This window comes from Halictus rubicundus, chromosome 8 (assembly GCF_050948215.1).
Source record: "Halictus rubicundus isolate RS-2024b chromosome 8, iyHalRubi1_principal, whole genome shotgun sequence".
NCBI classification, from domain to species: Eukaryota; Metazoa; Arthropoda; class Insecta; order Hymenoptera; family Halictidae; genus Halictus; species Halictus rubicundus.
The window spans coordinates 4,252,453-4,370,103 of record NC_135156.1 but is presented as its reverse complement, the minus strand read 5'-3'; the positions used below and the strand labels follow the sequence as shown (position 1 = coordinate 4,370,103).

General features: G+C 37.7%; 5 protein-coding genes across 15 annotated transcripts; 2 read left to right on the top strand and 3 right to left on the bottom strand.

Annotated features, from left to right (window-relative positions):
- Window positions 1-22,212: 22,212 nt before the first annotated feature.
- LOC143356338 (activity-regulated cytoskeleton associated protein 2) lies at window positions 22,213-23,010 on the bottom strand. Its single transcript, XM_076791942.1, has one exon. The coding sequence runs from the start codon at window positions 22,969-22,971 to the stop codon at window positions 22,213-22,215; it is 759 nt and encodes a 252-aa protein (XP_076648057.1). The 5' UTR covers window positions 22,972-23,010.
- Window positions 23,011-45,426: 22,416 nt separating this feature from the next.
- LOC143356367 (parapinopsin-like) lies at window positions 45,427-54,703 on the bottom strand. The gene is made up of 4 exons (XM_076791991.1): window positions 54,693-54,703; window positions 54,300-54,410; window positions 47,523-47,782; window positions 45,427-45,572 (listed from the first exon to the last, which is right to left on the bottom strand). The coding sequence occupies exons 1-4, from the start codon at window positions 54,701-54,703 to the stop codon at window positions 45,427-45,429; spliced, it is 528 nt and encodes a 175-aa protein (XP_076648106.1).
- A 14,534-nt stretch (window positions 54,704-69,237) lies between these two features.
- Window positions 69,238-82,376, top strand: Ak1 (Adenylate kinase 1). 2 transcript variants are annotated; one of them, XM_076791521.1, is made up of 5 exons: window positions 69,238-69,423; window positions 76,837-77,103; window positions 80,757-80,882; window positions 81,698-81,883; window positions 81,956-82,376. In XM_076791521.1, the coding sequence occupies exons 2-5, from the start codon at window positions 76,918-76,920 to the stop codon at window positions 82,025-82,027; spliced, it is 570 nt and encodes a 189-aa protein (XP_076647636.1). In that variant the 5' UTR covers window positions 69,238-69,423; window positions 76,837-76,917; the 3' UTR covers window positions 82,028-82,376. The 2 variants fall into 2 exon arrangements, with proteins under 2 accessions (XP_076647636.1, XP_076647637.1); XM_076791522.1 differs by lacking the exon at window positions 69,238-69,423 and adding an exon at window positions 69,838-70,063.
- Window positions 82,377-88,063: 5,687 nt separating this feature from the next.
- Window positions 88,064-91,618, top strand: LOC143356195 (C-type lectin domain family 6 member A). Its single transcript, XM_076791684.1, has 4 exons — window positions 88,064-88,322; window positions 89,028-89,177; window positions 90,306-90,536; window positions 91,230-91,618. Exons 1-4 carry the CDS (start codon window positions 88,076-88,078, stop codon window positions 91,415-91,417), a joined length of 816 nt encoding a protein of 271 aa, XP_076647799.1. The 5' UTR covers window positions 88,064-88,075; the 3' UTR covers window positions 91,418-91,618.
- Window positions 91,619-97,805: 6,187 nt separating this feature from the next.
- LOC143356814 (uncharacterized) lies at window positions 97,806-112,872 on the bottom strand. 10 transcript variants are annotated; one of them, XM_076792798.1, is made up of 10 exons: window positions 112,696-112,872; window positions 104,199-104,411; window positions 103,860-104,078; window positions 102,820-103,224; window positions 102,537-102,735; window positions 102,147-102,454; window positions 101,648-101,749; window positions 101,464-101,567; window positions 101,171-101,369; window positions 97,806-100,354 (listed from the first exon to the last, which is right to left on the bottom strand). In XM_076792798.1, exons 3-10 carry the CDS (start codon window positions 104,016-104,018, stop codon window positions 100,250-100,252), a joined length of 1,581 nt encoding a protein of 526 aa, XP_076648913.1. In that variant the 5' UTR covers window positions 104,019-104,078; window positions 104,199-104,411; window positions 112,696-112,872; the 3' UTR covers window positions 97,806-100,249. The 10 variants fall into 10 exon arrangements, with proteins under 10 accessions (XP_076648913.1, XP_076648919.1, XP_076648912.1 ...); XM_076792804.1 differs by lacking the exon at window positions 112,696-112,872 and having other exon boundaries at window positions 97,806-100,128; window positions 100,228-100,354; window positions 104,199-104,557; XM_076792797.1 differs by lacking the exon at window positions 112,696-112,872 and having other exon boundaries at window positions 104,199-104,556.
- Between the last annotated feature and the right edge of the window lie 4,779 nt (window positions 112,873-117,651).

Below are 117,651 nucleotides of genomic sequence, written 5' to 3'. Positions count from 1 at the left end.
TTCTACAAAGTTTCAGCTTTTATTTAAAAAAAATTTCATCGCTCTACCTCATTTCTATCGAAAGTTCTTTGATTTTGAATCCGATTTTGTCCAAATTGCCCACTGTGCGCCGCCGCATTGTGGATTCGGGGCTTCGAAAACCTTGCAGAAATTCGAAGTATGAACATACGAGAATTCATGATGACCCGTGTGTAAATTGTAGAATATGATCTGGTTGAATTAGTAAAAAGTAATGATTGTTGAAAGCGTAAATTCGGTATCATTGCAGTTCAAAATTGGTCATTGCTATCGAGTTTAGTTATACCGTGAAAAATACATGTTCTAATATGTTAATATTTTTATAAGTACGCGACATTATTTACCAACCAAATGAAAATATGGCTTGATCGTCTAGTGGTAAGTAAAGGATTACATGTCGTGGTATTTGGAAAATATTCTAATATTTAATTACAGAGAACTGTTTTTGTTACTTTGGAAAAATAGTCAAATTTGCATATTTTACCAATATTATATCGATCCTGTAACTGTTATTTTTTGGTTCCAGTTTCATTTATAATTCGGTTCTGTGACAGAACGTAGAGTATACAATGTTTGCAAGCAACTAAATCATCGTCAGTGCGACCCTAAAATACCACGATGAAAGGTTAGCGTGTACTGACAAAACACAAAACTGTTCGACGAGATCGGTCAACTATCGATATCTGTACCACCTCACCTCACCTATTTCAATGATTTTTTAATATGTGTAGATGTCAACATCATGAACACAATTGTAAAAACTCACTTGTATATTTATAGTTTTGTTCCTATATAGGGGAAGGCTCGGGATCGGCTTTCGCCGTATTTCAGATCAGGGTACCTATGCGACTTGACTTTGTTATGGAATCGCCCGAGAGTGAACACGGAGAATGAGAGAGACGGGAGGTAGTTGCAGACCATAAAGTTGTCAGCCGTGTAGCAATACAGTATTCCCTCCGAAAGTGATAAAACCTCCGGGCTCTGGAGTACAGTTTTCTTTTGCTATAAGTCGATGGCTCGGTACGACTTTCGACCTATTATGAATAACGGTATCTATGTAGCTTCGGTTTGTTCTTGAGCGGACCGCGAGTGAGTAAGGAGAATGTGCCAGAGGTTTGAATGTGGCGGCAAACTACAAAGTGGTTGGCCGAGCAGTCATATCTTTCGTTGCAAAAACGATAGAATATGGCATACCCTCTCGTTCTGGCCGGTGTCAAGCAGACAACTTCAAAAGAAAGAGAGGGGATAAACATTTTCTTCTTGCGAAAAAGCATCGTCGTCTTATTTCGAAAGAAAACTGTATCAATGATCGTATAGGACGTAGGTATTTACTACGTTATTTGAAGTTTGCCGACGATAGAGAAGGATAGCGCGGTGACTACAAAGAGGAATTGATTAAAATGAGTGTAATCACGGCATAATTTTGATGTTGTATACTTATTTAATGAGTGACCATAGCTCGCTAGAATACAAGTAAATATCATTAAAACTCTATCGAGCTTGGTCTCTTTTCAACCATATAAATCTCATAAATCTGAAAAGAAATTGCAATGTCTTGTTCATTGATCACTCTTGGAATTGTCGAAGGGGATTCGGATGCTAACAGTGATCACTGTCGGGATAGTGGTAGCGAATTTTGACCGCTGTCGGCGGTGTAGGTCATTCACTAGACCTTTAAAACATTATGTTTACATTGACCACTTCTGCAACAGTGGAAGCCTCATCACATTGATTGAATTGATGGTTTAATGGAACCTGATGCGTTACTAATTGATCATCCTGTAATGCACAGTTTTACTGTTGTCACAAAACAACTGTAAGGAAAATGAAAACGAAGATGAAGATTACAGAGAAGTTAAGATGAAGATTAGAGAGAAGTTAACGAATTGCGGAGACCAGTACAGCAAGATATCAAGAAGAAAGATGTTGGTGCGAGTGGAAAATGTATACTCAAAAACAGCGTGTTCAGCTTGAACACGAACGGGCATTAGCGTGCTCTCTACAATTTCATTTGGAGGCCTTGGAAATATTTTACTTGATAAACAAAACTTACAAAAACATAATACAGTTTTGTTGAAGAAATGGAGATGGATCAGAACGGCTTCTGCCGTTTCTTGGATCACACTACCTATACGGCTTGACTTTGCGAGAGGCTCGAATGTAGCAACTATAACTATAAAGTGGTCGGCCGAACAGTGGTACAAGTGTAACATGCCCTCTCATATATTTCATTGCTGTGCTTATGTTACTAGGGAAGTTGAAATCAAACATCTTCTCACGTGATACCAAATTAAACATACTGGTAGCGTCATCTGTAAGAGCACCCATCAGACTTTCATCTATCATGGCCCCAGCATCACTTAGGCGAATATCAAGAATCTTTTCCGCTACTGAAGGTTCAAAACCCATTTTTGCCAGAAGAACGTATCCCAAATCTCTTTCATTGGCAGTGTCTACAGCGTATTTGTCCATTTCTCTCTTCTATATATCCGATGTTGCGCTGGAACGCCCCAATATATTTTATATGCTTCGTACAACCTGTTTTCAATGTATCCAATATTTCACGCATTTTCGCGTGGATGAAAATCTCATATTTCAACATGCCCTCTCATTCTGCTGCATATGTACATTTTGTATTTGGCTTGACTTTGTTCTCCTGTGAGTCGAGAGAGGAGCAAGATGGAGAGTCAGCAAGAGGGGAGAGGTAGCGCAAGATCATAAAGTTGTCCTTCTCGTCCTGGCAGTAAACGGTATCGGAAGAATATCGACCGCAAAGATGTTTTGATATATTCTGTCTCGAGAAACGGCACCAATGTTCGTTTCGTGAATAGGAAATTTGTCTTCTCTGCTTCTTTTCAAGAATCCATCATACATGTATTTCATCAGTACTGAAGAACACGAAGACGACCACTACGACAGCTGAGCAATGAAAACCCTGAGATAAAGATCAAAGAGGAGCTACTATAAGTTAGTACGCAAGTAAAAAATTCCAAATTATGCCGTGTTTAGACACATTTTAATAAGAAAAATCTTCCAAATATGTTATTAAAATTTCAAAAAAAAAAAAAAAAAAAGAAAAAAAGAAAGTTATGTATCCATGTCGACTGCTACGACTCTGTGCGTCTCCTTCTTTCCACACGCTGTCCTTCTTTGCGTTTTAAACATTCGTTGCTTCTTAAATAAGTAAGTATAATCGAAATTCCCCCATAGTAGTGGGGATAAATTTTTATCACTCGTGGAAGGAATACTGTATCTTTCGTTGGAAAACGATAAAATATGACATACCCTCATGTTGCGACACTAAGCGGCGGGAGGGGATAGCGATTTCCTTATTTCGGAACAAACACCGTCGCCTTATAACGGAACAAAACTGTCTTATTTTAATAATTGTTTATTATTATTTATTACACAATTATTTACATAAATACGATTGTCGATCGTCGATAATTCATTTGCTTGTATACATTCTATATTCTGATATATGGCCGAACAAAATAACAGAATCGAAATATAACCAAAACTAGAAACGAAATACAGAATCGAGAAATAACTGTTACAGAACCATAGCTTCGATGCCTAAGGGGACACCTAGAACCGTCTTCCGATTTGTCAGCGCTCCTCCAATGATACCAACCAGGTGGTGGAGCGCCGTTTCCACTGATTTGCCACTCTGATAGGCATGCTGCTTGCGTCCAGGAACCCCTGCAAGTGTGGAGTGTTCGCGTTGGACTGTTTTGTTTGCTCGTACACAACTGTCGAATCTTCGTATTCGACAGTCGGCTGTTTGACAAAAGACGATTGCCCCCGGAACCGATTTTCGAGTGTTTCTCTGCGGCCTACTGGGGACAGTCGCCGTCGCCAATGTAATGTATGTCGGCGGGCTGGCGGCGCGTTCCTTGCACGGGCCGCCACACGTCGAAATTGAGCGCGTGAAGAAGTCAGAACTATAGAGAGTGTTGGCATCGTTTGCACGGGAAAATCGAGATTGAGAAGAGAACGTTTACGCGCGCGAGTTACACGAGGGTTGATGCTAATTCCACGCGAAAATCGAGCACCCCGCCGTATACATCTTCCCCTCGATGCCCACACGCGTGATTGGCGCGAGGCGTCGAAACGTCTCGCGAAGCATCGAAATTGAGGAAATTGAGGATCGTTTAAACAAGTTTGTACCCTTATTTCGAAAACAACAAAATTATTGGTAACGGTAGCATAATCCAGAATTCTCGTCCGTAGCTCTGTGATTAACTCACTACGCATGTAGGAGCTGACTTTAAAACCATCAAGTGGAAAACGTATCTCATCAAATGGACAAACGGGATATAGGAATTCCCATTGTGTCACTGGAGCCAGCCGGCAGTCGATGCGTCGTAGCACCGAATTGGCCACCCCTATCATTTCTTGCATTTTGGCGTGATATGCTGGCATTCAACAAAATTATTGATTTATTCAAAGTGTGGTTCTGAATCAGAGATTACAAATTCGATTTTACAAATATGGTTTATAATGCGCATTTCCGAGAGTGCTAATAAGTAGTTTGATTACGACAATAATAATAGTGATGGTGATAATAATATTACCGAGGTCCAGGCTTCGGATCTGGTTACAACGAGGTAGAAGTGTTGAAACCGATACACAACGGTTTACAACGGCGCGACTTAACGGAAAACATGGAACGAGAACAAAACTACTGTGAAACTTCGAATTAAAGAACTGAAACTACTGATTGAACACTGCTGGACTACGCTGGATTACGACTGAATGATTGACTGACTGATGTTGAGGAGTTGGTCCCCTTTTTTCTAAGATGGCCAGTCCTTTGTTTTTCAAAAATGCTGGCTCAGGAGTCTCTACCTTGCATCTTTTTATCTTCTTGATGTCTCCTGACTAGTCAGCTGTATGCCGACAGGATCCTTTTACTACGAAGTCGGCGTCTTTTCTTATAATTTGGCATAATTGGACACCCTTCCTGTTTGTTCTCAGGGTGTAAACTGATCTTCATCTGCGTGTCTTGCAGGAAGATAAATTGGAGTCGTTTTCCGCGCTACCTTACTGCGTAGAATTTTTAAAATATATCTTAATCCTATTTTTATTTCTCCTCGCGTGACACCATCGGATTTCCATAATAATTCATAATAATTCTTTATCTGAGGGTTTGTTCGTTGGCGGTCGAACCACCGGACGTGACAACATCCTTGTTGTCTGCTGCTCTTTCAGTCCCCTGGACCGAGAAGCCTGACCACTCGGTATTCTCTTTTCCCGTACACCATGACCACATGGTTCTCACCTCCGTAAGAGTGCCCACCCCGCCTAGTCCTGACGCAACATTCACATTCCAGCTCCAACTGACCGTCGGGGTGATGAAGTTCTCAGCGAACCATGTGGTGCACGCACCCTCGACACCTATGTTATGTATTTGCAAAGTGGACTTATTGATGCGGGGGTGGGGGAGCAAAAGGCTGAAGGGAAGTCGACTTCTAAACGTCCTTCAACCATTCGTTGGCGGTCGAACCACCGGACATGACAACTATAAGATATAAAAACTAGCAAACAATCTCATCTAATGTGGCGGTGGATAATAATAAGTGGGGTAAGTGGGAGGATACACGGAATGATATACAGGAGCGGGAGGGACGTTCGTAGGGGGAGGATAGGTTGGGACTGGATGTGGGGGAAGACTATATATTGCGTTACATTAGCGGCGCCTACGCATTGCCTCCTGCCGTTTCTTCTTCAATGCTTTTGTCATCGCTCTCCTCGCCGCTTCGTTTATCCTCTGAAATTCATACAAAATTATATCATTAATATAATACATATACATTGTTCGATCTCAAGCAGACCGAACGTGAGATGTAAACACGGTCGGCTGCAATAGCTCGAGACAATCGACTCGTAAGCCATTGACAGGGCAATTTAGAAACACTGATGCCTGATCGTGTACCTGAAAGAGATCGTGTTCTCAAAAAGAACAACTTACACACTCTTTCCAAGAAGGGGAAAGAATGGGATAAGGAAAAAGGAAAAAGGAAGCAGGGATCATGTGAACGGCTTACTGAACATCATCCATTTTATGGAAGATCTCATCTATGCTGTCGTGAGGTCTCATCTCCCGAATCGTTGCTTTACAAGCTTCTCTCTGCCTCACAATATCATCAATGAATAGTTCATTGTTAATAATCTCAAAATCAGCACGGAGCTGGTGTCTGTGCAGTGCAGTCAGAATAGAAGAGTTATAGGATGCCACGTAATATCCCCATATCTGGTCAAGGGGTGTTACTCGACCCCTCTGGTGAATGACGTTGTCAGTTAGGACAGAAATGTACATCAATTGGGGGTGAATGTTCGTCATTGCAGGAGGCCCAGCAACGGATTTTGTGATCACAGAAGGAAACATTGGAGAAAACAAGGCTAAGGGAGCGTCATCCAATAGGGGAAAGTTGGTGATTGGCCTTCCGAACCCTCTATGGAAATAGGGTCAGTGTCATCTGTGAGAACACAGTACAGATTCTAGGAAGTGTGATCACATCTGGTCCCAGAGATTGGATCCTTCTGTGCCTACCATTTGCCTCCTCCACTCGAATATTATATTTCCCACATAACATTCTCATTACGGCTACAAATGATTGCTGGCTCTTCACCCTAACCCTTCTTTTTATCGTGAGGAAATGCTTTTCGCATACCCCGGCTCCCTGGGGAGGTATCCCCAGAGACTACCCACTAAAAACCCACGCCCACCTAAGCTAAAGGGGAGGTGCCTGGATCACGCGAGTACTCAACAGGACACCTCCCAGCTATAAGGAACTGAAGTGAACTTACTTAGTCTTCGTGCCCCGCTCGGGGCCGGTGTCCCGAAGGAACCAGCCCCTGCCGAGGCAAGATGACGCCGCCACCGGAAGGAACCGGACCGAACTCCCCCTCCCACCGAGAATTATCCCGCTGGGTGTCGTCCTAACACGGTGGGAGCTATGCTCCCCCCCGGGGGGTCGCGGTCAGTTCACACCCCCAGCCCCCGAATCCACCGCCCCCCCTTTATACAATAGTTTCGTCTTGTCCATGTTGTTATGGCGAGACCACGGTCACCAGATGGACTGGCGTTCTCATGGGCTGGATCTCTCAATCCAGGTTTATCCTGCCCTATCCTGGGAGTAAACGGTTCTACCATGTTAAAATTGGCATTAATCGTTGCGCCCCATCCTTGAATGGCATTGCCATTGTCAAGGGTATATCCACCGCCCCCCCTGGTGGGGCCACAGCGCGACGTGGGGAGTCCACCCGCGCCAACCCCTCTCCGCCCCCTCACCCGGGGGCAACAAATGGCGCGGTGGTGTACCCCGCGCCCTCCCACCCATCGCCCACCAATTTCAATTTGATGCAAAGATAAAATATGGCATCCGCTTCCAGCATTGAGTTACAAGACTCTAAGCTATGGGATCAATTTTCGAGTATCCGATTTCCCGAAATTCCGTGTATTTAATTCCATAGTATCTTGCTGCAAATTCAAAATTCCTTCCCAAGGCAGCTCTTAAACTCATTGACCATATTTCATTACATTTTAGTTCATTTTACATTTTACATTTGAAGGAGACGTCAATAATCCTGCAACTGAAGCACCGTGTTTTTGAGAATGACGCAATGCTCGAAAAGATACGATTTTCCGTGTAATTCACGTACCGCGTTATACACGACGGTATTTTACCTTTTACCTATCTGCGTGTTAAACAGCAATTGTTTGGCATTCTAAGCTCAAATGTCGGATTTCGCGGACGAGCGTTGGATAATTATTGGAACACTGAAAATATTGGTACGGCGAAACGTTTAATGTAATATTTGCATTGTACCATGTACATATAGACAGCCCTAAATCAAGTGGACCAGTAAGGACAAAATAAACCGATATGCGTGATCAATACAGCACGAAACGATTGTAAACAACTGTCACTGAACAAGTGACTGAAATATATTATCCAAAATGATTGCCAATGACCCCGGCGATTTCACTCTGTTGCTTCAAGCAAACCTTTACAACTCACCCTCCGCACCGTCGAACTGATCACTGCTAGCAAAAACAAAAACCGGAGATCCAAAATGATGAGTGAAATATATTAAAAAAGCTTTTCATTGATAATTCTGCTATGTGTGTCGAGAAGCGATACTAAAACTACTACTACTTCCTCAAGAAAGTGTACATATTCCCGTGTTCGTTCCAACGGGTATAAACACTCGACGAAATGTCAACGTATAGGTACATAGTTGACGTACAGACGTTACTGTTGCCATAAACGCCCTTTCTCGCGAGTCCAGTGCGTATTTTCTCTTCGCGCGTGACCTGACGGCTCCCATTAAGGCAAATGACTGAAAAAATGACCTCGGCAAAGAGCCTTTGCCTGTACTATCCATTTCTCGAGTATAAAGTATCTGTCTTCCGGAATGTTTATGAAATTAAAATTTCTACAGCTTCGAAGAAATCGTTCGAATATAAAATACCAGAGGTGAACAGTGTTATCGAAACTTTTAATTGTCAACGATTTTTTGTGTTTCTTATCGGAAAAATTCAATTTCCGTTCTTCCTCACCTTCTACAATCGCGAGCAACGCTCCGTTTCTGACACCTGCCTTGATTCACCGTCAAGCATGAATTTGCGAATGTAGCAAACAATATTAAAACTCAATTCTTCCGCAAATAACCATGGGATTTCGCGAGATTGGAAGTAAAATAAAAATCACGTTCGCAATAAATGACGCATTTATTTCATCGCGTATTGTATACAGTCTACTTGTTTGACGCGGTTCTAAATACGTTCGAAGCAATGTTCTACCGCCTCGTCCGGGATTATTGTCGTTACCGTTCGCGTTCAATTTGATGGAGTTCTAACGAGCTCCTAAGTAGGAGATTATGGCGGGGATACCCACATTCATGTCGTGATTTCGTAACGATACGAATGAGTTCTTCCGAAACTAGAACCGCGAATCATACTTCCGAAACGATAACCGCGAGTCATTCCGACGAAACGACATATCAACTTGTTATGTTGCCGCAACACACGAATGGGGTTTTCGTGAAAGGATTGGGTCCTTGTCCCGATCGGAGAAATAGACTCGGCGCAACAGTTTCGTGGAAGACCGATTTATTAATTAATTGTTCGAGTCGAAAAATCGAATCGTAAAAGTTCTGTACGACTTGTGATGTCGTAGCGTTCTTCTTCGTTCTCGTTGTGTTCGAATTTACGTCAACTCGGTTTTTTAAGGATTGGTCAGTTACAGTTTTGGGAGGGTAAAATTGTATTTCGTCATTGGTCGTGGGTGTGTCTATTTTGCGTCGTAGGGTGCGAAATTGTCGAGAGTTTAGTTTCGTCTTGTCTCGTCTTGTCCATGTCGTGATTTACAACCACTCAGCCGGTCGCAGCTTACTGTTGTGTCGCATGTGGTGTCCGGGTGTTTTATGATGACCGTAGAGGTCCCTACGGTGGCCAATTCTCGGACACTTCTAATAGGAGAACTTTTTAAAAATTGGACCAAACGACTTTAATTTTTAATTTTTACGACTTAGAATTTTTTGAAAAAATTGCAATTGGTCACAATCGTAGAGAAAAATCTGAGGGTTACTTTTTATTACTTTTTTTCTATCCGGGTCTGTCTTGGATATTTACCTTATCAGTATTCATAATACAAAACTTACATTTTAAATATATTACAAAATATATTACACCATTATAAAATATAATAAAATTATTATATTACTATTCATAAAAGGTCCCACTCAGTCTTTCTATTGGACTAGTCCGCATGAGTCTCATCTGTAACACGACATAAGTAAAAATGAATAAACTATTGAAACATATAATACATAAATTCGTATAATTGTGTATACATACCGGGCCTGAGATGCGCAGCCGGATGGTCTGGAATCAATTGACAGCATTCTGGAGTCTATCAGGGAATCTGCGAAAATAAATAAATTTTAACCGCTGAAATAATCAGCGGTTCCGCACACTGTTTCAGAATTTCCCGACGACATCGCGTCAGGAAGTTCCAGCGATTCCAATGATTCGCGAGCTAAGGAATGATCCATTTTGCAATTTTCAACCCCTGAAATAATCAGCGGTTCCGCACACTGGTTCACAGTGTACGGCCCGACGACATCGCGTCAGGAATCTCAAGCGATTCCAATGATTCGCGAGCTGATGATAATAGGCTTTCTTCGCTCTATATCGGAGGGCTCTCGAATGGCCATACTCCTATTGTGTCGGCTATCCACTATTTCCGGCAGCATGCAACGTATGTAAAATCGCGACAATTTTGACTGCGTTTCTTGCTGCCAAAAGTCGTCTCTATATATCTTTAGCGATATTAAGCCTTTGCGTGTCCAAACACAAAACAGACAATACTTTTTTTGCATTATATGCAGCTGCCCTTGCACTTGATAAAAATAATAATTATTTTTGTTCATTACAGTACCCGCATTATCCATAAATATTTTGCGTATTGCAGGTACTGTTTCTATCGCTTCTCCTGGCGATATATTTTCTGCCGTTTTCGGGCATTTTATTTCGATGATACCGTCGTCATATATATCTATATATATGTATATACCGTCGAGGGACGGGCATGCGGCTGCTCTATTTATTGACTGACGAACCGATAAAAAACGACTTCCTTGTCGAATGATCTAGATAGTCCGTCAGTACTGTGAAGTAAAAAATATATGGTGGTATTTAAAAATCATTGATGACCTTCGAAAAACCTTGAAAACGACTACTATTGGAACATTTCTTTATATTACCATATTTCTAACATTTTCTTCTATCTCTAAGCCTAACGGAGCTATTTAGGTGGCCTGTCTCTCGTGAACCACCGGGTATAAGAAAGTCTATCGCGAATAGAGGTGGAAAAACGTTTGTCAGTGCAATTATTTGAAAATCGATTTTTTTCTTTATTTATTTCGCGAATAGACTTCATTCGTTGAACGCGTGGTGAAGTGTTACACTGAAATCTCGTTGTATGTCAGTACCGCCGTTCTTTTTGCTTTGTATTCCACCCCATTGGGTTTGTGGTCATGAGTCATTATGAAGCTGAAAGCAGCTGGAGGAGGAAACATTCGAGTCGCTTGTCTTGTTGTCACTATCAGTGCTATGTCTGAAACCAGAGACATCAAAGTTCTGATTTCTGAAGGCTCCTTTTCCTTTAATAGCTGCATCACGATATCTATGTCTGGGAAATGTGCCGTTCTTTTTACTGACACTCATACGAAATCGGTGGTTCTCGCCGAGCGTCTCATTTGAAATACATAGGCCACGCTAGAAACTATTTGAAAGTCATAAGAAACCTATGACATACAAACGTGACTTTTGCATGGAGAAGTGGACAGTTAAGCACGTGAGTGCCATACATTGTCGGCTATATCAGTGTGAGACCAGAAGACCACTACTAATCCAATTACAAAACTTTTTTATTTTTCATTATTTTTTTATGAAACTTTTACCAACCGTTTTCGGGCATTTTATTTCGATGATACCGTCGTCATATATATATATATATATGTATATACCGTCGAGGGACGGGCATGCGGCTGCTCTATTTATTGACTGACGAACCGATAAAAAACGACTTCCTTGTCGAATGATCTAGATAGTCCGTCAGCCAATAATTAGGTCGATCGGCCGGATGCTCGGCCTTCAGTTGTCGCAATTGGTCGCGACGCAGCGCTCGCCAATGGTACGCGCGCGGCGGCTAGTGTTTTGGCGCGCGCGTCGTGAACACTATTATTCTGCCAATCCTGCAGAATCTCCATGTGTCTTTCCTTCTCTAGGTTGAACACATGTTCCTCCATGTCCGGTTTTTCTGCGCCGAGTCCGTAATCTTTGTCTCTCATCGTCTGTGAAAACGGCTTTCGCGCCTTCTTGGACGAGCACTTCCGCTTTTTGTTTCTTTTATTCATTTTCCTCTTTTTTTATATGTTACAGCACGTTCCGTCGTTGAAGCTATGTTCCGACGATCCTGCTCTCTCGCACTATTCCTGAAATTAGTATACCAGTTAACTTTCAAATATTCATTCAATCGAACAAAGAATCGAATCATGGGAACCTGGGAAAGGATTTTATCGAAGTATAGAGATGCCATTCGAAGGGATCTCCTCCATCATGTATGAATTTAGTATTAAATCGTGTTTAGTTCTAGAGACTATTGGAGAAAACATGCGCCCAAAATCTCCAGTTAAAAAAAGATCCCAACCTGTGTCTGGTTAGTCGTCTCAATTCATTTGAGGCTTCTAAAAAGGACACCAAATACTTAGCTACTGGATTAATGTCCCCGACGAGCTTTAACAATTTTGAATTCGGATAGTCTATAGAAGCGTCGAAATCCTGTACAGATTTGTCAGCTATGCGATAAGCGTTAGCCAGCTCGATCAAACAGCTGTTGAAACCAGATTCGATTTTTAGTCTCGTTAATAAATCATGACGCGATCCGATTTCATCATCGTCGAAACTCTTAAATAAAAAACCGATGGTCTTCGAACGAATTTTATACATTTTCCTCTTTTCTTCGTTTTTCCATGGCTTCCAAACATTTCGGCGGCTCTTTTCCCTTGGATCACATTATGCGGGACAATACTTCTTTTGTGTTATACTGTATAACAGCAGCGGCACATCTCGCGGTATACGATCCCCTCTGACTCCAATTCATCCTTTTGCCGCCAGTATATTTCGGAATAATGGAATTGAAGCTCTCCACTGAGTTGTAATTGCTATTATATAACAGACTTTCAGCGTGAGTTATCAGCGGACGGAAGATATCTTGAATCTTGTGATATATTCCGATTTCCATTAGATGCGGCACCATGTTTTCTTCGTCGTTATTTGCGATGCGGTCGCAAAATGTCAGAGTCTTCGGCACTCTTTGTGCTCTCCAAAGACGTGGCTAGGAATGTTCGTCAAATCCTTTTGCAAGTTATTTATCTTGCGATTGATCGAAAAATTTTCCTTTACTCTGTATCCCGCAGCTTTCGTAATGTCCGTACTTATTCTGCGAACGCTGGTTTCCACGGCTTTTCTATATTTGCCAGGCGGAGTCTTCTTCGCAATATCTTTCAGTTTATTGCAGAAGCTGCGTAGCAAATGGTTCGTGCATTCAATCTTTTTCACACGAACCATCTCCGCTTTGTACGGATCACAATCCAAAATTTTCTTGTATACGCTGCTGTCGCACTCAGCAATCAGTGTCGCATACACGAGGCCTCTTTTTTTTATGTTGGTCTCGAAGCTATCAGTAATTGCGTCGCTCTCCATATTTGTCGACGTTTGGTGTCGTCCCCAGTTTTTGAAGCACGAATGTTTTTTCGGCTTTTCGTTTTTTCTGGCAGCGTTGTGACAAATGACGCACATCTTATTATTATTTTTTTTATTATATATCTTTATTTTAAAGTGGTCGCATTAACAGCTAGGCCATTAGCGACCACATCGATTACAATTGAATATAAAAGAGAAGGTTACAGTTAATATTTACATTGTGGTGGGTTACAGCAAAAAACAAATTTATAACATCTTATATATATCTATCGATTTAAAAAACAAAAGGACGTTTCCAATATTGTTCTCGTTTAAATTTGTCATGAGGTCATTTTCGATGGAAAATCTGGATCGTTGAGAAGAGAATTTAGGACATTCGAGCAGGATATGTTGGATGTTGTTGGACACGGCGCAAGTTGTACATTCCGGTGGGTTTTGTTTAGTTATCAAGAATTCGTGGGTATATCTTGAGTGACCTGTTCGGATGCGGGTAGCTGCGACCTGATCTTTCCTAGAAAGTTGTGAATCGGTTAGGGTTTCGTAGACATTGGTCTTAATTTGATGTAGTTTGGTTTGGGTGCCGTTAGTCCAATTTGAATTCCAAAAGTTTATTATGGCTTTCTTAATATAGGATTTTGCATCAGGAAGGCTGGTTTTACAGTTATCGTCACAGGTTGGAAGATTACACGCTTCTTTTGCAGCTTTGTCTACGGCTTCATTACCAATGAGGCCAACATGTCCAGGGATCCATTCGAAGTTCTTTGTTGCTGCATATGATGCACATATTGCTATATCAATGTCACTATGAGCTAAATAGTGCCCACCACCCTGAGTACTATACTCTTCTTCAACCCTTCTTCTTTTATATTCTTCCATTCGAAGTTAATATATTTATTATCGTTTTGGATTTCTGATACAATTTTTTGGATACGTTGGATAGTAGGATGTTGCGTCGGATTGCCAATGGCGTCAAAAGCGGATTTGGAATCAGTAAATATGGAAAATTTGTTTTTATTAGAATTCTGAATGTATAATAGGGCATGTAGTGTGGCATGGATTTCACATGACCAGGAGGAAAAACTGTTAGGGAGTCTTTTGGTGAAAACGTAATTTTCGGAAATAAAGGCACAACCACAGGACGAAGCAGTTTTAGAGCCGTCGGTGTAGATGGGTGTGTAGTTGTTTTGGTGGATGTGATCTTGGAGTATAGCGTTTAGTATTATGCTGTTAGTGTCACTATATTGATCCTTGGATTCATTAAATAATAATGTAGAAGGGATGTTAAAAGAGGTTCATGGTGGTAGAAAGAATGGAACACGATTTTCAATATTTGGGAGGGTCATGTTGAGTTCTTGTAAGATTTCTTGTATTCTCAATGAGAGGGGTTTGGGATAGTATTTTTTTTAAATTTTTGGTTGGATTATTTGAAAGGAAGAGTTTGCTAACTGGGTTACTAGGGACGGATGAGACTGAGAGAGCGTAGAAAATGTCCAGTGATTTGCGTCTAATGCTTAGTGGGGGTTCATTTAGTTCACTTTCCAAACTGGATACAGGAGTGGTGCAGAAAGCACCCAGAATAATTCTTAGGCAGGAAGATTGGATAGGATTTAGTATGTTCAACGCACATCTTGCTCTTCACTCCAGCAAATAAAACTTTTTGCGTGTGGTATCCAATTATTGCACCTACACCGGAAATGGAGTCGTATTTTCTAGTACGGTAGGACCTCTTCATCCAACTACCGTCAGCCACGACGGGGATGAATGGAATTCCTGATGGTAAACCTCTTTCAATGGCTAAGCGTTTTTCTTCTTCAGCCTCTGCTATCATTTCTGCTTCTGCAGCATTGATGGAGGTCTTCACGATGTCGTCATGACATTTTCTGTACATCCATCGAGACAAGCATGGAATGTTCATTGCTGAGAACATTCCCTCCATTTGCATGTAACCACCTCCACTAGTCATTGTGCCGGTGACCGCACTGGAATTGATATTCAATGTATTGCTTTCTGCGGATTCACTATTGTTTTCCGCTTTGTATTTGCACATCTTGCATTCGATCAGTATTTTTGTCGTCAAGCCCGAGAGCCTCATGCCGGTTATATTTAAATTGGCCATGGAATATTTCAAGGTTTCTGAATGGTTTTCCAGTTTTTTCATCTCCTCGAAGACGCGCCGCATGTCCACAATACTTAATTCTGTGATAATCGATTCTTCGCGGGTTACCTCCCGCGTCGTTATCTCCGCGACGAAACAATTTGTGCCGGTGGTCATCGTTGATGCCACTTCCATCTTTTCGGCGATATCTTCGATCGATTGTTCCTGCATTTCTTGATTATCTACTTCTGGCTTGGCAACCCTATTTCTCGCTGCATGCTTACGTCTGAAAGTACAACATAACAACATGCATCAGTCATTTGTGTACTGGGGTCATTCCACGCGAAATCGGGCACATTTTGGAGTACTGCTGTGGGATTTTCTTCAAATTTGAATATGTTGTAGTCTTTAGCGACCTATGAACGAATGTCAAAGGATTTCTCGATATCTTAAAAATTGTTGATTTTAATAGACGTGTGAAAAAAACGATCACCCTTTTTTTATCACATTATAAAGTCAGAACTGACGAACCGATGAAAATTACTTTTTAGGAGCTTATAGTAAAATCATAAAAGTATCTACTAAAAATGTTTCCCCTTCGTAATGAACCGTTTAGAACAGGGCTGCTTCTTTTCCGCCGCGAGCCACACGATACTCCCACCATTCCTCCTCTACAATCTCCTCGGAATGACAGCAAAATCGATTGAAAACAAAATTCTAAAGAAATGCCGAGAAATCTTGTTGTCTCATTCTGCCGCGCTTCGCCTCGCTGACTTTCTTCGTTGCTCCCAATCCCCTCCTCCAACGTCCATCGCGTAGAGAAGAATATGAGCGAAACGGAGCGCGGCAGAATGATACAGCTACGATTCTCCTTTTCCCTGTGTCTGCCCCGTTTGCGGATGGATGTTACTGGCTCTGGTGGTTCTGCTCGTGCTCCGTTGTAAGGCCTTGGCGCCGAGGTGTGGTACACCCCTACGCATACAGGCTGGTCATCACGGGTCTCGATCTCGTAGCTGTTGGAACCCACGCGGCGCTTCACCACATATGGTCCATCCCTCTTTGGTGCAAACTTTGATGTGTAGTTCCGCTCTCGCCTGTTGAGGGTGTGAGTGGTTACCCACACCAGGTCTCCTCTCTCGTATCCAGGGTTGGGTCGGCGTCGTTGGTTGGCATACTGGGGGTGTCCCACTTGGACTCCGACCGATTGGACACGTCCCGATTGGACGCGTTCCTTTTGGACGCCGTGCCGATTCGACTCGTGCCGTTTGGACGCCGTAGCGGTTGGATTCATGGCGTTTGGACGCCGTAAATTTTATAATCATTGCTTTTCGAAGTCTACATATGGTGATATTATATTGTGAAATATATGGTTAAATATGATTTGGAATCTGTTAAATTTGGATGTGAATTTTTATTCTTGTGGTTAAGGTTAGGGTTAGGGTTAGGGTTAGGGAACGTCACGAATCCAACCGCCACGGCGTCCAAACGGTACGAGTTCAATCGGCACGGCGTCCAAACGGCACGGAGTCCAAAAGGAACCCGTCCAATCGGGACAGTCCAATCGGGACGTGTCCAATCGGTCGGAGTCCAACTGAGCATCACCCGGCATACTCCTTCCTCTGCTCCTGGTGTCGTTCTTGGTTCTGCTGGGCCACCTGCATCGTGTCTGCCAGCGTCAGCAGCTTTGGTGTAATTTCCGGCAGGAAGTTTTCTGCTTGGATGATGGCCCTCAAGTCCCGATTGGCGTTATCGGGAGTCCTCAACTCTCTCCCGATCGTAAGGTAGGCTGCTGAGTACCCGGTCGTCACGCATCTGGCCGAGTTCATTGCGAATCGGATGGTTGGCAGCCTCTCCTCCCAAGTAGCGTGATCCCTACCGACTAGGGATTGCAATACCGGACCAAAAATGCAATACCGGTATTCGGTATTTTTTTAAACGTTGTACCGGTATACCGGTATTAATACCGGTACTAGGAATTTTCATGAAGGTACAAAAACTCAGTTGTTTAATAGGAAAAAAAAAATAACTAATTTATTGATTCGATATTTTTGAAATGTGATTGTAAAAAACATAATGCATCTATTGAACTGTCATTAAGCCTTGAACGTATTTTTCTGCACAAATTACCTGCAGTTGAAAATGCTCTTTCCGCATCCACGCTGGTTGGTGGTACTGTTAATAATGAGCGATATACTTGCTCTAAATATTTGCCTCGATGTCCTTCATCCTCTAACAACTCGGTCTCTCGTCTGATGGTTTTGGATAAATCTATTTTTTGTATTATTTTTGTATTATTGTTCGTAGCAATTTTTTTATCTATAGCTAATTGTAATTTCTTCTCGAGAGATAATTCTTTTTCGATATCAACATCAACATCATCTTCAACGAATTCTTCTGGATAGGTTTGTGTTTGGTTTTCATAAATGTTTTTGTGGAAATTGACGACGAACTTAATTAAATTTGACCTTGTTAGTTTCTTTTCTTCCTTTCCGTTTTCTTTTTTAAAGTCGTTATAATTATGTAAATACCTTAAAATATTTTCTAGGTCACTATGCCTTTCCTGTATACGAATTTTCAATGCACTGTATAATTCCTCAGACAGTGGCGTGTCCTGATCTTTAAGTGATTGCAACATAAAATTTATTGCTGCATTCGCTGTTAATAAGTTGGAATCCTTCCGACATAATGCTTCCACAGTCAGTTTTATTGGATGCAGAGCTGATACAGTTTTTGATATTAAATCGAATTCATTATCGGGAAAATTAATTTGTAAATTTAAGTCAATTAATGCTTTCTGAATTGGATTTTTTAATTTCAAAAATCGTTCCATCATCAATAACAAACTGTTCCAGCGTGTTTTAGAATCTAATATTAGCATAAGTTCTTTTTTTATTTCAGTAAGTACATATTTTTGTAAAACAGCACTTTTAGTAGGGGAACGTTTAAATATTTTAACAACTTTTCGAATTTTCTTAATTATGGGAAGCAATTCTTGGTAGGTTAATATTTCGTCCTCGTTACTATTATCTTCGTCATATTCAAATGAGGTACTTTCAACAATTGTAGTACTATTTTCTTCATTGTCACTCTCTTCGAAATCAGAATCAGAAGTTTCTAAATCCAGAGTATTTTGCTTCTTCTGCTCTTGATTTTGTTGATATAGCACACTGATTACTCCAAGTTGAATTCCATGAGCATAGCACAATTGCTGATTTGCATCAATCAACTTCCCAACTTTTTTCATCACCGTTGCTCCATCAGTAGTTATGCAGACAATATCTTCTTTTAGAGATAATCCATGTTCCTCCAATTTGCAGTTGACTACTTCTACACATTTTGTAGCTGGCATACTTCCTGAGACATGTGTGAGTCCTATATTCCAAATTTTCTTTTCTGAATGAATATTTATATTTAAATAACGTCTATTTCGTACACTTGTCCATTCATCAAATGTGAGACTAAATTTTGTACCATTTAATTTTAATTCTGTTAATTCTTTTTTCAGAGAATTGCGAACACTGTTACTATAGTTTATAACAGTTCTTCTTATAGTATTAATAGATCTTGGAATATTTTTGAAACCTCTTGCAATCAGTGACTTTCTCAATTCAATTGAAGTACAAAACACTCTGAACGGCAAACCATCTAATGCTGTCATTCTAGACAGAACTTCATCGAAACAGTCGGTTTTTCTATTGAAAAAATCTGTAATTTGCGATGTCTTTGGTTTCGTAATATCATTTTTAGGTGAGTTAGAATTTGTCTCGGATTCTTTTCTTTTCAATAAATTAATATTATGTAGTGTTTTTAAATGTGTATGTAGTCCGCTTGTACTTCCTCCAAAAACTTTAATTATCCTCGAACATGTTTTGCATCTCGCCAGCATACTTTTTTCATCATATAAATAGTAAAACCAAGCCGAAGTATTATCGGCAGATTTTCTATGTTCTTTGAAGTCATTCGTATTATTCATTACGGATAAATGAAACTAAAAACATATACATACGTTACACGTGTAAATATTTTGAACAATGAAGCATAATATATAATGTGTCCTTACCTATGAAAAAGAAACTCACCAATTTAAAAAATATCTAAATGTATAATATAAATATTTAAAACACTGCGCACAATTTCACTAGGACAAACGGAAGAGACAATTCGTTCGCAGTCGAGCGACAACTGAACTGTGTTCATCGAGATACGCGCCTTTACAGGCAGAAAAATGCCTCAAACGTTGTCGTTCATCGCCACAATGTTGCAAAGAATACAGCGGCATCGATACCACGCCGAAAAGAGCGCAGCGGCATCGGTACCACACCGAAAAGAGCGCAGTGGCTTCAGCAGTCACCGCGGCAATGTGCTTTGATCGGCAAGCACAGATACACACATCATGAGCGGCGAACGTATTTCAAATAAGAGCAAATGCCCCAAAAAAATATTTATTATTTATAGCTAATACCGAAAATACCGGTATTTTAGCTTAGCAAATACCGGTTTCACGAAATTGCAAAATAGCACGAAATACCGGTATTCGGTATACCGGTATACCGGCATTGCAATCCCTACTACCGACGTAGATTCCAAGTTGCGCCTTCAGATCACGGTTCTTCCGTTCTACTGGATTGGCCTCGGGATGATAGACTGGGGTGAAAGCCTGATGCAGCCCAAAACAGTGGGCTACCTGTTGCACGACCCCGCTGACGAATTGAGTGCCATTGTCGCTGATTATTCGTCGTGGCATCCCAAACCGAAGCATAACTTCGTTGATGAGGACCTCTGCACAGGCTTCCGCCGTGGCCTGCTGCAGTGGAAACAGTTCTACCCATCGTGACCAGTTCTACCCTACGATGAAAATCCATCGGTTCTCCTTCGTCGTGGTCGGCAGAGGTCCAAAGAGGTCCATGGCGAGTACTTCGAATCTTTGCTCCATCACGGGCGTCTGTAACAAATCGGCTGGTTTTAGGTTATTCGCTTTATACCTCTGGCACTCCACGCAAGCTTGGACGTAGTCTGCGATTTCTCGGCTCATTCCTGGCCAAAAGTATCGGCTGATTATTCGGTGTAGCGTACGCTGTGCTCCATAATGACCCGCAGTGGCATCGTCGTGGTACGCTTGAAGAATTTCCTTTCTCTCGTGCGAAGGTACAACCAGCTGTGCTTCTTCCATGTCCATATTTGTAGCGTGTCGATACAGTACTCCGTTGTTGAGCAAATATCCCCTCGTGGACCACTTGATCATTTCGTCGTCTCGCGTAGTCGATTCTAGTGCTTCGATTATAGTCTTCAGGGCCTCGTCTTTTAATTGTTCTTCTCGGGTTACTGTTGGACCTTGTGCTGGTATGTCGAGGGAAATCTCTGCAACCTCCGCTCTGTTTTCTTCGTTCCATGGCTCGCTTGGCAACCTAGATAGCACATCGGCAACGACATTGCATCGACCTGGAATATATTGTATATTAGGACAATATGGTTGAAGTAACAATGCCCATCGGGCGAGACGACCGTCCGTGGCGATAGTCACAGAAGTTCCTTCGAGGTAACCTCGGAATTTATCGACGGCCCAGATTACTGCTAATGCCTCTCTTTCTTACTGCCGGCGTCAGTAATCTGCTGGCATACTTAATGGGATGTTCCGTTTCCTTCTCCCCCTGTAACAGGACCGCTCCTATGGCGAAGGGCTGGTTCTCGTCGGCATATCGCAGGATTGGCGGGCTCGTAAGGGCTCCTTTCAGGTGTTCGAAGGCTTGTTGTTGGCTCGTCGTCCACTCCCAGGTTGCCTTTTTCTTTGTTAGTTGTGTCAAAGGTTGGGCAACTGTGGCGAAATTTGGTACAAATCGCCTATACCATGAACAAGTTTGTAAAAAGGATATAAGTTGCTTCAAGTTCGTCGGTGTGGTCATGCATTGAATCGCCTTGACCTTCTCCGAATCGGGATGTATGCCTTCCGCTGTTAGTACGTGTCCAAGGTATTTAATTTTTGGGCATCCCAGACGACATTTCTGTCGATTCATTCGGAGACCAAATTGAGGAAGCTTGTTGAAAACTGCTCTCAAGTCCTCGAGGTGTTCCTTGAAATCGGTGGAGAGTACCAGTATATCGTCCAGATAAACGAGAATATTGCGACCTCCCAATCCAGCTCTCATCTGGTCCATAAGACGTTGAAAAGTAGCCGGTGCGTTATGTAATCCAAACGGCATCCGTTTGAACAGGAAAATTCAAAAGGCGTTGTGAAAGCTGTCTTGTCTTGGTCTTCGTTTCGTACACCAATCTGCCAATAGCCTGATTGTAGGTCCAGTGCAGACATGAATCCCGTTCTCTTAGCCGAATGGAGCAGCTCGTCGGTCCGCGGTAAAGGATACGAATCCGTAACGGCAACGGATTTGAGCTTGCGATAATCCACGCAAACCCGAATACTGCCGTCCTTTTTGGGCACCAGAACTACGGGTGCGGCCCATGGTGATTCGCATTCCTCGATGATTTCTGCTTTGATCATTTTTTCTATTTCTGTGCGCAGCAATTCCCTCTTCGCAGGTGGTATGCGGTACGGTGGCACAGCGAATGGAGCGTGGTCTCCGGTGTCTATTCGATGGACAGCCTCCGCTGTCGGTGGTGCTTCTGTTTGAAATAAGTCGGACTTCCATTCGATTCGATCGACTTCCATTTTCCGTTCTTCGAAAACGTAGCCCTTTTTCGTCAGCAGGAAGTATAGGCTTTGGCTTGCCACGCTGCACTTCGCTCCCGTATCGAAAAAGGCCCTTTCTCCTATCCCCGGCGATGGTGACGTCGACCGCTGGTCGCTGTCGTGGTTGCATCGATGCATTTACCGTGCAAAATGCTGCGGACGTAGGTGGTGTGGTCGTCTTCGAGCAGTCCGAGCATTTGCTGCGTACAACTCCTGGTTTTCCGCATCCGTAGCAGTGCAACGGAGTTGCGACTTCACTGAGGCTGTGAGAGTCTCGGCTGTCGTCGGCTTCGATACTGATATGTTGTTTTTCCGGAAACGACATTCAATGGCGGCGTGTCCAGGGCGGCGGCAAATATTGCAGCGGCGGTGATACCTGGGATATGGTTCGACAAATGTCCCGCTCGTCCGACGGTGATGAGTTGTTAATGGCTGTCGCTGTTTTCCTTGATCCTCCTTCTCGAGGTCTTCTACTTCTCGGGCACACTTCATTAACTCGGTGAATGTTTTCACCGATTCCCGGGGAATCTTTTTCCGGAGCGGAGGATGAAGGAGACCGTATATCATGTCGATTTGGACCGTCTCCGGGTGCGGGTTTGGCAATTCCGCCAACTGGGCCCGGTTCCGACTAATAAAAAGATCTGTCGGGGTATTTGCATCCTGTGTAGTCCGGAACAACTCCGTGTACACCTGATACGCGGGACGTCGAGGTGCAAAGGTCGTCTTTATTGTCTCCAATGCTTCTTTCCATGACGAGACGGAACCTCGTACACCCCGCCACCAGACAGCTGCATGTTCCTCGAAGAGCAGTGGAAGTCCTTTTAATGCGTTTTCATCGCTAATATTTTCGATATCTTTAAATATCGATACAGCAGCGATGAACGCACTGACTCTCATATAGTCATGAGAGCCGTCTAAGCGTTCCCTGCATCTCGTAAAGCTTCTTTGACAACTGGGTATCTTATCGTGTAATGATTCCAGGAGTTGTGAGAACTGGCTCGGAGAAAACTGGACTGGAACTCAGGTCAGGATTGGAGGTGGAGTCGGAGTTCTGGTCGTGAACCTCGGCCTGCACGTTGGGCGCCAACATTTTGTAACGTAAAGGTTGCGGTGGTTGTTTGCGGAATGACAGGAGTCGGAATATGTGGAGACACAGGATATATTTTCCAAAATGTTAGTACGAAGGATGGGAGATAGGTTTGTTACACAAACTAGATTTCTTTCATGAGAGAGAGAGAGAGAGGAAGCTAGCAGCGAATATTTTATGAAAATATATTGTTACGGGTTCGGGGCATCTTCAAAGAATAAAACGAGTGAAATACCAAAGAGACCTTTATTAGATAGAGGAGGAGTACTTACCTTTGCGACTTCCCTCAGTGACGTTCGTCAACCGACTCCGTCATGTCTCCGTTGTATCGTCGTCACTAAGACGACGCTGCACCGAAGACCATTCCGCGTAATGTCTCGATATCGAAACATATCGATACTCGTAACACTTCCCCCCTCCTCCTCGACAACAGGTGAATACAATAATGGACAAACTCTCTCAATCAACAAGGCCAATGGTACCGCGGAAATAAACACAAAGGAACGAAAACCGTGGACCCGTCAGCACCACGACTAATTTGGCATTTGCCCAAAAAGGACGTCAGAAGGAAGCCCTTCTTGCCCCAGGGAAAACCACGGTTTAAAAACCTGGGGAAACTAGCGGCCCACCAAGCACAATAACATTAACAGTACATTAAAAGAACAGTTTAACAGTAGGTATCTTCTTATCCTGGGTATCAGGTGTCCTCCTTCCCCTTCCTTTGAAGTTGTCGATTCCAACAAAATTTCGGGGTCGAATGCCACGAGTACCACTGTAACGTAGGTTATATTGAAAAGACACGATATGGCAATTCCAGACTTAGCTCCGCATCATCACTCGAGACTATCTCCCCTTAACTATCAAAATTCGTCTTTGCCCTACTTCCGTCAAAGTGGCCATTGTGTGCATACGCGGAGTCGAACAACCCAAATCGAAGTTGAAACTATTCGAAATTATAAACGATGTCCATAACCGAACGTACACTCGCTTTCTCATTCGAGTCATGCACCGTACCACTCACGGTACACTTCGATCAAGGCGTCTGCTAATATCGGTCTCGACTTGCAAGAACCGTAGACAAAAACTGCCCTGATCTTCCTCCCGTCCGCCGTTCCGTCTCTGGAGCATCAATGACCCCAGATAGGATGCGGGGAGTAAGTGTACCAACATTCATTCGCCTAAATTTCCACCTAACTCCATGGTACCCCTAAACCTTGGCGTACGAATGTAGCGGGGAATCCTGACTACCTGTAATCTTTTCTAGTTAACTGTTCTTTCTCTCGACCACAATCATATCACAATCTTCCCAAAAGTCCAGAGCAAACAATACAATTTAAAAAAAAAAAAAAAGTGATTTAAGCAACACAGTCAACCCAGAATCTTACGTAAACAGAAATATCACCTCTCGTGGTACTTAGCCAAGCGGTCGACATGCACCACTTTGTACCCACTCTTAGGATTCTTGCGAATTCTATATACTACCTCACTCAATTTTTTAACAACAACGTAAGGACCTTCCCAACTGGGCTGTAATTTAAGACATTTTCCTTTAACCCTATGAGGCTAATAAAGCCAGACCGATTCCCCTTCTCGGAAAGATATTTCTACAATTCTGGAGTCATGATGACGTTTCATTTTTTGTGAAGAGATCTCTAACTGTGTGCGGACAAATTTATGAACAGAATCCATCTTATCTTTAAGATTAGTTGAGAACTCATCTAGACCGTAAGTCCCTTCTAAAGGACTTCCTCTAATCAAATCCAAGGGTAATAAAATTTCTCGACCATACAACACCATGGAAGGAGACAGTTTCAATGTCTCGTGTTCTGCTGATCTATATGCTAAAAGGAACAAAGGAACTAACTCATCCCAGTCTCTCTGATGATCGGAAACGAACATTGAAAGATATTGAAGAATTGTTCTATTCAACCTTTATACTAAGCCTTCCGACTGAGGATGTAGTGGGGTCGTCCTCGTCTTTTTGATACCTAGTAATGCTAAGATTTCTTTAAAAACATTCGACTCGAAAGTACGTCCCTGGTCAGAATGGACTTCTCGAGGGACACCATGACGACTCACAACATGTGTAATAAAGGCCTCAGCAACCGTCCTTGACTGAAAGTTGGTCAAACATACCACTTCTGGCCAACGTGTAAAGTAATCAGAAACAACTAACATAAAGCGGTTCCCGGCAGTAGATTTAGGAAGGGGGCCTAATATATCCATGGCCACTCGTTCGAAAGGAAAGCCCACATTATAAATCTGTAGTAACCCTTTACCAAGATCACGTGGACCTTTCCTCGATACACAAACATCGCAAAAGCGACACCATTTCTCAACATCCCTAATACAGTTATACCAGTAAAACCTTTTCCTGATTCTACTCAATCTCTTATTCACTCCAAAATGACCACCAGAGACTGAATCATGGGCCTCTCGAAGAATAATCCCGTTTACTTTCTGGAACGATTAACTGCCAAATGATCTTACGACCACCCGCAGATTCCCACCTTTTGAATAACAGGCCGTCCTTAATGTGAATACAATCCCAAATAAGAAAATAAAATTTAGCTTCTGGCGTAAAAGATGATAAGGTTTCCTTAGAAGGCCTCTGTCCACTACTCTTACTTCTTAAAATCAATTATAAATTGGGGTCGTTCTGCTGGGAACCGAACCAATCTTGTTCATCAAACAAATCACATTCTGTACGAAAAACAGGAATCTTTTCGTTCCGTAGACTCGCCTCTTTCTTTTCCAAACCAGAACAACGCTTGCAATCCTCTTCCGAACAAGGCCTCCTAGACAATGCATCAGCATTAGAATATACCCTTCCACTCCGATGTACAATCTCAAAATCATATTGCTGAAGACGCTCGATCCATCTCGCCATTTGACCCTCTGGATTCTTAAATGATAACAACCAAATCAACGTTGCGTGATCCGTTCGTACCCTAAATTTTCTCCCATACAAATAATGATGGAAGTGTTCCATGCTCTTAATCATTGCCAATAGTTCCCTTCTAGTAATGCAGTAATTCCTTTCCTCCTTGCTCAGAGATTTATTAAAATAAGCAATCACCCTTTCACCACCATCCTGGATCTGAGACAAAACTGCCCCTATACCTACATTAGAAGCGTCGGTATCTAAAATAAACGGCTCTTGTGGTAATGGAAATGCCAGAATTGGGGCCGAAACTAAACAACGTTTCAGTTTCACGAATGCTTCCTCGCAATCAGATGACCAAACAAAATCCTTATTCTCGGTCAGATCAAAGAGAGGCCTCGCAATTGTAGTAAAATTTTCCACGAACCGTGACAAACAAGTACACAAGCCTAAAAAGCTCTTAACACCAGACTTATTCTCTGGCCTAGGCCAACCTTCAATAGAAGCAAATATTTTACTTCTTCCCTAAAGAACGAACACTTTTTCGGATTAACCAGCAGATTCGCTTTCTGTAACCTGGTAAATACTAACCGCAAATTTTCTAATTCTTCTTCAAAAGTTCTGCCAAATATAATGATGTCATCCAAATAAACGAGGCATTTCTTCCAAGTCAACCCTACCAAAATACTATCCATCAGTCTCTCAAATGTAGCCGGAGCATTGCATAAACCAAACGGCATGACCTTAAATTGCCATAAACCCTCGCCGACTGAGAAAGCCGTTTTCTCACGGTCCCTCTCTTCAACCTCTATCTGCCAATAACCGCTTTGCAAATCTAAAGTTGTAAACCAAGACGACGCCGCGACAGCATCCAAGGTGTCGTCGATACGAGGTAATGGATAAGAATCCTTCTTTGTGATATTATTGAGTTGACGATAATCCACACAAAATCTCGTCGACCCATCTTTTTTTTTAACAAGCACTACTGGAGAAGTCCAAGCACTAGAAGACTTTTCAATAACTCCTTGGCTCTCCATTTCCGCAATCAATTGACGAACTTCATCCTTCCGGTTAACAGGAACCCTGCGAGGAGCCTGCTTAATCGGAGGATGTTCTCCAGTGTCAATTCTGTGTTTAACGACCTTACAGCTGCCTATCTGAGTTCTATCTTTGGCGAACACATGTTGGAAACAAATCAAAAATTCTCTAAACTTCTGCCTATTTTTCTCATTCAAATTCACTGAATTGTCCTCAAATATCGATTTTAAATATCCAGGCAAATCGGACTGTTCTCCTCTACCGGCCGATCCGTCAGGTTGCGAAAACTCAACATAATCGTCCCTTACTTCCACGACATCGACCTTGGCCACTTCAGCCTTCTCATTCATCCGTCTGTCCTCTCTGACAGCGCTACATTCGTTGCTCAACGTACTCAATGAAGGAACTACGGATTCATTAGCAATCGCAGAATCGACTACGGCTATACTTGTTTCTTTCGGTCTTCTAAAACTACAGCCCACAAAATCAACGTTCTCTCCTCCATCAAAAGAAAAACAATTCTGCTTCAAATCTAACGAACAATTATGTTTCGTCAAGAAATCCAGGCCTAAAATACAATCTTCCGAAATATCAACAACATAGAATACATGTTTAGTATTAAATTTTTTCCGATCCTGATTTGAGCTTCTTTGACGCCGAAAACTCGGACAGATTTCCCCGTAACTGACATCAAGTTCATGTCAGATCCTTTCGTGTCACTCTGTGACGTACCTCTCACAAGCGAAACCGCCGACCCGGTATCTATCAAAAACTTCCGTGCAACCTCGTTAAAAAAACCTTCTACGCAGATACCGTTAGAATTTACCAAGAACGGGGGATTTCCTTTATGTGCGATAATCGGGGTCTCCGCAATCCCCTTTAAGCAGACCCCCTTTCGTTTCCCGAAAAAGGAACTCTATCCTCTTTAAATTTTTTGCTCTGCAAATTTTGAAACCGTTGACTTCCAGAATTTGAAACTAAGTTAGCATCGGAACAATTATAAGATAGATGTCCTGGCTTTCCGCAGTTCCAACAAACGATCCCGTTATTTTTGCGATCCACAATGTAGTTCTGAGGACCATTATTGTGGCCTTTCCGAAATTCCTGGCGCCGAGACTGAAAGCCAGACTGTGTCTTAGTAAAAGGCTCAACACGACGATTACTCGAACTAACAGATTCAAATCTATTTCTATCATAAATGGAATGATACAGAGCTTCTGTTCTCAACGTTACATCCAGCACCGCCCCCAACGAAGTGGCATTAAGGGGACCGGCAGGTCGACTCTGTGTAACCACACACATACATGAAATCCATATACGTACATATATGAACTTGCAAGGGTCAAAATCTTGACAAATTGACGCTTCAATATTGCAATGAGCAGTTTAAAAGTGGTCACTTGGGTTTCCTAAAAGTCCCATCTAGGTCTGTCCAGAGCCCAAATTGCGAATTTCTACCTCATCGTCGAGTAATTTGTAATATTCGGCAGAAATCTCGCTTTCTGAAGCAAGGATGACGTCACAAGATGGCTGCTGCAGAGAGATTCTCTTAATTTCGAGAGATTTAGTGTTCGTATCGAAAAAACGCTCTGGACAGACGTAGCAAAGACATGTACGAACACGGTGGTATGCATTTTGAATTGATTACTTACTTATTTAAGGCGTAAAATGTCTAGAAAAAAACGCACCCTTTCGCGGTTCCGCTTACTAGCGCCCCGGTCTCCCCGCGGCAAACACTGTACCTAGCGATAGAATACGGTCGATAATGCAGATCGCTATTACAGGTTTACATATGTACAATATGTATGCTGCCGAATATTGCAAATTACTCGACGATGAGGTAGAAATTCGCAATTTGGGCTCTGGACAGACGTAGATTGGACTTTTAGGAAACACAAGTGCAATATTGAAGGGTCAATTTGTCAAGATTTTGACCCCTGCACGTTTCGCTAGGTAGAAAAGACCGCACTTGTTCAAGAAAAGATATTTATTTATTTTATTTTATTTATTTACAAGAAACAAACAAACAATCAAAACAAACTAAACCATCAAAATAAACAAACAAACTTATATTTTCTATATGTTTACAAACAACAAACAAACAAACAAAGTAAACTAAACAACTAAATAAACATCTGAACGAATGAAACTGCAATAAATTATTTACAATAATAGTTTATGTTAATTCCACGGAGGAATCCATGGCCTGCACGGCCTCCACGGCCTCCTTGGCCACCTCCACGGCCTCCTTGGCCGCCTCCACGGCCTCCTCGATTGTTTTTTGCGTAGCCTCCTCCGCGACCTCCGCGGCCTCCTAGAAATAAAATTATAAAAATAATTTATAATTATTTTGTGTATAAATAATTATATTTATTTATTATTATTTTAATTTATAATAATTATTATTTATTTTAGTTTATTTTACCACCTCGATATGAAGAAATCCGCTTTTTCTTTTTTTGCCCACGCTTCCTCTGGCGATACTCCGCCCTCTTTATTAATTTGGCCAACTTATTCTGAAACATAATATTGTTTTATAATTTTTCGATTTACCATTTATTTATTATTTTATTATTTATTCATTTATTCTATATTTACTTACGTAAGAATCGGTGTATGCATTTTGGAGGACACTTTCAATTGGCCCCGGGATGGTGGTGGGCGGAAGCGTGGGCGGAAGGGCGGCCGGAGGGGTGGGCGGAAGGGAGGGCGGTATAGGTTTGATAGGCCTCGGTATCCGCGAGGTCCGGGTTGAGGTGGATGGCTCCTGGTCCAACCTCATTCTTTCTAATTTTATTCTGTTGGGTTCCATTCTGGAAAAGAAAAAAGAATTACTAAAATATCAGGTTCAAATTGAATTATAGAAGGGGTAAAATGAATATATGTAAAAAAACGTTTTATAGCAACCAGAAGGAAAATAATATACAAATAAAATAATAATTGATTTCATTCGTTGGACGCGTGTTATAGCTTATGTATATACTATATGTATGCCTCCTGTGGCATATCTACATATAACCCTTATTCTGTCTCTATCTGGAACTCTCCCTTGGGTCATATACTGCTTTATGACTTTAACCACAATCCTGGTGTTAGGACGCTTGATTTCATTTCAGTTTGAGCCTCCATTTTCTTTAGCTTTATTGCCGCATATGATCTCTGCTCGCCGTTGATCAACTCGTGAATATTTTCGAACGAGAAATCAGCTGGTATGCCTCCTGTGGCATATCTACATATAACCCTTATTCTGTCTCTATCTGGAACTCTCCCTTGGGTCATATACTGCTTTATGACTTTAACCACAATCCTGGTGTTAGGACGCTTGATTTCATTTCAGTTTGAGCCTCCATTTTCTTTAGCTTTATTGCCGCATATGATCTCTGCTCGCCGTTGATCAACTCGTGAATATTTTCGAACGAGAAATCAGCTGAACTAACGAGTATCGAAGAACTAATATTATTCGACGAGAATTTATCCGACGAATAAAGATCATTTTTGTTATTCGAAGCGGATTTATTCGAACTTCGAATCATTTTTTCATGGAACCTGCGCCAACTAATTCGTGACATTCTGACACTAAACACGGTACAAATTGGAATGTATTTACAAGGAGATGCCATGGCCTTCGGGTCACCGATTCGGTTGAAACTTTGCACACTTATACGGGGTCATCCGTTTTTAAACGGCCAAACGTCAACCAGCTATAGAGGACCCCAAATGAAACAACTTTCACCCCTAACACTTTTTTTGATTCGGTCTTGATTTTTAGATAATTGCAAAAACCCGTCATTTTTTGCGTTCACAAGATTAAATATATTAGGACTGCAATTATGTATCTTGATGATTTTCCTTTGTTTGGTTTAAAATAAATAGGGGCATCTTTTTTATTCAGTCAACTTTTTTGTATGACCTTTGGATCTTGGTTTTTTTGACATGGGGCACGCCGTGGAGACTGAATGAAATAACTTCGAATAAAAAAAAGTGTTAGGGGTGAAAGTTGTTCCATTTGGGGTCCTCTATAGCTGGTTGACGTTTGGCCGTTTAAAAAAAGGATGACCCTGTAGATCTCGTTCTCCTGTTCACGAATATATACCATTATAGGTGCAGATATCCAATAGGTCGTGGTCTCTCCTCTTGTTAGTATTTTTATCCGTAGATTTATTCGAAGGCTTTTTATTCGAAATTTTTATTTAGATAAATATTTTGTCCAACTCTGGATAGCTCATCTGTAAGGGTAGTTATAGAGGGAAATCGAAAATCCATTCTGAAAGAAATCTGACACATTTCGGATACCAAACCACATACTTTGAATCGTTTTATTATACTCGTTGTCAGTAATTTAGAATTCATATAATGGTCATACACATTTATATAAATAATATCGTTAAAAATTGGATAATAAAGTATTATAAAATAAAGTATTATAATAACGAAAAAAATACAAAACAAATACATAACTACATAAATACATAAATAAATCATAACATATGATTTATGTTATAAAATTTCATTATTATGCCCTCTTCATTTTACTTTCAGTGAGTGTAAAAAGTATTCGTACACCTCTTGTAGACTTAAAAAACCATGTATTTCTCTATGTAATTGCACACATGTTTATAAAACGAAACATAATTGTAATTGTTATATATTTTAACTACATACTGTCATATAAATATACTAGAAAAAGTTTAACGTTAACGAGAAAAATTAAACAGTATGAGAAGTGTCTCTAAATTGGCGCGCAAAAAGTATTCGTACAGGTACTAGAATGCACTTGAAAGGCGTCCGATTGTTTATATTATGGTTTAACGGGACCCGACAAATAATCAGACAGAGTTTTTGATGCACAGTCTAGTGGCAACCTTCTGCAAAACCAGTCAATTTTTGTAACATTCGGTAAAACGGGCTGTAAAGGTAAGGAAACAAGTGAGACTGAAAGAAAAATCATTATACAACTGCATAATCAATGCAAATCATTGCGAGAAATAGCAAAAACAAAATAGGCCACATAGCACTATACAAGGAATTATAAATCGATATGGTGAACGAAAAACCAATAAAAGTAAAGCGAAATCTGGTCGACCTCGAAAACTTAGTTCACGCGATGAACGTTTTATAGTGCGTGAAATAAAAAAAAATCCTATAATTAGTGCCCCTAAGATCGCTGCTGAGCTTGCAAACAATGTTGGAGTAAGTGTATGTGCCAGCACTATTCGTAATAATTTACGAAATAATGAATATCACGGCCGAGTTGCTCGCAAGAAGTATTTCGTAAATGCCGCAAATAGAAAGAAGAGACTTGATTTCGCGAAAAATAATATATCGAGTTTTGGCGAAGAGTCATATTTACTGACGGAAGTAAATTTAATGTTTTTGGCTCCGATGGCAAGTGTACAGTCTGGAGGAAGAAAAATACAGAGCTACAAAAAGAAAATCTACGTCCCACAGTAAAACACGGCGGAGGTACGGTCATGGTTTGGGGTTGTATGAGTGCTGCTGGGGTGGGGTCATTACACTTCATCGAGGGAATCATGGACCACAAAGTATATCTAAACATATTAAAAAACCATATTGTAAGTAGTGCAGAAAAAATGGGTCTGAAAGGCAACTTTATCTTCACTCAAGACAATGACCCCAAACATACAGCACGCAACACAAGAGAGTGGTTGCTTTATAACACACCACAATATTTAAAAACACCTCCGCAATCACCGGATAATCCGATCGAAAATTTATGGGATTTGCTTGATAAAAAAATCCGAACCCGGCATATTCAAGTAAAGAACAATTAAAACTTGCTCTTCAAGAGGAATGGTGCAATATTGCACACGAAATCACATCCAATTTAGTGGATTCAATGCCAAGAAGACTGAACGCAATTATACAGTCGAAAGGCTATCCAACGAAATATTAATTTAATTTATTTAATTTATTTTGTGTGCTAATTTTGAGAGACTTCAGACCGTATATGTCATTCGTTGTTAGTTTATTCATGTCACATTTTGTAGTTGAAACATATAATAATCGTAATTGTGTTTTTGTTTTATAAAAGAATGTACAATTACATAAAGAAATATATGGTTTTCTAAAACTATAAGAGGTGTACGAATACTTTTTACACTCACTGTATATCGAAGGTAAATAAAAGAAGGTAAATAAAAATAAAAACAGTGGTTCCGACTTTTTCAGATTTTTACGGGGTTGGAACAATTACCCAATACAAGCTAGACATAGTAATACAAATATACACTTACCTTTCCTTCATTATTTGTTTTACACTGTATCTTCTACTGGAAAGACGAAGCCTGCTTGTTGGACCCTCCCTCGCATATCGAATCGACGCGGACGATACACAATCTTGGTCACTTTCTCTCACAATTTTTGTCATATTTGAATAATACGAAATAAATGACGCGTTTTGTACAATTACAGCACTGAACGCGTCTCTCTTCGTCAGTAAACAACATCTTTGAGTTTTTCTTTCGTGCCGCGGCCAGCGGTCGCGGGAAATTCGAAAGACGAAGGGGAGGTTCGAGCTTTCGTGACCAACCGACGTATTGATGACATTCAAAAAACCTTGAAAACGACTACTATTGGAACATTTCTTTATATTACCATATTCCTAACATTCTCTTCTATCTCTAAGCCTAACGGATCTATTTAGGAGTTTTTTGGTTTTCTTTATTAATAATAAAGAAGTTAAATTTTTCAGCGCTCACGGGGGCTTTGATCTGTGCCGGCGGCCGCCGAGGAGTGTGCCATACATTGTCGGCTATATCGGTGTGAGAACAGAAGACCACCACTAATCCAATTACAAAACTTCTTTATTTTTCGAAATTTTTTTATGAAACTTTTACCAACATATTCATGGCATTTTTCTGATATCAAATATGATACAATTCCGATGATATTTACTTGTGTAACAAGCGATAAAAGTTTCAAACACAGAGAAGGACAGCGTATGGGAAGGAAAGAACCGCGGAGAGACACGGCCGCCGGCACAGATCAAAGCCCGCGTGAGCGCAGGCTAATACTCCTTTATTATCGAGACTTCCACCAATATATTTGTGGCATTATAAATGATATCAAATGCGATATAATTGGGATCACATTTACACTAATTTTTAATGTAATTGTAATGGGAAGTAACTTTCATCGTCCGGTTTATTTTAACCGTACTCTCCCCCTGGGGATACGACGACGACTCGGTTTCGCCGGTTTTCTCATGTCCATTCGGCGGCCGGCCTTCATGGCCGTCCTCTCCGGAACGTACAGAGGAACCAGGCATCCCCACTCTCAGGCGGCCACGAAGCTATCCCTCTTGGTATCGCGATTCGTTTCGTAAATAATTCGTTGCTAACTTTATCAATAACACGTTACTAGCAGTCTAGAAGATTACAGACCCCGCGGTCCCCTCGAACCGCCGCACAGTGGGGTATTTACACCGGAAAGTCGGAAAAAATTACTATTGCATGGAAACCATTTTCAAATGAGGCACAATATAATTGTAATGCAGAATATATATATATATATAGAAATAACATTTTAATAAGAAAATATATAAATAACATTTTTCAATCAATTTTCTTCAGACAATGCGTTCGAAGTTTCTTCTTCAGATATTTCTTCGGTCTCGCTTTCATTTGTAGAAGTGATGGGCTCAAAAGGGAGAAATATATCCAAACTTTCTTTCAGGAACGCCATTGTTTTTTTTCTTCGAGGTTGTCTTAAACTTGATAAAAGGGGATCAGAAGTGAGTAACAGCCTATTGATGACATCCAGATTACATGCCTCCCTGGAACATTTTCTGGCATAACTTTGTCTATACTGGCGAAAATGTTTGTTTCTCGCCTCGGCTGCTTCTTCTGATAATTGCCCAATAGGCAAAATTGCATTTCCTACAACTTGTGGTCCATGAATTAATATCTTGTGTGTTGTGGGTGACATGGGATACCACCCATATAATCGAACGTACATTTCTGCTGTCCCTGTGGTATAAGTTGCAAATTTTTGTGTATCAATTTTATAGCCGCTTGATATTACTTCTAATATTACTTTAAATTTATAAATTAATTCTGCGTCAAGTCCTGTTATTTCCGATGATAACTTATGGTCCATAAAAAACCTTCGACTACAATTACCATCGTTTGTGTTGCCAAAACCTGGTTTTGGCATATCAACAATAATGCTCATTTTTTTTTTAAATTCTTCTTGAATCTTTTTTCTTCTTTGTTCGACTATATATTTTTCATTTGCAGATCTCACTTGCCACTTCATGATTGGTAGTTTGTAGGATACATGTAGTAAATGTTCAAATAACCGTATTCGAGCATGTAAAATTGATAAACCTAATTCTAGTGATTTCGGAGTCACTTCGTTTTTTATTGTTAAATTATTTAATTCTCTACCAGTAGCTCCGCAAATGTAGCATCTCATTGTTGAAGAAGTGTTCGTAACAGCATTACATATTTTACCATCAAGCATAGTAAATATCAAATTATGCTTGACAGATATGGATTTGTTATTTTCGTGAATTTTCGTTTCTTGTAAGTTCATTATCTTCGTTTGTATATAATTTACTTCTTGATTTATAATATCAATAGTTTCCTTCACGAATCGTATTCTTATTGGCCTGCAATATCTCAGGGATGATGGTACCGGATTTTTCCAGACGACACTTTTATCAGTGGAATTGATTAATTGTAATGGTACTAACGAACATTGAAATATACTCGCATCAGTATCAGAGCTATTTTCAAATTTTTGTTTATATAGCGACTGCTGTGAACCGTCACACCCCCACTTACTTATCAATTCAAATGTATTGCTATCATTTAAATTACTTACTACCTCTTTTAAATACAGTAATAAGCGGCCTGCCGTATGGTTTAATAAATTTTGTAAGTTTACCTCTGCACAAGTCGTGGTTATAATATAGGATTCTGGAGGAGGATAGCATTCCTTTTTAAAGTTTTGAATAATAGAATAGCAGGGGAATAATTTTTTGTCACTACTTCTAATCACATCATAGTCATCCCTAGATAGTCCTGCTTCCACAAAAATTGAGAGAGCTTTTAATTTTGGTAACTGTTTTCTTTCTTCATGTTCACTATTTAAAAGTTTCCTGCATTTGGCTGCAAACGTAGGAGATTTTACAATCTCTTTCAATATAACTGCAGCATCCAGCAAGCCGGACAATCGTAGTTTAACTTCCGTGGCGAACACCAATTTCTCTAAACTTACATTTTTTCGAAGTTCTTCCGTTTTCTTTCGTTTGGCACGTTCACATGATACCGAGAAAGATTTTGTTGGTCGTCCTACTTGAGATTTTGCAATAGGTATCTCCACTGTTCCTTCAAGCCAATTTCTATTCTTTATTTTGAAAACCTCCTCTATGTATTTGGCTAATAACCATCTGCGTTTGAATTCTGATTTTAAATATGAGATTTTATGCTTAAACTGTTGTTGTTCACTTTCTGAATAACTATTTTGGCTTAACAAAAATCTTTCGAGAAATTGTAGTTTTTCATTCATGTTTAAATTTCTCTGTTCTTGCATTAAATTAAATAATTGTGTCCGTGTGATCACCTTAATTTTAGATTTTCCCGCTGTAGTCTCCATTGAAGAATTCTCTTTTAATAGCTAATAAATACATAACAGAAAAATTCTAAATGTAGAAAATAATTAATATGACGAAGCGTGAAATATGTTCGTACTTACCAAATATTATAAAACAATTTATACAACGACTTTGTTTACAAAACGAAATATTAGATATGATAAATATATCTAACATACACTTAATATTACTATTACACAAACAACTATATAATAAACTCTTCAATAATACACTATACAACACGCTAAACTGTATAATTAAATATGAATATACTACACTGCTAAAACTATATGAAACAAAACTTATATATATGAGAAAAACGGAAAATAGTAATACGTAGTTATAAATGCTTTGAATCGTTTGTCGAATGTGTTGTCTCAGAAGACACTGCTGTAACTGACTGAAGACATAAAACAAAAACCTTCTTCCACTGTTTATTGCGTACTTCATTTTTTTCATTATAAACATTTAACAGAAACAGAAGAGAGTTGCATATTACACCTCAAGGGCACCCGGCCGCGTCCGCGGCTGCAACAATGACGCGAGGCGGAGAGAGAAAAGGCGGAGTTCACTTCTATCTAAATTGTCTATAAAATCGAAAATTGGACGAATCTGGAATAAATTTTTATTGGATTTTAATCACAAACCTTCACGGAATGAAATGACACAAGAAAGAGTACCGGGACTCACCCTGAACCATAACAAAATGATTAATGAAGTTTTGAAATTAGAAAAACTATTCTTGATCTATTGAATATCATCAAATATTAATAACTATTAAAAAATATACGGAGAAGGAATCACAACTGTACTAAAGTGTAGTACATACTTTTCTCAAAATATAAGAAAAGTGAAAAATCAGACAAAGTTATTTCAAATACTAGAAAATCTTTAGTAAGTAAATGATACTTCAACGAATAGAAAGGAAATAAGCTGTTACCATAAAATCTTCTAACTTCTAACGAAGTACACTCTTTTGTGAGTGCATAAATGAAAAAAACAGTTATGGTACGGTATTCTATACATATTCCATTATCTTATACAACAAAAATAATATGGTTTACACTAAGTTTTAAAAAATGACTTTTTTCCGGCTTTTTGGTGCAAATACCCCACTGTGCGCCGGCCGTGGTGCCTCGGGGCGCAATTCTTCTATTACATTCGGGGGGGGGGGGTGTCGTCGAAGGATCACGACGCTTTCTTGTTCCTCGTCGCGTTACACAATTCTTTTATCTGTGCTCATTCCAAGTGTGACTTCGAAAGTGAAAATAACGAAAATAATAAGTACAGTAAAGTCTATCGCGAATAGATGTGAAAAAAAAACGTTTGTAAGTGCAACTATTTGAAAGCAGTGCAATAAAATGGATTTTCTTCTTTATTTATTACGCGAATAGACTTGATTCACTGGACACGTGGTGAAGTGTTATAGCATAGTGATATATACAATTTAGAAGTGTGCGAGAATGTTTTGTTCGACATCGTATCAGATTCTCGAACAAAGATTGTGAGTGACTGCCGGTGTGCAATAATTCGACAGAGTCGGGTACTGAATCGTTTGGACGTGTCGGAAATCCATGGGGTCGAGACGAATTAGTGATGAATTTTGCTCCTCAGTGATTCATCTCGATCCTACGGATTTCCGACCCGTCCCAACGATTGGGTAACCGATTCTTTCGAATTATTGCACACCTGCAATGACTTACAATCTTTGTTCGAGAATCCGATACGATCCCGAAAAAACCGTTCTCGCACACTTCTAAATTCCGCACAAAGCTACAACACGCGTCCAACGAATGAAATCAATTATTATTTTATTTGTATATTATTTTCCTTCTGGTTGCTATAAAACGTTTTTTTACATATATTCATTTTACCCCTTCTATAATTCAATTTGAACCTGATATTTTAGTAATTCTTTTTTCTTTTCCAGCTTTATGGAACCCAACAGAATTAAATTAGAAAAAATGAGGTTCGACCAGGAGCCATCCACCTCAACCCGGGCCACGCGGATACCGAGGCCTATCAAACCTGTACCGCCCTCCCTTCCGCCGTCCCTTCCGCCCACCCGTCCGCCCGCCCTACCGCCCACCCCACCGCCCACGCTTCCGCCCACCTCCATCCCGGGGCCAATTGAAAATGTCCTGCAAAATGCCTACACTGATTCTTACGTAAGTAAATATAGAATAAATGAATAAATAATAAATAAATGGTAAATCGAAAAATTATAAAACAATATTATGTTTCAGAATAAGTTGGCCAAATTAATAAAGCGGGCGGAGTATCGCCAGAGGAAGCGTGGGCAAAAAAAGAAAAAGCGGATTTCGTCATATCGAGGTGGTAAAATAAACTAAAATAAATAATAATTATTATAAATTAAAATAATAATAATTAAATATAATTATTTATACACAAAATAATTATAAATTATTTTTATAATTTTATTTCTAGGAGGCCGCGGAGGTCGCGGAGGAGGCTACGCAAAAAACAACCGAGGAGGCGGCCAAGGAGGCCGTGGAGGCCGTGCAGGCCATGGATTCCTCCGTGGAATTAATATAAATTGTTTAGTTTATTTTGTTTGTTTGTTTGTTGTTTGTAAATATATAGAAAATATAAGTTTGTTTGTTTATTTTGATGGTTTAGTTTGTTTTGATTGTTTGTTTGTTTCTTTTGTCTGTTATAAATAAAATATTATAAATAACATCTGTAAATAAATAAAATAAAATAAATAAATACCTTTTCTTGAACAAGTGCGGTCTTTTCTACCTAGCAAAACGTGCAGGGGTCAAAATCTTGACAAATTGACCCTTCAATATTGCACTTGTGTTTCCTAAAAGTCCAATCTACGTCTGTCCAGAGCCCAAATTGCGAATTTCTACCTCATCGTCGAGTAATTTGCAATATTCGGCAGCATACATATTGTACATATGTAAACCTGTAATAGCGATCTGCATTATCGACCGTATTCTATCGCAAGGTACAGTGTTTGCCGCGGGGAAACCGGGGCGCTAGTACGCGGAACCGCGAAATGGTGCGTTTTTTTCTAGACATTTTACGCCTTAAATAAGTAAGTAATCAATTAAAAATGCATACCACCGTGTTCGTACATGTCTTTGCTACGTCTGTCCAGAGCGTTTTTTTTCGATACGAACACTAAGTCTCTCGAAATTAAGAGAATCTCTCTGCGGCAGCCATCTTGTGACGTCATCCTTGCTTCAGAAAGCGAGATTTCTGCCGAATATTACAAATTACTCGACGATGAGGTAGAAATTCGCAATTTGGGCTCTGGACAGACCTAGATGGGACTTTTAGGAAACCCAAGTGACCACTTTTAAACTGCTCATTGCAATATTGAAGCGTCAATTTGTCAAGATTTTGACCCTTGCAAGTTCATATACGTATATGGATTTCATGTATGTGTGTGGTTACACAGAGTCGAACTGCCGGTCCCCTTAAGTTTTTGTAATTAATATACATTACAAAGTAATGACCAACTGTCATTACTAATGACAGTTAACTTATTATTATTGTTTATGTCTAATCAGATTTCGGATAGTACAACTAGTTTCAAACAAAATTGCCTGTCTATTTTTGCAGCTCATTGAAATTTTTCCTGTCCGTGAACGTGTTAAAAGGATTTTCTTTGGCTAATGGAATTTTCGTTCTGGAAAAGGCCGGAACACGTAGAAATTGATCGATCACACAACCGAAAAAGCTGTCACGTTTAATCCGTTTTTTTTTTTGTGCATTTACGTCGGATAAAAAGATCAAAACTTATTTCGCAGCCACCCCCTGTTCTGCAACATTGAGCGAGTCACGCGGTGAAGGCTTTCAATTGGATTGCATAAAAGCGAATTGCTTATTTACGAAAACAATCATTTACATATTGTACAACGTTGTTCGCGAAATTTTCTTTGAATATAAAGAAAGTACAACGCTATGATCGAAGTCGAACTAGAACTTCTAAAACTTCTGGATACCGTGATCATAAATCGTATCTTGTTGAGAAGTTTTTTAGCTGGCAACGAGAGTTTTATAATTCCTCCACAACAAAATATAAAACAAATATTTTTCTCCGGGAAAAGGGAACACGTAATTATCCTTGTTATCGATTTTTATGGAAGCTTACTTCGGAGGAATTTATTAGCCAACTTCGTCGCGATTGATACAACAAGCTGGGATAGAATTTCACTCTTCCTGTTCACTCCGTCAATGTGCACAGTGTCTCCGAAATCATCGACAAGAAAAATCATTTAATTTATTATATAATATTAAAGCGAAAGGAAATAACGAAAACGAGATATTGCACGTTTCAACATCGCTCAACTCGAGAGTGAAAATTGGATCATTGAGGTCGCGGAACGACAACATTGTTTGAAGAAACTACAGTAGAATATCTCGTTAACAATCCGGTTTTAGTTGGATCAAAGTCAATATTTTTTTACTTAGAATTTGAAACTTATCCTAGCGGTGGAACGAGAAGTGTAACATTTCGTTGAAACGAATGGAACGGAATACACAATGCAGGGGAACGCGAGATCACAATGCAGTTAATTCGCATTCCTTACTCGATCAGCTGGAAGCCAGTGCCACGCTGCCGCGCCGGTAAGATATTAAATTGAATATAAAATTCTCAATTCCCATGTCTCAATGGAACCATCGAATTAAGGCGCAATATGTCCTAACAAAGCTCCGAATGGAATGCAAGACCTGCCGTGAGCTTTCACTGAAAGAGTCCCATCAGTTATGTAGGGAGTTATGTAGGGCTGGTCGAAATCAATATATAACGGTGTATGTGATGCGTTTATTAGGTTCAATGCTGATTCCACTACGCTTGTTTCGCAAGATCGGTTCCTTTGCAGAAAACGCGCTCTCTCTGCCTCTCTTCCACGCTGTCTGTCTATCGCTTTCTCTCTCTCTCTCTCTCTCTCTCTCTCTCTCTCTCTCTCTCTCTCTCTCTCTCTCTCTAACTCCGCACTCTCTAGACTCTCTCAACTCGCCGAAACTCAGACAATAACTCTCTCACTCCCGCGACCTACCGCATATTTATATCCGACTGATTACACATACATACATACATATTACACGGTCATTGCCTTCTTAGATTCTTTCTTTCTTTCACACACTCTCTCACACTCGCCCGCTGGGACATTCATCCGTTGCCGTGTTTATATTTTTCGGCAATCCACGGACGACCTGCTCGACAAAAACGCTGGTCGTTTTTCCATTTTCGCCGACCTTACCGTCGATTTCCGCTAACGGCCCCGTCCCCTACAGTTATTTAGGGAATCGTTTTGGGACACTGTACAGTGTTTACTCGATATATGTCCACAAAACGGGTCTACCCAGGGACATATATCGGTTAGAGGATACTATTCTTTGATACACTGCCGAACGTAGAAAGCGAAGCTTCTTGGCCCGTCACGGGGTGTACCCCGCGGCATTGAGGATAGTTCTGGGACTTTTAAAGGCTAGATATTTGGGACATATATCGAGTAAAGACTGCAAATCCCCCGGCCGTTTCCCTGGAGGGCCGCGTTGAGTGGCGCCTGCATCTCAACGGCCGTTCGCACGAATCTCCGGTAAAAGTTCATTACGCCCAGAGACTGTCGCAGTTCTTTCACTGTTACCGGGCGCGGGAAAGTTCGAATCGCTTCGACTTTCTCATGGAAGCGGTCGGGCATCGTGCGCGGACACTGCGTAACCGAGAAACGACACCTCCGGCGCACCGAACACACACTTCGCGCAATTGACGAGCACCCCGTACTCGTTTAGACGGGAAATAAGTTCGCGTAGGTGCCCTTCGTGCTCATCGACTGAGCTCGATGCGACCAGAATATCGTCTATGTAAACGTAGCACCAGTCGAGGCCGCGTCACACTTCGTCCATGAACCGCTGGAATGTCTGCGCCGCGTTTCGGAGTCCGAAAGACATCCAGGGGAACTCGAAAAGACCAAACGAGGTCGTGATCGCGGTTTTCGCAATGTCCTGCGGGGTCACCGGTATCTGGTTATATGCGCGCACCAAGCGCTGCGCGAAATCTTCGATGTGCGGCACCGGATATTTGTCCGCGATTGTTCTCGCATTTAACGCGCGGTAATCCCCGCACGGTCGCCACTCGCCGCTTTTCTTCGGTGCCAGCTGTAGGGCCGATGACCAACAGCTTTCGGATCGGCGCGCTGTTCCGTCCCTCACCATCGCCTCGAATTCCGCCATCGCGATTCGGAGTTTATCCGGCGCCAGCCGGCGGGGCTTGCACAATACCGGCGGGCCAGGCGTGGTCCGGATGTGGTGCTTCGTGGCGTGTTTGGCCGTGCGGTGTCCTCCCGACGGCCGCGTGAGGTCCGGGAATCCCGCGACGATCCTGTGGTAGGTGGACTCACCGGAAATCGCCTTCACGCTATCGGTACAACACGTCACCATGCGTCCAGCCGCCGTCAGCGTCGTGACACCGTCTATTAATTTTTTTGCGCGCATATCGACTAGGAGTCCGTAATGGCTCAAAAAATCGGCGCTGATTATCGGGGTGGTAACGTCCGCGATCACAAGCCGCCACGAAAAGTCCCGACGCAGGCCGAAGTTCAACGTGAACCTCACGGAGCCGTACGTACGTACGTCGTAACCGGCCGTGTCGGATGCAGTCGGAGGAGAGAGGGTGGTTTCGTTCGGACTTTATATAAGGGTAGGTAGACTTAGTGACATCGCCACTAGTTTTGATTGATGGGTGCGGTTCGCTGTTCGCGTCGATGTTAGAGAGGGCGAGAGTACGCGGGAGAGAAAAGTAAAGGAACGTGAAAGAGAAAGAGAGTAGGTCTCTCGGTTGTCACGAGTGTCGGTTGCACGTGGCGGTTTCCGTTACACGGTACCGGAAGTGTGAATCTTGTTTGTTGACAACGAGGAAAACAATGTCGTTGAATCGCAGCACCTTGGTCCCAGACGACATCAACGACGATTATGTCCATCCGGCTGTCAACGTCGGGGCTGCGATTGCCCTCGCTTTCATCGGCTTCTTCGGGCTCATAATGAACTTGACGGTCGCCGTCGTAATTGTCAAGGACGCGCAGAACCTATGGACACCGGTCAACGTCATCCTCGTCAACCTGGTCGTGAGTAATCTGACTTGAATATCTTAAAATTCAATCGAAATTAGACGATAGCACGTGCAATCTCAACAATCGTAGTCTCGGAAATCAGGATAACGATTAGACTGCGTGCTGGATTTTATGCGTTTACGAGAAAAATGAGTAGGTGCAATTTGAAACGGTAGAAACGCCGGAAGACTGTACACGTAGAGAAGATGAAAATTATTAATGGAAGATACAATGTTTACTCGATATATGTCCACAACACGGGTCTACCCAGGGATATATGTCGGCTGGAAGATACTATTCATTGATACACTGCCGAACGTAGAAAAAGACAGCGAAGCTTCTTGGCCCCTCACGGGGTATACGCCGCGGCAGTGGGAATAGTTCTGGGACTTTTATCGGCTAGATTTTTGGGACATGAATCGAGTAAAGACTGTATATCCCGTGGCAGTGAGGATAATTCGAGGACTTTTATCGACTAGGTATTTGGGACATATACCAAGTAAACACTGTATATCCCGCGATAGTGGGGATAGTTCTGGGACTTTTATCGGCTAGATTTATGGGACATGAATCGAGTAAACACTGTATGTCCCGCGATAGTGGGGATAGTTCTGGGACTTTTATGGGCTAGATTTTTGGGACATATGTCGAGTAAACACTGTAAATTCCCGCGATAGTGGGGATAGTTCTGAGACTTTTGGACTTTCTGGGATAAGCGTTGTGAACAGGACACGCTGATCTCGCGACTTCCATGTTTCGCGTGCGTACATTTTCGGATTGTCAATCGCGATCCAACGTGACAAATGACTCGAAACAATGCGCCATGAAACATTACTAGCATCCTCTTGAAATGTATTCGATCGTTCATGAATTTCTCGATTTACAATGACTCGTGATAATTGAGATTTGGTAGAGCTGTCAGCGTAAGAAGAGTCAACACTAAATGCTACTAGGCTAATGTAAGATTCGAACGGTTCTCTCGAAAAGCAGAAAGCATCGCGTCGGAAACGAACTGCTGGCCCCCCGAGGCTCAACGTTTGATACTATACTACCGGCAAACGGCTGGCATGAGTTATTTCAAGGGTCTAATCCGAATGTTTACACGAGAACAGTAACGAACAAACCTTAGGAACCAGATGGCAATCCCTGTCGAAGCTTTGCTCGTCGACTTCGACTGTCTCTGGCGCACTAGCTAACCTATCGACGCATCTCCGAAACATATTTCGCGCTCGAGATGAAAGGCAGAAACCAGATCGTGGATGAACAGTCTTTACTCGATATATGTCCCAAATACCTGGCAGATAAAAGTCGCAGAACTATCCCCACTGCCGCGAGGTATACCCCGTGAGGGGCCCCGAAGCTCGAGCGATATACAGAATTCATGTAGTAGTAGCGGTAGTTTTTCGCGAATATCTCGAAAACTATTCATTTGCGCCAAAAATGACCCGTATACTTTGTGTTCAGCATGTCAAAACGAATAGAATGGCGTAAGTCGTGTGTCGAAAGGAAGGGGGGCGTTTTCCCAAGTTCAGCCATGATTTGTATCCAGATGTTTACCAGTAAACTCTGGACGGTAGAGTCCCAATAGACAAGCGCGGTTATCCTCCTCGCGGCTTATTGCTTCGACGACTTCGAACTAGCTGGTACACTTTATCCAGGTACTTACGTCGAAATACTGAACGGCGAGAGCCAACGCCGCGTAGGGTGACCAAGCGAGCAGGAAGGCCATGATCATCAACGCGACCATCTTCGTGATCTTCGCTTCTCGTCTTCCTCGTGCACCTGAATCACAAGACCGACGTTTGTTGGAAGTAAAAAGGGCGCCTCGATCACCAACCGATAAAACTATCTCGGCGTTCTCTTTGTGTAGCGGAAAAGACGTCTCTCGAGCCACTGTGTTTTTACTACCCCCTCGGCGAAATCACGGATATTGCTATTCTATCAGGTGTAAGGGAATGTAATAGCCGTTTCGCCGGTCTTTTTCAAATAGCAAAGGTCCCGCCGAGAGAGATAGAGAGAGAGAGAGAGAGAGAGAGAGAGAGAGAGAGAGAGAGAGAGAGAGGGAGAGGGAGAGGGAGAGGGAGAGACAGCTGACTCTCCAGCTGATTAACCCTTAGCACTCGAATGGCGACTGTAAAGCGTCACTAAAAATTGCTGTATCATTATTCAAAATATCTTCTAGGTTGGTAAAAATGTTTCGTTTTGCAGCTAAAATAGCTTCGAGTGCAAAGCGTTAAAGGGTTTGAGAGGTATCACAATAACAAAAAATCAATACTACTTCCCATTTCAAATATATTAGGAGCTCGCCTTCACTCCCAAAAAATTACTCTAAAAAAACATAGAGATAGCCCCCTTAACCATTTAATTTACAAAAAAATAAAGTTTACATCTTCATTAGATTCTGAGCAAACAGCTTGTCACACTTTATCTGGTACACCCTGTATATGCCCGTATCAAAAGTATCATTTTTTTACCGAGTTTTGTCTGTGCAATTAACAAACTACTTTCTCGTATTTTATTTCTCACAGTGGAAGAGGCAAGTGTTTTACGTGGTCTCCTCTGAGGATCTAGGATGATAACGAAGATTCTGTGGTTATTTACACCTGGTTGGGAGCAATATGAGAAAAGCGAGATTCGGTTAACCCCTTGCCCTACAATATCGAGTCAGACTCGTGATGAAACCGAAATAAAATTCTATTTTGTTGTAGTTGATATATATCCTTTAGAGAAAACATAGGCATACAATAAATATAAACGATGAAGAATTTCTAATCATTATAATCACAAAATAAATATTGTTCGAGATTCGAACGGTAACGAGTCGTTTTAATTTCGGTTTGAAACATAGCTGTAACTAGCCCGTTCATTGTTCTAGTCTCGAGCATGTTGTCTTCGTCGACGCGATCGCTTCTGCTCCGTCCTTCGTTCGTCTCTATCCTACTGTTTCCCCAAATTCAAACTTTCCGTTTCTTCAAGATCCACCGATCGCGTCGACGGAGACAACGGTTTCTCGTTTGATCGATATTCGACCATACGCTTTCGGCTCGTACGCGTCTCGTTCACGCACTCCGTACTCCTGCTTCAATTACGTTTTCGCGGCAGCTCCGCACGTATTCAATCTCGAGCTTCGGTCTATCACGAACATTCTAAAGTCCAAGTACGACTTGCGCTGACTGTTCACAGTTTTCTACCATTTATTGTTCGACCCTTTCAATAATCTCCCTTCGTCCGCGTCGCGAATCGTCTCGTCTCGCGCACAAGATTTCCGATCTTCCGCGGTCAAGATCATCCGTCGCGCCGCGTGCAAGATTTCCGTTATCGTCGTTCCTCCGTGTTTGTCCGAGCGTCAGTGTACTGTGAGTTTTGTCTTTTTAAATAAATAACCGTTGGTTCCGTGCATTTTTCGTTTCTTGCGAAATCCGTTCGTTTCCTCCGGAGTATCCTCCTTCTTTCCGGTGCGCTCATTCCGCGTCCACCGCTGGACGGTCCCGGCACTCGGCAAATCGCCGAACAAATATCAGTGCAAGGGATTAACCAGATAGCTGTTGCGACGTCTTTGAAAAATGTGTAGCTAAGTTGCGTCGCAAAAATTAACTAGTTAGATGTTTTGACGAGTATATTCGTCAGAACACAAGATATTGCCACTTCTTCGTGACGAGTATACTCGTCGAAAAGAGCTGGTTGGTTAAGGGGGAAAACAAAGGAGCAGAAAGATGAGCATAAATAGATTACCTGCTCTCTTCCTGACTTTCCTCAGCGTCGCTATGATCGCCAGGTAACTGGTGCTGATGATTATCACGGGAATGACCAGACCGAACGTGAACAGGAAGCCGATGTAACTGTCGGTTTTCGTAATTGGATCGTGCACCTCCCAGGACACGCTGCAGAACACGTTTCCTGCTTTCGGTCCGTAGCTTCCCCAGCCGAAAAATGGCGGCAACGAAAGGCAAAGAGCGTAGATCCAGACGAAGAAGCCAAGTATCATGGCTGTCCTATTAAAGGCAGACCAACCGACGACGGGAACAATGAGAGATTCCTTCCTGAAGAGACATCATTATATTCTAACACTAATATCCATGATCCTCTTGCGGTAACAAGGTAAGCTCGAGTGTATGTACCAAAAATAAATGGCAATTCGTAGAATTAAAGGAGCAACCACGATAATCGCAATAACGAAAATTTATATCACCGAATGTGCTCAGAATGACGTCTACGATCGTCCAGCCCCTTTTATTCTTTTCTAATGTTTGCACCGGGGACCAAAAATAACATTTACTCTAAAATTTTGCACGATAAAAATCATTAATAAAAAATAAACCCCTTGCACTCGAAGCTATTTCAACTCCAAAACGAAACATTTCTTCCGACCTAGAAGAATTCCATTCTATATATTTTTTTTCCCCCATGTTATACATACGAAAATGGTGCAACTTACTCGTACAAAACCGAAGAGTTTAGTAATTTATTAAATACAAGCAAAAATAATGTAAAAAATATTTTGAATAATGACACAGCAATTTTTAGTGGTGCCTTACAGTCACCATTCGAGCGCTAAGGGTTAATTATTATTGAAATTTAAGATAATCTACACAAAATATAAAGAAAAAAATTCGAAGAATAAAATGATTAAAAAATATCGATTTTTATACCTTTTGGTTACAAATGACAGCTATTAGTGTCCAAAAAATTGGATCCTCCTCGATAACTGTTATCGATAAAGAAAAACTGTTATCGATGAAGAAAAATTGTTTCGATTGTTCAAAACAGTTATCTATGAGAGAAGTACATTTCGATCGTTCATAACAGTTATCAATGGGAGAAGATAATTTCGATCACTCATAACAGTTATCAATGAGAGAAATTTATTTCGGTCGCTCATAACAGTTACCGATGATCGAATCTCTTTTCACTTGTTAATAATAATTTTGTTTGAGAAAATTCATTTCAGTTGCTCCTTTAATTACTGAGTTGTTTACTATTTTTCGGATGGATCAAGCCTCCTGTGAAATTCATTGAGAAGGTTTCGTACAACAAGACGAATCAACAGACCATAAGAACAACAAAAAATCTGAAGAAAATTTTTCAAAATTTTTTCAACTGGGAAAATCAGAAATACAGACTTCCGCATTTATCAAAACTAGCGTACATAGTTTACGCTATGCTCGCACTCAGGTTAGCGTTGAACGAACCATCTCTGCTCTAAAATTAAGGTTAGATGATTTGCGGTGTAATTTGTCAAGAAAAAATTTTGAATAACTCATATTTGTCACATTGAATTTTGATTGTAGCAATTAATTTTGTGAATAAAACATTTATTGAATAACCGATTGCCTATTATTTGAATGTTGTACTATTTAATAATAACTATTTCAAATTTCCTTCATCAATGACTGTTATGAGCGATCAAAATGATATTCTCTCATTGATAAATGTTATGAGCGATCAAAATAAGTTTCCCTTATTGAAAACTGTTATGAGCAATCGAAAGAAATTTCTCTCATCGACAACCGTTATGAGCGACCGAAATAAATTTCTCTTATCGATCAATTTTATGAACGATCGAAATAAATTTCTCTCATTGATAACTGTTATAAGTGATCGAAATGAATTTTTCTCAACGACATTTACCAGCAAGAGAACAAATTTTCGGTTACTTATAATCCTTATTTCTACCCAATACGATTTTAGTTGATGAAATACTTGTTATTCTATGACTTTTTTCTTTTTGGTTATAACAGTTATGGTCCCTGGTTTGCACAAGCATCTCTAATATTGTTTTTACTACTCAGTAGCTTCGACCTGTTTGTATCTAGACAGATCGCCTACAGCGAGCAGCATACAAAAAAAATTAATAGCGAATAGTGTTTAGCATTTCCGAAAGAAGTCGCAATGCATCGACGCAGATATTTACGGGTATCCTTTCTCAGTATTATGTAGCGTTCAAAATTAAGTCGCTCCGTAAATGACAGTTTGCAATTAACATTGGCTTAACAACAGCAGCTTGTCTCCTGCGACCGACATCCAAGACAAGGAGTTGAAAACAAAGAGAGATGAATATTCACTCAACGCTCATGAACCATTCAGAGAGCTGCTCAACAATTTGCTTGTGTCCTCCCCGATTTCGTATTAATTTTCCGTCCGTTTAAAATGTTGCTGCCACGTTCCTGTCGGGATCTTTCCGAGAATCCTCCGAGAAAGATTAGATCGCATACACTGTGTTCGATTTCGAACGGAACGATCGATTGTCTCCTTAGAAAGCGTCTGTGGAGCTTAATTTTTTTTATCGCTTTTTGTTTATACTGTGATTACCTGAAAGCGGAACTGCCTCCTTATTGCGGCAGCCCCTTCGATTGTAATTAACCTGATTTTATTGAAATATCTTTGGACGACTTACTCCACTGTAATATTACACAAAAAACAGAGATATTATCGTTTTTGTGTTCTTTCTAAATTTTAGATTTTCAGTGGTACGAAACTTTCCAGTTAACTCGATAATTATAAATCGAACATACAAATGAAATGGTATTAGTTCGTAGCAGCGTCGAATTAAAATTCGAAACAGAATAAATCAATAATAATGATCACAAGGAACGGCATTTGAACTATTTTTCTTCTGATTCAGCACTGTATATCTTACTCGATATATGTCCCAACTATCTAGTCGATTAAAGTCCCAGAGCTATCCCCACTACCGCGGGGTATACCCCTGGAGGGACCAAGAAGCTTCGCTTTCCTGTACAGTGTTTACTGGATATGTGTCCACAACACGGGTCTACCCAGGGACATATATCGGTTAGAAGATACTATTCTTTGATACACTGCTGAACGTAGAGAAGAACAGCGAAACTTCTTGGCCCTTCACGGAGTATACCCCGTGGCAGTGGGAATAGTTCCGGGACTTTTATCGGCTAGATATTTGTTACACAAATCGAGTAAAGACTGCATTAGAAATGATTCCCTGTTCTATTGAAGACGCTATATATTTTCTGTTCATCTCTCTCGTAAGCACGGCTAAACATTTCTTCGTTGAACAATTAGCTGGTTCTCTCGAACAAAGCCTGTATCCGGTTCGTTCTTCACTCTTAATTGAGTTAAACAGCTTATTTGCTGGTTGTACGAGAACGCAATTATTTTAGAACAGCCGTTGTGTGCCGAAATGCAGCAGTAGTTTCGTTGGAGTTTAACCACTTCGTTCTCACGGACGTGTTATGATCATTAACCGTCTTATTATCATCTTGACACGAATTTAGAACGGAAAGAACTTTTCTGATGCGAAGAAAATGGAGATAAATGTTAATAAAACGCGTTCGTTTGGAAGGTGCGGTGCAACAATTTGAGACGCTAATATTTTGTCAGAAGATCAAATAAGGGTTATCGGGGGCCGAGTTCTTTAAGGTCAATGCATATCTCACAGGCCGACGAGCTTGCCGCTTTTCCCAGTTTATAAGCATTTTGTGGTCCGGGACAGCCACTTGAGAGGGTTCGAGAGGCTCGGAACAAAGGCACAGCGTGTCCTCTGCTACCAGAACCCCAGGGGTTCGCTGGCCAATGCTAGAGCCGTCTCGAGGAGAATATTCGCAGGCCAGCCTGACGTCTTGTGGCGTGGCAGTACGAAGACAGAATGAACATGCTGTATTTATCTAAAAAGCTATCAACCAGACCTTTTCAGAGTTCCTCGAGGTAATAGATGAGGAATACCTTGTTAAGGAATTTAAACGTTATAACAAACAAAATAACAATTTATTACTAAATTTATATCTGACAATCTGTGCGGTGAAACAATGCGTCATTATTTATTTAAGAAGCTGTTAACTAGAACATTTCGGAGTTCCTCGTGGTCACCGTTTTTTAAATTTCTCGGGTGTAGCATCTTTACATTCGTCGAAGAGGTCGGGGTCTACAAATTACTTTACAGTAAACAGATATTGTCCGACTGTGCCGACTTCCAGCTCAATAGTAATGATCTGTCATAAACCGCTCCATACAGAGCAGAGCCGGGGGACGGTACCTGAACAAACCGAGTCTACCGTAGGTATGCCTATCCCCATCTCTGCCGCGGCTGTTGGCCCAATGTTTTGAGGCCGAATGCCGTCACGCTATAAGGTAAAGGTATCAGTAGTTGACCAGTTAAGAGAAGTTTTTCACGCGAACAACAGTAACCGGTTGCTCTGTCATCAAATAGCGACAGTCGATGCCTGAAGACACTCTTTAAGTCTTCTAGATTATGTAACAATGCCACTTTTTAAAAAAAGTTTACTTATACAAATTTAAGAAACATATTTAAAAATTCTGTAATTGCTTCAGAAGTTGACCACTCTTAAACATGAAAAATCTAGTAATTGACCTTCTCTTCGTTAGTAGTTGACCACTTATACTAGAAAGAGGGTTAAAGCAATAATGTTGGGAATCATTTTAGTGTCATTTAGTTTCAACAATTACTAGCACAAATTACAATTAAAGAATAAAATAAGAAATAAAATAAATCAATTCCATAAAAAGTTCAATTCAGGAACAGAGTAGACGTTGCGAGTTCTGCTCGATTTCGTGAGCTCATTGATATGAGAAAGTACAGCCTTCCACTCGTAGTCCAGCACATCAGGCTTGTCTGGCCACTTCCATAATCGCCCGTACATTTTCATGGACGAAATAGTCGCTTTTGTTTTAGTTGCACGAAGAATTTTTCCAAAAAAAAAAAAAAAATTTCATCGTCTCTTCAGAATAATTTCTAAAGGAGCCCTTGATAGGAGGCATCTCTCGATAAGTAATGAAATAACTTCTGAAATAAATAATTAAATAAATGCATTTTAATTTTCCGTTGGTATTTATAATGTCACGCACATGGCTGTTTTAAAAGACACTGATCAATACTTGACCGTGAATGCAATCAATAGTTGACCATGTGGTCATCCTCTAAAACACAGCATGCTACAAAATTTATAATTATATTTTGTACTCTTAACAATTGTAGATGTAAAATGGATACATTATAAGTCGTAAACAAATTTAAATGAGTCGCGTTAGTAATTGATCACGCCTGTCAACTTCCAAAAATTGTTCAAAAACAATTTTCAATATTTGACCACCTAATAAACTATTGTTTTTCATGTTAGAATAACAAAAACAATGCATTTATCACTTATAAAACTCTGTGAGAATATAAACAGCAAATAATTCGGTCGCGAAAAGTTCACAACGTATAGATTTCTTTACCTGAACCGTACAGCTTTTCTTAACAGAAACGTTAAGGAAATAGAGATATATCAGCATATTACTAACCTTAATGAATTCAAACGTCCGTTATTACTATGCATACTTCACTTCGCATGCAATTCTTTTGAAATTTAAACAACAGATAGCATGGCATCCGAGATTCACTTTCATCAAAAGTGCACAGCTCATAAAAACCTTATTTTTTATGTTTTTCTACAAAATGGTCAACTACTGGTACCTGGTCAACTACTGGTGCCTTTACCTTACAGTATGTGTGACCGCTGTAGCCAATATTTCGAATTCAGCCGAAAATGCGTGTGAAACGAGGCCTGCCTCTTCCACTCTGAACCAATCGGCCGCGCATTCGCATGTAGATACGTCACCGTAGTCCTGCCAGGGAACCTTCTTCTAAGCTTCGCATCAATACAATGTCACCACTTCGAACCCATACGAAATGGCGTCTTGCCACCCCCTACAATCGTGTAGTAGTGGGCGGTAACAGTTTAATATCTTGGCCCACTCCTATAACCCACAGCTTACGTCGAATAATATGGAGTTAATCATACGGAAATTTCTTAGTAAAAATAGTATCTATTGTTATGTTTTTCGAAACTTCTATCGTATTTTAAATAAGCAGGTAATTTTTCTTGTAAATCAAAAACACACGTTGCTATTGAGTCATTGGGAAACAAGAATTGACAGATTACCAGAAAGATGGCAATAAGTCCTTACAAATAATGGAAATTATATCATTGAATAATATTAAACACGTATTTAAGAAGAATTTTATATGTATAATTTACGTATGATAAAATACATATAAGGATGTGCGATGCTGTTTCACTAAGTGCCAGGAACGTTTCCGATTTCCATGGTGTTGTAAAGGAGAGATACGGATAGTTTACCTAAGGAGCTGTGGAGCCCCTAGAAACATCTTCTTTTTTTTTTTGTGCCACGCACAGCAGGGAACTGTCAACGCGCTCTCGAAAGGCCATCTGGAAAAGGCCCGAGAGGCCAGAGAAGAAATTCGGTTGCAAAGCCTGACACGGTTGCCGGCTCCTAAACGCTAGAACCAAAACCAGGGTTGTAATGTTGAGCCGGCCCGACTGACCTGCGAGGTATGCATTGACCTTAACGGAGCGACAACGGCCTATGGTTTTTGGAGCGGAACCGGGAGGCCGCTCGACCTGTCCTACAATTCCAGTCGGTCGAGAGCACCGCGGTTTCTCGAAAAAAGAGCCAAATCCCTTTCGAAACGCGGCTCGGGGACCAGGTAAGAGCAAGTCGAACGTTATTTACCGTATGAATAAGGCTCGCATCGGTCTGGCCACCAGCAACCATCTTTCCACCGTCATCACGGTCAGGTTCCCGATGCTGGCGAATCCCAGGGTGGACACGAGCCAGGCGTACCTAAAACAACACGAATCACATATCAGTCAAATATTTAACGCGTCGACTGCCAACTTAGCAACTCCAAAGATTGGGTAAGATCAAAGATTTTTCATTTATTTTGGTTGAGACCGTAGCCACATTTCTACCGGTTAACACACTTATTCGTTTTATTTATTTTCTTTTTGTTTTCGATCAACAGAAGGAATTGTGGCAACGGTCAACGCGTGTTCTTCAAAACGTACTCAAAAAATATGTAACTCGTGTAATTTTGAATGTTTTTACTTAAGAAAAAAAAAATACTTTATGTACATCATGTACGAAGTAAATATGTGCGCGAAAAATTAACACACAATATTCAATAGTTTTTCTGAGAAAATGTCTAAAAACCGGAATACAGTGTTTACTCGATAAATGTCCACGATTAACGATTATAAATGACACGATTCTGGCGAGGGTCATATATCGGATAGGAGAAACTATTCTTCGATTCACGCCGATCGTAGAAAATGGCAGGTAAGCTCTAGAAGCCTCGGTTCATGGCGCCTCACGAGGTATACCCCGCGGCAGTGGGGATAGTTCTGGGACTTTTATGGGCTAGGCATTTGGGACAAGTATAGAGTAAAAACTATATTTACATTCCCAGAGGATCAGGCGTTTTCTTGATAAAAGGAAATGTTTATAGTTTCCCCGAAGGCCGGCTTGGTGAAAGTGCCATCGTCGCTATGTCACATACGGAGAAGATAATTGATTTACGAAACGTAATATAACATGAACGTCTATCTTTCCATTATGTTAAGAGTTAATTATCGAGTTCGTCCGCTGTCCAGATAATTGATTTATGAAGCGTAATATAATAACATGAACGTCTATCTTTCCATTAAGTTGAGAGTTAATTATCGAGTTCGTCCGCTGTCCAAGATTAAAGCTGCGCCGACGAACGCAGTTTCTTCGTCGACAAACATTGTTCGACGGGATCGCAGTGTTTGGGTTGCTCTCACGAAGCAAAAAAAAAAATTCGAAAGGAATTTTTCCCCGAAAGCTACACTTATCAGCATTCCGCGGAGATCAAGGAGGAAAGAGTTTTCCTTCATGTTTCGATCGAGACACGCAACCAACCGTATCGAGTTGTTCATCGATCATCAGACGAAAAACTGCGACTTCGTAATTGTAATTTTTACACTTCAGAATCTAAAGGCTCCTTCTCCTTCTTCATTATTATGTCTGTCAAGATTTCTATCGATTCTAAAGCTGAAAGATACCAGAGTTGGGCATTATTTTGACAAAAAATGATTTAAATAACGATTCGAATAAAAGATTCTTTATCTTTATTCGTTATTCGAAGGTTCGAATAAAAAGAGTATCTTTATTCGACGAGTATCGAATAAATAATTTTATTCGACGAGAATTTATCAGACGAATAAAGATATATTTTTTATTCGAAGCGGATTTATTCGAACTTCGAATAATTTTTTCATGTTTTATCCGTGCCTTTTATTCGAAAGCTTCGAATACACCCCGTAAACAATTTGCTTTGAATTTTGCACCAAAATTTATCTCCCAATTCCTATCCATATGCTTCCGCATTATTTGAGTGCAAATCTTGAGTGCATTTCCTTTTATTATAAAGACTTTCACTCACTGCAAAACGTGACGTAAATTGCTTAAGTAATAAAAATGTGTTTGTTTAAACAATCCTTTAAGTAATAAAAATGTACTGGTTTAAACATTTGTTTCAATAATACAAATGTACTGGTTTAAAAATTTGTTTCTGTTGAGGATATGATAGGAATGGTGTTTCTCTTATCATAACGCACAGCGTTAGTGAATAAGGAACTTTCTTTGATATAAAAAAACTTGGAACTGTGAACTTATTATATATACCAGGTATGTCCTGCCCAAACCGACTCTTTTGTCGAACTGACTCTTGGGCGGACGTGCAACTATCGTCTTCCCCACTCTCGTCTCGTGCCGATCGTCATTTTATCTTCCGATCGTCATTTCGACTTATGACGCACACTCCATTAGCCTTTTTTCAAGTTGTTACATTGTAACAGCCAAAGCGACGCCGCGCCGACGCCCCGACATTCCCGGATGTGAGTTTTACTTACAATGTGACTACTTTATTTCAACAGTTTCAATAATAAAAATGTATTTGTTTAAACAATTGTTTAAATGATAAAAATTTATTTGTTTAAACAATTGCTTAAATAATAAAAATTTATTTGTGTAAACAAGCGTTTAAAGTTTAAACGATAAAAAGTGTTCGATTATTAATGGTAGTCACTATACCGTGATACGTATTTACGTATTACGACTTGGCAACGTCGGATAAAAAGGTCGATTACCCGAGCTTCGAATGAAATTTCGAATAAAAGATACATCTGATTTTCATCTCTGCCAAATACTCGTCACGAATAAATCGCCAAATAAATCGTCTGGCCAAATCGAGCTTCGAATAACGAATAAAAGTTACGGATTTTCGCCGCGACATCCGAGTTCGAATACAATTTATTTTTATTTGTCGACTAAAATCGGACGGATACTCGGCGTCACCGAGTATCTACAAATAAATCACCGGTTGGCACAGCGGTTAGGGCGTCGGACTACGGAGCGGATACGCTGGTGTTCGAATCCCGTCGGTGGGAAAGTATTGGGTCCGAAATCTCGAAACCAGACGCTCGACGAATAAAGATACAGATAACTTCTCACGATTCATCCGACTTCGAATAAAAACAAAAGATGCAGGCTATCTGTATCTGAAAGCTATTTAAATAATTTTTTATTCAGATACTGCCCAACTCTGTTCCTCGGTATATGTCCCAAATACCTAGTCGATAAAAGTCCTCGAATTATCGTCACTGCCACGGGATATACAGTCTTTACTCGATTCATGTCCCAAAAATCTAGCCGATAAAAGTCCCAGAACTGTTCCCACTGCCGCGGGGTATACTCCGTGAGGGGCCGAGAAGCTTCGCTGTCTTTTTCTACGTTTGGAAGCGTATCAATGAGTAGTATCTTCCAGCCGACATATATCCCTGGGTAGACCCGTGTTGTGGACATATATCGAGTAAACATTGTATCTTCCATTAATAATTTTCATCTTCTCTACGTGTACAGTCTTCCGGCGTTTCTACCGTTTCAAATTGCACCTACTCATTTTTCTCGTAAACGCATAAAATCCAGCACGCAGTCTAATCGTTATCCTGATTTCCGAGACTACGATTGTTGAGATTGCACGTGCTATCGTCTAATTTCGATTGAATTTTAAGATATTCAAGTCAGATTACTCACGACCAGGTTGACGAGGATGACGTTGACCGGTGTCCATAGGTTCTGCGCGTCCTTGACAATTACGACGGCGACCGTCAAGTTCATTATGAGCCCGAAGAAGCCGATGAAAGCGAGGGCAATCGCAGCCCCGACGTTGACAGCCGGATGGACATAATCGTCGTTGATGTCGTCTGGGACCAAGGTGCTGCGATTCAACGACATTGTTTTCCTCGTTGTCAACAAACAAGATTCACACTTCCGGTACCGTGTAACGGAAACCGCCACGTGCAACCGACACTCGTGACAACCGAGAGACCTACTCTCTTTCTCTTTCACGTTCCTTTACTTTTCTCTCCCGCGTACTCTCGCCCTCTCTAACATCGACGCGAACAGCGAACCGCACCCATCAATCAAAACTAGTGACGATGTCACTAAGTCTACCTACCCTTATATAAAGCCTGAACGAAACTACCCTCTCTGCACCGACTGCACCCGACACGGCCGGTTACAACCAACCCCCCCGACGAGAAAAACAAGCATGCGCAGAATCACATTCTCTCTCTCTCTCTCTCTCTCTCTCTCTCTCTCTCTCTCTCTCTCTCTCTCTCTCTGGGTGTGTGTGTGTGTGTGTGTGTGTGTGTGTATGTGTAATCAGTCTGATATTAATGGGATATGGGTGTATATATAATGAAGGCACACTCTTTTATAGCACACGGAATAGAGATTATATTTCAATAGATTCTCTAATAGCACGTTGTCAGACACGTCTTTACGGTTTGAGAGAAACGTCGCGAATGAAACAAGAAAACGAAACAGAGGAGCAACAGTTCAATATGAACATCAGAGGATCGAGGGTCCCATGCCGGGGTAAACATACAATGTATATTAAATGCAGATACAATGTATATCAAAAGCCGATTCAAACGATCCTTCCTTCTAAAGAAATAACAGATTCATTTTGTTCTGTTTATGAAATAAATTCCAACAGATATAAATATGCGGTAGGTAGCGGGAACGAGAGAGTTATCGTCCGAGTTTCGGCAAGTTGAGAGAGAGAGAGAGAGAGAGAGAGAGAGAGAGAGAGAGAGAGAGAGAGAGAGCGATAGACAGACAGCGTGGAAGAGAGGCAGAGAGAGCGCGTTTTCTGCAAAGGAACCGATCTTGCGAAACAAGCGTAGTGGAATCAGCATTGAACCTAATAAACGCATCACATACACCGTTATATATTGATTTCGACCAGCCCTACATAACTCCCTACATAACTGATGGGACTCTTTCAGTGAAAGCTCACGGCAGGTCTTGCATTCCATTCGGAGCTTTGTTAGGACATATTGCGCCTTAATTCGATGGTTCCATTGAGACATGGGAATTGAGAATTTTATATTCAATTTAATATCTTACCGGCGCGGCAGCGTGGCACTGGCTTCCAGCTGATCGAGTAAGGAATGCGAATTAACTGCATTGTGATCTCGCGTTCCCCTGCATTGTGTATTCTGTTCCATTCGTTTCAACGAAATGTTACTCTTCTCGTTCCACCGCTAGGATAAGTTTCAAATTCTAAGTAAAAAAATATTGACTTTGATCCAACTAAAACCGGATTGTTAACGAGATATTCTACTGTAGTTTCTTCAAATAATGTTGTTGTTCCGCGACCTCAGTGATCCAATTTTCACTCTCGAGTTGAGCGATGTTGAATCGTGCAATATCTCGTTCTCGTTATTTGCTTTCGCTTTAATATTATATAATAAATTAAATGATTTTTCTTGTCGTTGATTTCGGAGACACTGTGCACATTGACGGAGTGAACAGGAAGAGCGAAATTCTATCCCAGCTTGTTGTATCAATCGACGAAGTTGGCTAATAAATTTCTCCGAAGTACGCTTCCATAAAAATCGATGTCAAGGATAATTACGTGTTCCCTTTTCCCGGAGAAAAATATTTGTTTTATATTTTGTTGTGGAGGAATTATAAAACTCTCGTTGCCAGCTAAAAAACTTCTCAACAAGATACGATTTATGATCACGGTATCCAGAAGTTTTAGAAGTTCTAGTTCGACTTCGATCATAGCGTTGTACTTTCTTTATATTCAAAGAACATTTCGCGAACAACGTTGTACAATATGTAAATGATTGTTGTCTTAAATAAGCAATTCGCTTTTATGAAATTCAATTGGAAGCCTTCACCGCGTGTCTCGCTCGTTGTTACAGAACAGGGCGAAATAAGTTTTGATCTTTTTATCCGACGTAAATGCACAAAAAAAAAAAAAAAAAAGAACGGATTAAACGTGACAGCTTTTTCCTTTGTGTGATCGATCAATTTCCACGTGTTCCGGCCTTTTCCAGAACGAAAATTCCATTAGCCAAAGAAAATCCTTTTAACACGTTCACGGACAGGAAAAATTTCAGTGAGCTGCAAAAATAGACAGGCAATTTTACAGGGTTTTCCCAAGTGTGTACCGTAGGTAGTCGAGGTTCAAAGACTAGTCATTAACGTGACGATTGCCAGAACCCTGGTTCGACTGTTATAAAGTCCTTTATGGTGACGTCTTCAAGATGTGCGTTTCGGGGGAAGAAACTTTCTTCGTACCCTTGAGGAATGGGGAATTTTTCCCCCATTAACGGTCTTTCGGACTCCACCAACTCGCTCACCAAAAGATGCCTTAACCAAGAGGCAGAAAGCTTGGAACCGTCTTACCGGGCACTTCGTTCTGAATTTTACATTACCGAGTGTTACGCTACGTACGGATCGTAAATCGCAGTTGTCATTTAAAATATCGGAAATTATTTCGCAAAAAATGGATTACAATCAAAAGTGCATAAAGTGCAAACGATTCGTTTGTAAATTGCATGGCCCAAAAAGATAATCAAGACAGAAGTTCAGGCTGTAGAGTACACAAGTATTTTGAAAAAAGTGGTGCAAGTGGGTGATGCCTTGTGTAAAAGTTGCTGTGTTTTGGTATTTTTCTCTAACGAAAGTGTGCATCAGAGAGCTTTGCGGTCTCGACTGGTAATTACAGAAACCCATTTAGCTTCCACGTCCATGGATCAATCATATTTGTTTCAACCACCTTCGGTTCAGGCATCTCCATCTTCTATATCCATGGATCAGTCAGATTCGTTTCCACCCCCTTCTGTTCAGGCACCTTTAGCCTCCACGTCCATAGACATGTCAGATTCGTTTCAACCCCTTCAGTTCAGGCATTTTAAACTTTCTCGTCTATCAACGAATCACATTCGTCATTAATCGAAAGTACCTCTAGGACGTCTTCAACGACAGATGACCCATCATTCACAACTTTTAACCGTCCCATTAAACCAGATCCCCAATATATCGAAATGCCGTTTTCCAGAGTGGTTTCTACGCACGCGTATTGTTTTGTGTGTGGCTCTAGAACATATTTCTACAGTCCTACCTAAAGCTAGAAAGCAAGTGTTTATTTTTAAAAGATTATATGTTCCCAAAGAAAATCGATGCTGCCCAGAACATTTAATAAAAAAACGTTTCATTCAAGATGTAATTCCAACTTTAAGAATTTATTCAAACAGTAGTTTAGTTGACGCGAACGAACTTCGAGATTATTTTGAATATCTTTCAGTTACTAACGACTCCACTATCCATGATAAAGTTGGCGATTTTACATTATCTGAGGAGAGACTCGAAGTATTCACGGGGTTTACATGGGAGAATTTCATCCAACTCCGTGAAATGATGACATCATTGAGAAGCTCTCAACAGTGTGATGTAACGCAAGCGATAGTTGTATTTTTATTTAAATTGCGAACGGGAAATTCTAACAATCTTATAGCGGCAACGCTTGTGTTGGATCAAGAACAAAAAATATCTCAATATTGTAGTTCTGTAATGCATAGTTTCGAAAAAGACATTCTTCCTTTTCATTTTGGAGTCGCAGCTTTTACCCGCGAACATCTCATAGAGAATAAAACCTCTAATATTGCAAAACGATTACACAAAATCGGCAACCACCTACCGTTGATTTTCGATGGGGCGTATATTGGTCACCAGAAAAGTACAAACAACGAGTACCAACAAAAATCATATTCAGGCCAAAAAAAGGTACCGTTGTGCAAACCTTTCACAATCTGCACAACGAATGGCTATATTGTAGACATGGTCGGTCCATTCTATGCGAATCAGAATAATGCCGAGATAATGAGAATTATTCTTCAAAATTCAAATGGATTGAAAACGTAAGTGGGCCGGCATGGTTTGAAATCCATATACGTATGCAAGGGTCAAAATCTAGACAAATTGCCGCTTCAATATTGCAATGAGCAGTTTAGAAGCGGTCAATTATGTTTCCTAAAAGTCCAATCTACGTCCGTATTGAGCCCAAATTGCGAATTTCTACCTCATCGTGGAGTAATTTATAATTTTCGGCAGAAAATTCGAATTTTGAAGCAAGTATGACGTCACAAGTTGGTTGCCGCTGAGAGATTCTTTTAATTTCGAGATATTTACTGTTCGTATCGAAAAAAGGCGCTGTATAGACGTAGCAAGGACATGTACAAACACGGTGGTATGCATTTTTAATTGATTACTTACTTATCGTAAAATGTCTAGAAAAAAAAGGCACAATTTTGCGTTTCCGCTTACTAGCGCCACGGTCTCTCCGCGGCAAACACTGTACGTTGCGATAGAATACGGTCGATAATGCAGATCGATAGTACAGGTTTACGTATGTACGATATGTATGCTGCCGAATATTGTAAATTACTCCACGATGAGGTAGAAATTCGCAATTAGGGCTCAAGACAGGCGTAGATTGAATCTTTAGGAAAGACAATTGACCATTTTTGTAAACTGCTCGTTGCAATATTGAAGGGGCAATTTGAAAAAGTTTCTGACCCTTGCACGTTTCGCAAGAGGCCACGACCTTCGGGTCACCGATTCTATTGAAACTTTGCACACTTATAGATCTCATTGTCCTGTTCACGAATGTATGTCATTATAGCGGCAGATACTGAATAGTTTTCGAGTTTCCGTATTTCCTATGTAACACCGTATTTTTTCTACGGTACAATAAGATTCGGTCTGGCGCGACTGCAGTGTGCCAAGTTTTTTGCCGGACGACCAGTGTTCGAATCCTGTCGACTAACGCATTTTTTAAAATTTTATTATGTTTTATCACTGTATATTTATATTATCAATTTCACTACAAAGTACCGATCTCATTTTGATAAAATATAGCAGGCCGCCGAAAATGATCGGAAAGTAGTAAAATATATCACCTCGCAAAATTCTAATTACGGATCAGACAGGATGTCAGTATCAATCAACGTTCGAAAGGACAATATCATATAATGTAGAAAAGACCGCACTTGTTCAAGAAAAGGTATGTATTTTTTTTTGTTTATTTATTTACAGAATATTTATTATATAATTTACGTTAAACAAAAACGAACAAACAAAAAGAAACAAAGAAACAACAGACAAACTAAAACATTAAATAAACAAACAAACAAACTTATATTTTATATATATTTATTTTTTATTTTTATTTATTTACAGAATATTTATTATATAATTTATGTTTAGGGGAATATTCAAAGTAAAATTAAATTTAAACAAAAACAAACAAACAAAACAAACTAAAACATCGAAATAAACAAACAAACAAACGAAAAGAAAATAAATCATCTATAATAATAATTATGATTAATATTGATGCCGCGGTCACCTCCGCGGGGTTTTGGAAATAACATTATAAAAATAGTTTATAATTACTTTATATGTAGGAATCTTGGGAAATGGGGAGATTAATCTCTTTGAAACACTTTACTGAATATTAATATATTTAGAAGAAATAACGCTGACACGATTAACACTCTTTCTCGCAAGGCAGTCGCAACTCTACTCTCTCCGCTCTTCCCGAACATCCACGCTTTATAGTCTTTCACCCCCTTGCATTCAGCTCGCTTGCACTCTGTTTCTTGCATCCATCGCTTTCATTCTTAGAAATACACAAACTCTCCTATCACTTAGACCTAAACACTTTTCGTTCACGCCTCTTCAGTCACTCGAGTTTTCCAAACATACCGGCGCCGGACCGTCGCAACATGATCCGGTCGCCCGCACGCACGCATGCACAATGAACCGTTCATCCCACATATATATAAATTATATAATAAGAATTATATTTATTATTATTTTAATTTATAGTTATTATTATTTATTTTGGTTTATTTTGGTTTATTTTATCGCCTCTGTGTGATGAAAGCAGCCTCTTCTTTTTTTTGGCCACGCATCCGCTGGCGGTACACCGCCCGCTTTATCAGCTTGGCCAATTTATTCTGAAACATTATATTGTTTTATAATTTTTTGAATTATGTACCATTTATTTATTATTTTATTATTTCTTCATTTATTCTATATTTACTTACATAAGAATCGTCACTTAGCCTAGCCGTGGAGGTGGGCGGTGGGCCACGTTCAATTGGCCTCGGGATGCGGGAGGGCGGTAAGTTGGGCGGCAACGGTTTTCTGGAAACGGTAATTCTGGAAAAGAAAAAAGAATTACTTCATGCGCAGTCTCGAAAATATCGGGTTCAAATTGAATTATAGAAGGGATAAAATAAATATATGTAAAAAAACGTTTTATAGCATCCAGAAGCAAACTGATATACAACTAAAATAATAATTGATTTCATTCGTTGGACGCGTATTATAGTGTTGTGTGGAATTTGGAAGTGTGCGAGAACGGTTTTTTCGGGATCGTATCGGATTCTCGAACAAAGATTGTAAGTCATTGCAGCCGTGTAGGAATGCTATAACGAAGGACAGAGCAGTCAAAGACTGGCGCGCGCGTTACAATGTATGTAGAAATTCTCAAATATGAATATCAATAACCGCAATTCGTCAAGTTTCTTCAAAATTTTTGCATGTAATTAATTGGAAAAAGTTGACCAAAAATCGAATGGCGCAACGGCCATTCAAAAATGTTCAAGGGCATTTTTTACTATCTCATCCGGCTAGGCTATTTAACGACGAAATATTTCAAATTGTAATATTCCCATATTTCAATATCATTTAAAATATTTCAAGTACTATTTAAAACTATTAATGAGTTTCAATAACAAACTAATTTAAATAGAAAATGAAATTTTGACAAAAAGTATAAGATTATTGTAAGCTCGCTATTACAGTAAATTATCGTTGACCAACCAACAGCCTACAATGTAAGCAGATGGAGAATCGAGCATTATTGGCAATTTATGCTTTTATGTTTTTAATCAGAACAATATTGTTAATACGAATGAGTTGAAGAGTTTATCCCGATCAAAATGAGTCCAAACACGACATCATTTGGACTGTCTTTAATGAGATTGTAATTTTTATCGTAACATTACGTATCAGTGAAACTTGTCCTATTACACTCGAATTTGACCTCATTTTCAACAGGAAAATCTCCTCCATTCGCTCGTCACAATTTTATGAGGATATATTGATAAATCTAAAAGTTTAAACTTTCATTCGTGCGCGATTCTCCATCCGCTTACATTGTATGTCGTCTGTCGTCGCTGGGTCTTTGAAGCTCGTCGCTCGGCAAAAGTTATTCGAAGGTTTATTCGAAGCCTTCGAATAAAAGATACAGATAAAAGATGAAAACATTATTCGATGTTCGAATAAATCCGCTTCGAATAAAAAAAAGTATCTTTTTTCTTCGGATAAATTCACGTCGATGAAAATTATTTGTTCGATACTCGTCGAATAAAGATACTTTTTTTATTCAAAGCTTCGAATAACGAATAAAAATTTTTTTATCTTTGATTCGTTATTCGAAATTTTTATTTAGATAAATATCTTGCCCAACTCTGCCATAAGAAACCTATAGCACACCAAAATCACTGGCATTCAAACGGAAAGAATATCCGTCTCCGATATAATGTTACACGGAGAGGCGGACAGCGAAACTCGAGAACCCTCATCGCCAAGGAGTGGGCCACACATTGTCGGCTGTATCGGTGTGAGACCAGAAGACCACACTAATCCAATTACAAAACTTCTTTATTTTTCGTTATTTTTTTATGAGACTTTCGCCAACATATTCGTGGCATTTTTCTGATTAAAATGAAACCAAATATGATATAATTCCGATGATATTTACTTGTGTAATGAACGATTGAAGTTTCGGACGCGAAGAAGGACAGCGTATGAAAATAAAGAGACGCGGAGAGTCCTTCTCGCCTCGAGTTCGACTGCTCGCTTTTCGCCGCTTTGCACAGTGCGGACAAATTGCCGAATTTCGGGCAAAAGTCTAGATGTGGTTACTAATGTATATGTGTTGACAATTACTCACAGAAAATGAAATTTAACAATACAATTATTGATTATACATCGAGCATTATTAGCAATTTATGCTTTTATGTTTTTAATCAGGACAATATTGTTAATACGAATGAGTTGTACAGCTTATCCCGATCAAAATGAGTCCAAACACGACATCATTTGGACTGTCTTTAATGAAATTGTAATTTTTATCGTAACATTACGTATCAGTGAAACTTGTTCGATTGCACTCGAATTTGACCTCATTTTCATCAGGAAAATCCCCTCCATTCGCTCGTCACAATTTAATGAGGATATATTGAAAAATCTAAAAGTTTAAACTTTCATACGTGCGCGATTCTCCATCCGCTTACAATGTATGTCGTCTGTCGTCGCTGGATCTTTGAAGCTCGGCGCTCGGCAAAAGTTATTCGAAGATTTATTCGAAGCCTTCGAATAAAAGATACAGATAAAAGATGAAAAAATTATTCGAAGTTCGAATAAATCCGCTTCGAATAAAAAAAATTATCTTTATTCGTCGGATAAATTCTCGTCGAATAAAATTATTTATCTGATACTCGTCGAATAAAGATACTTTTTTTATTCTGTCGTGATCCCGGAAGGAGAGTCTTTCGTGCTTGGTTGATTTCTTTATTTTATACAAGTTGTGTTACGATGTGTTCGGTTCGAAGTGCGAATGAATTGTGACCTGGTGATGCAAGGAAAAATGGGGAGAAGGATGACTTTAGGGTAGGAGAATTATGGGGGAGGAAAAATGAAAGTCGGAAACAAGTCAAGGGATGGTCGCTGGAGATGATGTCTGGTTTTCGTCTATTTCAAGGATGGCTAAAGTCTTGTTGCGATTTGGTTCTAAGAAGAGAAAGTAGAGAAGGAAAGGGTGGGGAAGAGTGAGAGGACGGAGAGGACGGTTGACTTTTCTATGGGCCCTTATGGTTAAATCGGCGTAGGCTAGGGTAGGTATGATCGTAGGAGTGTGAGAGTATCTGACAATTCGAACCTTCGAATAACGAATAAAGATAAAGTATTTTTTATTCGAATCGTTATTTAAATAATTTTTAATCTAAATAATGCCCAACTCTGGCCACAGGTGCCTTTTGGAAGGACAGCCCACCTGTTATCTAAACATTCTTTTCAAGTCCTTTTTTTACAGTCGCAGAGGAAGAAACGCGCTGTATTTTGGATTTCAAGTAATTGTAGACACTTGTATGATTCTGTTATATATACTACTTTGACAAAATTAGAAAATAAAAATTATGTGGCGTGTGTAATGTCGTACAAAGCAGTTTCAGATGAATGATAATGTGTTCAGGAACTGTTACAGAAATATGTAAGATCACCCTGTCGATGAAGTATCGAATGCGGTTTATGACACGAGCGACTGGAATCCACCTCTTTTGAGGAGTTTAGTACACACTGCATGTCTAGCCTTCCTTTAATTAGTTTTGGAGGCAGGTCTCTGAAAGTTGTGGATGCATTCGTTTGTATGGTCTGGCTTGCGACTCAGTAGGGATTGTTAGCGTACCATAAAACTCCAGATGTGACACAGAACACAGGTAGGTGTGCTGGGCGCTACGTCACCAACGCATTAAAGGACTGAAATGAAGGAAACACTTTTGTTTTTTCAATGATCATCGCAAAAAATTGTTCTTCCTTGAATATGGATGGTACCATGGTATTGAGTTGTAAAAGAGTGTTAAACAGAGCTGCAATGCAGCCCATAAAAAATTAGTAGAACGGTGAAATAAAGAGTAAACTAGAATGTTTTCGAGTAAAATTATTTAAAAATAGTTCTAATGTGTTTTTAAAGTCATTTAGTAAAAATCTTATGGTGCTGAGGTGGAAAACAGTAGCTAAATATATGAAAAAATTTAAGATGGTGTTGATGACAATAGCTCATTATTAGATTAATATTCAGGTTGGTCGCTTTTAAACTTCGATATGAGATCTGTATTTGTTCGAATTTTTCCGGGTTTTCCATTTTTTACAACTAGAGTTTGCAACTACAAAATTGGAAAAAAATAAAATACGTATCATTACAATTAATATTATTCTTAATTTATATTAATTAGAGATTTTGTACACAAGATTTACATGTTAGTTACATATTTCATATAAAACAATTAAGCTGTACGTTCTAATCCTGGTTAAAAAAATAATGTGCGTTCAGTTTTATGCTAAAAGACTGACCGGTTCTGTCCCAGGAAAGACTGACCGGTTCTGTGCCATGCTAAAAGACTGACCGGTTCTGTTCCAGGAAAGACTGACCGGTTCTGTTCCAGGAAAGACTGACCGGTTCTGTGCCATGCTAAGGCTGAGCAGATGTCAGCACTATATCGGGAACGCCGAAAACCCGGGCGTGAGCACTCTCATTCCTCTCTGCTGCTAATACATCTATGCAAACTATCGGTAACATTGGGCGCGACACCGATATGGTACGGGGGTTCATAAAGCCCCTCGAGGCCTAGACAGAAAAGCTCATAAGATGCAATATTTGTATTTGAGATGATGCAGGATCTAAGAGAAAGAAGTGAGGACACCGAAATCACAGGTGTGCACTTTCTGTTCCTCTCTGATTAGGGTTTTCTTTTTATCTTCATCCACTCAGTCCTCTGGTGCACGCAATATGTACTACTCCAGCCAATAATAAAATAGTGTCTACTATATCACAGCGTCACACTATATGTTCCGAATCGCGCGATGCAAAGGAGGAAATACTGTATACATATACAAAATTTTGTAAACAAACTGCTCATATCAGAGAGGAATCTCATATGTTATCATTCAGGGAAAACTTCATTCACTACTTTAGCATCTTGTATTTATAAATAATATTGTTTACAAGTAATCATTGTCTGATCTTACAATTTTCAATTTAGGTATTACTAAATACTTATAAAAGTTTCTTAATTTCAATATTATTGATCCAAGTATATTAATTTTAATTTTGTGTCATCGATGCATTAAATTATTGACGTTTTAAACAGTTTTATCCTTTCAACTGTATCTTGCGATGGACTAAGATAGATGGCACTAGTTGAAAGAAAAAGCAATAATTTTTCACTTGCTAAGATACGCGAGATACGAAGTCAAAGTGGATTATACATAGTGTTCGTTAATATCGCGATGGGATAATATTATAATTCTTGACCTAATTACGTGAACAGAAAATAGAATTCAACATTTACCGCATATTTATTTTTAAACGTAACTGTATTCTCTACATACTCAAACTGTACACATATATTTATACATACATCAAATGCCACGGAACCACCTATTTCTTCGAGAATAGCTGAACCACCGAATTCGTTCTAGTCGAGTTGCTGCGTTTGAAGGATGTACTTATTGTTCTAAAATACAATTCCAGAAAGTGTATATTGTGTGTTGTTCAGTACTATTATTTTTAAGTGTCACTCTACAAAACTGTGCTTTTACGTACACTTTTGAACACGAGGTAAAAATAAAGAATCACTTTTAACTTTAACGATCATTTTACACAATTCCTTGCTGCATTTTTCAATTCCGGTGTGAGATGGTTAGAATGATGACTTACTAGAACATCGATTTTGAGAATTTTTATCATTTATATTTACAAAAACATTAGGGATATTATTATGGAGCTTTTGCTACTAGTAGTGTTGTAGTACATGACACAAACGATAAGAATGATTGATACTGTATGTATACAATCCTACGCCCTACATTCGACTTAAGAACAAAGTGCTGACTGTACATCCTTGCACATGCGTAAAAATCACTCCCACCTGATGACGATGAACCAATAACAAATCGATATGTTCGAAATTTTCACGCGAAAGCTCGAAAGCTTTGACTATTCTTCTCAATAGTTAATAGTGAAATCTCAACCCTAATGCGTGTCAAACAGTAACTAAACGATCACGTGTGTTCGATTCGTGCGAACAGTGTTCTTGTGGATTTTAAATTATAAAAGGAGACATCGAAATTCTATACAATGCTTGTGTGTCTGTAGTCCCGCCAGTTTCTCAAACATTTCTGCAATTTTTTGCAGTAATACTGTAGCGCCGGTTTCTTTATGTCCGAATTATTTTTGACTTTTTAATATTATTTAACCCGTAAGTGTTTCTGCTTTCCTTTTAGAGCGAAAAAAAGTATATTGTGGCAATGCAAATTTTATTTCAACAAAACAACATTTATTTCTAAAATCATATTTGACGAAGCGAAATGTTTTTTAGTTTTGAATACGTAGAAAGTTATGTACGGCATGTGTTAAAGGTAATCTAATATTTTATTATCCTTTTCACATTTCTATATTGCAAAGTAGCATGCATATGCATACCATATGCAATAATTAAATAATAGTTAGCGAGTTATCACACGATTTAAAATGAAATAAAAGAATTTGTTCCACTTTTCATTGATGCCAGCTATAAAAATATTTAAACGAGCTTATTTCGGCAAGTGTAAGTACTTATGTCAAGAACGCGTCAAGAACATGCGTAGGAGACGCATTATAATGATATCATTGCAGTGACATTGTCTTGAAATAGGACGACAGAAAATCTTAGAGATAATAAAAGTACATAAATTTTGTTTTTTAATATGCATCAAAAATTGTTAAAATATTACAAACATAAATAAAATTTGTCACAATTTTTTGTATATCAATATACATTGAAAACTGTTCAAATATTACAAATACAAGTAAAATTTGTTACAAAATATTGTTTTTTAATATACACTGAAAACTGTTAAAAGTATTGCAAACATAAATAAAATTTGTTCGTAACAATGGAAACATCTCTACGGGGAAAATTTTATTCGCATAGACGACGATCAGTTATGAACTATTTATAGCGCTGTCAGTAGTGTAACGTAAATTTATGTAGTCACTGAGTTGCATATAATGCCCAACGCTCAATCTTATTGGGAAACGTTCAAGTATGAAAATTGCTTTAAAGTTCAAGGGAAGAGGAAAACATAAGATACAAAATATAGTGATCGATAAAGTAGAAATATCAAAGTGAAACATACATTGTTCATATATGTAGACAAATTTGTGACAACCAATTTTCTATTAATCTTTTTACGAATAATTGTTACTATTTGGTTGGTATAGAAAAGTGACCGAATTCTTTCGCCTTGTTATTTTATAAATAACTTTTCTAATAAATCTTCTTGCTTGTCATAAATCACTTCAAAGCTTATTTATTGCTTAATCAACGTGCCTTAAAATCATTTTTCTAATGATTATTAAAGTTTCAACCAAGTTATAGCAATTCAAAATTATTTAATTTGTACTTTAGTGTTAATCACTTGATGACCATCAGTGGGTCATATACTTATAGACTACAGCGAAACGGTTACATTTCTATTGTCAATTATTTAAACATGTAGAAATCAAATTTTTGTTTGCTGTTTTAAATTTTGATTATTGGTGTAGCCGTGGATGTCTTGTCTTGTATTTGAGATTTTAGGGATGTTCAAAATCAAAATTTTGTGCAAGATACAGATGCTAAATAGAAATTCCTTTCTTCTATTAATAATCTTAATATATTAAAAATATTATTAAATTGTTTTAATCTTTTTATTGTCTTAAATTGTGCCTGCCCATTTCTGTTATAAATGCATAATATCCAAAGCCCAATTATTATCGAGCTGTAACTTCCACTGGTAGCTACTTACCGATATGCCGTTACCAAGGGCAGTGTTTTATCAATTAAATTGTTATCAATTAGATGTGATCGCCTGCGACTTCTGTTGATTGCCAACATTTTTTATCCATTGACACAGTGGCCATCGGTTGTTCGCCGTGTCAACGAACATTATTATTCGTATTATCGGTGTTCTTTGCTTTTTTTAAATAAGTTATATGTACTTACTGCTAATTTGACAGATTTTGTGGAATTATATATATTCGTAAGTAATTAAGTGTAATTTAATTTGTGTATGAACATCACAACATTACGAATGCAAAAACGATACGATAATCTCGTTATAATCAACATTTAAAATGCTGCAAAGGATGATTTCACATAATTTAACGAATGGGGTATTTTAAATGTACAGCAATTGCACTTTTTTATTTGTATTACATTAGTAATATTACTATTAATTATAATATAGTATTGTAACAATATAATACATACAATACAAACAATGTAATAATACTGTTGAATTTTATTCAGAAGTAATAGAATTTAATATATTTATTTATAATTATATAGTGTTGATTTTTATACATATATGTATTGCTGAATTTGTCTTTAGGTGCACCATGTTTTAAATTGAAATCTCAAAACTTGACCTTTAGAAAACAAATTTTCGAAAAAATTAGATTTACTTCGTTTAATTTTGTAATTTTCGTTTTAGAAATTCATTCGTATGCGTGACGTAATTTAAAGGTGAAAACGTATTGAAGATTTGAAAAATAAAGTTATTTTTTAATATAAAATATATTTTTTATAATAATCTTTTGAAAGAATATAAAATTCTGAATATAAATATACTAATAATTATTGCTCTGAAGTTCAATGGCGATCAAAATATTTTTCTTGATTTATCAAAAAAATTTCCTTGTGAAATCAAATTAAAACTTCAACATCGAAAATATCTTTAATAACATACTGAAAGTTGGCAATGTTTATCGACGCAGATAATTCTAACGACTAACGTATTGAATAAACGTCGCAAAGTATGTAGTGACATCGTGTTACTGAAGTTTTTGTCGATTGTGAACTTTCAAGCTAACTTTACAAAAAGAAAATTTTTGTTAAGCAGAGCAAAATATCTGATTAACTATTGAATTCAGAACCAACAACTGTTAATATGCAGAGTCGACCAATAACTTCGACAACTTTAAATATTTCTGTTATTTGTTATAATATAAAAAATGATATATACAAAACTTGCATAGTGTAGAGGAGAAAATATTGTGATGCAAACATTTTTCATGTGGGTGAGGGCGTTTCGGAGATTTCAAGGTCATCTTGATTTCTTTAACTGGAATGACCTACCTTCTGTATCGGGAATCGATAGAGTATTAAATTCTGTGTATAAACGTATTGACCTTTATATGTCCTAAATCTAATAGTTAACGAGATATTATCGAAATAATTTTCCATATGTACAGGGTGTCACGAAATTATACAGGGTGTCCCAGCTAATTTGACCTTGAATATCTCGCTTAGTGTTAATAATAGAAAAAAACGTTATAGAACAATAGTAACCTAACCGAAGGATCAATATAACGATTCGGAAAAAAAATTTTTCAAGGTCATTTTTTTCTAGATATCAAGGTCATCAATTTTCTTTAATGGAACTATATATTTTTTTATCGCGATGTAATAGTAGGGGTGAAGACCTCTTCAATGACATATTATACAATGACCTTCGTGTGACCTTGGGTATGAGAAATCCAAAAAGCATTATAGGTATTATCAGTGATTAATTTACTACACTAATTGGCTTGATTGAACTACTCTATTTCAATAAATGTTTGAAAGTAAATGATTCTCTGGCTCTTCTAATAGTTTCATTGCTAATATTGGAACATGCAATATCTTCGGCTGTTGTTGGAACATGTTCATAAACAATACTCTTAATTCCCCATAAAAAGAAATCACAGACCACGGATTCCATAAAACGTTTGCGCCTCGCCCAATCCAACGTTGAGGAAACTTTTCGTCTATTATTTAACGGGCTATTCTTGACTTATGTGCCGGACATCCGTCATGCTGATACTACATCTCGATCCTTCCAGCTAATGGTATTTCTTCCAACAGGTGAGGCAAACCTTCAGTTAAAAAATTGGCATATTTGTTACCATTTAGTGTACCATTAACACCAAACCAATTAGGGTAGTAAATTAATCACCGATAATACCTATAATGCTTTTTGGATTTTTCATACCCAAGGTCACACGAAGGTCATTGTATAATATGTCATTGAAGAGGTCTTCACCCCTACTATTACACCGCGATAAAAAAATATATAGTTCCATTTAAAAAAAATTATGAGCTTAATATCTAGAAAAAATGACCTTGAAAAAAGTTTTTTCCGAATCATTATATTGCCCCTTCGGTTAGGGGTCCTATTGTCCTATAACGATTTTTTCTATTACTAACACTAAGCGAGATATTCAAGGTGGTAAAGTTAGCTGGGACACCCTGCATATAACGATCAGCATAACGGGATTCCATAACTCTAGATCGGTAAAGATATGCTAAAAAAGTGAGCCACAAAATTGTCCTTGACCCTTTTTTTTCAAGGTCAGCTTGTTTTTTCGTATAGTACTCATCGCAAGGAACCATCTTGGGACACCCTGTAGATATATAAAATAATATAGTTTCAGAAACTTTAAAGTCGTTTTTTAATCGAACAGTTAACTTGAGACCCACGGTTCCTTTGAGACTTTTGTTTCCCACGGCGCAATAAAAAAAATTTGATCTAGAAAAAGGGTCAAGGACAATTAGCGGCTAATTTGTTAACAGATCTCCACCGATCCAGAGGTATAGAATCCCGCTACGGAAATACGTCGTGGAATACAGTTTTGAGACACCCTGTACTCACATCAGTTCGAGCCTCGAGCCTAGGTGCAATACTAGCATCCATGTGTACCGAAAATTATTTCGATAATATCTCGTTAATTATTAGATGTAGGACATATGAAAGTTAATACATTTTTACGCCGCGTTGAATGCTCTATCGATATACGATACAAAAGCGAGGTCGTTCCATTTAAAGAAATCAAGGTGCCCTTGAAATTTTCGAAACGCCTTCATCTACATGAAAAATGTTTGCATCACAATATTTCCTTGTCTATACCATGCAAGTTCTGTGTAGTATATTATTTTTTGATACTATTAAAAATAACGAAAATATTAATGGTGATCAAAATTATTGGGCCATCCTGTATTTTTATTCAGAATTCTACAATTTGTTGAAACTTTGTTATATAAGTATAGTATTCTATTAAAGAAAACGAAATTGGCTTCAAGTCTTCAAAACGCTTCCAACTACAAAAGTACGTACAGATGACTTTGGTGTGACGCGGTACTTACATAACGTGTTCACAAATTGCAGTAATCTTTGCATTACATGATTTGTAGTTTCCCATAACTTTGCATATTCACATGTATACATAACCACAAAAATACAAAGTGTCGGAAATGACAATTTAATGTCTGGATATGCAATGTTTTCAAAATGTCATGTTTCTCTAACATATATGTATAGCTTTAGCATCGTTTTCTCGTATTATAGAATTGAAAGACGTATACATATCATTCTAACTATTTTTATATTTAATGTGGAAATATTTTCATTCGCGATAAAGACACATGTAATTATAAAACTCGTTATAATAAGTCGCATAATTAATGGTACGCGCTTCCAATCAGAATAACTTTTTTATAAATTAATCAGACGACTTCAGTTTTCCTGTCAAGCTATATAGAAGAATTTGTTTATTAGATGACATGTCATGACAATTTTGGATAAATTGCGTTCAGTCGAAATTACGAAAAAAATAGTAAAAGTTGATTTTTACAACCTTCTAATGTGGGCATGTAACAAAAATTTCAATAATGTGTTTTATGGATTCATATAAGTTATATACATGCTGAAAGTTTCATCGGAATTGGTTAATTGGTTTACAAGTTGCAAACGATTAAAAATTGCGAAAATCGCCGAATAATAGAATAAAAAGGCGAAAATAGGCTAAAAATCGTTAAAAACTCTAATTTTAAGAGAACAGCTAGGTAAGTGTTTTATTATCCAAATTTGTTGATTTGTGTCATTTACGGAGCCATTTCAATCAGAAATGTGTCACGAATATGTTGGCAAAAGTATCATAAAATAATAATTAAGGTACGTATACATTTGAGAGTTTTTGTCGATAGTTGCTCTCGAGAGTACTGTCAAATTGCGTGTCCATTTGAGAGGACTTCAGAAATGTTTTGCTGTTAGAGATTAACGTGAGAGTCAACTATCAGAAAGTCCTCCCAAATATGTGACCATTTGAATTTCATATTTGTAACTCTCAGATGAATTTCGAAAGTTATAAGGATATTCGTGAACAGAATGGATACCAAATTCTTCTGCAATTGATGTAATGTACTTAATAAGAAAAAATAAATATTCCAAGAAGAGAAAATGCTGGACTAAACTATGGATAATAAAACACTTATACAAGAATCACATATAGGTTAAAGGACCCAATTACAGTCGGGGTGCCAATTACTGTGTCTATATTAATTATACTTATTTGTAAAGCATAATGAATATTAAAAAAGAGATATATAACATTCTCAAATGGACACCTACCTTTAGAAACAAATACGCGAAACAAATAAATACGCTGGTGTCAATATTTTGTTTACTCAACATCCTTTTCTACATTTGGCACCAGCGGCAATAAATCGAGGAATATTGTTTGTACACGATATAAGGGACATTGGGTCTCAAAGTTTTCATTTTTTGTACTTTTTCTGCAATTTCTACCAATTCCAAGCGTCCTAAATTTTTGTTTTGTATATCAACAAGTACACCAATTCTTCTAATATCCCAAAGATCTCGTCATTTTAACCCTATTCAAAAACGTTACTGCATTTTAAAGGTTGTGTATTTGTATAATTAGATCAGTCTTTTGTTCAAAATAAAAATTCCTCGTATTAATTGTAAAAAACAGGAATCAAATAAAAATTGTTTTTTTTCTTCAATAATTTTAATAAATTGGCAGTAATACATCAACCTACTTAAATTCTTTTACTCTTTCTACAATTTTTTAATTGTACCAACTCATCAATAATAATAACAATAAATAATAACAATCATCAATTATAAAAACCAACTAATCAAGTAACACGCACGTATGCTTTCTTTATAGGACGAGAAAAAAGGAGTATTTACAAAGCGTTTTTAAAAGGAACATTTGCAAAGAGAAGTCCCGATAAACAATTATACAAACATGAAGACAATTTGGATAATCGGTGGACCAGGATGCGGCAAAGGGACTCAATGTGAACGTATCATCGGAAAATATGGATTCTATCACATAAGCAGCGGTGATCTATTGAGGGAAGAAGTTGCTAGTGGTAGTGCTAGAGGAGCTTCGCTTCAAGAGTTAATGTCTAAAGGTCTATTTGTCCCCACGGTAAACGATATTTTACATAAATATGTTCGTATTTTACTGAATCAACTTTCCCACACTATTAAAAAACACTATTTGGTAATTATGTAACCTTATCGACTTCAGTGACTTTCATCTATGTTATGAAGGTCAACATCTTAAGTAACTTCTCTTATATAAATAAATAGTTCTCGGTCAGAGTTAGTTCGCAAGATGTAAACAAACATATTTATAATATCACGAACTACTGGCTGTCCTATTTGAATTGAATCACTTGAATATCTCTGAAATTATTAATGATATCAAAAAATGTTTCAAACAAAAGTTATGTACATGATTTTAAGTGGCAGAGTAGAGGGTACATGAAGACCACTTTCAATTTTTTTAATGGAACCATATATTTTTTTAATACACCAATCGATGTAGTTCACTATTCTCCATGAAAGGTTATTAATCTTTTTTTATATATTGAAAAACCATTAGTATCGGAGCATGTAAAAATTTAAAATAACCTTCATATGGCCTCTACTCTTCCATCTACAAAACACCATTAACATAGAATTATGTCTCCCTCGAAATCATATAAATTCTGTTTGAAACATTTTTCGATATCGTTAATTTCAGATATTCGAGTGGTTTACTTCAAATAGGACACCTTGTATATTGTGCGAAATTTTAAAAAATAATACACAGTTGCAAAATCTTCTATCGTATTTGTTAAAAATTATAGCAAATAAAAAAATACATTTACAGTTTATATTAAACATTATGTCATATTTTCGTAACGACGAAAATTCAACTACAGCGAACCTGGGATATACGTCGCCGACACTTCTGAGTTAACCGTCGCGGAATTATGTATACCCACTATCGCGGGGTATACCCCGTGAGGGGCCAGAAAGCTCGAGAGCCGCCGCCGCCGAGGAGTGTGAACATAAGAGGGGTCGGGTATATCGGTGTGAGATCAGGAGACTATTAATTCAATAAGGAAACTTCTTTATTTTTCATTATTTTTTTATGGGACTTTCGCCAACATATTCGTGGCATTTTTCTAATGAAAATGATACCGAATATGATATAATTCCGATGATATTTACTGGCGTAATGAACGATTCAAGTTTCGGACGCAAAGAAGGACAGTCTTTGAGAAAGAAAGAGACGCGGAGAGTCGAAGCGTTCGGGAAAGATGAAAGACTGGCGTGAGCTCAGACATTTAAATCAAAATTTAAACTCTTTTATTAGTACTCTTTTCTTTTTTATAAATTATCTTTTTACGAAACTTTCACCAGTATATTTGTGTCATTTTTCCGAATAAAATGATACCAAACTCGATATAATTCGGATCATATTTACACTAATTTTCTGATAATGTAATTGTAATGGGAAGTAACTTTCATCGTTCATTACACAAGCAAATATCATCGGAATTATATCATATTTGGCATCATTTTGATTAGAAAAATGTCACGAATATGTTGTTGAAACTTCCATAAAAAATAATGAAACTTTTTTTAAATTAAAGCTGAAACTTTGTAGAATATGGGAAAAATAGGGAGATTATGGTACGAACGTTTTTTAACCTTGAGAAAATTCGTTAAACTTGCACAATTTCAAGAAAATTATGGTTTTTCCAATACCACGCGCGGAAAATTTTTTTTTTTAACATGCTATACATCATTTCCCATAGATTTTTCACGCTGATTTCAAATCTGGTCTCAAAATTTGTCTACGACCTCAGGAATTTGCAAAAAATAGATTTTTGTGACAAAAACTAATGAAGTCATTTTTTCGTGAAATGATTGGATGGTAATAATCTCCCTATTTTTCCCATATTCTACAAAGTTGCAGCTTTCATTTAAAAAAATTTCATCACTCTACCTCATTCCTATCGAAAGTTCCTTGATTTTGAATCCGATTTTGTCCAAGTTGCCCACTGTGCGGCGGCGGCTTTCGAGCTTCTTGGGCCCTCATGAGGTATACCCCGCGGTAGTGGGGATAATTCGACGTCGGCTAGTTCAGATTGGTCGGTGACCTTTAAGGTCGCCCCTCACAAGACAAGCATGATGCCGAAGTTTGTTTGGTCGCCTAGATTCAAGAACAAGGGTTAGAAATTTGCCGGCCGAAGAATGGTCTTCGTCCCAAAAATCTTTTCTGACGTCGTTAGGGCCGTAACTTTGAACGTCTTATTGCTTCCAGATGGCCCTTCGAGAGTACGTTGACAGTTCCCTGCTGTGCATGGCACAAAAAAAATGTTTTTAGGGGCTCCACAGGTCCTTAGGTAAACTAACGGTATCTCGTCTCTACAATATCATGGGGATAGGAATCGTCCCTGCCTCTTGGTGAAATAGCATCACACATCCTTATATTATACGTAAATTACACATATATTGTAAAAATGAGAATGGTAGTTATTTTTTTTTTAAGGAAATATCCATATTAGGAAGGGTATCATTTCATGTGATTTAAATCGTTTTTTTGGGACTATTTTTCGAATTAGGATGAAACTGAAATATGTTGTAGTCCGGGGTTGAGCGATCATTTTGTAATCTTCGAAATTGTTTAAAAGATACAGACCATCAAAGTTTGATATTTTGGACGAGTTTTACGAAAACTGCCTACATAACACATTTTATACCACAGTTATTATTAAAGATAACAACATTTTCTTTTTTTAATCATCATCGCAAAAGAGTGTTCCTCTTAAATAATTTATCATTTTATATTTGAATGTGATTTCTTAATGCAAAAATATGATTAATATCTTTGTTTTTCAAATTTTACCACCGTTTCAAGTGTTAAAAAATTTGAAAAAATATGGCCATATTTTACGATTTTTCCTGTTTGAAAATCCGTTTTTAATTCGCGGAGCCTCAAAACTATTTATTGAACTATTTATTATTTTTATAAAAAATTTTTATAAAAAAAATTTATTTGTAAAAACTAACAAATTTAAAACGAAATTAATAATAAATGAATGCTATTCACTATCCAACTCATTCTCACTACTTTGAATGTGATCACCATTCACGTTCTTCCAAACAATCTCGATTATCTTTACATTCTTATTACTTTTCCAATAGGTATAAAACATATAGTAAAAACAAATTAAGAATAAATAAAAATGATTGACAAAATTGCAAAATTATTGCAAAATTGTATTATGCAGAGAAATTATTATTATATGATTATTAATAACAATTTCTATCCTCATACGCATTCTTTGCAAAAGGAATGTATTTCATATCGTGATATACACGAATATTGAATTTTTCCAGTAAATTCCGCACTGTGACTGCGTCCGTATCCGCAGAGATTTCTGACGCCGCCTATTCTTGTCTGTGGGCTGTCTGTGGCCGTTACGATCCAGCATAGGCATCTCATGGGTGTAGAGGGGAGTAAACGGTTCTGGGGTTCTGGTAGCAAATGACACGATTTTCGGCACTTGGCCTTTGTTGCGAGCACCTCAAGCGCCTGTCAAGTGGCCTGCGGATACGCTCACAATCAGTCTTTATGGGCGACGATGTTAGGCGACCAACAACTTCGGCATCTTGCCTGTCTTGTGTGGGGCGACCTACCGACGACCAACCCGGGTTCAGTGTATTACGTAACATAAGATTCTTGTGTTGTACGAACGACTGCCGCTTTTCTTAGTGTGAAGATCATATGGTTTCTGGCAGGACATCGTGCTTGACCTGATAAGGGAACGGATGGAAAAAGCTAAAGCGGAAGGAGCTACGAAAACTGGTTTCCTTATCGACGGGTATCCTCGTGAATTGGATCAAGGAATTCTTTTTGAGAAGAATGTAAGCGTTATTACGATAATCAAATAATTTTCTTAACGAATTCACTACAGAGTTGTCCAGGTAAATCCGGAAAAGTCATTGGCTAAAGAAAGACAGTTCAAATTTTAGAAAACTGTCAGTACATTCTTTCGCCAATTTGTGCAAAAGTAATGAATGGTATGAAGTAGAGCTGTCGAACTTTTTCTCCTCTGAGAGTCCCACGAGTGTGGCTCAGTGTCGCTAGATCAGGAGAATTGACTCGAACTGTGGGGAATAAAGTTGCCCTCTCTCTGTCATTACCGGATTACATAGCACGTTGCAGACGCAGACTCAATGCGAATTGGGTGCGCATCACGCCACGTGACTGGCACGTGGCGGAAGCGTGAAAATGGGAGAATAACGTCGTAGAAGGGTAAGAATAGAGTGGGGGACAAGTCTTAATCTGGCGACACTGGTCTGGCTCAGAGTCACCACATGAGGGAAATTGACTCGAATTGAGGGGAATACAGTTACCCCCTCTCTGCCAGTACCGGATTAGTCACATGTATTGTGACACACGCATGTGGCGGAAGCTTGGGGGAATAGCGTCGTAGAATGGGGAGACAAGTCTGACTGGCCGACTTGCACCAGCGTGAGAGGGGAATACGAGCTCCCCTTACTTGCCTTACAGCTTATATGTATAATGAGTTATGTTATCAACAGTTGCTTTGTTTATATTTGCTTTACTTACATTTTATTTGTGGGACTACCCAAAAAATTCCGGATTTATCTCGACGGCTTTGTACATGTATTCAATAGCACAGAAAATTCAATGAAACCGAAAAATTGTATTTTAGGTCTGTCCGGTGGATTTAATCATTTTCTTCGATGTTTCGAGTGAAACTATGAAGACAAGATTGTTGGGCCGTGCAGCCGTTTCGCAAAGGGCCGATGATAACGAGGAAACGATCAAAAAAAGAATCGAAATATTTAATGTCAAAAACGGGGAGATCGTTGAACACTATAAGGATAAAGTTGTCAGAGTAAGTTAACGCATGGTAGTTCATTAACGAAAAGATGGGAGTATTAAGTTAACTTTGAACCGTTTTGTTTAGATCGTTGCCGAAGGAGCCATCGACGATATATTCAATCAAGTGGCGAAATCACTTGATCCATTGATAGCTTAAATCTTAAAAAACTACTTGTGTAATCTGTTTTAGACTCTTAAAACTCACCGTGATTTCTAGTGGTTTCAATTCTGAAATTCCGACTACAAGCTTCACTTTTATTACTTTCACTAAATCGAGAACTTTATCTGCCACGAGTTAGGAAAATTCTACATGAACTTATTAAATGACTTAATTTGGTACAAATTAAAAAGCAATCTAAAGTACCTGCTCTTAATAATAGAATAAAAATAACTTCATTATAAAATTGTTCAACATGTTGTACAATGCACCTGTTACTGTTATGTTATTGTTACATTGTTTATAAAAGTGAATGTTTTAAATATTCATTGAAATCTATATTCTACGATTTTGAGAACTGATTTTTTTTAAATATACACATTTTTTGTTATTTTTTAATTCATTTTAATTCTCTGACAGATAAATAATAATAAATTAGATGGCATAATTGTCCGTAATATTAAAAAATATCAGACTTCTTTAGGGACATCTATTGCCGATTTCAACGTACTAGAAATATTAAGAAATTACAAATATTAAAATTGTTAGCATAGCGCAATAAATCAAAATGCTAAATAATCTACCTTCGACTAATAAGAATATGAACAAATCTGAAGTAGAATAAAGAGTTTGGGTTCATCGCTAGTTCCATACGGACTCCTCCATTCGATTGCTTTATACTGATCGAATAAGAGGAGGCGCATTATTGAAAAGTGAAGTAACGTAAAACAATTCAAAATATAAATAAAAGGGTATTCTGAATTTTAAAAAAAGCTACAAATAGTAATTATAATTCTGCGTGAATTTATATAAATGATCTATACTTACGATTGAGTGATTTATTATATTATAATATATAAAGACATACAAAAGAAAAGAAAAATATATTATTTGAAATTTGGAACATTTCCAGCGTGCGGAATCCTCCAGCCAATAAATTGACTACCAGAAATTATTTAACCGAATGCACAGGGTGTAAAGAAATTACACTCGCAACTGTCGCAGCGTGATTCTACACCCTCGGTTTGGTCACAGACCTGTGTCAGTACAGACATGGCATGCAATGCATTTTTCTGTCTACGATTCTAAATTACCGCTTCTGTAAAAAATGCCTTAGTAGAGTAGTATCTCCATAACGGTCGTATAGTCGTGTCTGCCGAGCGACAGTTCCAGTAGAGGTGCTACCGTAGATACATATCTCGTCTGTGACTTTGATTAACGTCTGCTGCAAATCTACTGTCTGCGTTTGCTAGCAGACTCTGCTGGTATTCTGAAATGTCAGATTTGACTATCTGGGATTATTTATTAAATGTTCTCATATTTTTGAGAAATGCACATTTTTCCGATTTTTTTGAGGTTTTTCATTTTTTACGACCACAGTTTGCAAGAAAAAAATCTGAAAAAATTCTCAAAAATCTGTCTTAGGATCCAAAATATGCCACATTTTTTCAGAATTTTAAAGTGCGAAATCTAATTTACCCTGTAAGTACCCTCACGGGCAAGGTAGGGGGTTGAAATTTTGCTCAGAGGGGTTTTTCTGGGTCAGCTTTCGAATGGTTCATTAATCATTGAAAAACCTCTAAGGGCAGTTTTGACCATCTTAATCGGCTAGGCCCTTTCCAATATATGCTAGTATGATAAATATTCGATTTAGGAGGGGCATAGAAGAAAAAAGAGTTACTGGAACAAGGCAATTAAGTAATATGGACTAACCTGAAGCCCCTTTGCGTTACGCTCATTTTTCATTTATGGAGGAATACAAAAAATCCTTTGAATAGCTTCGATCTGCAACTAATCGTTTTAGCAAGTTATAATATTGATCTAGCTTTGTGCAAAATTTCATGAGATACTTCGAGATGCTTTCGCCGCAATTTAAGTTTAAATATCAACTTTCGGAATTTCCAAGAATGAATCGCACGGAAGTCACGATTATTTGATGTTTCAGGTGAAATTTTTAAGGGATACATATCAGATAATAAAAAAAAATGTGACATTCATAAATACATATAACAAAATATTTAATAACAATTTTTTATATTAAATAGTTTTCGTTCCCTGGACCACTGTCACAAAAATGCAGCAGGTATTTTTTGGTAGTGCTCCAATGAACGCTATAAAAATAATTTATGTAATATAAAAAAAATTGTTATTAAATATTTTTTTATACATAAAAAATTAATAAATCATATGCAATTCACATTTTTCTTTATTATTTAGAAATATTCCTAAAAAATTTCAGCTGGAACATCAAATAATCGTTACTTCCGCACGATTCACTTTTGGAAATTCTGAAAGTTGATATTTAAACTTAAATTGTGGCGAGAGGGTCTCGAAGGGTCTCATGATTTTTTGCACAAAGTTAGATCAATATTACACCTTGCCAAAACGATTAGTTCCAGACCAAAACCTATTAAAGGATTTGTTGTATGCTTCCATAAATAAAAAATTATTTTCGATTAGCCCATATTACTTAATGTTAACAACTTTTTACAAAATTTTTTTTTAGTTTCGCTTTTACAGATTTTTTGCGGTTTTTTGGCCATTTGGCACCACTGTGCGACGCGGCGTGAACAATATTTGTTAATACTGTGAATGTATTCACGGTTTTGATTTGCTTTCACTCATTTTTGCCATGAATGCATAATATCCACAGTCTAGTTATAAGTAAGTTGTTGATTCTGTTTAGGTCTGGGTTTTAGGTAATAAAAGAAGTTTTTTCAAAATTGTAGAAATTGTATAAGTTCAATGGGTTCAGCGTCATCGTTGAAGCGCAAGTAATAGTGTTGAGTCATTCGGTTCAACTGGAATTAGACTGGACAAATCTGAGGCAAGTCGAATTTAGTGTTGACTCTAAAGGCTCGTACAGACCTGAACATTTCGACAAACATTGCGCCGAACAGCGAACGAAATGCAAAATCGACATTCATTTCGGTGATCCGAACGGTGCGATTTTGCGTTTCGGTCGCTGTTCGTCGAAATGTTCAGGTTTGTGCGAGGCTTACCCGTTTGCGTTTGTGCGCGCGGTCGATCCATCACTTGTCGGTTTTTGGACATACATCAAAAGCATGGTCACACACAGCCGCGCTATTTCTGATCCTCCCTTCCCTACAATCTCCGAGACAGAAACGGACCGAACATCAAACGACAATGCAAATACAAGGTGGTCCACGAAATGATCACAACATTTGAGCTGTTTTTAATAGTTTAACAAAAAATATGTATGTCAAACGAAGTTGCATTGGTATTAAATAAAAGAAGTTGCAGATACAATACAAATTTTAGAAAATACAATTTTTCATATGTTTAAACTACAAAGAAAGACATTAAATTGTGCAATAACAGTAACATATATTTCACTTTAATCAAATTATTTTAGTACCAGATAATCAGTTTTTAATCGTCGATTTTTTTAATCGTTATCTGCGACTTCAAAACGAGTAGGTATGTACATGCAATATTTAAGATGAATTATTAATTAAAAGATTAAACTAAAAAATTTGGAATTTCACAGTTTTTCATTCTTTTTTTATTTCAAAGACTATTACTTCTTTTCTGCACACATTTTTACTTCTTCGACATTAAAACTGTTCTGCCCTAGAGTATGTAACGATTTCAAAAAGTATATTTAATAGTATTTAAAGTGTTATAATTTCGCAAAAAAGAATCGTACAATCATAAAGCAGGACTTATTTTAAAACTTGAAACTTCTACTTTTGCTATGCATTATTCATTATTTTCTAAAAAAATGTTTTTGTTTGATATAGTTGCTGGGAAACTGAATGCACATTTTTTCTCGAATATGGTACATTGATGTAGCATTGCTACATCACAATACTAATTTGTAACGTCTTTGAAAGCATTAGAACATTTTTTTCATGACTGAGTCGACCATAGATATGAAAATTCAATAATACTGTGTTAATAATGTGTTAATAAGTTAAATTAATAAGTACATTAATAATTTAATTTAATTTAATTTTCAACCGTTTTCATCAGACTCCCCTTAATTCAATCTTTTCCTTGCACTGTTTTGTAGAAATAGAAAATATGACACGTTTAGCCTGATTTTTAATATTATAGGTTTAGTGTTAACTCTTGCAAACAAAACTACCTTTCTGTACCACTCTATTTTTCTGTTTATTAGAAAATATTTTATAATGATATTTTAGTTAATGGAAATTGTTATCCCATTAAGCCTTGTAATTCTCAGAAATAATAATTACAACACGGTATTGAAGAACGTCCCTTCAACTAAATAACACTTAGTTTACAAGAAGAAGAAATTTTTTCTTGTAATTATGTATAGTATGTATCTTGTATACACATACTGTATGTGCACTGCCCGTTGACGAATATCCGGACATTTGAATTTTTGCTAAAGATAATTTCTGATATTTAAACTGTTATAACATTGATAAAAAATTTGGTACAATAATCTACCTGGGATTACTTTAAAGGAAGAAACTTCTACTTTCAACATTACTGCTCATTGTCAGTTTCTTCTACGATATTTGTCCGTCATACTGCAGGAGGGGGAGGAACACAGGTTTCTTTCATCGAAAATTTTGTAAAATCAAACGTCTCTATTCAGTCGAGCAACTTTTTTACTGCTGAATCCAGCACAGATTTGAAGATCGAAACTTTTGAATTTACTGCTCCGATATCACGTGATTCATTGTTTCTATCGTCATTACAATGTGTAAGCCAATATTTATCTGCTTGGTTAACACTATATCTCAAGGATTTAATAGTTAGTAAATAAAATAATTGTAATATAATTGTAGTATGGCTTGCATAAGATAAATGTAATATCGTTTACGTTTTTTATGAACTTTTACTTAATTCTGCATTGTCCATTAACTGTTTTGGCTTGCACCATTGTTGCATTAAGCTGTTCAGTTATCCAGAGTTAAGTACCAAAAATTTTCATGAAAGATGTGTACAATAATATCGTTCGTATTATATTAAATACCACGGACGAAATATCCTGCGTGCCTGTTTTTCTATATTTACAGTTGAACGTCTCTCGTCGTACGATTTGGGCAAAATATTTATCGTACGTTGCTTCTATGTTGACTCTACAATTTCAGTTTCCACGAAGCTCTTCATGAGTATAGACAAGGATGGATCGACGACTCAGAAATCAAATTATTATTAGTGATTGTGATGCTGGTAAAAACGAGGATATGCAGCTTGGAAGTGTTAAATGTAAGTGAAGAGGATACATTATTTTAAAGATAAACAAAATTTTTTTAATTTCTTGAAAGACGCTTCACGAGTTGATTTTTAAAGAAATTCTGTTTGAACTTAAGTGTTTCATTGAAGAAAGTATATGTTCTTGTGGAATAGTTTCATGAAACAGATATTTTACAACATGTATAATTTGGTTTAAAAGGCGAATTTAAAATATCAATTTAACTGTAAGAAGTTGTTTTTGTCATAGAAAACACGGATATTTTTATATTTTATAGATTTTATGAACAATGAACGACGAAATGTATATAGACTTGCATGCTCAATTCATTATAATAAATCACTAAACTACGGATCCTTATGCATACTACAAATTTTCTGCATCAATATCGAACTCTAGGATTCAAATGAAAAATTTCTCCTTCCTTTAATAATTTACTTTAGTAATGTTTTTACTCATTCGTTTTTGTCATAAGTGCACAAGATCCGCATTCTATAAATCACGATATGAAAAATGTTTTTAAATCGTAATCTTTGACGTTAATAAACTTCTATTTTATGAAACAAAGGAGAGTATGTGAATTAGTTGATTTTTACATTAAAAGCAGTGAGTGAATATTAAGTTGTTAAAAAATATTTGCTTCTCATTCTGTCAGGGTTCAGTAGGTAGCAGCTCCATAAATTAGAATTTAATTGGCTTTGTGTGCGCATAACGTTGACATACAAGTTAATTACCGGTACACAATACGTTTCTGCGGTCAGTTAAAATGAAGCTTTGGAGATGTGCGTGCAATATAACTAGGTCTGTCCGACCATAATCATTCAGTCAAATGAGATAGCTTTTAGATCTCAGAAATGAGCCAACTGTTTATATTTGTTACCTTTTTAATGGTATCTTTAATAACGAACGTAACTTTCTGTGATCGTTGCTTTCAAATTAATTTGCGACCTTTGCCATATTATCAACTAATCAAAACGAATTTTCGTTCAAGTCATGTAATACTTTCGAGGACAACTGTACGAAGTGTAAACGAGTGCAGAGAGTTTGCCTTAGCCAAGAAAGCTCTGGCTTTTAATTATGGTTTAGAAAGTAAACGTAGTGGTAAGATGATTCCGATTATTAGTGGCGAAATATGTAATTAATGTACTTGATACAACTATAGTGATTGATCCGTTTTGAGGCATATACTATAACTAAATAAAATCAGGATAAAACACATAAAATTATAAAATTCACAGACACACTATTAAGCACACAAATCCATCAATATAGAACTTCTTGTTAGTGAATAATAGAGTTTAGTCACTTGAAATTATAATTGCTAAATAATTAACAACTTCAACTACACTGATAGATTTTCTATACACTAATCTTTAACCAAGAAAAATAAATGGTCACTTATTTCCACTGGTATCAGTTTTATTATGTATTTATTTCAATTTTTATACTACAGTGATTTACAGTGGTGCTATATGTGTGTGCAAGAAATTCACAATTCAATTTATTACACATAAATGATGAATAAGTATAGATTAAAGTGTAGCGGATGGATATCCGAAGATTCCAGTACCACTAATGAATAACGATTATTGTAATCAATTATGAAAACCACCATTCAAGAATAATTGCTACCTAATTTTTCGTTGGACTGTTTGTACTAATTGCTTGCAATAATGATTTATATTTGATTCATGTTTATATTAGAATTCGTAATACGGATCGCTCTTTATTTATACCAACCCACCTAAGATATACAATATGCTCATATTACAAAGGTTCAAAGCAAAATCTTATTTATTAATACAGAATGGCATTTGAATACGCGAAACAAGCAACGTAAAGGAACAATTAAAGTTTGCCAAGCTCTTCAGTGTCCAGAAGTTCACAATTTTACTGTTCTGCGAAAAGATAAGAATTACAAATACTATAGCATGTATCCCAGCTATATTCCATCTGGTAAATTAAAAAAATAATATTTCAAATGTTATTATACACATACTATAAAATAATAAAAGTTTACAACAAAAATTTTATTAATAACTATGTTACTTTAGATGATACGATCCCGCATATATTATAAATTACACTGTCCAACACCAAATTTATTTTACAATACCTGTTGGGTGATTCTTATAGACTTTGTCATTCTAAAACCAAATCCGAAAGCAGAATTGCCCTATCACGCAACGTTTTCGAAAAATATTGGTTTTTGTAAAAATGCATGATTTTGATAAAAAATGACGTGTTACGCAAAAGCTAAACATGCGAGAAAGTTCAGGTTTGAGTAAAAATTGTTGTTAATGTATTTATGTGAAAAATCCTGTATCTAGGAGAAATTTACTATACAGGAATGCATTTTACAGACATTTCTTACCAAGGAAAAGACTTATTTGCGATGCTTGCTGATTACTGTTGGACACTTATTATTGAAAATCGGGATACCATGTACAAGCGTCAAGCAAGGCGGAAACATTTTTAAATTTGTTTACACCCGAAATTAGTTACTTTTTGCATTTAATTTTCTTTATTAAGCATTTCCACAATTAAATGTAAATATAACTCGTATTTTAATAATTTTGTGTGATGATTGGCACCCAAAAAGCCAAAAGAAAAAAATATGTATGTAATTAAGCATAGTAGCAAAGACACATTTGAGTGGTACCAACGTCGACTACGCATAGCGACGGCCCTGTCGAGTCGAGAAAAGGCTGCAATGGCCGTCTGGCGTGAACGCATCGCGCACAAGCTACCAATGAACATTTTCTTAACCTGCTCATATACTGAGAAAACCAAATGCTTTTCGTGAATGGTTTCTTTACTAAAAATATCTGTAGAATGCATTCCTGTATAGTAAATTCCTCCTAGATAAAGGATTTTTCACATAAATACAAAAATAGAGCGTATAAAGTACCCTCGTCGAGAGTTCCCTCTACCTTTTGACTCAAACCTGAACTTTCTCGCATGTTTAGTTTTTGCGTAACACGTCAATTTATAGCATAAATAAAATAAATATACAATACAAGTATACCAAACAGAAATATTTCAAATATGAATGCAGTACAATTTGTTGTAATTCATTTTTAGGCTCGAACTTTACATTGATTTGTATTCCGAAGACAGGGGTTTTCGTAATTTCGAATAATTATTTGAATTATAGTCAAGCACAACGTTCTTGCCAGAAGATAAATTCTACCCTGGCTCATATTATTAGTGAGGAGCGCACGGGAGGTCTAGCGAAATATATTTCTGAAAATACACCCACTTTTGTTGGTCTCAGTAACCGTGATCACGAGAAAATTTGGAAAAACGAATTTGGTAGTTTTGACAACATATTAACTCTAAATCATTAACTTGTAGGTTTCTTTTAATGTTAAGAAAAATGATTAATTTACTAATAACTATTAAGTATAATGTTCATTGTGGTATATAAAATATTATTCACATGATTACTGAATAATTATTAATATCCTTTTTCACATGTATATATTTCTTTTTCTTGACTTATCTTCCACTATTTCTATTTTTTTTTTCGTATAAACACATGAGAATTATTACATAATTGATGAACAAGTCTCAGGTTGTAATATAAATAATATTGTGAGTACTACATTAATCGACTGTGGATCTTTCTACAAAATAAAATGTTCTAAGTCAATTGTACGAAGCAGAAAATCGATGAAAATGTATTTCTTCGTTTAATAATTTTCATAAATCACAAATGATATAGTAATATTCTTAAATTCGTCTAATATCTTTCAAGTTCTGTATTTTAAGTTAACATTAATAACTGACACAAAGTCTTAAAAATGATTTATATGCATGTATGTATAGTTATATGACATGTACCTCATTGTATTCTGTTATTGTATTTAATGGTTATTCAAAATTAATATAATTTGATAAATAAGTTGGAACATGATATAAGCTTATATAATAAGTAGGTTTCTTAAAGTAGTATTTAAATTAATTAAAGTAATTAAATTTTTGAGAGACAAAAATGATTTTTAGATGAACCATTTTCCTGTTTTAAATATCGAGCATGGGGAGAAGGAGAACCGTCGCACTCGAGGGGATGCGTTGCTATTATGAAATCACCTAAATCAGAATATAGTTCTGTTTGGAAGGTTGTACCATGTGACAGTCTACTACACTTTATTTGTGAAGTTTCGCCAATGCACCAATCTTTACGTAATTAAATATATGAAAAACTATAAACAAGATATTTATGAAATTGTAATTATGAGTTACATGCTATACAAAAGAATGTTTAAATAAAATAACTAATTCATAAACTGTGATTATTTTATTTATGAAAATATATTAAAAATAACAGTTTCGTGCAAATACAGAACATTTGTACGACCAATATATGGTACAAAAATGTACCGGAATGTACATGAATGTACAAGAATAATTATGGCACAAGACCGGTGATTTTACATACAAAAGAAGTCGAAAAGAAAGAATAACATTCTTTTGTTTGACGTCCAGTTTTCCAGAAAAATGAGTTTGAAGATCCGCCGAGCTCGCGTGCTCTAGTCTAGTATGTGCGGGAAGTAGAATTGGTTGGTCATTATCAGACGCGTCAGACGATTCCTATTTATAATATACAGTATTATCTCCGTAACTGTCGCAAAGGTCTCCACCGTAAATGTCAAAATTTCATCCCCACTACTGAGGGATCCTTCTTGGAACCAGTCAAGCCGTGAATACTATTGGTGAGACTCACACTAATGCAAGCGAAGCAAAAGATTCCAACCTTTTTAATTTTAATTTTTTTTTTATGAAACTTTTACCACCGTATTCCTCTTGTCTTTGATATTATTACAATTATAATTATTCGTGTAATAAGCGATTAATGTGTTGAGCGTGGAATATGACGGCGAACGGAAAAGAAAGAGAAGCAGAGTGTCGAAGTCCAGTCTCCCTTTCTTTTTCAATAGCTATTCTTTTCTACGCTCAGCTCGCTACATACAAAGAATGCAGCACCTCTATATACTAAAACTGTTGCTCGGCAGGCCCGACGATACGACAGTTACGGAGATACTACTGTATTTGCATGCCAGTTACTGCGGCTGGCTGTCGCACATCGTTATGCTCATTGACCAAAATGCACATTTCATTGACATAGTTGACGAAGTTGGTAATGGTTAGTCCATTTCTTCGTCTGCACTACTACATACTTATCATATTTACTCGTTTTCTTTTCTTCTGGCCAAACATTTTTAGAGTACACTATATTATTTAGAAAAATAACGAATGAATAAAATTATAAAAAGTGCTAAGACCTGTACAGTACTAACTCCTGTACTCATTATTAAAATAAAAATATCTTCCAAACTAATGATTTTTTGCCATAAATGATTTAGTACTTTTATGTAGGGTGTAACGAGTAGCATCGAGTAGTGCATTAAAAAATGTACGGTACCATTTAAAAAAACAAAGTTGACCTTCATATGACCACTACGCGTCTAAGTACAACAAAGATATCTACATCGGAAAGTGTGCCCCCTGAAAACGTTTAACTTTCGTCTGGAATATATTTTAGTATCATCGACAGTTTTTGAGATATTTTGGATTTCCAAATAAATGGGCCACTCTGTATACATATACTGGTTGTCCCACCTAACTTGAGGATCCTAAACATATCAGAAAAGTATATAAACCCATTATGAAGAAAAATACTTCAAAATTTGAATCATAAATGTTCTTAAGGAATAGGTTCTTTCCATGATTAAAAAGTTTTTTTTATAAAACTATAAGTAAGGCCGTCCGTCCACGATGCGTTGCGTCAGAGACGTGTACGCGTAGCGTATGAAGCACGATTTCATTCTGCTAACAATGCGTCGCGTCAAAGACGCGTACACGTACGCGTGGCGTAAAAAGTCAAACTCAAAGTTTATGTATGTGTAGAAATTAATGCAGGTGTGGGTGAAAAGGGATATGTATATACAGGGTGAGTCACCTAACGTTTGCACTTTAAATATCTTTGTTGTCTCTAAAGATACGTAAAATATGGTAAGGAGACAAAGTAGAATGGTACAATGGGGCTGACACGATGCCATAAAAAATGTTGTTTTTATGTCATTTTTTTAGAGATATCAAGGTCACCTTGACTTTTTTTAAATGGAACCACCCGTTTTAAACACCTACAATGATAGTCCCTTTCATTAGGAATTCAGTGACTATATTATTCCAAGGTCATTCAAGGTGAGGGACAGAAAAAACGTATGAAACTAAAATATGGAAGCAGAATACCTGTATTTTATAAATGTATAATTGAGCCATGATTATTGAATGTTGCTTCGTCCGTAAACAAGACATTAGAAAAAAATGAATGATTTTGAAGCAATAATTGACAGCTATAGCTGCTAAAATATTAATTTCATTGTCTTCATTAGTCGTGGGATTCTTCCGTTTGCGCTGTCTTGCATGTACACTTCCAGTACTTCGAAACAACCTGTACGTATTAATGAAAGTCTGTCTAGAAGGAGTGTTTCGCTCTGGGTACCTTTCTTCATAAAGTAATCGGACCTGCACTGCATTTTATCTACATTCACAATAAATCGTGATCATATCACACTTTTCAGTCATTGAATAAGACGGAATCGCATTTGGAAACATACTGATAGTAAATAAGAATGCTGAATAACAATAACATTGAAGGACCTTAGTATGTTTACTTTAACTACGACCATACTATGTTTACTATTTACTACAAGTCTCAACCGTGATAAACTTATTCTGCTTTCATATTCTAAATCTTATACGTTTTCTCTCTCTGTGACCTTGAATGTCATTGGAATAATTATTGTCACTGAATTCCTAATGAAAGGGACTATCATTGTAGGTATTCAAAAAATGGTGGCTCCATTTAAAAAACTGAATGTGACCTTGATATCTCTAAAAAAAATGACATAAAAACAAATTTTTTTTGCATCGTGTCAGCCCCATTGTACCATTCAACTTTGTCCTTACCATATTTTACGTATCTTTAGAAACAACAAAGATATTTGAGGTGCAAACGTTAAGTGACTCACCCTGTATATGTGATTGCGGCATCGCACGCTAGGCGTAATGACGACTGCATGTAGCGACGATTACGCGACGATGACGCTTCGTGGTCAGACGTCTATTACTTTACATTGGTTGCAGCACCGAAGAGTACAGCAAGCGACATTTTGTCGCGTACAACGACGTGACTCTGACGTGACGCTCCGTGGACGGAGTGCCTAACACAGACATTTTGGTATCATTATTTAAATACTCTATCCTGTGTATTGGTGTGTAATATATGTAACTACAAATATTATTGTGTTATTAGCAAGAAAAGATATATTCTGATAAATTATATACAAATTCGAGTTGATCTGGAAACATGCCCAATTAAGAGAAAAATATACAATTTTCATTCTCCAAAGATTATATACACGTATACAACCATTTACTTATCGTCTATTGTATACTTAATACTTAAGAGACAGCTGTTATAATTTGTTGAAAGTTTTAGCGGAACTGCAGAAGATCATATGATTTTCAGTTCTGCTAAAACTATGTATATAATACATTAACATATATATACAGGGTGGTCCTTTTAAGCAGGGCCACCTAAATATCTCTTCAGGTTATTGTTATGCAAAAAATATTTGTTACGTAATGTGCATGGTGTCAATGGACCAAATATCAGGCAAGAATACTTTTTTCCGGTGCTCACTTTTTCGGAGTTATCAAGGTCATCGGTGTTTTTTGATACATAACTACATTTTTTTTTATTGCATCGTGTAACCGATCAAAAAGTACATTCAGATATGTATAATAACATGATCTTGAAATGACCTTGATATTCGAAAATTAAAGTTTTACGTAGAACTGATGTCTACCGAGATCGTGGGCTTTGACCAAGACTCTACAATCAAAAGAGTGAATGTAAATAAAGGTGTTTACTGTCGCAATACTGATGATACCTAACGATTTGAAATCTCGATCAGTTTCAATTTATCTATCAGTGTATCGACGTACTGTTTGAAATGAATTACTCAATGCAAGAGAAAGTTGATGTGATATTCATTTACGGTAAAGCTGATCATTGTTTAAGGGTAGCAGTTCGAATGTACAAAGATAAATTTCCAGACCGCAATTGTCCATCACGTTGTACTTATGCAAAGGTGATCAGTAATTTCCGTGAAACTGGTAAGAACCAGTACAGTTAGGAACGAAAGAAGCAAAATAACTATTGTAGATAAAGTTAACGAAAATCCACATGTAAGTTTAAGACAACTTCAGCATGAAACTGGTATTTCTAAAACAAGCATAATACGAATACTTCAAGAAGAAAAATTTCAACCCTATCATTTATCGTTACATCAGGATCTTCATGGAACAGATTTTGTCGGCGGAGTTTGCAGCAATACGAAAATGACGAATCATTTTTTAAAAGAGTACTATTTACTTACAAAGTGTCTTTCACCAACCATGAACAGCTAAATCTAAAAAGCATGCATTATTGGTCAATTAACAATCCACACTGGCTAAGATCAGTGGATAAGCAAAGACCGTGGAGTGTAAAGTGGAGTGCAAACCCCGAAAAAAATGACCTTCGGAAAAAAATATTCTTGCTAAATATTTGGTCCATTGACACTATACACATTACGTAACAAATATTTTTTGCATCGCAATAACCTGAAGAGATATTTAGGTGGCCTTACTTAAAAGGACCACCCTGTATATATACATATATATAAATAATGACAAACAGCAATCCAGTTTTATGTGCCTTGAAATTCATTATAAATATTTGTATTGTTCTCTATTTTGATAAATATTTATTTTTTATATACGGTTAATGCATACACACTAACGAATAAAGACGAAATACTTTACAATTTTTTTGTTTTATACAAAATGATTGGTTCCGTATTACTAAATAGCCTAAATGTGAGACACAATCATCACATGCTTCATAATTTTTTAATGAAAATTTAATTATTATACACATGCTACAAATAAACGACTAAGAATTACAATCTTTATAAATAGAAGCAATTAACGTGCATTTTATACTGAATTTCTTAATATAAATAAAGATTTTATTGCAAATAAAACAAAATAGAAAAATAGTAAAAACAGTTTTATACAAGCCAAACTTTAATAATAGTCATCCTCTTATTTAAAAATGCATGTTAATGGCACACATTTCGTTATTTTGCTTCAATGATATAGTAAAAACTTATGAAGATCGTTTTATACGTGTTCAGAACAACTTTACATATAATCTCATCGACAATTCGGTAAGGACGTTATACTTTGTAACGTAGTTCACAAATAAAAGTAGGTTTAAAGTGATAATGTAGACCGATATACTGTAATACGGCTCTTTATTGTAAGTTTAATCTCCCAATTATGTTCCGTTATTTTACAGTGATTAAATATTTAAAAACCTTATCATTATTCAAATAATACATTTACGGAAATTTCTTAAAAATCTAACAATACACAATAAGTATGTATTCAATATTATATTGAAATTGTATTTTTAATCAATAACTTTAAAATTAAATATAATTTCTAAATATGTTCATAAACTTCCTGAAAATATAAGTTAGTAATAATACTAATTGTAACAACTTAACAATAATAAAAGTAATATCATTAATTATTATTTTCATCTTTCCTAATAACTTTATCATTACATCTTTTAGAAAATAATATAGCGATACTATGGTCTTATAGGTAAATCACCTCATCACAATTCATGGAAATTTGCAAATAAACGTGATCTAACTATGATTCCTTATAATTTTGAAATTCCTTTATGTTTAAAAAAGTTGCGTTTGTGTAACTGTTAAAATTGGAAGAGAGTAACATTGAGTTATTTCGTTGTAAACGCTAACACGAAGCATTTTGTGAAATTCACAGCCGTTCTGAACATGTAAAAGAATATTTGAAATCATATCTGAAATTGCAGTATCATAATAAATTTGAAAAAAACCGTGTATAAATTTGACGGAATACAATTAACACTATACAATATACAAAATTGAAAAAATTATTTTTTATTTTCTTAGGACTAGTATTGTCACAAAATTATTTTTGTAAGTAGAAGTTATAATAATATTTTTCAAAAGTGGAAAAGAATCTATTGATGATATTGGGTAATAACTATATAAACTATTTTTGTCTTTGATGAACTGACTGATATTAGTAATTGGACCTTTAAAAGTGGTTACTGGATTTTTAAATAAATTAATTATATACGCTTACAATTAAAATATTTTCTTCGATTGTTTTAAGAAGTTTTTGTAGTGTTTTCATTTTTTTACAAAAGTATGAAAGAGCTTAAAATTGTGGAAAGCATTGTGAATTATTTTTACTAAAAATGTTTTTTAACATATACAACTATTAATTAGTTACAAATTAAATATTTACTTTATGTATAATACTTATATAATTTAACTAACAAAATCGTCGGACATCAAGAATTGCGATTTAGTATGTCAATATAAATACAATAAACAAAACGTATAAATTATATATGTATACGGTAACACATATTCTAAAAATATGAGTAAAAAGTAATCATTCGTGTGCAAACAATATAAACATCAGTTCAATTTATTAAAAAAAAATATACATTAGAATAATGTATTAAAATGAAATTTTTTTAACATGAAAAATACTTCCAAAAACTAAATTATGTAATAAATTGTAATACACTTGCTAATATGATACACAGAGTGTCTTATTTGATTCGCACATCTTCAATATCTTTGTTGCTCTTCATAATACGAAAAGTAACAGAGATGTTAGAGACGTTTAAGACTGGTAAGACATCTTGTATGTTCATATTCATAATTCTCAATTTTCATATATACAAATAAATTTCTATAATTGATGTTGTCAAACAATTTCGTTTATCTGTAAATATTACATCCTATATGTAGTTATTATGCGAGACAAATGTATTAATTTAAAACTATAAATTTAGTAGAAAGCATACAAATGTAATTCAATAGCTGCCAAATTGGAACAGCTTTTAAAATATTTTTCTCCTTGTATGCCAATGAATATTTGTGTTTGTATAGTTATATCCATCCCACTTAAGTTGTACCCCACTTAAATAAGCTATAACCAGTTGAAATATGTAAAAATTTTACACAATTCTAACATTTTATACTATATATTACATCCATTGTGTCCTTCAAAATGTAATAATACATATACAATGTTCATTAGGAGAGAATGAAATTACTATACTTCTGAAAATCAATTTACAATTCAATATAAATAAAGACATTTATGAATGAATATATGTCCTTTTCAATATAGTCTATTATCACCTTTTGAAGGAAATATTCGTTAACATTGACATCCATTGTGACAATATTAGTTTTTATTGGCCGTGGCACTTTAATCTTATAATCACTGCAATCTGTGTCTTTCAGACTAGATGACTTTTCAAGATGACAGCTAAATTGCGAATTATAGTAGTATTTTATTTAGGATAGTGTGTATTTATATTATTACGTACAACTAAGATAGAGTTTAAAATAATACGTGTGAAAGTGAAGCATAAAATATTTCTATTCATTACTAATATAAAAAATTAGATTTTGTTCTGGTTCGTATTTCTCTCGTATGTATATCTCTAATCGCATTGTATTTACTGAAAATTTTGTTTCTTTTAAAAAAATAAAACGATTTTAAATATTCAACAGTTTCGTGATTATATAAAATAAATGTAATAGTATGCATTTTCCTTTTAAAAAATGAGCATCAGTATATCTTGTTGCTCTGACGTTACTAATTTTAATTAGGATAAAAATTATAGATCATAGTTCGCTGCCTCATTTAGTCGTACTACAATTATGTGATACAGCATATCACAACTATTTTATTGTGTAGCACCAGTTCACGTTGCTTATGAAGAGAAAAAAATATATTTCACTAATCGATTAAGAAATCATTACAATTTCTGCTAAATATATTTGAATATTTCTTAAAGTATAACTAATTAGAACTAAACAATTTTTATAATAAAGTTACAGAATTATGCGAGAGAAAATTAAATGTATTGGCACTTGAATTAATTAATTGATTTAAAAATGATTAATTGCGAGGCAGCCCCTTAATAAAAAACAAATTATATAATTTTCATTAATAACGATTTAAGTACAAGTACATACTTTATAGTTTCAACATATAGTTTAACTTTGCTACTAAAGGCTTCTATAGTGACCCCCCGTGAGTTGACCCCTAAGTACGAATTGCCATTATAGTATACCACGCGCAAATAACCAGCCCATTGTTAAAATATAATATTACCGTGTAGTAACGATATTTGCTTGTTATTACCACAAAGAAGTTATATTTAAATAAACTTTAGTAAGGAACATGTAATTATGAACAGTTTCTTTTGATAAAATTTTTAAGATAAGAAATTAAATTTTCCAAGAGCTTCATTGTGATAGCACTTATTTGGCCAGTTCCGCTGTTGCGAAGAGATTAGGAAGGCGTATTGAAATAATATATTATCAGTTGTTTAATAAATATCGTTAATGCTTAAAAATAATTTTAAATGTGCACTATGAGAAAATATACATAATTTAATTATAATTCAAGAAAATAGAAAAGTTGGAATGAATTTTACTATATCTTCGATTCTTACTCCATTGATATAAATATCAGAGTAATAAACAAATGAGGCAGTTACAATGAGATCATATATGCAAATCAAGAATATACCTTCGTACATGATGAATAACATATTGAATGTTTCATTTTAAACAATATTAAGTAAATACTGTTTCCTATGTAAATAAATAGAAGAATGATACAATATAAATTACACTAAGATTTCCACTTAAAATGGAAAGAGAAACCAAGGCCTTTGTATTGTATGAAATATAAACTGAAAAAGTGAAGTGTGCGATTAGAAGTAGTGTAACAATAGTTTGTTCCGTAGTGAATTTAAAAACTTCGTATTTGTTACTATACATAGAAAACATACTGCTAAATTTATGCGTTGACATCTATTGTTCTGTTGGACTGTCGGCTGGAAGGTGAAGAAATACTTGCTGTAATACGTTTATCATCGTTTGTAGCATCGTTGCTTGTTTCTCCTCTAAAATAGCAACCTATTTCGAGTAACATTTATTAGTAATCATTTCAAATTTTTATACTGCTTAGTACAAAAACGAAATATAAAACGTACATGAATATATATTTTTAATATATTTTCAACTGGGTAATTCAAAGTAAAAGAAAAATGAATTTTGTAATAAATGTAAACTAGTTTAGTTGGCGAAAATCATAGCCGTCAATTAATAATTTTATAATTATCCGACAATGGTGGTTACTTACAAAAATGAGACATTATACATATTATGGGGAATTTCTTTTTTTTTGTTAGTAAATTAGTCTATTAATTAATAGTCTATTATCAATAAAATAGTGTAGAGTTAACCAACTATTTGTTGAGTTATACATCGAGTATATAATGTATCATTTAATCGAAGAATAAAAAAAGATTATTATTTATTGAATGATGAATTGTGAATTTTAAATAATCAATTTTACTCTGAAAATTACACAATTTGTTTGCATTTCAACAAGAAGAGTATGGAGTATTGTGTTTTTTATTCGTCCAATGTTCAACGGATACTCTTTCGACATGGAGTTCAAATTTTAAAAAGGAAATTATTTTGAAAGAATTTAACGAATTTCAATTTAAAACTTTACAATTACATTCCTACAACTTTAATATACAGGATTCCTTTAAAAACACAAACTCGAACATTTGCATGAAAAAAAGAAAGTTCCTTTTAAAGGTAAAAAAAGTTTAAAAACACCTGACAAGGTTTTGATAGTGTTAGGTAAACAGAAATTGTATAATGATAGGTTTAAACATATTAATATATTGGAACAATTACTTTCAAGATTAGCTTACTTACCCTTTCTACTAACTGATTGTACACAGAATATGGAACATAAGCAGGGTTTCCAGAATTAGGTGATGTCTGTTCAGAATGTTGAGGCGTTTCAGATTTCTGATTTTTATCTTTCGATTTACTATCATCAGTTAGTTCAGCTTCTAAATTATTAATGGCTTCTAGGAATGTCGTTCTAGAAATGTCTTCTATTGTTGGTGTTCTATATAGTAATTAAAAATAATGTATAAATGATATATAAGATATTTGAACACTTCATTTTAAGACTTTGTTATTTTTACTTTCAGATAACTTACTTAATGGCATTTCTTAACTGTTTTTTCTTAACTTTGGATTTGTCAAGTGGATCAACATATGCGACCTTCCATCTTTCCAGTTGATTCCATTTCAATTCTTCCACCTACAAACGAATAATTTATCAATAATTGTATTAAACATAAAATATTTATAATTAACAAAAATATATATATATTCAATAACCCAAGGTGCTTTTCTTCTTGCTTTTGCCGTTAATCCGTCAGGTTCTTCTTCACGCGATGGTTCTAGTACAGTCTCTATGCTTTCATTTGCTACGTTATCTTCCTATTACGAATAAAGAAATATTTTGTATGTATAAGGGTATTCAGATAAAATGTTTTAAATAAGCATAATAATTTCGCATGCTTTAATTAGACTGCAGATTCTATGTAGCTATAAAATCCACTACAAGGGACAAAAATGTAGAAGTATTTCGGCATTAATTTTTGTTAATAAAACATTTAACAAAGAACATAAATTGTATTCATACTGTATTCTCAGTTCTATCAACTAATTTCTAGAAATATGAATTTGCATGAAAATCTGCAGTCTAGTTATAATTATTGCGTTTAAACGCTATAGAATTGGTAATTCTTGTGTTCGTATATTAACCACTACTATTTTTTACGTTTTTATCTATCAAAGGTTTCATGTAACTTATATAGAAAATAATGCAACGAACATTAACCGATGCCATAGAGGTTGGTCCAGCAGCCCGACGAAGTAAACGCTGCGAAGAAGGTGGACGTCGTCGAGGTGCTTTGGCTCGAGATGCTGTTAAGTGCAAAAGCGGTGCCCCTTCTCCTCGCTCTACCCCATCTAACTCCTCACCCAAAGAAGTATTGGTATTTCCATTACCACTATTGGTTTCCACGTCACCTACGAGACGTTTGAAGTTTGATATGATTGAATGTTCCCCTATAGTCTTTATATCTCCGCTACTTTCTTCTCGAGACTTCCTCCTTGATATGACTTTCTTAGTTGTCTCTACTTTCGATAGAATGATACCATAAGTATATTTACCTTCTCTTCTAATGTAATGTTATGAAAATGATTGAAACTAGTTATGTACCTGCATGTACATTTTCTATATCTAAACTTTTTCTAACATGTGCCTTTTTACTCTTCGTCGCTGATTGAGAAGTCTTTGCGTTAGGTTTGGGATCGTATTTTTGATCGTGGTCTTGATGGTCTGTACCAAGATTTATCACTTCAACAAAATTGTCAGGGAATAGACCCACTTTACCTTTCAGTTTTCCTATCCACCAACCCTATAAAATGTTAAACACATGTCAGAGAATTTAATATTAATGTTTATTTAGTAGCACAATATTTGATATGTAAATATTCCTCACTTTATCAGGAGCATCTCTAGACAAAAGTGTTATTATATCTCCTTCGGTCAATGTTAATTCATCTTCACTAGCAGCTTCATAAGAAAACAATACTTTACACCATTCTTTCTTATCTTCATCTTTGTATTTGTCGGAATCTTCATAAAATGGAGGGGTTACAAAATTTGAAGGAAATACTCCAACTTTGCCTTTAAGTCTACCTCTCCACCATCCTTTCTCCTCTTCACCCAAAAATTCAATCGTGTCTTCAGGTATTAGCGTTAGTTCATCTTTGTTACACGGCTCGTAATCAAATAATACTTTGCAAAATCTTTTTCTGGATCCTCCATTTCTTAATGTAACTTCTTCAGACACGTTATTCGCTACTTTGTCTCCTGTGCTTCTACTTGATGGAGGATCTAAAACCTACATTCAATTGAATACTGAATATCGTAAAATGTAACAGTACATAGTTGATGATTTTGTTATCCTTAAATAAAGTTTTTCAAAAATGAATTATTTAACTTGTTATAACTTAATATTTCTGTGATCAATAAAGATAAGGCAACACTGTAAACGGTCTCTTTTACACAATACCAGTACAGAACTATTCTATGCTTGTAATTCGTAATATAACATTTGAAAACAAATTAAAATTTTTTTAACATTTCACAAAAGAAAATACATTCTGTTTAACACTAAACCTATCTTAGTCAATTTACTGGTTTTTTATTTTGTAATTATTGAAATCATAAAAATGTTTCCATGAGAAGTAATTGTCTAAATTTCATTATTCAAGCACATATTATAATAAAAACCATACAAACTCTAAATAAGTTCAATCTTTTTAGTTTTATAAGGTAACACGCACCAGTCACTTTAGCGTTCAGTAGGCTTAGTGTTAACAAGATATTGTAATTGTAATCCTGGAAAACACAACCCTACTATTAAACCACTATTAACAGATTCCACAAAATCGTCACTAACTATTGAAATATTAACTTCTAACAGGTTACACAACTCATCATTTTTTAGTTTGTTAAGCTGTCAAAAGATAATACCTTGACAAAGTTATCAGGAAACATGCCACGTTTATCTCTAAGAGTTCCTTTCCACCAACCACCTGGAATTACTTTGATCTCCTGAATAATGTCTCCCCTTTTTATAGTTAACTCGTCAGGTGCTTGGGCTTCGTAGTTGTATTCAACAATTGCCTCCATTATTCTCTATTACTCTAAGAACGACTCAAGTTCTCGAATACATAAATATCACAATCCTGCCTGCAAAAAAATATACACAACTGAAGGAACGACAGTGACTGACATTGTGACATTACACAGAAATTAATATAACAGCTCAAATAAATTGATTCGTTATCTTTTTAACAGAATATACTTTACTGGAAAATCTATTTACGTGAACAATGCGATATGGAACCTCTAATCGTTTTCCTTGTAGCAGGTTCTCGCTCCCGCAGAACGAATTACTCGCCGTGATAACACAGACTGAACACAAAATGTAGCATACGTGTGTGGCGAGTCTGAAAAAGTCATTTGTTCCTTGTGCATTCTTCGTCTTTCGTGACAGTACCCCGAGTAATTCTGTTCATGTTACTGTAACATGTAACAAGTATGAAAAACTGGAAAATTTAGGCGTATCCTGCATACAGTGGACAGTTCAACGTATCTGTCATCGCGGCCATCTTGGACACCAAACCCGAATCAACTTCCAAGATGCAATTTGCATGCAAAGCGCATGCTAACCTATTGGTGACTCAATGAGCGCGCGAAACGCAACTTGTGATTCATTTTTTTATTGGTATTGATGATATTAATCAGTGAACACTGTTTCGTAAGATTTCTTGCGTACGGGAACGATTCATAGAAGTGATGAATAAGTTAGTTTCATTAATTATGAAGCACTCATTGTTTAACTATACATAAGTTAACTGTCTGCTTGTTTAACTTAACAATAGAGCAAGTCACAACAAAATCACGTGACTTTAACAGGAACGTGTGCATTGTCGGAGTATGCGGCGAAGAAAAGGATCTTAAAAATTTTAATCATATCCATTTCTTTTATATTCTGCTTTCTAACTACCCAAGCCGGAACAAGCATATACATATACCTATGTAATTTCTATTAAGAAATTTAAAGGTGCAGATATTTAACACACTGCTTCGCTTATAAAATTGAAAAACCGGTAATAGCTTTTACTCAGGTTTATCACAAATAGGTACAGTCCTGTCTGGCATAAAATGGATCAATGAGAGGCCCGTCACGTGACTAAACGCGTCGCCATTGTTATTGTGGTTTGCTCTATTCTTATAATTAAATCGGAAGGAAAATGATAGCCGAAATCGTCACATGATTCACAGAGTACATACATACTTTCGAGTGGCTGATTCATTCTAATCTTCAGACTGTTATCATAAAAACCTTCACGTATCGGGTATGCGCAGAGCATACAAAAAGTTCCGTGTGCTGAACATATGTACAGTCAGGGACAAAACGATAGGGCACCCTATTAATTTTTTTATTTTTATTTAGTGGATAACAAATAAAATTTCTTGTACTTATGTCGTTTTACACTGATTTTGTTTGTTTGGTCCGGTTAAACGTGTTGTTGCTCCGCATGAATTTATCTACAAAAATGTAAATTTTCAAGACAAACTAATGGGACAAAATGATAGGACACGTGTTTAAAAAGTGGAATGCACAAAAAGAATTAATTTTTTATCACAGAAATTATTTGTTTGGGCAGATATTTGTATAATTTTTTAATCTTTTTCTGCCTTCATTGGCGCCATTTATGTTCAATGCATTGAATTAATTCATTTCATAAGTACGTGTAAAGAAAGATTTTTTTAGGGAACACTAAGCAACATTTTAGCTTTATTTTCCTTTTTTTTTATTACATAAAATTACAAAATGGTGGAGTTGTACAACATTATCTATGTCCAGCAAGACCTTGATAGCTTGCACTTAGCGGTAAAAGTAACTGGAATATAAAAAATAAATGATCGCTGTATTAACTTAAACAAAAATAGACTATCTTATATGTGGCGTACGAGTTTTTTGATATCTTAATTAACTGAATGTTTACAAATGTTTAAAGCTGATTCTTTTTAGCGGAAATGATATTTTTGCTTTTAACAGTCATTTCCTCATTTCTCAAAATTATTAAAAAATCGTACGCTACGTTGAAGATAATCTATTTTTATTTAAGTTAATACAACAATTTTTTATTTTTTATATTCCTTTTTTTTTCCTTGACTGTATGCTCAACGCTAATGAGGTCATTTTAAAGAACCCGTTTGACGATGACGTTAGTTATTATAATAAGAAAAACACCAGGGTTCTGAAATTAACAAACGAATATTAGTCTGCATATTAAATAATTCTTTTAACGTTAACCGAACGCAATTTCAACATATTTTTGAAATGAAAGTTATTTTTATTCTTAACCTGTTTTATGTTTACAAAAAGTGTAACTATTCCACTACAAAAGAGTTTTACTATTCCAAGGACGGGATATTCTCGTGCCATATCACGCTTTATCATTCCGATCGAATGATAGCGTATTTTCAGCACAGTCTTCATTTAACCTTACAGGATTATATAGTGGATCTAAAAAGTATTGAATACGTTTCCTATTCTTGAGAAATTGTCGATATTTAATTTGTGATAATTTTGTTAAGAAAAATAGTACAACAATAGAATTGTTTTTGTATAAGATATTTTTGCATGACACATCGACTGAGAAATTGAATACGTCTTTTTGGTTCAAAAAGTTACGCATTGAGAAGGAGGCGAACACATTAGAGAAAATTTTTTCGTGACTGAAACCATCGTAGATTTAAAGATTTTTTTTTAATCGATTTATTGAGCTTTGAATGAAAGGTGTACCGTAATATTTCCGTAACTGTCGTATCGTCGGGTCTTCTGAGCGACAGTTCTATAGTAGAGGTGGTACATTATTTGACGCACCGACTCTGTGCCTCTCTTTCTTTTTCGTTTACCGTCCTCTTTCACGTCCGAAACTTTAATCACTTATTACACAAGTAATTATAATCGTAATGATATCGTATTTGGAGTCATTTTGATTAGAAAAACGAGACGAATGCGATGGTAAAAGTTTTATAACAAAAAGTTAAAATTTTTTTAGTGATAAAACAAAATAGCGCCCTATCATTTGACCTATAATTTTTCTTTAAACCATACTTTTTCGAAAATGGGAAGGGTCAACGTGAACAAATGCAAATAGCAATGTAACCGGAACTAGTTGATTAATTCTCTTTAATTATTATGTATATAGCAGAGTGTAAGCAATATTTAAACATCCTGTCTTGGGAGGCCAACCGTAGTGTGGCGGTAACTCAGACAGCACGCGAGCGGCCCTCTGGGATGGTTGAGTACCAAACGGGTGGGTCTCCAGGTGGCGGAGAGGAGCGGGATCATAGGCCCTGTGGCCTCTAGAGTGTTGACTCTGATCCACTGTCGAGCCATTCTTTCTAGTCGAGGGGTGTCACCGGTCTAAAGCCCTCTCGCTTCACCTCCTCGTGGTGGTCCCTGGGAGCACGCATAGTTCTGTGTTGCTAACGGAGCGAGGGGCATTCCGCGGGCATCATTCCTAATGATGTGTGAGGCGATACCAGCGGGATCTTCGGATCCTGGCAGGGCTTCCCTTGCCGGCAAGGCTCACACTCAGGGGTGAAAACCGCGGACCTCTGCGTCCTGTATACGACCGGGGAGATCGGCGCAGAGCCCTACACCGTAATCCGGTGGTCATGTTTTAGCGGAACGGGGATCTTGCCTTAATCGACCGGACTGCTAGGATGGCAACCTCTATAAAAAATCCTTAACCCCAATCTGCTGGTATGTGGCGGGGGGGGGGGGGGGGGAGTTACCATCCAGAGTAGGCGGCCGTGTGTGGGCTGGTAGGTGCACCATCCGGAGTAAGCGCTCGGGTGTGGGCTGGTGGGTGCACCACACGCTAACATGCAACCTCCGGGAACATGGCAACATCCGGTTGTATTCAGCCTTGCCCGAGCAAGGGGGCTCTGCCCGGGTGGACTACCCCTTCGCCCCACTCTTGTGGAATCAATTATGGAATCATACCTTAAAAAATTTTGGACAGGAAAATTGGGCAATCACGTTCGGAAGTTGTTGGTGTGGGAGAAAAGGAGCAGGCCATGCAAGCGGTTGTGTCTGAAGACGCGACGAGGCGGATTACCCGCTCGTTGTCGCGAGTTTGCTATGCAGATGACACCCTGGTTTATGCAGAGGGGGAGGATTTCGGGGAGAGTCAGGCATCTGGCAGAGTCCGCCCTGGACTGCGTTGTTGGGCGAATCCGGAGGATGGCGCTTACCCTGGCCGCCGCAAAGACCGAGGCGATCTGGCTATATGGAACGTTTGGTCGTGACGGCCGCCCCGGGGTCAGGACCTCCGGATTCGTGTCGTCAATACCTCCGTCGAAATCGGGCCCAACATGAAATATCTGGGTCTGATTATCGACGGCCGCTGGCGTTTCGAGGAGCACTCCGAGCTTCTGGCCCCCCGACTAAAAAGGACCATTGCCCTTTATGGGGCCTCCGTGTGGCACCGTTCGCTCGAGGGTCACACGGGGGTGCCGCATCATCTCTGCCGAGGTGGCGAGCCTCTCCGCCGGGCTCCACCGATCCATTTGGTAGCGGCGGAGCGGTCAACGCTATACCAAGTCGCCTGCTCGACCTGCCGAGGCGTTTGCTAAATGGAGGCGATTGCTCGCCTCCCCGGCGCGTCCGAACGTCCGGGCCCCCCCTGCCCATATTCGATATATGGTGCAGGAGGCGGGGAAGGCTGACCTTCTGCCTCACGCAGGTGCTCTCCGGTCATAGGTGCTTCGGGTTACCTGCTCAGGATGGGGCGGGAGCCAACGGCGCAGCGCCACCACTGCGGCGAAGATGTTGACACGGCGCGGCTTACCTTAGAGGAGTGCCCGGCCTGGGCCGAGGCGCGCCGTGTCTTGAGGGAAGGACCCGCGTGATCCGGACACCTCCTTATTAGCTTAGGTGGGTGTGAGTTTTTAGTCTTCGGCAACGGGATAGCCTTTGGTGCTCCCCTTCCTGAGAATAGTCCCACATAACCCCGACTTCCCTCAGGACACGGCGCGGCATACGCTGGAAGACTGCCCAGCGTAGTTGGGCGCGGCCGTGTCCTTAGGGGCATTATCGGGGCAGACCGGTCGCGGACTAGACACATCGCGTTACGTTTGCGACCCCTTGATTCCTTGCGACATACTTGTAGCCTTTTCTCAAGTGGCATCTTCACGTATTAAACAGTTTTAATACCAAACGAGAGTTAAGATATTCATTTTCTACCTCCATATTCTAAAAGCCTATACGAGGGCGACAGTGGAGAGGTTTGGGGAGGGCGACACCATGGAAGTGGAGTCGGCTGATACCAGGCCCATTGCTGCCGTACGATCTGAGGTTTCCACAGGGGAAGCCAAGAAGTCCAAAACTAGCGACGCAGCTAGAAAAAGGGCCCGAAGAGCAAAAGATTACTCTCAAAGGCCTGGTTTCTGGTCAGACGCAGGATACAGGCAAGGAAGGGGACGTCGCGGTGGGCCGAGATCTCAAGAGGAATCGGCAACCTGCAGGCGATATCCCCGAGCAGCCAGCGATGATTCTTCATCGCCCCTCTCTGGGGGGGGGGGGGGGGGCTCATACCAAGCCCCTCCAGTCTCCCTCTTAAACAAAGGGACTGCTTCGCTAGGCTGAAAAGGGTCACCACCTTTATACCAGGGCCCCAGTCGAGACCGAGGTCACGCTGCAAAGGCTAGCCAGGTAAAACCCGGGTCTCCGAACCGAGCTATGGAGGGTGTGTGGACCGGTTCCTTTTAAATAGGCAGCGGGCAAAGGAGAGCCGTAACCGGCACCCTCCCGAAGCCCCCATAAGCGATCGCGGGTACTGTTAACCCCTTAGCTTACAATGACGCCTCAGAGGCGTCGTAAGTCTATTGGGCCAAACATGAATATTACTAAATTTTTGTATTAAAATAAAAATGTTATTATTAATGTATTATTCAATTTGCAACAATAAATCTTTTTTTTTGTTTAATAATCAACTAATCATAGGAAGTTTGCGATTTGTACAGTTTCGAACGCTCAGTCAAGCTGTGTATGTTGTAGTGTAGGCTGGCTCGATGAGCCTACACAGGTACCGAAATGCCGCGATTCCTTTGAATCTAATCGGGTTGTAAGGCCGGTTACGCGATGACGATATTCTGATACCGCTGTACGTCAAATTAATGAAGGACAGCTGTTTCTAGTTGAAGCGTTTATTTTAACAATGATGAATTGACAATGTTATCGACTAGACTGGTGTCGCAGATCGTGTAAGCGGTCGATCGATGCGACGGTTCTGCTGGACTTGACAAGTCGAAAGTCCAGACAGTAAAGCGGCGTGGCGAGCGCAAGTTGAATCGAGTTGAAGAACTAAGTCATCGACGTGACTTGAATGAAGTAAATTTGAGAAGTGAAGTTTCGAAGTGATGTCTACCCTTTTTATACGCTGAGTTGAATGACTAGCGGCTGATTGGCTGGTGCGGAAACCCCGAAAGAATAGTACAAATATCGGTACATCAGGTACCCGAGCTAGGGACCGAAGTAGATATGAATGAGCGGACCGTCGTAAACGTAGGGTCGCTTGAGGAGGGGCCCGATGTCCCATTGAACGCACGCGTATTAATTGTTTTATTGCCGGACGGTTCGACGGCATTGATTACGATAACTTAATTATATATACAATAAACCTAATGTTACTAAAGGAATAACGCCCATTTGAAGAATGGGTCGTCTTCGTGTACTAAAGCCATTAAATTTAAATTGCAGCTAGTTCGACTAAAAGAATCTAAACAGCTGTTTTGATGAATGCCAGGCAGTTTAAAAAGTCCGTTGAGGACGGAACATATGTCTCTGCGCGCGACCGACCTTGGTGTCGCTTTTGGCCCGCACAGTTGGAAATTAAGGGGGCCGGCAGGCATTTGGCCTTGACTGTCATGCTATGTTACGCTGTACCTTTTTTTCTAGACATTTTACGTCTTAAATAAGTAAGTAATCAATTAAAAATGCATACCACCGTGTTTGTATATGTCTTTGCTACGACTGTACAGAGCCTTTTTTCGATACGAACACTAAATCTCTCGAAATTAAGAGAATTTCTCTGCAATATACGTATACAAACTTGCAAGGATCAAAATCTTGACAAATTAACGCTTCAATATTGCAATGAGCAGTTTAAAAGTGGTCACTTGTGTTTCCTAAAAGTCCAATCTACGTCTGTACAGAGCCCAAATTGCGAATTTCTACCTCATCGTGGAGTAATTTGTAATATTCGGCAGAAAACTCGCTTTCTGAAGCAAGTATGACGTCACAAGATGGCTGCCGCAGAGAGATTCTCTTAATTTCGAGAGATTTAGTGTTCGTATCGGAAAAAGGCTCCGTACAGACATAGCAAAGACATATACAAACACGGTGGTATGCATTTTTAATTGATTACTTACTTATTTAAGACGTAAAAAGTCTAGAAAAAAGGCATAGCGTAACATAGCGTGACAGTCAAGGCCAAATGCCTGCCGGACCCCTTAAATCCTAAGGCAAGGGGTTAAAGCCACCATGGCTCCGAACAGTACCGCTTTTTCGCAGAGCAACTTGCAACACTGCAAAGCGGCTACGGCCCTGCTTCGTCGCTGCGTAGCAGTAGGGCACACACAGATAGTCCTCATAGGAACGAGCGCCTCTCCTAATCTGGGTTGCCTGGGACTCCTGGGTCTGGGTACAATGGTCCTGATGGACTGAGTGCCCGATGAAGCCAAGAGAATTAACATTTTTTCATGAATATTTTTTGAGAATATGGTATATTGACAAGGAGGTTTTATATGTACTGCTCTTAACATGTTAAAATTGTGGAACGGAGTCACTTGAGTAATAATAAGCATATCATAGTGTAAATTAACTCAATGAACATCTTCCTGAAAGCAATGAAAATGCAAACATATTAAGGTATGAACGGGTAAGATCATTTTCAAAAGGAGTTAAACAGTAGGACACTGAAAAGGCGAGAGAGAAAAGGTACAAAAGGTACATCTACAAAAAAAGTATGTCTAAGTAAATTGCAAGCTTTTAGTATGCAACAAACCATCAAAATACGAATGGTTTAATTATAATAATTTGACATAATAAAAATTAATCTCAGCACCAGCCTCATCGGTTATAACATTGTTCAATTTGTCATTGTTCCTTTATCCAGCAAGAATGACTATCGATTTTTTACAATCTTCATGACGTGGCAAGTCGTATCCAGTTATTTATAATATATAAATATGTATATGAGGAACGAAGCGTAACCGATTGTAATATGTATACTAACCTAATATCGATTCTAGAGGTGAGAAATTTTCATTAAATGAGAGATAATCAAATTAGTAAGAAGATTAGTAAATTTTTGATTATATGAAATTGTTTATTATACCATTGTGCATGTAATTTAAGAAGATCGATGATGCAATGTATAAATGCTTATGAATGCAGGTACGTGTATTAGAATATGAAATATTCTATTTGATTCAATTCGATTTGTATTACAAGACAGATCGTTTTTAATTGCTGCAATAAACAGATTATGTGAAAGTGAAAACAGCATTGTAAATCTTAGACATGATAGTCATTCGTTCTATAATATATAAATTCTACGTGTATATATGTACAGTGGATCCAGAAAGTATTTCTACACTAAATATTGTCAAATACTATTTGGATCCACTGTATATAAAATATAAAATTATTTGATGTCCCTATAACGAACGGAGATATATTCCGAATGAAGAAAGTTTTCACTTCTAATATACTTACGCGAAGAAAACGTACACGCGTAACTTGTCATATCGTTTATCCTGCTTTAACGCTCAAAAACTCACAGGACCTTTTAAACATCGTAGTGCTTTCTTGATACGATGTAGACGTATATTTCCTCGCGAACGTTCGTGATATCCTATCCCCAAAATATTTTGGAATTGTTTGCCTTAACTTTTTTTTTATTTCACTTGGTTTCACTGGTTTCCGATACAGTCAAAAGTAAAGGAGTAATAACGAGTGGCACTACTCAGAGTATCTACCTACCTTGACAATATTCATGGCACAATGCTTATCTCCACTGTAATTACAGTAGCATATTCGAAGGAGACTTTAGGAGACTATTAGCATATTTTGTAGCGTATGACAAACTATAATTAATACCTTATTCATTTATGTGACATTTATAAAATAACTTATTCATTTATAAAATATGATACCTTATGCGGTTTTCATTAATTATGAGCCGCTGAATGCAAAAACAGTGCAAATGGAAACAGTTAGTCATTGGACAATGAGGAATTAAGTAAAAATTTTGTAAAACACAATACAGTAAGACTTCGATTATCTGAACCTCCGATGTCTGAAGTTTTTAGTATCCCAACATGCTTCAGATGTACTACAGCCCAGATAGCACAGAGACGTCTCAAAGACGTCTTAAACACGTCTGTCGACGGACATTCAGACGTCTTAAAAACGTCTTGAAAGTCCTACGGACGTCTTCCGGACGTCTCTGGAACGTCTCTGGAACGTCTTTGTTACAAAACTGTACGTCTTAAAGACGCCTTTAAGATGTCCGTAAATGTTAATTAAAATGTAATCAAATATACATATGACATAAATCATGCGAAAAGGGATTGGGAGGGAAAAAAACAAATTTCGAGAAAAACTTAATTTCGACTTAACCTTAAAATTGAAATTGAAATTGAAATTGAAATTGAAATTGAAATTGAAATTGAAATTAATATTAATATTAATATTAAAATCAAAATCACAATCGAAATTACAAGGAGAGAAAGTGTAGAGTGTGTGGTTGGATGATTGAGACATGGGAGCACGTGTGGGAAGAATGTATGAGGATGGTTGAGGAAAGAGGATGGCTGGAGAAGATGTGGGAGTGTTGGAGGATGAGGGGGGAGGGGAGAAGTGGATGAGGAAGGTGAAGGAATGGAGGGATCGTGCAAATGAAGGACTGGGGTGAATGGTGAACGACCGGAAGGGGTCCGTTGGTTAGGGAAGGGGGGCATAGGTGTGTGTGTGTGAAAGGAGGGATGAGGAGAGATTGAATAAGTATTTTTATTGTTATTTTCATTTTGTTACACAATGTATTTTACTTTATTTTATTTTATGTTATTTAATTGTTGTTTAATTGCGGATTATTTGATTTTTATTTTATTTTATGTATTTTTAAGATAATGTGATGTTATCTCTCTCTCTCTGGCTAGTCGAGTTTTGCGTTTGCGTTCTGAGGTTAGTTGTAAGTTAGGATAAGGTAGGATAGGAGCGGTGCGAGAAAGTGTATTGAAAAGGTATTGAATTTGTAACCCTGTGAAGGAATAGGGTTAAGTAAAGGCGGATGCCTTCAAATAATGTTCAAATCAGGTGTACGTGTGACTAAGTCGTTTATTTATCAATAGTGCAGTCGTGAGAGCGTCCGGGGTAGTTCCACTAGAACGGCGATTAATTTCGACTCGCGATTGAACTTTTACTGCGATTTAACAGCGACCGGACTGTAACTAGACTTTAACGACTTTTTGACTCGAATGAACTGTAATTATGACTCGGCGGAGAATCGGCTGTGACTAGACTGCGTTGACTGGATGCCTCGCGTCGGTAGTCTGCTGCCTTATATTCTCAAAAATGCTTGTCGATTGATTGGTGGAAGTCCTTTCGAGGAACTTCCACCAATCCGTGCATTTTGCATAACACGCCCACGTTCCACACCCCTCGTGCGTGAGAAGGGTGAGCGCATCGTTCTGTTAAAAACTAATTTTGGTGATGCAGCGGGGTGTCTTCCGGGCCCAGTGCTAAGTGCGGTACGTGACTGCTGGCTTACGTCAACGGGCCCAGCTTTCCCGGGTGATAGAAACCAGGCACGCGTCGCTGGGACACTCTAAGCTGGAGACCCTTCGACTACCCAAAATATATGGCGTCCACTTGCGCTATTGAGTTCGTCGCTAGGAACTACAAGGACACATCTGTCCGCTAAGTGGCCAAAAACGTTAAAGACGTTTTCTCACAAATATCGTCTTATGCTGTGCAAACCATAAATCTTTCTTGGTGCTGGTGCGCTGAAGATTTCTCTTCCGGCGCCCAGCTAGCCGCTACACCTGAAAAGATCGAAATAAACTATTCATTCAATCAAAATTACAATTACAACTTATATTAAAATTAAACTTAAAATTGCTTATGAATAACGTTTTTGCGGTCGGCCACCCTCTTCAACCATAATTGTATTGATGTTTCTATATTACTCCTACTGTCGTGAACATTGCTCTTTTCTGCAGCACCTTGAATAATTTCTTTTTTAAGTGATTTGCATATGAATCATCGTTATTATAGTCACACCAAATTAAAGGTAATAATTACAAATTACGAGCTCCGCGATCTTGGAGCAGTGGAAGGGTTTCTTCCCTTTCCTCCCCATCCAACTGTACTGCAGAGCTACTTCGTTTGTGATGACGGTCGTGAGTACTCTTTTCACGAAGGAATACATGCTGTCTCCTCCCATTTTGAACATTTCCGTAACCTAAAATAAAATTTTATTAGAACATTCTGTTAACTAAATGAAAATGAAAGATCAATTACTTTTAGTTTATTTATTACATCTGTAAATTTTACTTACTCCATCTTCAAATTCCTCCGGATAGCTTAAAATTTCTTCTAGCAACGCTACTTTTTCTAAAGAACTTAAGGGGAATTTTAAGTGCGGGAACTTTCGGAGAAACGATGCTGCTTGTTCCCCCTGCTTTATTTATTTGCGTTTCCTTTAGTGCTCGCATCTGTGCTAACACTTCTGTGAACAGAACCCTTATTAAGTGGTTCTGCTCAATTAGAGTCTCCATTGTTGCACCCCTTTTCTGGCACCCCTTGCAGCAGGTATTTTCCGTTTGCTCTCTTATTGATTGTTTGTTAGATATTATATTTTTTAAAGTGAACTTATTTATCGCTAAAATATTTTTCTTAACTTACCAATACTACACTGCTTATTATCATGTATTTGATTCACTTGCCCCTCTCTCTGCAATTCCTCGTCGACAGAGCGCGAACAAGTGGCTGAAAATAAAATATATTTTGATTAAAAAAATATACTAATTACAGAACCAGAATGATATATAACTATGAATGCAATATACAGGGTGGTTGGTAACTGGTGGTACAAGCGGAAAGGGGGTGATTCTACGCGAAAAAAGAAGTCGAAAATATAGAATAAAAATTTTTCGTTTGAGGTTTTGTTTTCGAGAAAATCGAATTTAAAGATCCGTCGCGGGTTCGCGTGCTTTAGTATGCGCAGGAAGTAGAATTGGTAGGTCATGATCAGACGCAGCAGACAATTCCTATCGAATAGCATGCGTACTTGCTGCATTTTCAAACTCGATTTTCTCCAAAACGAAGCTTCGGATGAAAACATTTTATTCTATATTTTCGACTTCTTTTTTCGCGTAGAATCACCCCCTTTCCGCTTGTACCACCAGTTACCAACCACCCTGTATAATGTTTTATAGAGTGCTTCCTTTTGTATTTACATACCTACGTTCCAGAGGAGGTACTGCTATCTCTTGTGAACACTGACTTTTTCTCCTCTCCAATGGCGACTCTGCCTCCGCCTGCAAATCGTTTGTCTCTTCTGCGGCTTTTGCCTTGCTTCTGGCCTTCATGTAGTCTCCTAGAAGCATTGATAGGTAGCGTTAGAAGCGTTATTGTTTCAATTGTACATTTATGGTGTATAATAATTGTAACTTACCGAAAGTGCTATTTCTAAAAAGTTTGACCTTGTACTTGGACCCTAAATTGTTACTGGCCTCCATTTTTTTTTATTGCAGTCATCAAACGCCCCCTTTACAGTGGTGGCCAGTAACAATTTTCGCCTTCTATCCAGTTTGTTGGCACTGTTTCTACGCTGCCATCTTCAATGACTTGAACCACCGTCCATGTAGCCGTTTCCATTGTGTAATTGCCTAGAATTGGAAAGTACAGTCAGTGTGGCATGACTGAATAGTACTACAATCGACTTTGGCAGATGTCATTACACATATGTACAGTTGGTGTACGAAGTATTCGTACACTCTTTAAAAACAAATAACTTTTTTGAAATTGGACCAAACTGCTTGAATATTTGATGGTGTTAGAAGGATTATTTTACAGTCTTAATTATGTACTTCGATCAATAAAATCGATAAAAATAGTCCCATTTACATAGTGTTTGGACTTATTTTAATCGGAAGAATCTTGAATGTCCATTGGTATTACAATTACAAAAATAAGACAACAATTACTGAAAATAAAATTTTCCAGTCACCGCATTGCTGCGGTCAATTTTCTTTATTAAGCATTTCCACAATGAAATGTGAATATAACTCGTATTTTTATAATCTTTTGTAATGATTGGCACCCAAAAAGACAAAAAAAAATGTATTTAATTAAGCATAGTAAGCAAAGACATACTTGAGTGGTACCAACGTCGACTACGCATAGCGACGGCCCTGGCGAGTCGCGAAAAGGCTGCAATGGCCGTCTGGCGCGAACGCGTCGCGCACACGCTGTCAATTAACATTTTCTGATCCTTCTCGTACATTAAGGGAACCAAATACTTTTCGTGAATGGTTTCTTTACCAGAAATGTCTGTAGAATGCATTCCTGTATAGTAAATTCCTGCTAGATAAAGGATTTTTCACATAAATACAAAAATAGAGCGTACAAAGTACCCGCGTCGGCACATTTTCAAACTTTAACAAT

Bases quoted from the DNA above. Each gene is read 5' to 3' on its own strand.
- LOC143356338 (XM_076791942.1), bottom strand. From the start codon at position 22,971: ATGAGAGTCAGTGCGTTCATCGCTGCTGTATCGATATTTAAAGATATC.
- LOC143356367 (XM_076791991.1), bottom strand. The intron at 47,783-54,299 runs GTAAATAACGTT...TGCCTTTAATAG, and splicing joins ATGCGAGCCTTATTCATACG to GACAGCCATGATACTTGGCT. The intron at 45,573-47,522 runs GTAATCTATTTA...CTTGTGATTCAG, and splicing joins GAAAGTCAGGAAGAGAGCAG to GTGCACGAGGAAGACGAGAA.
- Ak1 (XM_076791521.1), top strand. From the start codon at position 76,918: ATGAAGACAATTTGGATAATCGGTGGACCAGGATGCGGCAAAGGGACT. The intron at 77,104-80,756 runs GTAAACGATATT...GGTTTCTGGCAG, and splicing joins AAGGTCTATTTGTCCCCACG to GACATCGTGCTTGACCTGAT. The intron at 81,884-81,955 runs GTAAGTTAACGC...CGTTTTGTTTAG, and splicing joins ATAAGGATAAAGTTGTCAGA to ATCGTTGCCGAAGGAGCCAT.
- LOC143356195 (XM_076791684.1), top strand. From the start codon at position 88,076: ATGAGCCAACTGTTTATATTTGTTACCTTTTTAATGGTATCTTTAATA. The intron at 89,178-90,305 runs GTAAATTAAAAA...ATTCATTTTTAG, and splicing joins TCCCAGCTATATTCCATCTG to GCTCGAACTTTACATTGATT. The intron at 90,537-91,229 runs GTAGTTTTGACA...AATGATTTTTAG, and splicing joins AATTTGGAAAAACGAATTTG to ATGAACCATTTTCCTGTTTT.
- LOC143356814 (XM_076792798.1), bottom strand. From the start codon at position 104,018: ATGGAGGCAATTGTTGAATACAACTACGAAGCCCAAGCACCTGACGAG. The intron at 102,455-102,536 runs GTACATAACTAG...TTCTATCGAAAG, and splicing joins TATAGAAAATGTACATGCAG to TAGAGACAACTAAGAAAGTC. The intron at 100,355-101,170 runs GTAAGTAAGCTA...TACTCGAAATAG, and splicing joins ACAATCAGTTAGTAGAAAGG to GTTGCTATTTTAGAGGAGAA.